The sequence below is a fragment of the Neofelis nebulosa genome, chromosome 6 (assembly GCF_028018385.1).
Source record: "Neofelis nebulosa isolate mNeoNeb1 chromosome 6, mNeoNeb1.pri, whole genome shotgun sequence".
In the NCBI taxonomy this organism is placed as follows: domain Eukaryota; kingdom Metazoa; phylum Chordata; class Mammalia; order Carnivora; family Felidae; genus Neofelis; species Neofelis nebulosa.
The window spans coordinates 155,705,480-155,848,929 of record NC_080787.1 but is presented as its reverse complement, the minus strand read 5'-3'; the positions used below and the strand labels follow the sequence as shown (position 1 = coordinate 155,848,929).

Genomic DNA, 143,450 nt, shown 5'->3' with positions numbered 1-143,450 from the left:
TCAAAGGGGTCTCAGTTGCATTTGAGCTTCCTAGTGTTGGAGGGTCTCAGGAGGAAGACCCCAAAGCTAATTCAGGCCTTTCCTGCAAGTTCAAAGATTGAGAGAGGCCACAGGATGTGGCCACGATCCCAGCTCGCTTGAGGCCCGGGCTCCCAGCACAGTGGCCTTCCCACTCACCGCTCTTGTACCTCACACCCACTCTGCCACAGCGCCCGGGGCGACCGCGTCCTCCACCACCAGGCAGCCCTTAGAAACGTGACTGCCATCCTGCTCCTCCGGTGCTCCCAGCGCTCAGTGAGCCCCCATCACGGTGGGGTGGGGACCTCGGCACCGGGCTGCCAGGAGGGGCCAGCGCTCCGAGTGTTGGACGGTTCTCACCGGATCTGCATCCTAGCCCACTGGCTCAGTCTCACTTTCCTGTGGCCCAGACAGGCCCGCCTCCTCACTATGCCCAGTGACCCTGAGCAGAGCTGAGCCCAGCACTGCCAGCCTGAGGTCATCTCTGAAGGCGCGTCCTAGGCCTCTGTCAGAGCTCACTGCTCTCCAGGGTTTCTCCTTGAGGAGACTCTGCCCCACCACTGAAAAGTGTCGGGGTTGGGGGAAGGTCAGCACATCTTGCTGGCGTGCAGGCCAGCTTCCTGGACCCCAGAGTCTTCCAAAGGACACCTGTCCAGCACGACTCAAGAGACATTCTGTTTCTCACCCTCAGGGGCCTGCTCTGTGCCTGGGAAGAGGGGTGACGGCGTGAGGTTGGGTGAGGAACCCTCAGATGGAGCCACTCCACAGACTCGATCCTGCAGGTGCCCAAAGTCCTGTTATGCCTTGAGGCCCCCTGATCCTGGGCCTGGGGCACTGCAGTGCTGCGGGAGCCCTGCTCACAGCCAGGGGGCGACTCACAGCCCCCCCTCACTTGCCGTCACCTGGTGTGTGTGTGTGCTTCTCTTAGGGCATGAAGTCTCACGGCCCCTTCCCTCTGCTCCCACCTACCCCCATCCTGACAGTGAGTCGGGACCCTTCCACTATGTGTGACCTCCTGGGCCACTCCCGAGACTCCTACACATCTTGGCCATGTCTGCTTATGTTTTGTACTTTCCAGATACATCTGTTGCCCCAAATTTCTTCTTTCTTTTGAGGCCTCGGGGACAGTTCCTCTGGTTTCTCTCAGGTCACTTGAGCCAGGCCTGGAGACGACGGTCATCTCCCAGACCCCTTGCTTCACGCAAACACTGTGTTGTTAAGGGAACATGGAGGTGGAAGAAAGGGGCGTGAGCTCACCCTCCGGACCCGCACGAGGGAGGCACCGCTGCTCGCTTGCTCCCTTAAGTCAGATGCGTCCACTGCACATCGTGTCCGTGTCCGTGTCTGTGCCCTTGTCTCCAAGAGGAGACTTCCCCTCCTCAGCCTTCAGGGTGCGAGGCAGGCACTACCTGGCACCGGCCGGGGCAGGGAGGTGGGGTGAAAGGAGGAGGAAGTGTGCTTTGGCTGTCTAAGGGTGCATGGGAGCCACGGGGCACTTCAGTGCCACGAGAAGCCCCTCCTTCCACCTCCTGGTCCTCCAGTTACCCCTGGAGAGAAGGTGTTGGCCGCTTGTGGTCACTTTGGGAATGCGGAGGGAGCAGGCACTGCACAGGAGTGAGGCAGGGGTGGGAGCACACAGGGAGCCATGGGCCTGCTGGCTGGGTGGGCACTGCTGTGAATTTTGGATTTCTTTGGTTATACAATGATAAAACAAATGGGTGAATGCCCGTCTCTCATTCAGTCCTTCCGTGAACATTTGCTGGGCACCTACTCTGTGCTAGGTGTTATGCATGCTACATCATGCATTGTTGTTTCTGGAAAATGCTCTAGCATTTCTCAGGCTGCCCCTGAACACCCTTGTTCTTGAACTGCCAGGCATATGAGGACTTTTGCTGCAGGTCTTAGCCCGCTCAGACCCAGGGCCCCTCGTCTCCAGGACTCTCATGTGCATGTGGTTGGAGCAGTTGCTGGCAGCTCCCTTGTCCAATGAAATCATGCAAATTTCATAGATTCATTGTGTCAGCTTCTCATCATCACCTGCCATTTGATACAAGGGTTTTATGTATGTCACAGTGTTGTGTATTTAATAGCGATTTGTCTAAGAAGCTTGGCCTAATGAGCACTGCCCTCCACGTGGGCCCTGCGCACTCAGGGTAGGTAGAAGGTTCTGTTTTCCTTGGATCTGCAGCCTCTAGACTGCCATGCAGAGTTGCAATCCGTTTCGGGCTCTGAGTCCTAGGGACAGGCTCAGGAACCCGGGAGGAATTTGGGATTCCAGTGTTTCTATGCCAATTCCTTCTTTTTCCAAAAGCAGATGGGCAAAAAGAAACTAGCTTCAACAACAGACTGCTACCAGTTTGGATCAGGGCAAAGTGACTGCCCAAAGAGCTTCTCTGTCTCTTTCTTTTTTTCTTGCATGGTGTGTATGAAAAAAGAACATTCTTTCTCCGTCTCCATGCAGCCCCTCTCCATTTCTTCCCTGCACCCTGCTGTGGACAAGCAACTCCAAGTAGCCCTGGAAAGGTCCACCGTTACGGCACACGGGGTCTGCAGATATACTACTAACTGGTGGGAGGGTTTTGGGGCAAAGGGCAACGTGGAGACAGCAGGCCGGCCACACTTGCCTCCACGACGATGGGTACAGGTAGAGGACTAGATTCGGGCGCACCCTGTGGCCCCGGGGGTCAGGCCCACAGTGCCCAGCACATTACAGGAGTAAGAAGGAGAGCCCAGAACCCTGGGGAGTGACACAGATGAGCAGGACCCCGCCGACAATGGCACTCCTCACTGAGAAATGCCACCAGGCAATGAGCCTCCAGGAAGAGGCCCTTGGGGGCTGATGGGACCGTGCCCAGCGCTCTCACAGCCCCTGATGTATGACAGGAGCCCTGTGGTGTCCGTGAGCGATCTCACAGGAGGCGCACTGGGCACCTTTGTTTACCCGATTTCCCAAACTTCTGCGGCACTGGCGTCCTTCCTCTCTGGAGCCCTGCTCACCGCACCTGTTCTAGCCAGCCGGAGGCTGCTTAAGTGTGAGGCCCAAAGGCAAAAACTCGGAGGGAGCCTCCTCCTTTTCTGCCGTCAGGAGGACGCATCTGTCCTCATAGCACTGTGTACTGACCGAGTATTGCCAATAATCTCCACACAAAGGGGCCTGCACGGTGAGAACCACTTCAAGTCCTTCAACCTCTGATACAAACTTCCTGCAGACCTCCATCCGTGGGAGCACGGCACGGTATCTCCCTCTGAATGTACCGTCTGCCTTCCTGCCTTGCTCAGAGGAGCCCAGAGCCCTCTACGTTCCTGCAGCCGTTGCGAGTCTGGGAGCAATTGTGGCCTCTGCTGGCGTTGGCCCGACTGGTGACTTTCCTGAAAGGGGAGAGGGAGCAGGCAAGCACGGGGGCCTCTGACACAGGAGGTTGCTCAGTCTAGTCTGTTGCTCTGGTGGAGCCTCTGGACTGTTCAGGAACAGGGAGTGAGGCCACTTTCCCCATCTGTTTGAGGTTCAGCTGCTCACATGTGGTTCAGTTTCCACGTCCCACTTGGCTTGCTTTAGCCAAGTAGTGAAAGTGGTCCTCGGTTCACTTCTTCTGTCTCAGCTTTGCTACCCACAAAACTGGCTTGCTGCTTCCCATCCCCACTGTTTCCTTCTCCTTGGATGGGTCCACACAGACCCTGCAACTCTGTTGGTCATGAACAGAGACTCTGGGGTCTCTGGAGGCTGGACAGAGCAGCTACTCCCCTGACACAATTCTTCTTTGCTAACTCCTACTAGCTGGACATTTTCATACCCACTCCCTTTTTTCTGACTTTGGGTGCTTTGAGCATTTGATACTTGGGGCTGCTGCAGCCATGTTGTCACTGTGAGGAGAGGAGGAGAATCCCAGAGATGCTCACCCAGTGCCCTGGTATCAGTGAATACAGACCCGGCCCTGAGTCTTCCCACCTCAAGACTTCTGGTTCCATGAGAAAGTCTGTTTGCTGAAGCCACCATTATTCTAGGAGTCTTTACTTAACAGCTTAAAGCATTCCTTGTGACACAGGTAGGACTTAGATTGACCAAGGAGGGGAAGGAGATTATTCCAGGCAAAAGAAAGGAATCAAAAGCTAGACAACATTTTACGTTCATGGGATGGTGAAAAGACCAATAGGTGTACGTTGGTCAGAGAAAAAAAAGCTGGACAGAGAGAGCAGGGGACACAATTAACGTCATTAATGTAATGTAATCAACATGTACTGAGCACCTACTATAGGCCAGGTAGCATATTGGGTACTGGGGTATAACACTGAACAAAGCCATGTACTGGCCCACATGTGGCTTACTGTGAGGGGCAATTACTTAATTGCTGATGAAACAACCCACATATGGGTGTACACGTAATGCCTGAGACCAGCGCTCTGGGGAGAGGGATGGTCCCAGGCGTGGGGCCGCAGGCTTGCCCGAGAGAGTGGTGTCTGAGCAGAGGTTCAGCACGTGGAGGGGAGGGCCCCCGAGGGGAGGCATGCAGGTACCTGCAGCCCCACCTGAGTCCGCTGTTCGGGCCACCTGGGCCGTGTGGGGCGGCCCAGTGGCAGGACCAGCTCCCGGCCCTCTCACCTCTGGACCTCTGCCCACAACCTAGCAAATGTGGCTGAACTGAACCGAACCAGTAACCTGTGTTAAATATAATTAATATGATGTGAGAATGGAGTTGATTTGAGCTCCTAAGTTTGATATGTTTATAAATATTTGAATATTAATTTGACTTTGTAACTTCATACTTTGGAGCATATGATCTTTTTTCCAAGTGTCACATATTTTGGGGAGCCCTCACAGAGCTCGTGGACCCCTAGCCTTGAGTCCCAGGGTTGTACACAAGCCTCCTCTGAGCCAACACCTCTGTTAGCTCCTTCCGCAATCTTTACATTTATTGGTTTTTGAGAGACAGAGACAGAGCATGAGTTGGGGAGGGGCAGAGAGAGAGGGAGACAGAGACCAGCAGGATGGCCAAGCAGAAGGTTTGAAACCTAGGCAGCATGCTGCCCACGGTGCAGCCACTGTCCACCTGTCCCAGGTCTGGGAGGAGGTGAAACAAAGTACTAGAACCGTGCAGACATTTCTGTGGTGGGCTCACAGGTGGGCTGGCCCCTTATGGGGTGTGAGGGACACTGAGGGCCGGGCCTGGTGGACACCCGGACTCACAGGGACTCTGCAGGAAGTGTCCCCCTTCCCACACACTCACACAGAACTGGGGGTCGGGCTGGCCAGGCCCCAGGACCAGCTGCCAACCCTTCCCCCTTCCTCTGAGTTTATGCAGTCCTATGATTCCCGAAACAACAAAGCTTCTTTCCCTTTGAAGAGGCCCCACGTGTGGCTGACATCCTGCTGACAGAGGTGCAGGCCTGGCCACTTCAAAGCCCCGGGAGGGACCCAAAGCTGGGGGCAGTGCCCTGACACCCCTGCTTGCATAGCCCCCAGTGCTGCTCTCCAAGGTGGGGAAGTCCAAGTGTGAAGCCATTAGCAGCCGCACACACCTCTGCTGCCCGAACCCATGAGGCCAAATGAAGCCGAGAAAATGTGAGCCACGTCTCCTGCGGCAGCTGCGTCTGTAGCTTGCAGCCCTCGACTGACTTCAAATCACTTTATTCAGACCGAGAGGCAGGGGCTCCCTCTCTCCCTGCTCCTAGCGGCCACTGGGCTGTGGGCTCTGACTGCCGGCTGCACCCAGGGTGGGCGGCTCAGCCAGCTCATGCTGGAGTCTCAGTCTGGACGCTGATCTGTGATGTCGATGTGGGGCCTGTCGAGGACTCCCAGAATCAGAGTTAGAGCCGCCAGCGGGGCAGGAGGGACACGCGATGTCCAAAAACAAGAGCCAGCAAGGGGGCTTGCTTTTCTTTATCACCCGTCCCCACCTGCCTGCGAGGGTCATACGAGTCCCCTAGTGCTAAAATGTCTCCAGCTGATGAGCGCCCAAGCCGGAGTCCGCAGCTGCGGCTGCCTGCCCAGCGAGAGAAGCTTCCTGCAGGGGAAGCCTCAGGGAGGAGTGGGCATAAGCTCTAGAGACACCCCCGGCCTAAAGGGCTGGGGACAAAGGAAACGTCCTTGTGCCCGAGGCCCACGGAAGTGAGTGTAAGGTCCTCTTTGGCCGGGGCACTGCCCTCTGTCAACTTCAAGGCTGGTCTTGGGCTCTGAGTCTGTGAGGTATTTAGGTCCTGGTGCCCAGGGGAGGCTGGGGAGACTGGAAGAAAGTCCATGACTGTGCTTCCGGTGGTAATCTGGAAATTGCCCGGCCGGTCCTGTCTCCTCCAGTTCCCCACCAGCAGCTGAGAGCCATGAGGACAGCTTGTTTCTCCCAGAGGCCCAGCAGGGTGGTCAGGGGTCCCGACTCCCATCCTCGGAGCCCAGAACAGGTTCCCGAGGGAGGGGTGGTATGGGGACCAGGGGGCGGACAGTAGGAAGGGCAGGGCCCCTGAGATGTTCAGCCGTGCCGCCCACACGTCTGTGGCTCAGGGGGCTGGCGTCAGCAGGAGCCCAGCCTCCTGCACCGGGCCTCCAGGTCACACCTTCACAAATGCAGGCTGGGCAGTATTGGTCTACATGGTAACCAGTGCCCCCTGCCCCTCGGGCTTAAACTGGGCTGAGGTGCCCCAGGTGCCTTTAATGTAGTCTGGGGCTCTGAAGTGGGTTCCTGGGACACAGCAACAGCAGCTTTTCAGAACTTGTTAGCAATACAAGTTCCCAGGCCCACCTGGTCCTGAACCCGGGGCAGGGCCCAGCATCTGTGGTTCTGTGCAGGAACTCTGATATCCACCCACAGGATCCTGAGTGTTTTATTTACCCCTTTTAAAAGCGCTCAAGGAAATGTGGCCAAAGGGGGGCTGAATTAAGTCATCCGTGAAGCACTTGACCCCAAGTCTGGATGACAAATAATATCTCCATTCCAAGGAAAAGACACCAACCGAGTCTTGTGGGAAGAAAGCAAGCGGCTGGGGCAGACGGGGTCTCGGGCTGGTGGCTTTCACCTTCAGCTCTGCGTCTCTGCCTCCAGCCAGCATGGCTGTGGCTGAGCCTGAGCGAACTGCCCAAGGCCAGACACCTGCTCCTCCCCCAGGTTTAGGCGAATCTGCTTTCCAGAGCCTTGTTGGGTCCTCGTTTAGAAGACAGGGAAGGAGATATCCCTGGCGCCCGGAGGACCCGTAGGAGGGCAGTGACGACACCATCCCGTGAAAGACACCAGAGCCCCTGGCTGGAGGCGAGGAGGGGTGCCTGGCCCTGCCCTGCTCTGTCTTCTGCTCAGGACAAGCAGAGCTGGGCGGTGGTGGCCACACAGGGGCACCGGCCACACACAGGGCTCCATACCTTCTTTGCTTCCTCCCAGACCCACAGTCCTCCCTCCCCCTCTTGGAAGAGGGCAGGGACCTCGTGTCCCTCAAAGTCACAGGGACTCCTGCAGTGGAGGGAGGGATTATAGTGACCCCAAAAGTTTCGGCTCTGCCTGGGCTGAGGGGAGAGGAGAGGAGGGGAGGTGGTGGGGGCAGCGGCCGGCTGGGCAGCTCCCCTGTGCCTGCTTGTGGGAGCTCTAAATGGACACTTTGCACAGGCAACGGTTGTTGAGACAGAGAACTAGTACACATGTAGAGGCACACACGGTCACACACAGGCACATGAACACACACACACACAGGCGCACACAGGCACACACACACATAGGCACATGCACACACACAGGGGCACACACAGATGTGCACACACACAGAGGAACACACAGGCACACATAGGCACACGTCCCACAGGCACACTCACAGGCACACACACACAAGCACACACAGGCGTGCACACATACACACAGACACATAGGCGCACACACGCGCGCACACACACACACACACACACACACAGGTTTGTGGCCTAGACATGGCAGCCTTTCGATTGTTGTGGCAACAGTTTCCCAAAATAGTGCTAAATTCGTTCAACTGACGAATTACATGTTCTCAGCATAATGAAGGAGATTGCCACAGTTCCCGGGTCTGGAACGCCACCGAATGTCTCCTGTCAATGGGGCACATCAGGAAGTCATCCCAAGGGCACAGTAGCTCATCAAAGACCCTTTCGTGAAATACGGTGCTTCCAACAGGAATACGGTAGCTGCGATCTCCGGCCGCCTTTGCGAGCAGCGTCTGAGGCAGACACATGTTGGCTCCCCGGGCCCCCAGCTGGTTCTGCACCCCTGGAGTGGATGCTGTCCTCAGAGGGGCTCTGCACCTGTCTTCAGTGCAGATCAGCCACATGCGGGCGGTGGCAGCTTCGCCGAGAAAAGCAGGAATAGCTGCTGGCATGTGATTCCCAGGCACACCAAGCCTTCCTAAGCCTCAGGGCTTTGAGCTGCATTGCCGTCCATGCCAGGTGGGGCCTGGAGGTTCTTACATGATCCGCCAGTGGGTTGGTTCGCTCTTGGAGAAACTGAAGAAACTGAGGCCCAGAGAGGGGAAGCTAACTGCTGAAGGTCACAGCCAGTCTGCACACCGCCCTCACCAAGCGGCGCGGTCCTCCCGCCTTCCGCATGGTGACGCCTGTGCTTATTCCGATGGAGCCGCGTCAGCCTCCTCCCTTGCCAGGGCCCTGGCGGGAAACAACAGCTCAGAGAAGCGGCGGGGGGATGGAAATGAGACTACAGCCCAGAAGTGGGGGCTCAGCCCCAGGGGCCCGAGCGAGCCACAAGGAAGCGCAGTGACGGGGACCCAGCCTCCCTGAGAGGTGTCCCCAGGTGGCTCACCGGCCCGGCACCAAGAACAGACACAGGCCGGGGGCGAGAGGACGTGGCGGGTGGGTGCTCCACCGGGGAGGACTCGGCCCCTGGCTGTCGGGACCCACTCTTCCAGTCTTCTGAGCTACAGGGCAGGCAGACGAGGCTCAGGGGGCCGCCGCGTTTCAAAACCACATCAGCGATGGCGGTGCCACTGGGCTGCGACTCCTGTGCTCAGGGCCAGCCACCTCGCCTGGTGTCCCCGAGGTGGAGAGGCCACCTGTCCCTGTGCAGCCAGGCCGTATCACACAGCCCCCTTCAGGAGGCATGCTAGGGCCACTGTGCACCGGCCTCGACCCCACGGCAGGAGCCGGGGGGTCTGCTTGCCGACACTCCCGATTGCTTCTGTCCTTCCCTCTTCCAGAAGTCTCTTCCTTCACGGTCCTCGCTCCCAGCTTCTCTGCACTCAGCGTGTGACACGTACTGCATTTACCCACACGCTCTTCATCACCCTCTGCCATCCACACACGCCGCTCATTGAAAATCCCCACTTTATGGGGACCTGTCTCGCCCGTGTGAAGAGCTGGGCAGGGAACAAGGTCAGAAGAAAGAAGCAGGTGCTGGTCTCCACCACGCGGCATAAGGTCATAGTGCATTGGCCAGCGGCATGCTCTGGGCAGGCGAGCTGGGGTCAAGGCCCTGCCCTGTGGGTCTCCAGTCTTGTGCAGGGACTGGACCTACTTCCACGTCCGTGTGTGAGAAGCTGCTGCCTACCCACAGGCCGCTATCCAGGCTCCTACCCGGACAGGGGCACAGCCAGGGGCATCCAGCAGAGGCAACCAGGCCTTCCCTCGCTGGTGGCCCGTGACTCTCCACAAGCAAGTCCCCTCCTGGCAACCAGATACGATACAGGCTGGGAGCCTAGGACTTTTTGGGGTGAGCGACATGGGCGTGCGCACTTGGGGGCACGTAGAACACAAGGGCATCAGTGGCTGGATGGCCCGGGCTACCCGGTCCGTGCTCGGACGGTGACAGAAGGTGACAGACGGAGCCTCTAGGTGTGGGGGCCAACGGGTGAGGAAGGGTTCTGGCAGCAAAGTGGGGAGGACATGCAGGCGTCACCCCTCAGCCACGGGCTCAGAGGAGGAGCCACGTGAGGGAAGCGGGTTGAGAGCAGTGGGAAGCCATGCTCCCAGGAAGCTGTTTCCAGCTGTGGGCACACGGGCGAGTGCCTGCGAGTGTGTGCGTTCACACAGGGTGTGTGACGCACACGTGTGTGTGCGCGTGTGTGTGCTGGGAGGGAGATGAAGGATGGCCAGGTCAGGTCATGGGATCCCAGGTTATCCCATGAAGCACATGGAGTCGGCCTTGGGGCTGCAAAGTCTGGGGCCAGAGGCCTGGGCTGCTGTCCACCCACAGCCAGCCGGGACGCCCGTCACATTCCTCGTCCCCACAAGAACACTCAACGCTCTCGTCACAGGGCGGGTCCTCAATGTTTACCAAACACACTTATCGAGAAGCACCTGCTTCACTGAGCCCAGAAATTAAAAATGGTTGTAATCGTAATCACGTGGCCCAAACAGAACATCTACCCCTGGGGGCAAACGTACAGTCGGGCCGGGCAGTTGGATGTTGCCAGGGAGGGACGTCTGTGCCCACCCACCTGCCTGACACCAGGATGGAACTCCTAACCGTGTGTGGAGGCTTCCAGAACCAGGGTTTGTCTTTAAATCAGGACACTGTGCGATCCCCAATGAGACAAGGCACTTGGGATAAACAAGTAAACGTGGCTCATTTTGGAGATCGTGGTTTTCTGCACGTTGTGGAATTCTGAAATTACCAAGGCTCTGATACTTTCGTTCACCCACCATCTTGTGAAGCCAGGAGTTCTCAGATCCGGGGGGAGGACACAGTGAGAATTGTGTGCCAGCACTGGGGGGGAGGGGGGAGGGGGGGGAGGGGCAGGCTGGGAGAGGGGGAAGAGAGGGCCACCCGCCAACCCGGTCCCCAGAAGCAGGCTCTGGTTCTGTGCCCGAGGCAAAGCATGGGAATACCTGCCCTGCTGTGTGCATGCTCGCTGGGGCTTGCATGTGACGGGGGTGTGACCGAATCCCGGCGGGGACGTGGAGCGGCACAGCCAACACCACATCAGGCCGGCTCTCGGAACCAGAGAGCCCGACTGTAAACCGCGTCCCAGTTGTGCCGCCCTCCAACTGTGTCCACGCTGAGTTCGCCTACGGTGGAGACCGTGCAGATCTAACGTCTGCGTCTTCCCCAAGGGAATTCACCCACACGACCCACTGATGCTCTCTGCGTGACTGGACTGCATTTCCAGAAAGGGGCAGATGGGCTGCCGCTGCTCCGGTTCAAAGGCCCAGCACCACGCTCCGCGTGGGGTCGAATGCCTTGGCTTCACACAGCGCCTCACACACAAACAGGTGCATGCACACATGCATGCTCACGCACACACTCACACACACATGCTCACATACACGCACACACACACATGCTCACGCACACGCTCACACACATGCACACACACACATGCTCACATACACGCAATGCACACACGCATGAACACGCTCACGCTCACACACACGCACAAGCTCACGCACGCACACATGCTCATGCACACGCTCACGCACACACGCGCACATGCTACCCTGCCCCGGCCCTTAGTGGAGTCTGAACCCCACTGCCGTGCATGGAGAGCATGACAGCTTTGAACAAATTACCAGCAAACGTACTAAGGGTGTTTCTGTCCCTTGTACTCTGTAAATATGACAAAGGGATGTAAAACACTCATGTTCTGAGTGGAGGCAAGAAGGTTCTGCAGGAGCCGCTCAGGATGGGCCACGTGCTTGCAAGCTCGTGCAGAGCGTGGTCATTGTCCGGGGGGCCCTAGCTGGTGGGCTCCGTGGCCCTTGTGGGCAGGGAAGCCGGTGTGGGCTCCACTCCACTTCTGACAACAGGACAGCCCTTCCACATTTGCCCGCTCACACCAGGCAGGCACAGAGGCGCCCTCCTCCCACTGCTGCGTGGAGCTGGTGTGGAACCTAGTGGCAGCCACGTTCAGGAAGTTGCTCTCTCTTGGTGGTGGTAGTCACCCAGGTGGTAAGTACCCTGAGGGCATTACAGCAAAAGGCCAGGTGTCCCTGTAGGATGGTCTGTGACCAGGACAGGACATACTCCCCACAGCTCAGAGCTCAGAAAGCCACAGGGGATTCTGGAGGTCACACTTGCCCCAAGCCTGTCCTTTGATTGCCCCTGGCCAGCCCAGATGCAACCTTCATACCTGGGTCCTAATAGGAACAACAATGTGCGTGGGGGTCAGAGGCTTAGAGTGAGAGTGCTTGATGGCCACTGTGCCGAGCTCCAAGGTCCAGAGGGAGTGTATGGTGTTTTTCTGTTCAGCGGGGTTGGCACATGCCTGTTACTTAATGAGCAATAGCCTCTGCAGACAAAGGAATGAATGAAGAACAGTGAACATCAGCACATGAATCCCGGCCGAGGGCCGTGTGCATGGTAGCATGTGTGCGTGCAGGGAGGTTCTAGAACTAGCCTTCTGTTGGTGGAACTGCTACTTGCCAACGTTTATGGAAACATGATCATGAACAAGGACACACGTGCCATTCTACATGTGTGTGGCTGCTGTCTGTGGCATAAATCCACGGAATGGAGTTACTAGTCCACATATCACGTGCATTTGTAATTTTGGTGGGCGTGTCCAAGTCTTCTTCCCTTGAGAAGGGATGGATTTTACGCTGCCACCAAAAGCACGGTGGAACCCACCCGCCTGAGCCGACAGGTGACATGGCTGCCGGCCAGCGTTGAGTAGCATCGGGCATCACCCCATGTGAGCTCTCTGATCATATCCTGTACCTCTCTTTCCCTACCATTAGTCTTTTCTCATCGATTTGAATATTAGGGAAATTACTCTTTGTTTCTGATACAAGTTCAAATATTTTTTCCAGCCTATTGTTCTTTTGATTGGCTAATGGTAGTGTTTTATTCCATGAAGAATTTTTTTGTTCTCATGAAGTCACATTTATTAATATTATTAACATATTACCACAGCTTCTGGGTTTTGTGTTATCTTTAGGCCTCCCATGTTTCGGTACGTTAAACGGATTCTCCCATGTTTCTTTTGTTTCTTCTCAATTGTATTTAAATCTTTGACCTGTCTAGAATCAATCGCATGATAAAAAAGCAGCCTGTTTCCTAAATGTCTGCCCATTTATCTTAACATCATTATAGGAAAATTGTTTCCCCAATGACTTAAATGCTTTTATCATATAATTTGCATGTATTTTGGGTCTGTGTCTACACTTTGTACTTATTCATTTGCCAGTAGGGTAGACTTTAAAATATAATTTCATGATATGTTTTAACATCTGAGATGACATTTGTTTCTTTTAGGGTTGTCTTACCTATTCTTTTTTTTCTTAAACCAATGTTTGATTCAAACAACGTGCTTTTTAGAAAAGTTTATTTATTTTGAGAGAGAGAGAGAGTGTGGGGGGGGAGCAGAGAGAGGGAGAGAGAGGAGAGAGAGAGAGAGAGAGAGCGGGGGGGAGCAGAGAGAGAGAGAGAGAGAGAGAGAGAGAATCCCAAGCAGGCTCCATGCTGCTAGTGCAGAGCCCACTCCAGGGCTCGAACTCACACACCGTGAAATCATGACTTGAGCCGAAAACAAGAGTCTAGATGCTCAACCAGTTGAGCTCCCCAGGCGCCCCTCTTGTTTCTACTTTCATACCAATTTATATTTAGCTTGTCTAGATTTTTTTTTTTGAGAGAGAGAAAAAAAGGGTGCAAGAGTGAGGGGCAGAGAGAGAGAGAGAGAGAGAGAGAGAGAGAATCCCACGAGGGGCAGAGAGAGAAAGGGGGAGAGAGTGAGACAGAGAAGCGGAGCTCACCCGATGTGGGACTCGAGCTCACAAACTGTGAGATCATGAGCTGAGCCGAAGTCAGGCATAACGATGAGCCCTTCAGGCGCCCCGAGCTTGTCTGGATGCTTAAGAGCTAACATTTTAGTTGGGATTGCATGCTTCGTGCAGATTAGCTTTGCAAAGACAGGCACCCTCATGACCCAGTGTCGGTCAAGTGTGTGCCTGCCGCCCGTCTGTCCGGCCCCCCTAGGGGCACTGCCCAATTTTCTTGCCATGAAGCATCCGTATTTCCTCCCTACACTTGTCGGTATTGGGTCGTTTCTTGATAAATGCAGTCTTTCCTTCGAGGATATTTCCTAGGGGTTCTCGTTTCTGCTTTTAAACAACGTGCCAAATTCTATTTCTGTGCATTTTGTTTTCAGGTGCTTCTCTAGGGGTTCCAGATGTACAATAAAATAACCTGTAAGTAACTGTCTACCTTTGTACTTCTGCTTTCTTACTCATGACTACGTCGTGTGGGCCTGTGTTACCAACACCACATCAAAGTGCACGTGGGTTGTCGGTGTTTGAGGCTTCAATACACTGAAGTGGGTGGGAACGTCCCCAGGGACACATCACTGATGATATTAGAGAAGTAGTCATTGATTCCTATTTCATCAGGAGCATTTTAAAAAGGGAATGAATATTGAATCCATCCAATGTTTCAGCAGCATCTATGGAGATAATCATATTATTTGTCCCTATTGTTCTATTAAATGGTGATTTGTATCAATGGATCTGATATTGAGCTGTTCCTGCTATACTGAAAAAAATACTTGGTCACAGTGTATAATCCTTTTAACACACTGCTAGATTATGTTGGCTAATTATTTAGGATTTTCACATTGCTATTTGTACATTCGATTAGTCGATGGTTTTCTATGTACTGATTTCTTTGGTGTCAAAGTTGTGCTTGTTTCACTAAAAAAAAAACCCTGGAAGCTGAGTCAGTATGTTGTAGACCTGAAACAAATATGACATGAATGCCAGTCATACTTCAATAATAAAACAATGGAAGATTTCTATATTTGGAACAGCCTAAATACTGTTGGAACAGACACGGAAGTGACACAGCCAGAATCTGGCGTTTTCTACTCTACACAAGGAACCTGGAAATGGGTCTTTTATGTACATCTGTTGGAAACCAGGAGATAAATGATACTTAGGGAGAAATTTATATTTTAATCTGAGATAATACAGTGTAATAGTAGGGGTTTTACTTTTGGTAAAATTCCAAGTTTGATTTGCTCTTGTCTTGCACCCGTTTGGTGCCTAGCACATGTCTGTTGGTTAATTTGGAAGTTGTTTGGAGGCCAGACTTTAATTCTATTTAAAAAACATCATGCTCATAAACTGCAATAATGAATGACAGGAAAATGTAATTTAAGAAGCAACAAAGTGCCTGCTTTATGGAGCTTAGAATCCTACAGGACAAGGAGGGGCTGCCTGCTGGACAAGCACCAGGAGGGCACCGCACACGCACCTGCACGCTGACACAAACGTGCACACGGATACACACCTGCACACACATGCACACACACACACACGGAAACAGACGTGCACATCAATGGGGTCTTGGAGAAGTTGATGTGATTGGAGTTTTGAAGGGGGGTTGGGAGGAGGGACTCCAGTTAAGGTTGAAGACAGTTAACCCTGGCTGGGCCTGTGGCTGTGCGGAGGGATGAGGGCCACTGCAGAACTCGAGAGATGCCATGCTGAAAAAATGACCACCCTGGGGCACCAAGACCACAGCAGTGACAACCAACCCCTGTGACTGAGGGGAGGTCACTTTCTGTATTAGCACAAATGAACCCTTAAAGATAGTTTCTTGAAATCCTGGGGGTTCACGCCATCCACCAGCAGAGAGAGCAACGGCAGCCTGGCCAGTGCGTTTTGGGAAAGGCTTGGGTTGGGCACGGCGAGTTTTCTCTGAGATGGGCTCACTGTGTTCTAAGAGGTGGCTTCTCCTTATCTCACACGATCCTGCAAAACACTGGAAATCACATCCGTGGAAATGCACTTGACATCACAGGTATCGTATGTCACCCCCCTGCTGCCACATAGGGTCTGGCCACTTAAGGAGGCCCCAGAAAAGCCCCAGAGCAGACCCTCCTGCCTGGTTCCAGTTCTACAGGCTGCCCAGATGGTGTCGCCATCTTGGAACATCGCAGGACGGCCTGGTGTTCTGTCTTCTGAGAGGAGACTGACACTCTCTCTCACAATAAAACATGAGGCAGTCCTTTGCCTGCAAGGGCTCCAGAGCCCGGCACAGCCTCCACTCGCAATGGCATCTGTTTGTGTCTGGCAGGCGGCACCCCAGACATACACGCCAATCTTGACCCGAAGAGAAGGCAGCCCCAGAGTCACAGCCCTGACCGGGGAGGTGGCTCTCCCTACGGACACTGGCTACCAGACCGAGAACTAATGGGAGAAATGGAATCTGACTTTGTGGCACTCAATTCCCAGGACTCAGCAGAGGTTCTGTCTTGCCCTAGACGACACCCTCGGCAGGTGTCTGATGCTTCCGTCACGCTTTGGGGACCCAAGCCAGAAGTACCCCCCAGGGAGGGGCTGGGCCCAGGGTCAGGGTCCTCACAGGGCTCTACTGGCAGCTCTGTCCCCCAGCCCCCAGAGTTGTCAGTGGAACTCCCAACGCACCTGCTCACAGGGTGGGAGAGGCCAGGCCCGTGGTGGGGGACGGGGGAGTGCCGGGGGTGGGGGTGGGGGTGGGGGGTGGGGCAGGAAAGCAGGGAGAAAGGAAGCTGTGGAGGAACCTGCCCCCCCCAGCTCCGCCCCTCCCCTCCCCCTCCCCCAGCCCCAGGCCTGCCCCCTCCCCCAGCCCCATTCCGGAGCACAGATAAAAGAGAAACCTGAGCAGGGAATGTTTGTGGTGCCACCGCCAGTCAAGGACTCTGTTGCCACAGTAACGGGGACACTTCATCAGCTCGAGAGCAGATGGTCAGTGAGCAACAGGCAGCATATGCTCCGTAAGCCCTGACACGGGCACAGATGGAGGGTGGGCAGGGCGCTTGGGAGCCGTGTCCCCTCTGCCTCTCGCTGGCGCTGCACTGTCCTCCGGAGGTGGCGGGGTTGCGGGGCCTTAGAGACACCCCGCGCAGAGCAGGCTCCACCCAACCAGGTGGGGCTGCCAGGGACACAGACGCTCCTTGAGGACCCTAACAGCCCGTTGCTGTCCTGCCTCAGCTTCTGTGGCTTTTACACAAGAAATGAGATGTCGGGAGCATTCTCGGGGGTGGGGGACGGGCAGAGAGTGGTGTGAGGGGTGAAATGGGACTCTCGGACTCAAGGCCACGGCCGGCTGGTGTTGGCCAGTGATCTGTCTCCTGTAGGCTCCTCATTTAACCGTCTCCGCACCTCGTCCGCCCCCTTGAAGTGAGGTTTAAATGTCAGGCTCCACCATGGCCGACAGACCAGGCTGTGCTCGTCCAGTCACCAGCAGCACGACTGCAGATCCTGGAGACGTCCTGGGCTTCCCGAGGTGGGCCAAGCAGCCTGGGCAGAGTAGGTGCGTGGGCTGGGTCCTCACGGTCACTGGGCACGGGCTGGGCTGGCTGTGTGTGGCCAGGCCCGGGAGGAGAGCCCCGCCCTGGGGCTGTGCCACCTCCAGGAGAGCCGGGCACACTTTCTCCTGCAGACGGTCTGCTGAACGAGGGTCTGCAGGCTGGGAGCATGTCTCCACCCGGAGTGAGTATGCATGGGTCAGCGTCCACCTGCCCCCATCACAGCTCTCTTCCTGGCCTGTCTGTGCTGCCGGGGTCCAATTCCGCAGGTCTCAAAACTCACTGCTCACTGGTGCTCAGTACCAGCATGGACATGGCTCTCCAGGGCCTGTTCCTCCCGAGGAATGTCCTCAGGAGATTCTGCTTGGGCTGCGGTGCCCCAGTCCTAAGTGGCCCTGCTGGGAGCCCCCCGGGGACGCCTCCCAAATTGCCTCTGGGTGAGACACTGTGGAAGTCCGTGCCAGCTGGAAAGTGACGAGGAAGTGGTCTCAATAGGTGTCCTTTCCATAACAAATCAGGAGAGACGAACTCAATTTGTTTAAAAACAAAGTCTGGCTTCCTTTGGTGGCACCCCCGACACCTGCCAGGTGCCTGCGATGTGCCGAGAGAGCAGAGGGCCTCCTCTTTGCTCTTCCGGATCGCCCAGCATGGAGCAGTGGAGGGCATCTGGGTTGGGTCCCTCTGGGTGTCTTCTCTGAGGTCACTTGGGTTAAGATGTCCAAGTTCACATCACTCCCGGCTAAGCCGGACCACAGAGGAACGTTCAAAGGGACAGGCCTCGTGTCTCCGCTGATTGGCAAGGGTCTGAGGAAATGCGTGTGGCTGAGGAAATTTTATGGATAAGCCAAAGACTGTGGCATCCAGTTCCACGGCGGTAAGTGGGCTGGGACACCCTGTGTCCCTGGGGCCTTGCCACGCCACAGACATTCCCACTGTCAGTGGGCAGGACAGCAGGCAGGGGCTCTCTGGGGGTGTCTTCTGCCCTCTGGGGTGGTGTTGGCAGGGACCAGCTCTCTACTGCGCCTGGAGGACTTGGTGCTCTGTGGTCTGCAGGGAACCTGGAAGGTGTAGCACTGCGTGGAGGACAGCGGGCCCAGGAAGCCCATCCCCTCTGGCCTGAGCCCTCGGGGACACCTTGTACCCTGCCTATCTCCTTGGGTACCAACGGTCACTTCATTACTTAGCTTGACCCTGCAGAGTGACACAGTGTGGACTGCACTCTGGAGCCACCGGGGCAGGACAGGGAGACATAGAACACAGCTTTTGTCCACATACACTCTGAGAACCAAGCCCACAGAACTAGATTGTCACACCCAAGTGTTTCGTTTGCAGTCAACTATGTCCCGGGCTGATGGGTCTTCTAAGATTCTACAGGAAGAGCAAGGGTTCCAAGGTACGTGTGGACAGCAGCTTATCTGTTTACTCTTCTCTACTGGTCCCTGTCTTCAGGGCCTGACAGGGTGGGCTCGTGGCGCAGAGGGACGTGGAGGTGGCCTTCGGAGAGCCTCTCTGTCATTTAACAGCCGAGTGTCCCAAATGCCAGCACCCTCCCCCTGCGGCACCACCCCCTGGGAGGCCTTAGGGAAGCCGGATGCAGCGGTGAGGACCAGAACCGGCTCATCTCAGAGGCTGCCTGGGGACTGGACATCCAGGTCACCTGGGTGACAGTGTGGACGGATGTGGGCTGGCCTGTCCGGGGGACCAGAGCCTCCAGTGGGGCTGTGGAGCCAAGCTGCTGCTCTTCCCTGAGGCGCAGAGGGCGCAGGTTTCAGGCATCCTCATGGCCGGCCACGGAACAACTTCCTGAAGGTGGGAAATGTCAGGATATTATTTAACAGTCTTTCTGCTGTTTAAAACTCAGAACACTTTTCTCTCACGATCCTTCATCTGTCGCTCGGACTTTAGAATCTTCAGTAACAACAAAATCAAACACCACTATAGACGTGTGGTGAATCGAGTGCCTGGCATGCATTCCGTGCTCAGTAAATACTGACTAAATAAACGTCCTCGACATAATTCACATAAGACCCAAAAAGAACATAGTGAGCCTCTGTTTCGTTTCAGAGCAACAACATAGCTTTTCTTTGGTTTCGTAACAAATGCACAGCCCGAGAGTACGGCCGCATCCCCGTGATGAGCCACAAGTCCCCAGAGTCCTACCTGCGTGACGCCCTCCTGACCCGGCCACATGCTGCAGCGTGCCCCTGGCTTTCTCTGGCTGGCTGGGGACCCCAGGAAGGGGCACCGTCTCCTGCCCTGCAGCCCCGGCACCAGGCCCACAGTCGTTGCTCAATACATGTGAAGGAACAGGTGACTGAATGGGGCCCCAGGAGCCCCAGAGAAGATATCACCCTGCATCTGCTGAGGACTGTTCTGTTTTAAAAACCAAGCTTCAGGTTGAGTTAAAAGAGACAGTTTTCTGTAGACAAATGAATGAATAATGACACTGACGGGAAGACGGCTGGCATCTAGAGAGGTTTCACGGCTTCAGCAAGTTTACGGAAAGCAGATGTGACTCCCAGTGGGCTTCACTTCGTTCAGACGCATTCGTGTGACGGCTGGCGCCTGAGACACAGGTACGCGGGTTGGTGCATTTATCTCTCTCCTGTGAAACGTTCTTCCTGGATGCCTTTTGCCGACGGTTTTCACGAACATGTTTTCCATTGGGAGACTAAATGAAGACAGGCCATTCTGGCAGTTGGGACGCACGCTTCCCGGCCCCGTTTGGGGGTGGGGTGGGGGTGGGGGTGGGGTGGAGGGCTCCTGGCAAAGCCTGCTCCTGATGGGCTGTCGTGTGGCCTGCAGCTCACCGTCCTCCCAAAGTCACTCTACAGTTTCAGTGGGCTGTCATTCGTGCTCTTTCCAAATGAACAGGATGTGCAGGGATGTGCCAGGCAGGGGGAGAGCCTGAACTGTGGGGTGGTGCCACCCTCAGGTGCCGTGGGATGGGGTGAGGGGGGGTCACCTGCACAGCAGCGGGGTCTGTGTCCGACCGACTCCCCTCACACTCTACGGCGAGTGGTCCCAGGAGGCTGCCTTTCCATCCGTAACCCGTATCAGGCTTTGGAACGTCTCATGGGTACTTGGCACATGATTAATTCCGCAATTGTGCGTTTTCTCAGCTAGCTTTAAAGTTAGCTCCCTTTTCCTGAGCAAATGCCCGCGGGCACAGGCAAAGCCGAGCACGCCAAGCAGTCCGGGGGTGCGGCTGTAGGGTGAGTTGCACAGGATCCCCGGGCACCAGAGCACCCCACCCTATATCCTCCACTCGCAGGCTGAAGGGGAGGGACCCTGGGGACACAGAGTGCCATGGCCTTGGCCTCCTGTCCACCTCTGCCTGAACCGAACCGAGATGCACAAGTGGTCATAAGAAGGGTTAAGCTTCAGGGCCCAAGAGGATTTCAAAGCCAATAATGGATCCTGGACATATTTCTGTGGGCCCCAAGAGCATCAAGGCTATTAGCTGGGCCACAGAGGAAGGGGATGACCTCTTAGGTCTGGCTGGCCAAGTGGCAGGAGGCAGATCCACGTTGCTCTGTCAACTGCCTGTGGTGGGCCCGTGGCCTGCACTGCAGATGGGGTCTGCACAGGCCTCAGGGCCAGGACCTGCACCATGACGGGGTCTGCACAGGCCTCAGGGCCAGGACCTGCACCATGACGGGGTCTGCACAGGCCTCTGGGCCCGGACAGGCCCACTCACACCAACACTGGCGTGTGGGGGCCTGGTGCCCCACAGTGACAGGGCAGGAACCTGAGGACGCCTGCCCCTGCTCAATGCTGGGCTACATATGTGAGGGGTTCACTTGGACAGCAAGGGCCAGCCTGCACCCCAGCTCCTCCAGGCCACCCCTGGGCACCTGCTAGACGTAAACTCTGCTTAGACCAGAGGTAAGAGAAATGGCAGCCGCTGGAGGGCCTCAAGGGCAACTGGCTAGGAAACAAAAGTTTATTTTAGGTAAAGACAAGGCAATCTATGGTCCCTGGGGAGACAGGGACAGAGACAAAAGGAGTGCAAGTGAACTCAAAACGGGGTTAGGCCATCAGGGGCCTCAAGCAGACTTCCAGATCTCAAAGCCCCATCGATTTCGTTAAGCTACATGACATTTAGTAACACCTGAATTTAAAAGCATATTCTTGTTCTTTTTTTACTGGTTTCTTTCCAACAGTTATTAGACTTTGGGGAAAAATGGCCAGTTTACTGATATCAATTCCTAGTAAAAGTGACTTACAAAGAATGCTCAAGGGCAGCAGTTCACGGGGTGAGAAGACGTCTCCGTGAGCCAGGAGGGTGCCCGGCTCACTGCACCAGGTGCTGGAGTGTGTCCCTGAACTCTGAAAGCCTAAGCCCACACACCTACTGTGGGTCTGGCCCGCACACGCGTGTGCACACGTGGTCCCAGGCTGAGGCTGAGCGCACGGCAGGGGCACAGCGTGGGCCCCTTGTCCAGACGGCTGCAAGCATCCCTCAGTGACCTGTAGTCGTCACACAGGCTGGTCCTGGGTGCTGGGCCCTGTGCTGGCGGCACCTGAACCCCAGGGGGCGGCCACAGCTCCATCACCCGTCTGGGCTCCAAGCTCTCGGTACCGACCTTCACTCTCTAACCACCTTCCAGCCACACAGCTGCCAAACAACCCTGCCCGGGGGTGAGTGCTCCCAAGGGGATGGGTCAGAATGTGCGGTGCACAGGGCAGAAACCGCTGGACCAGGGAGAGGGCATCAGAGCTGATCTGCCGCTTTAACGATGAACTTTTTTTATCTGCATAAATGTCTGAAGCTGGCTACGGTTTTGAATCACCTGCCCCCGAATCCCTCATATTTTAGGTATTTAACTTGACCCTTTTCAAAGTGCATCAAAGGTCTGAGTTTGTGCAGTGGACGAAGAGAAAAAAAGAAGTAAAGGAAACATCACCGGATGGCTATCTTTTTGGAAAAAATTAAAGTTCATTTTATTTTTCATTTCTCTTTTACCGCAAAGGCCCCTTCCTGTTGCTACTTGGTGTCTGCTCTCTCCCCTCCTTGTGCTCTATTCTGGTGTTTTCTCACTCACTCAGAAGCTGGGGCTCTGGGCCACTCCAACCACATCCTGCAGAAGGGGGCTCACCTGCCAGAGGCAGTCTGCACGGAGAGGAGACTCCCAGACGCCTTGCAGACTCAAATCCAAATTGCTAGTTGATGTCACAACTCCAAACATTGTGTTCTAAGTAGACAAGATCTGGAATGACCTAGCAGATGCGGGGCCATGCATGGGTGCGTGCAGACACCTGTCTCCCCTACCCCAGGCTCTCACAGGCAGGTGTCTCCAAAGGGCCCTGTCTTTCTAGCACATGCGCCAGGTTTCTGAGCAAGGTCAGGAACCCACGGGACCATGTTCGTGACGACCACTAGCCTCTTCACTTCCAACTTGGCCCCCCCTGTCGCCATGACAGCCTCTTCCAAACTCCAGTAACGCACAGTCAAACCCAGTCTCTCTGGGCATCAGGGGCTCTGGGAGCAGGTCCCAGGAGCCTCTGCGGACACTGCCCCCCACTTGGGTTCTTCCTGGAGTGCTGCACTCCACACAGACAGGCTCCCATGAGCGCTGTCCACCTGCCAGGTCACAGCACAGGCCACCTTCTCTGTTTAGTTACGGCTGAACACATCCCGCCCTGCCATTGAGGTGGTGTGGGGTGTCTCCCAGCACGCTCTGGGTGGCAGGATCGGGTACAGTCACCCTGGGCCCGGCCACTGCAGTCCCTAGCGCAAACGCCACGTCAGGAACGCAGCCATAGAGTTGTCGGCAAACGTGGGGACCCCGCCCTCCTCTGCTCTGTCCTGAAGTTCCTGGTCACCTCTGCCCGCTCCCCTCCTTCCTTCTGGTTCCCTAAGGTGTTCCTGAGATCAGGCATTTCGGCCTCCACCGCAGAGTGTAAAAGGTGCCTGTGTCCCCTTCCCCTGGGTGTAGGACAGGCCTTAGGGCTGCAGGGTTTCCAGGCCTATTCACTACTTTGTAAATTTTTATTACAAAATATTACAAACATACACAAAATGCCTGGGACGTCTCTGTACTGGTTGTCTAGACTCAACAGGCACTAGCTTTCTGCTGTGTTTTTCTGATGCCTTTTTTAAAAGCATGAACCATAGCTAACCACCCTGCCCAAGTCTCTGCCCCTCGTCCCCTTTCCAGGGGGTCTGAAGTTGTCACTTCAAGGAAAACACTGGACAGCTTTGTTGCCAGTGAGGAGATCCAAGATTTCAAGCAAGAATTAGAACTTGGAATACTTGTATGAGCCACGGAAGGTCCGGGGCTTCTCAATACTGAAGGGTTCGCTGATGAAACTGGAGTGGTTTAGCAAAAACATCTCTGATCTCCCATGAGGAGCATTTACAAGACCTGCATGGCTCATCTGTATGACCAGTACTGTCCCAGTGACCGAAGCATGTCACAAAACTGTGCAGAGAAAAATCCATTCAGAGAGCAAGACAGACCGACGGACGGATGGCAAGCAGCAAGCAGGCAGCCGCCCACATCCGATGTGCTTTGAGACCCTTCCTGTGCCTGCTGAATTGAGAAGTGCGTGCAAGGAGAGCATCTAGAAACCTCTGGAAAGGGCCGAAGGGCCTCCTCCCCTTTCACCTGAAGGCCTGTGAGGAGGGGTCTTCGACTGTACTTTAGCCAAAACGATACGTGACCACAGATGACTGCAGAGGCCTGAGGCTCTGCCTGTAATAAAACCAGACATTAAACCCATTTGCCAAAGTGTAAAACAAGGCATTCCTCCAGCTTTTTCCTGGGGCGGGGAGGAGATATCAAAATGTTGGCATATAATCGGTGCACTGTTATTTTTAAATAAACACATATTTAAAACTTCTGTCATTTAAAATTTTCAATACAGTAAAAAGGGGGTCCTCGGTACTAAAGTCAGAAAGAGTGAACTGCTGAATAATGTGGATTCTGGATAGAAAGCCAGTTTCCACAACCATCTAACTTCTGCCCTACACACCTGTCACCATCCACATGACTGAAGAGGTTTGTGGTATAATGATCCGTGTTTCTGTGAGAGGGGAAACCCTTCAGGACCCAAACAAGGAGTCACTGCTGTGACGTCCACACCCACGAGCTCGGGATCCGGGCCCAAGCTCACCCCCACCTGCTGCCGGGCCTCACAGTCGGCTGGCTGAACCTCTGGAGCCGAGGTAAGCTCTCTCAAGTCAGCGTCCAGACTCAGAACGGTCAAACTGTTGGAAGGAAATGTGCAAAAAAAGAGCAAAGGAAAAAGGTTTCTGAGGATAACAGAGTCTTGACTCTTTGGAAGACCTTTTCAGAACAAAATAAAACTGTAACCCGAACTGGCACCCACTCCTTCTGGTCACCACTCGGCTGCCACAAGTCTGTCTCCTGGGAACAGCTTCTTTGGGGCCGCTTCCCCCTTCCCAGAGGACTTGCGTGTCCCCAATCACACAGTGGCCGGTCCCCTGCTCTGCTGTCCAGGACACGAGCACGGAACCAGCTCAAGGGGGCTCCAAGCTTATTTCTGCGGCTCCTACTCTCCTACTGTCCCCTCACATGTGACAGGCTTTCATTTTGTTTGGATCGTACGTTAAAGGCTGTGGCTTGAAGCATTCAGTAAACAGATCGGTGGCTTCCTTTAACAGACTTTCCCGTAGTTGAAAGCCACAGGACCCACGACAAGGGAGCATGTGTCTCACACCATCTTACAGGAACTCACAGGTTGAAGGCTAAACGGAGCACGGTGGGCCGACATGCCCAGAGGCTGAGAGACCATCAAGAACAGAGCTCAGCATGGAGTGCCTGGGTGGCTCAGTCGGTTGAGCGTCCGAGTTCGGCTCAGGTCGTGATCTCGCGGTTTGGGAGTTTGGGCCCCGCGTTGGGCTCTGTGCTGACAGCTTGGAGCCTGGAGCTGCTTCGGATTCTGTGTCTCCCTCTTTCTCTGCCCCTCCCCTGCTCATGCTCGGTCTCAAAAATAAAGATAAAAATTAAAAAAAAAAAAAAAAAGAACAGAGCTCAGCCAGTTCTGCACCTGGTAAAACGTGTCTCCTACAAAATGGGATGAAAAGACAAAGTGCACAGGCAGCCAGTGAGAAAACCCGTTGTCGACCAAACCTTCCTGGAAGACGTTCCTTCCCTGGATGACTGTTCAGTTTGACTGAAAACTATCAATTCAATGGCCCCTAAGAGGGACACGCCATTTGAAGATTAAGGATATATGGACGTACGTGCCTTAATGGGCCAACATGCCCTTGGAGGGCCCGCGGGGCTGGGTCACACTTGCCCTCAGCTTCAGTCTCCTGGGGAAATACCAGGCCCACCCAGCCTGGCTGCTGGCACCATGAGGGATCGCCATGACTCATTAGGTGTCCCACGGGGTCTCCTGACCTCGGCCTCCCCAGGCCTTTGAAAGAGGCTTCTGGGGAAACCACAAACAAGTGAAGTTGGTCTGGTTTTGAATGGCTGCTTCTTGGCTTTTTTAATTCAGGTGGCTGGCCAAATACAGAAGGTTACAGTTAACGTTCTACTTTTCATCTAACTTGGCAGAGCTGGCCATAATGAGAGAAATCGGATGCCTGCACTGGCTTTCCCCATGCAATCTTCTCTCTCAGAACCACAAAGAGCTTGCGAATAAGGGCTGTCTGCAGGTGGGGGACGCGATGTGCCTAGACCCCTGGCCTCGAGCGGGGATAACAGGGGCACAGGCCACAAGGCCTCAGCCATGGCCAGAGACGGAAAGGGATGTGTAGGCGCAGTTCTCTAACGATGTAGGACCTCCCTGCGCACTTGGCTCAAACTGCGATGTCTGTCAGTCGTTGGCGGCTCTCATCACGGCACCACCGCACCCCAGGGTCAAATTGGGGAAGCTGGCCCCCAGTGCTGGGGCCCTTCCTGAAGCTCTACCGAGAGCCCCTGGACAACTGGGGGACGGAAGCCGATGAGCAAGAGGCACGTGTCAGCTTTCACTAGAGTAACAGAGGCTGCTGGTGTGGATGGGCTTCAGGCCCCAGGATGGTCCACTTGGCATCAAATGAGAAGGGATTAGAAACACCAGGGTCCCTGGCCTCCAGGAGGGGAACAAGCCAGGGTCCCCTCTCCCCACACGGAGCTGCAGCTCTCCAAGCATAGGGGTTTTTTTGCATTTAAAAAAAAACTTTTTATTAAAAAAAACTTTTTTAACGTTTATTTATTTTTGACAGAGAGAGACAGAGAATGAGCAGGGGAGAGGCAGAGAGAGAGGGAGACACGGAATCGGAAGCAGGCTCTAGACTCTGAGCTGTCAGCACAGAGCTTGACGCGGGGCTCGAACTTACAGACTGTGAGATCGTGACCTGAGCTGAAGTCGGACGCTCCATCCACTGAGCCACCCAGGCGCCCCAGGGATTTTTTTTTCCTTTTTGTGACAGTCAGAAGATGCTGCCGCTACCAACTTATTTTTCATCCTAAGTTGTGGCAACGCCTGAAACAGCGCGAAATTTTAAACACAAAGTTCAAAGGATGGGAAAAAAGTGAACATGTCCAATCCTCTGGGTGCTGAACTCATTAAATCCAACTGGTCAGTACTTTAGAAATAAAAACCCACTTTACCTGAGATACCAAAGTGGTCACTGGCCATCGTTATTTCTTTCCCTTTATCTTCAACTGCACGCACGACACACAAAGTCATTCTTGTGGCAAAAATTCACGGATATGGCAGACGTCCCTCTTGAAACCTAGTCCCGTGTGCAGGTGAGCGCACCAGACGCCACCGTGGGCTCAGCCACACCAGGCACCCCTGCCGGTTCAACGAAGGGGCGCACTCACAGGGTTCCCGTCACGGGCACCCTCAGTCCCCTGCCTCTGCCTTCCGCTGGCGTCCATGCCTCCTGTGGACACTAGCACGGCAGCTCCAGAGGTGAGGGCTCTGGCCGGCCCCCCCGGGGAGCGGCTGGGGGACTGTGGTAACAACGCGGCTTGACTCAGAATCTAGTTTCAGTTTATTTATATGACGTGTTGGAATGAAAGCTGCATTAAGAAAGAGCTCTGAGCATTAAGGACCCTAATGCACGTTTGCACATATTTAAACAACGTGAGAATAACAATTAATACATTGACTCAGGCATCACCACTTTCTTTTTCCTCTCACGGGTGTACAGACTTACATTTGAGAAGGGGGGTGGTACAGAGCCCATAGGAGACCTGGCCAGACTTCGTCCGGTGCCCAAGGCCTTTCCAGCTGTAGAACTTCGACAACAGGGCCCAATGAGAACCGGGACAAAGAAGTGGGTCTTCACTTGCTGTAACAGCAGACTAACCACTGGTAACTGGTAGAGCGAAATGCGTATTACAGATCGGCGTCACAACACAAAGGAGAGCGGATGAGGCCAACCAACCACACCATCCCTACCGCCGCTGAACCAAGCATGTGAGACGGGGCCCCACGTCCCAGTCCCGCGGGAGCCGCTGGGCTCCCTGTGCTGCCTGTTCTCAGATGTGTCCTTCACACGAGGGTGGTCCGGCCATATTCCCTGGAACACAATGGTAGCCACAAAACAGTCTATCCCACCCACCAACTGAGCACTCTTGAAGTGACCACAGAGACCTCAGCTGTGCCGAGGACCACAGTGAACTTTCACAAGGGCCTGCACATCCCAGGCCCGGGCCAACCACTCAGGAAGAAACTTGCTGGAAGTCGCACGTGTAACCCAAGCACAAGGGACTCAAGGGCGGCTGCCCGAAGCTACGCGGTCCTTTCCGGGTTGGCTTCCCTGTCTCGGGAGATGCTGTGGCCCATGCTGTGCAGATTCACGCAGAGCAGGGCCTCGATGACACAGGCGTTCATCGTTTCTCCGTTCTCCCCACGAAGGTCGTACATTTACAAGCTGTCAGACTACAGGGAATCTCCGCACTTGGGGTGGAGCCACAGCAAAGCTTCTGGGAGGCAGCAGGCAGTTCTTCACACGCCCTCAGCTCCGCCTGGCTGCCTGGTGCCACGTAAATGGCACAGTAGAGTGGAGTTAAAGACACATACCACGTTCAGGTCACCTCACTAGACATGTCTGTACTGTGTGCCTGTAATGGGTGAAATACAGCGATCTCGTTCTAGGTCTTGGCTGTAGGTAAGCAAGATGTACTGTACTGGCTTTATGCTCAATGTCTACGTTTACAATGATTCCTTCTTCACCTGCGAGCGGGTCTGTCCTCTTCCAGCTGGTGGGCGTCAGTTGGACCACCTGCAACACAAGTGACTGCATGAGCCTCCCTGATGAGTGCGTCCTGCAAGCTGGCCGCAGGGAGGAGGTGCCCAGGGCCCACAGCTGGCAGGCCTGGCCGGAGCCAGCGGGTGTGAGTGTCTGTGCGTGTGCACGGCATATCCACTGGGGTGTGTGTCCGCACGTGTGTGGGGCATATGCACCAGGGTATGCGTGTCTGCACGTGTGTGTGGTGTATCCACCGGAGTGTGTGTGTCTGCGCGTGTGCACGGCATATCCACTGGTGTGTGTCTGTGTGTGTGTGGGGAGTATGCACCGGGGTGTGCGTGGCACACGCACTGGGGTTGCGTGTCTGCACGTATGCACGGGATATCCACTGGGGTGCGCATGTCCACACGTGTGTGTGGCATATCCACCGGGGTGTGCGTGTCTGTGCGTGTGTGTGGTGTATCCCTGGGTCTGGGAGAGGAGACAATGTTTCACGTAAGCATGTCCTGCCCGATTCCAGAATGAGTTGAGGGCACACCCTTACTGGAGAATGGTGGCCATCACTGTTGACTTCCTAATTGTTAATACCAAAGGTCACCGTTTCAACCAGATACTTAGTCCTGATGTCACCTATTAAGTGCTTACTGAGTGCTGACCCAATGTGGCCCTCAGTGCTGGCACCCTCCGTATTCTGGAGATCATTCCTACCTCTACAACACTGGAAACTGCCCACCACTCTTCTGAAATGCCGTCCCCCCCAGGTCCCAGGGCACCATGTTACTTGGTCTTTCCAGACCCCTAGAGAGGCACTTGCATAGGCCTCCCTCACTTTCCCACAGGTCTGCAGGTGCTGGTGCCCAGGACTTGGGAGACAAATGTAACGCCTAGGTCTCTATGATGTGCTGAGTGATGCTGGCCCTGCCAGATCCCTCTCCGGTCACCCCCCGGATGCCTCCTCTGACAGGAGCTCACTGCTATGGATGCAACAGAGGACATGCTCACTGTGGGTTTGCACATTGCAAGATGCATGTGAGCATATGCACCCTCCCACTGAATCCTGGGGGCGGGGGTGACATCGCCCTCAACAGGAAGCGAGGAGTGGAGAGGCCAGGTGTGCCGTCCAAGGCCATACACACAGCAGGCCACAGAGCAGAAGCTGAACCGGTCTTCTCTGCTCCAAAGTCAACCACAGCCAGCAGGGGCACCTCAATCACAATGGACCCAAAAGTTAAAACTTGTCTACACTCACTCTCCTTCCCTTGTATTTCCTACCCAAGTTAATAGCACTGAAATCTGAACTCAATGCAAGTCAGGGACCTGAGGATCATTCTAGGGCCCTTCTCTACTGTTTCCCCTCACCCCAGTTACAAATGGTCCCCCAGGACTTCCTCAGATTTTTGTAATTACGTCATTCCCTTGGTGTCTCCAGGAAGAGCAGGAAGGCTCTTCCTATGACCCGAGGTAAGAGTCAAGGATTTCAGCATCAGGACCTCCCCAAGGATCCCATGGCTGAAAGCCTCACCTGGGGTACTGGCTTCCCATCACTTTTTCAATGCCTGACTCTGCAACACAATCTGCCCTGAAGAATTACCAGCCATGTGAGAACAAAAATCTAAAGTAGGAGCGCCTGGGTGGCTCAGTCGGTTGGGCGTCCAGCTTCGGCTCAGGTCACGATATCCTGGTCCATTGGTTCCAGCCCCATATCGGGCCCTGTGCTGACAGCTCAGAGCCTGGAGCCTGGAGCCTGCTTCAGATTCTCTGTCTCCCTTTCTCTTGCCCCTCCCCAGCTTGCACTCTGTCTCTGTCTCTCTCAAAAATAAATAAACATTAAAAAAAAATTTTTAATCTAAAATAAAAACAAAGACCAAAAGAAACATATAGAAAGAGAAACAGAAGAAGATTCTATGAAGGAAGAAGGAAAAAACAAAATAAAACAAAACTACTGGTGTAATTTACTCAGATGCAAAAGAAATGTTGCAGCCACGAAACAGAAGAGTATGCTATGAAAAAGAGACATTCCGAGCTCTCAGAATTTACAAACAGCACAATTAAAGATCAGAAAGAATGGGAGACAAATGTAATGTAATCTCCCACAAAGCAGAGCAAAAGACAAAGATACGAGGAGAGAAAATACAGGACAATTACAGGGCTGGAATATAGTGTCTAACCTCTGAGACAAGTAACAGAGAGCATAGAGAATGGAAGGAAGCACATCACGAGAGAAATCATTGGAAGAAGGTTCCAGATCTGAAAGACGCTGACCAGCTTCTCACTGCCATCTGCGAGGCGGCTGGCCGGGTGTGTTGGACACAGGAAGGCCTCTGGCTTGGGCTGCCTTCCGTGGCATTCCCCATCGCACTCCACGCGGGGGCTCTCCTGGAGTCCAGGTGTCCAGAGGCTGGGCCGTGGGGACAGGAGCCAAGCCTGAGGCTGCTCCTAGGACTTGCCCCACCGACTTCTCGGGGGTGCAGCCTGTCCGCAGAGCTGCCAAGTAAGGAGCCATTTCTCTGCCGATGGACACTGGGGTTGTTCCCATCTGTTGACTGATGTGGATAATGATGTTATGAACATCATGGCTGCACCATTTCACATTCGCTCCGGCAGTGCATGGGGGTCAGGTTTCTCCACATGCTTGTCAATACTTAGTATTTTCTGTTTAGTAGTAGTAGTATCATCCTAGTAGGTGTGAAGCGGTACCTTGCAGCTTTGACCTGTATTTCCTATGACAAATGATGCAGAGCATCCTTTGATAAGCTTCCTGGCCATTTACACATCTTCTTCACAGAAAAGCCTATTCACACCTGGGTGACTCAGTTGGTTAAGCATGTAACTTCAGCTCAGGTCACGGTGTCACGTTTTGGGGGTTCAAGCCCCACAGTGGCTTGCTGCTGTCAGTACACAGTCTGCTTGGGATCCTCTGTCCCTTGCTCTCTGCCGTTCCCTGCTCACGTGCGCGCTCTCTCAAAAAATAAATTTTCTTTTTAAAAAAGAAAAATCTATTCAAGCCCTGTTACCTTTTTGTTGTCAAGTTATGGAGGTTCTATACATATACATATTTTGGATATTAATCCCTTATCAGAAACATAGCATTTTCTCTTTCAGTACATTGTCTTTCCACTCCTTTAATATTTGTTTTTGAGAGAGAGACAGAGAGAGAGAGAGAGAGAGAGACAGAAAGAGGGAGACACAGAATCTGAAGCAGGTTCCAGGCTCCAAGCTGCCAGCACAGAGCCCAACGCAAGGCCTGAACCCATGAACTATGAGGTCATGACCTGAGCCGAAGTTGGTCGCTCAACCAACTGAGGCACCCGGGTGCCCCCTCACTTTTTTTTTTAACTTTTATTCATTTTTTGATAGAGACCGAGTGTGAGTGGGGGAGGGGCAGAAAGAGGGGGAGACACAGAATCTGAAGCAGGCTCCAGGCTCTGAGCCTGTCAGCAGAGCCCGACATGGGGCTCGAACTCACGGACTGTGAGATCATAACCTGAGCAGAAGTTGGATGCCCGACTGAACCACCCAGGCGCCCCTCACTTTTTTAATATTATTTTTTATTGTACCGAATTTTTAAATTCTGATAAAATCTAATTTATCTATTTTTTCTTTTGTTGCCTATGCTTTTGGTGTCATACCCGTGAAGTCTTTGCCAAAGCCAATTCCATGAAAATTTTCTCAATGCTTTATTTAAAGAGTTTTAGGGGCACCTGGGTGGCTTAGTTGGTTAAACATCTGACTCTTGATTTCGGCTCAGGTCATGATCTCACGGTTTATAGGATCAGCCCCACATTGGGCTCTGCTCCTGACAGTACGGAGACTGCTTGGGGGGTTTTCTCTCTCCCTCTCTCTGCCCCTCCCTGGTGCTCTCTCTCTCCAAATTAATAAACATTTTAAAAAATAGAGAGTTTTATATTACAGCCCTTGAGTCTAGGTCTTCGACCCAGTTTGAGTTAATTTTGGTATATGGTGTGAGGTAAGGGGTCTAATTTCACTCTTTTGCATGAGATATCCAATTTTTCCCACACTATTAAATACTTTGAATGAATGAATAAATAAACTGCTTTCTTAATTTCCTTTCCTGATTACTCACTGCTGGTGTGCAGAAACACAATGGATTTTTGTCTGTTGACTTATTAAATTCTGCAGCTTTGGTGAATTTATTAGCTTTGGTAGCTTTCCTGTGGAATGTTTGGATTTTCTATACATAAGTTCATGACATGTATGGCTAGAGACAGCTTTACATCTTCCTTTTCATTTTGGATGCCTTTTATTTTTTTATTATCTAACTGCTCTAGCTAGAATGCCAGTACAAGGCTGAACGGTAGTGGTGGAAGTGGCCGCCTTGTTCCTGACCTTAAGGGGGAAGCTTCTCACCTTCCACCATTGAATATGATATTAACTATGGGTTTTTCATAAATACCTTTTATCATGTTGAGGTATTTTACCTCTATTCCTAGTCTTCTGAGAGTTTTTAATATTTATCAACTTTATTTTAATTAAAAAATTTTTAAATGTTTATTTTTGAGAAAGAGAGAGCGTGCACATGGGGGAGGGGTAGAGAGACAGGGAGAGGGGCAGAGAATCCGAAGCAGGACCTGTGCTGTCATTGCAAAGCCTGATGTGGGGCTTGGACTCATGAACCATGAGATCATGAGCTGAACTGAAGTCAGATGCTCCACCAACTGAGCCATCCAGGCACCTATGAGAGTTTTTCTTATGAAAGGGTGTTGGATTTTGTCAAATGTCTTTTTTAATGCATCGAATGTGACTGCTGTCTTCATTCTAACAATGTGGTATATTACACCTATTTTATATTGAATGACCCTTTCATTCCCAGAATAAATCCCACTTGGTCACTGTGAATAATCTTTTTAATATTCTATCAGATTCAACTTGTTAATATTTTGTTGAAGATTTTTGCATTTATATTCACAAACTATACTGGTTTATAATTTTCTTTTCTTGTAAAGTTCTTATCTGGCTCAGGTATCAGGAAAATTTTGGTCTCATTGAGTAAATATTTGGTCTTTAAAAAAAATTTTTTTGGACAGTTTGAGAAGGATTGGTGTCAATTCTTTTTTAAATGCTTGGCAGAACTCACAGAGAAGCAATCCGGTCCAGGACTTTTCTTTGTTGGAGATTTCTAATTACTAATTCAATCGTGTTACTTATTAAAGTCTATTGAGATTTTCTATTTTTTCTTCAGTCCGTTTAGGTGATTTATTAAGTTTTAAGGAATTTGCCCATGTCTTCTAGACTGGCATATAATTTTTCATACCATGCTCTTAAAATCATTTTTATCTTTGTCATGTCAGTTGCAGTGTCCTCACTTCCATTTCTGATTTTATTTCTATCTTCTGTTTTCATCTAAAGATTTCTCAATTTCCCTACCTTTTTAAAGAACCAATTCTAGATTTCACTGATTTTTCTCTATTGTTTTTCTATTCTGCATTTTGTATATCTCCACTCTAATCTTTATTATTTCTTTCCTTTTGGTAGCTTTGGGTTTAGTTTGCTTTTTCTTTTTATAGTTCCTCAAGATGAAATACAGTCTACTGATTTGAGATCCTTTTTCCTTTTAAAATGTAGGTGTTCAGGGGCGCCTGGGTGGCTCGTCGGTTAAGCGTCCGACTTCGGCTCAGGTCATGATCTCACAGTCTGTGGGTTCGAGCCCCGCATCGGGCTCTGTGCTGACAGCTCAGAGCCTGGAGCCTGCTTCCGATTCTGTGTCTCCCTCTCTCTCTGGCCCTCCCCTGCTCATGTTCTGTCTCTCTCTGTCGCAAAAATAAATAAAAACATTAAAAAAAAAATTTTTTTTTTAAATGTAGGTGTTCATAGCTACATATTTCTCTCCAAGCACTGCTCTTGGTGAACGCCATGAGTTTAGTATTTTGTGTTTTCATTTTCATTTGCGTCTAAGTATTTTCTGCTTTTCCTTGTGATTTCTTCTATGACCCATTGGTTGTTTAGTAGTATGCTGTTTAATTTTCAATTTTATGAATTTTCCAGTTTTCCTTCTGTTGTTGATTTCTAACTTCCTCTCACTGTGTATCAAAGAGACTTGCTTTGTGGCTAATACAAGGCCTTACCTGAAGAGTGTTCCAGATGTCAGTTAGGTCCAGTTGGTTTATCATGTCGTCTAATTCCTTTATTTCCTCCCTTACTTTCTGTCTGCTGTTCTATTATTAAAAGTGGAGCATTAAAGTCTCTATTATTATTGAATTATTTCTTTCAATTCTGTCAATTTTTGTTTCATACATTTCGAGTGTCTGTAATTTGGTAAGCAAACATTTGTAATTGTTTTATCTTCCTGGTGTGTTGAAACTTTTTTTGAACTATAGTTGACACACAACACATTAGTTTCAGGTGTACAACATAGTAATTTGACAAGTTTATATATTACACTACAAACGTTGCTTCCATCTGTCACCATATACACTATTACAATACCGTTGACTATATTCTCATTACTGTGCCTTTCATCCCGTGACTTATTCATGCCCTAACTGGCAGTCTGTAACGTCCACTCCCCTTCAACCACTTTGCTCATCCCCCTATCCCTTGCCCTTCTGGCAACCACCAGTTTGTTCTTTGCTTATGGGTCTGTTTCTGGGTTTTTCTGTTGTTCATTCGTTTTTTAGATTTCACTTATGAGTGAAATCTTACGGTATTTGTCTTCTTCTGTCTGACTTAATTTCAGTTACCATAATACCCTATAGGTCCATCCATGTTGTTGCAAATGGAAAGAACTCATTTTTTATGGCTGAGTAATATTCCATTGTGTATATGTACTATATCTTCTTTATCCAATCATCTATAGAGGGACGCTTGGGTTGCTCCCATAATTTAGCTATTGTAAATACTGCAATGAACAAGGGGATGCATATATCTTTTTCAAACAGTGTTTTGTTTTCTTTGGGTAAATAGCCAGTAATAGAATTACTGGATCATATGATATTTCTAATTTTTTGGAGGAACCTCTATAGTATTTTCCACAGTGGTTGCACCAATTTACATTCCCATCAATGGTGCACAAGGGTTCCTTTGAATCCATCTTTGTCAACACATGATTTCCTTTGATTTTACCCATTCTAACAGAGGTAAGGTGATACCTCATTATGGTTCTGACTGCATTTTCCAGATGATTAGTGATGCTGAACATCTTTTCATGTGTCTGCTGGCCATCTGCATGTCTTTGGGAAAATGTCTGTTCAAGTCCTCTGCCCATTTCTAAATTTTGTTATTTGTTTTTTTGGTGTTGAGTTATAGAGTTCTTTATATATTTTGGATATTAACACTTTATCAGATATGTCATTTGCAAATATCTTCTACTCGGGAGGTTGTCTTTTTGTCTTGTTGATGGCTTCCTTCACTGTATAAAAAACTTTTTATTTTGGTGTAGTCCCAATTGTTTATTTTGGCTTTTATTTCCCTTGCCTGAGGAGACCTATCTAGAAAAATGTTTCTACAGCTGGTGTCAAGGAGATTACTGTCTTGGTTTTCTTCTACAAGTTTTATGGTTTCAGGTCTCACACTGGTGTCTTTAATCTATTTTCAGTTTATTTTTGTGTGTAGTGTAAGACAGCAGTCCAGTTTCATTCTCTTGCAAGTGGCTGTCCAGTTTTCCCAACACCATTTATGGAAGAGACCGCCTTATTCCCATTGTACATTTTTGCCTCTTTTGTCATAGCTTAACTGACCATGTAAGTGTGCGTTTGAGCTATTCTGATCCACTGATCCATGTCTGTTTGTCACATACACATATCTGACACATATGTGTCAGTACCATACTGTTCTGATTATAGCTTTGTAGTATATCTGGAAATCTGGGATTGTGAAACCCAACACTGTTCTTTCTCAGGATTGCTTTGGCTATCCGGGGTCTTTTGTGGTTCCATATAAATTTTAGTACTATTCATGCTAAATACGTAAAAAATGCTATTGGTATTTTGATAGGGATTGCACTGAATCTGTGGATTGCTTTGGATAGTATGGACATTTTAACAATATTAATTCTTCCAATCCCTGAGCATAATGCATTGTTCCATTTGTTTGTATCTTCTTCCAATTTCTTTCATCAATGTTTTATAGTTTTCAGAGTACAGGTCTTTCATCCCCTTCATTAAAACCATTTATTCCTAGATATTTTATTCTTTTTGGTGCAATTGTAAATGGAATTTTTTTTAAATTTCTCTTTCTTCTATTTCATTATTAGTGTATAGAAGTGCAACAGAATTTTGTGTATTAATTTTGTATCCTGCAACTTACTGCGTTTGTTAGTTCTAATAGTTTTTTGGTGGAGTCTTTGGGGTTGTGTGTGTATAATACGTGATTTGCAAATAATCGCAGTTTTACTTCTTCCTTATCAAAGTGGATACCTTTTATTTCTTTTTGTTGTCTGATTGCTGTGGCTAGGACTTTCAGTACTTTGTTGAATAAAAGTTGCAAGTGTGTACATCCTTGTCTTGTTCTTGATCTTAGCAGAAAAGCTCTTTCACCACTGAGTATGATGTTAGCAATGGGTTTGTCACATATGACCTTTATTATGTTGATGTTCCCTCTAAACCCACTTTGTTGAGTTTTTATCATGAACAGATGCTGAATTTTGTCAAATGCTTTTTCTGCATCTAGTGAGAAGATCATGTCATTTTTGTTTTTTATTTTGTTAATGTTGTGCATTGTGTTTACTGATTTGCAGATATTGAACCATCCTTCCATCCCCAGAATAAATCTCATTAGATTGGAGTGAATGCTCCTTTAATATATTGTTGAATTCAGTTTGCTACTATCTTGTCGAGAATTTTTGCATCTATGTTCATCAGGGATACTGGACTATGATTTTCTCTTATTATAAAATTTTTGGTTTCTATATAAGGGCAATGCTGGACTCACAGAATGTATTTGGAAGCTTTTCTCTCTCTTCTATTTTGAATAGTTTGAGAAGAATATGTATTAACTCCTCTTTAAATGACTGATAGAGGGATACCTAGGTGGCTTGGTCAGTTAAGTGTCTGACTCTTGATTTCGGCTTAGTTCATAATCTCACAGTTTGTGAGTTCAAGTCCTGTGTTGGGCTCTGAACTGACAGTGTGGAGCCTGCTTGGGATTCTCTCTCTACGCTCCTCTCCCTCACACACATGCTCTCTCTCTCCCAAAATAAGTAAATATACTTTAAAAAAGTGACTGGTAGAATTCATCTGGTCCTGGACTATTGCTTAATGGAAGTTATTTGATTACCAATTCAATCTCATTACTAGTAATTGGTCTGTTCAGATTTTCTATTTCTTCCTGATTCAGTGTGGAAGACTCTATGTTTCTGGGAATTTATCCATTTCTTCTAGGTTGTCCAATTTGTTGGGATGTGATTTTTCGTAGGATTCTCTTATAATTCTTTGTATTTCCATGGTGTTGGTTATTTTTTTTAATTTAATCTTTATTTATTTGAGAGAGAAAGACAGAGCCTGAGTGGAGAGCAGCAGACAGAGAAGGAGACAGAATCTGAAACAGGCTCCAGGCTCTGAGCTGTCAGCACAGAGCCTGATGTGGGGCTCAAACTCACAAACCATGAGATCATGACCTAAGCTGAAGTCAGATGCTTAACCCATTGAGTCACCCAGGCGTCCCCCATGGTGTCAGTTATTTATTTGTTTCTTTATTTTGAGAGAGAGAGAGAGAGAGAGAGCGCGCGCGAGAGAGAGAGAGAGCGCGAGTGTGATCAGGGCAGGAACAGAGTGCAAGATAGAGAATCCCAAGAAAGCTCTGTGCTGTCAGCATGGAGCCCAACGCAGGGCTCGAACTCACAAACTGTGAGATCATGACTTGAGCTGAAATCGAGTTGGACACTTAATCGGCTGAGCCACCAGGTGCCCCTCCATTTTTAATTTTTGAGCAACTGCCATACTGTGTTCCGCAGTGGCTGCATCAATTTTTGACATTCCATCAATGGTGCACAAGTGTTTCTTTTTCTCCACATCCTCACCAACACTTGTCTCTTGTCTTTTTGATGATGGCCATTCTAACAGGTATGAGGTAATAGCTCACTGTGGTTTTGATTTTCATTTCCCTGATGATTAGAAATGTTGAGCATCTTTTCATGTACCTGTTGGCCACCTGTATGTCTTCTTTGGAGAAATGTCTATTCATTTCCTTTGCCCCCTTTTCAATTGGGTTATCTGGGGTTTTTTTTTTGGGGGGGGGTTGTTTTTTGTTTTGTTTTTACTATTGAGTTATAATAGTTCTTTATATATTTAGATGTTAACCTCTTATCAGATATATGGTTCACAAATATTTTCTCCCATTCTATAGGTCGCCTCTTCACTTTGATCACAATGTTTCCTTTGCTGTGCAGGAGCTTTTTAGTTTGATGCAGTACCACTTGTTTATTTTTGCTTTTGTTGTCTGTGCTTTGGTGTCATATCCAAAATATTTACAAGACCAATGTCAAGGAAGTTATTCCCTATATTTTCTTCCAGGAGTTTTCCAATTTTAGATCTTATGTTTAAGTCTTTAACCCATTTTTATGTAAGTTAAGGCTCTAATTTCATTCTTACACATGTGGATATTCAGTTTTCCTAATATAAATTATTAAAGACACTGTCCTTTTTCCATTGTGTGTTCTCAGAGCCACTTTGAAGATTAGTTGACCATACATATGAGGCTCTCTATTCTGTTCCATTGAGCTCTGAGCCTATTTTTATGTAAATACCACACTATTTTGATTAGTTTGGCTTTGTAATATAGTTTGACATCAAGAAATGTGACACCTCTAGCTTGGTTATTCTTTCTCAAGATTGCTTTAGGTATTTGGGGTATTTTGTGGTTCCATACAAATTTTAGGATTATTTGTTTTATTTTTGGGAAACTGCCATTGAAATTTTAATAGGGATTACACTGAACCTGTGGATTGTTTTGGGTAGTGTAGACATTTTAACAATATTAATTCTTCTGATCCATGAACCCAAGATATCTTTGCATTTATTTGTGTCTTCAATTTTTTTCATCAGTGTTTTGTACTTTATATTATACAGCTCTTTCACCTCCTTGGTTAAATTTATTTCTAAGTATTTCATTCTTTTTGATGTCACCGTAATTAGATTTTCTTAATTTCCCTTTTGAATAATCTATTGTTAGCATATAGAAATGTTGTATTGATCTTGTGTCCTGCAACTTTACTGGATTCATTCAAAGTTCTAACAGTTTTTGGATGAAGTCTTTAGGGTGTTCTACATATGCGATCATCAAACAGATCTTACTTCCTTTATTTCTTTTTCTTGCCTAATTGCTCTGGTTAGAATTTTTAGTACTATGATGCAGAGAAGTGGTGAGAGTGGACATCCTGCTCTTATTCCTGATCTTAGAGAAAGATGTCACATTGAATATGATGCTAGCGGGGCGCCTGGGTGGCGCAGTCGGTTAAGCGTCCGACTTCAGCCAGGTCACGATCTCGCGGTCCGTGAGTTCGAGCCCCGCGTCAGGCTCTGGGCTGATGGCTCGGAGCCTGGAGCCTGTTTCCGATTCTGTGTCTCCCTCTCTCTCTGCCCCTCCCCCGTTCATGCTATGTCTCTCTCTGTCCCAAAAATAAATAAAAAACGTTTAAAAAAAAAAAAATTTGAATATGATGCTAGCTATGGGTTGGTTGGCCTTTACTAAGCTGAGGTACATTCCTTCTATACCTACTTTGTTGAGAGCTTTTACCATGAAAGGATGATACATTTTGCAAACATATGAAGAAAATATTAACACAACTGAAGGGAAAAATAGATAGCAATATAATAACAGGAGGGGACTCTAATATCCCACTTTCAACAGTGAGTATGTCACCTAAACAGCAAATCAATAAAGAAACACTGGACTTGAACGACACTTTAGACCAGATGACCCTGACAGACATCTACAAAACAGAAGAATACTCACTATTCTCGAGCACACACAGAATATTCCTCAGGACAGATCATAGATTAGGCCATGAAACAAGTCTTAAAAGCTTAACAAGATCGAAATTATATTAAGTATATTTTCTGATCACAATGGTGTGAAACTAGAAACCAATAAGAGGAGGAAACTGGAAAATTCACAGATCTGTGGAAATTAAACAACACATTCTTGAACAACCAACAGGTAGGTCAAGAAGAAATCAAAAGGTATCTTGAGACAAACAAAAACAGAAATCCAACATACAAAAACTAATGGGAAACAAAACTAATAGGATGCAACAAAAGCAGTTCTGAGAGGGATATTTATAGTAATAAATGCCTACTGCATTAGAAAAAGAAACACCTCAATTCAACAACCTAACCTTAGACCTCAAGAAACTAGAAACAACAAAAAATACTAAGCCCAAAGACAGCAGAAAGAACAAAGATTAAAAGAAAAATAATAAATGGGACAAGAAAGACAATGAAAAAGATAAATAAAACTAAATTGGTTTTTTGAAAAGATAAACAAAAGTGACAAACCTTTAGCTAGACTGACAAGAGAAAAAGATCACTCAAGGAGAAATGACAACTGATACTACAGATGTGACTACTATGAACAATTATATGCCAACAGCTAGACAACCTGGAAGAAACAAATGAATTCCTAGAAACATACAACCTATGAAGACTGAATCATGATCAGACAGATAATCTGAACAGATGAATCAATGAGAAAGGAGACTGAATCAGTAATTAAAAAGCTCCCAACAAAGGAAAGTCCAGGGCCAGGCTTTCCTGGTGAATTCTACCAAACACTGAAAGAAGAATTAACGCCAATTTTTCTCAAACTCTTCCAAAAAACTGAAAGAGAAGGAAAACTTCCAAACTCATTTTACAAAGCCATGATACCCTGATATCAAAACCAGACGAGGACAGGGGCACCTGGGTGGCTCAGTCGGTTGAGCGGCCAACTAGTGGCTCAGGTCATGATCTCGCGGTCTGTGAGTTTGAGCCCCGCGTCAGGCTCTGTGCTGACAGCTCAGAGCCTGGAGCCTGCCTCTGATTCTGTGCCTCCTTCTCTCTCTGCCCCTTCCCTGCTTGGTCTCTGTCTCTCTGTCTCTCTCTCTCTCTCTCTCAAAAATAATAAACATTAAAAAAAAATTTTTTTAAACCAGACAAGGACACTATAAGAAAACTATAGGCCAATAGCCCTGATAAACAAGGATGCAGAAATCCTCAACAAAATACCAGCAAACCAAATTCAACAGCATATTTAAAGGATCATATACCTTGATCAGTGATATTTATCCCTTGGATGCAAGAAATGTTCAACATATGCAGAACAATCAACATGATACACCACATTGAGAAATGAAGAATAAAAAAATTATATGATCATCTCAATTGATATAGAAATAGCATTTGACAAAATTCAACATCCTTTCCTTCACCAAGATCCCAACATATTGGATGGTGAAATGCCCAAATAACGAAAGAAATGTGAAATATATTTATTGTATTATTAAAAAAATTTTTTTAACGTTTATTCATTTTTGAGAGACAGAGCACAAGTGGGGGAGGAACAGAGAGAGAGGGAGACACAGAATCGGAAGCAGGCCCTAGGCTCTGAGCCATCAGCACAGAGCCCGATGTGGGGCTTGATCTCACTGACCGTGAGATCATGATCTGAGCTGAAGTCGGACGCCCAACAGAGCCGGCCAGGCATCCCTGAAACTATATCTACTTATGAGTGATATATTGTTTTATTTTCACTTTTAAATTGATATATGGACGTTTCGTCAAAAGACTAGGCTGCAGAGGTAATTAACCTATGGAACAATAACAAGATCACAGAAACTTACTGTACTGGCTTTTCAAACCCAAGAAAGATTATACAAACTCAATGGCTTAATTAAGCTTGCTAACTGACCTCAAATATTTTATTGTCAAGTTAGAATTCAGATATTATAAAAGGGGGAAATGATTTTCATGGAGGTCTACTCTTTTAGTCTAAGGGATGAGAATTTATCTCAAAGTTATAAAAATAGCAGCAAAGAAGTGAAACTTCTAGAAGCAGCAGTGGTCTCCAATGAGCAGAAATGAAAGAATATTAATACTTAGCTGGAAACACCAGAAGTAGAATGAAAAAAATTTATTTGTAAAGATGGGAAATTAGGTTGTACGTCCTACAAGCCTTGCATGAAAAGTAATTAGATATGGAAACGTCCTTCATAAGGAATTGCAGGAAGTGGTGAGGACGCTTCAAACATAAAAATATCTGGAGACTGTATCCCTGTTTTGGTAAATGCTAGCTGGGATTTTCAGGCAAGACAAAGCCAGGAGCTCTGCATACTTGAGCTGTTGGGGGAATTCATCCAGCGCAATATACAGACCAGACTGTGACTATGCTCAGGGCTTCTTTGGTTTTTCCAGACAGCAGCGCTGGACGTGTCCTCTGGGCAACACGCACACACATTTCTGAGAGTTTCTGGGAACCTCCAGAGCCACTGCGTGTGGTGCAGGACAGCCTTTGTCTCCTAACCTCTAATCTAGATTTCTTTCCATTGTCAATACCCCAGGGGTTGAGCTCAGTACAATTTTGGCCTTACAATTTCAATTCTTGAATTACCTGAAAATTCTCCCATGAAACTTGGATGTGTCTAGGATGGTTTTGGTTTTTTTTTTTTTTTTAATTTTTTTTAACGTTTATTTATTTTTGAGACAGAGAGAGACAGAGCATGAACAGGGGAGGGGCAGAGAGAGAGGGAGACACAGAATCTGAAACAGGCTCCAGGCTCTGAGCGGTCAGCACAGAGCCCGATGTGGGGCTCGAACTCATGGTCCATGAGATCACGACCTGAGCCGAAGTCGGATGCTTAACCGACCGAGCCACCCAGGCGCCCCTCTAGGATGGTTTTTTAAAAACAAAACCCCTTCAATGTTCAGACCAGAGCAACAAGTGAACCATTCATTAATGGCGTCATAAAGTAGGCTGCTGATACTCAACCACTGCCTCCTCCCACACCCCCCCGAGGCCTCCTGTCTGATGGACCCAGGCCTGCCCCACACAACTGCTGTCAGAACTCTGAGCTGGGGCCCGGCAAAAGTCAAATGGAAAGGACGACACTACCGGAACAGACCCGCGGGCCACACACTGTTATGCTTCCCAGGCAGGGCTGGGCCCTCCATGCAGAGCAGGGTCTCCCGCCAGGAAGGCGAGAAGGAGGTTGTGACTTCTTTCTCTATATTTATAATTAGAAAGCAATTCTTGGAATATTCTACAACCACAGGGCATCATGTCTCCAATCGTTACAATCTGCTGTTAAGTTAAAAAAAGCAAGACACAGTAAGATTCCAACTCATTAAAGAAAAAAAACAACCATTCCCACAGACACAGATGAAGAACTTATGGTTGTTAACAGCTGTTTGGGGCCACGGACTCAGGCACAACCTCTGAAAGTAAGTCAACAGAGAGCTTTTTTGTATGATACAAGGGAGAAGTCACTGAAAAGGATGTTTTCCCTTTTCATGAAAAGCTAGGTCTAGACCTCACAGACTGTTTCTCCCCAAGGACACAACTGTTATGCTGTTCTGAGCGCCTCACTTTCAAGAAGGGCGTATCCCCAGGACTCTAAGTCCAGACTCGGGGTCTCTTTCTGTCCACACTCTTTCTAGAAGCAAACTCATCTACCTGAAAACCGTGTTCACTTAGCCCCACGTCAGAATTTAATGTCTAAATTATTTTAAAGTTTAGCAACTGATACGAAAGATTTAGGTTACAAAGGCAGATACTTGACTTCCATCTTTGATAAGATGGATTTATCTGAGGCTGTAAGAGGTGCACTTACCCGGAAGAGGAGTATCTTCTCCAATGGTCAGGCTCATACTGTCTATTTCCTGCACCAAACAGACATGCAAACCAAAACTAAGTTAATTACATTTCTCTAAATTCAAACCGCGAAAACCGCACATTTCTAAGTATGCATAAAAACATGCTGAGTTGTACTTGGAGGACATAACTTATTACTCTCTTCTCTGATGTTGCCACTGTGATTAAAAGTTTGTTGCACACACTTTCCATTAGAGTAGGAAACAATTAATTAAGAGGCGGTTCTGCTGTTAGACGGAGCAGTGTCCAACCACCTGCGCTGAATCTAGACGGTCTCTGCTGCCAATGATACTGGGAAAGGAACTTCGTAAGCAGATGGCTCACGGAGGACACTTTGCCAAGGACGGAAAAAGCAACGTGTGGCCCTACAGCTGAGTGCGGAGGTTCCCTTCCCAGTGCAGCCGGCCACTTTTTGTCCCCCACTATACAGGGAGTGGCAGGCGAGAACCAGAAGACAGCCAGCCTGCCATCAAAAAAGGTGGTTGTTTTCACATTCAGAAAATGACACTTTTCCTACAAAGCTTTCCAGGCTTCTGCTTGACTGACGACGCCCATGCCTCTCCCACTGAGGGCGGCCTTTGTCCCTCCCACGAGTGTGAGGCTGGCAGGGGCTCTGGCAGAGGGCTGGGTGGCAGGAGAAGGTCACAGCAAGGCCAGAATGAGGTTTCCAGGCCCCACCTTGTTATCACAGATGACCAGAGGTGGTTTTACAACAGTCCAGGCCTCCTACAGAATTACCACCTTACCACCGATAAGTGAGAAGCTCAAGAAATCACAGGCAAATGTGCTTTGCTACTGACTGTGGAATTTAACACATTTCTCACCAACAGAAAGGAAGATGTTCAAATGTTCTCACTTTAGCGGCTTTGATGTTCCCCACTGCACTTCGCAGGTCTGGAAGCAAATGCTTCACAGGGAGGCCGGTGCCGCTGAAGGGCCCTGCAGCTCTGTGTCTGAGTCTCCCTGCCCGGCAGAGTGGGCAGGCTCCCCGCTCCTCCATCGGGCCAGGCAGGCACTGGCCTCGGAAACTTCCCAACTGTCTCAGTAACTCAATATGTTCATTCCGAGGCGTTTTTAGTTTTTCACTAAAACAAAGAATTTTTCCCATTAACTCTGTCCAGGCAGTACTGACAACTTTCTACTTAGACTACTTAGATACCTCTAAAAAATGCTGAAATAGGAGTTCAAGGGTAGATAAAACCCAGCAAAATGTGTGGGGGCCAAGTAAAGACGATGTAATTCTTTTACAGCAACTAAAGCTGAACAAGGGGATGACGTGACCTCAAACAATGCTCCGGTCCGAACAAATAAAAGGCGTGACATACACGTGTGAACATGTATTTTATGTAGACACATCTGAAATTAGAAAACATACTGGTACCACCAACAAAATTTTTGTGAACATTTTTCCACGTGAGGCAAAACGCAAATGAAACGGTGTCCGTGCTTAACCATTGTCCTGCAGGAGCCTTTCAATTCCTCACGCCCCCACGCCCAAATTCTTTTTGCTTTTAATTTGAGTGCAGCTGACACACGATGTCTCGCTCGGCAAATCTGCACGTGCTGCTGCGTCCACTGCCAGGGACTGTGCTCTGGAGGCCCGCATCCCCGTCCCCAAATCCTGACATCTGACCCTAACGCAAGCCACCTCGTTTGCCTTTGACCGAGGTCTCCCAGGCACGTTTTTCAGCCCCAATCCCTCAGGCACCACCACTCCCGGACTCTTCTGTTACCACCGCGGTCGCGTCCCCTGAGGAGGGACTGGGTTCAAACCAGGGCGCTTCTGAAGCAGCTGCAGGCTTGGGCCGTTGAGGCCATCAGGGTTTCCTTGATTCTCCGTGGTCTAGCACCCAGCCTGACAAACATCCCCGCGACTTCCCAATGTTCCCGGAAATCCAGGCTGGTCCCGTGGGTGGGGGAATCACACCCGAAGCGAGAAGCCCTTTCTGCGTGCCCTTCACGGCAGGCAGACCTAGAGGCCCTGCGACCTGCTAGGGCCAAGTCCACGTGCGAGTGCTGAGTCCAGGATCTGAGGCTGCGCTTGCCCGTGAGAACCCGCTGCAGCAGGCCTCCTCGGGGAAAGAAGAGATGAATTACTGAGAAATCCTGCAGAGCTTTCTCTTTTTCCGAAAAGCTCGAATTCAAGGGCACCAGGCTTGGGGCAAGGTGAGGCACGTCCTCGATGGCACGTCCGAGAGTGGCACCACCATCGTCACTCGAGTGTCGCTACTCCCCGGCAGAACCGCAGGGCTCAGGGCCAGGAGGACACCAAGGCTGCCAGGCCGTGACTGAGGGCATGTAGCACGTGAGCGGGCGGCCTGGAAGCGGAAATGCGTCCGTGGTGGTCGTCTGTCCCACCCCAGGTGACTGTGCTCACCTCCCCGCAGAACTCGTCACCTCCTCCCCTCTACCGTGCCCGGGCTTCCCTTGCAGCCCTCCTCTCCCTGACTTCGTACTATCTCATCTTTCCTGACTTGCGACACCAGCAGGAAGAAAAGGAGACAAGCCTAAGCCAAAGGGGATTAAGAGGAAGGTTTCCATTTCCCATACCAGGCCATACGTGGGGAGCAGTGACGTCGGGGAGAGGGGCTGCCGGGGAGCCTCTGTCATCTGCTCAGAGGAACGCGGGGAGGGCCACGTACACCCTGTCACGCCGGGCTGCCTAGAAGGCGTGCAGCACGCCTGCCCTCATTCTGCTTGCCTGAGCTCGGTGGGTGCACTCTGATCCTCACCTGGAGGGGCCAGGGCCTTGCGAGCTTGACAGCACCGTAGCTTTAAGGGTGACAGGGACCCAGGGTCCTGCTACTTAAACATACGTGGGATGGGATACGCAGACGGACAGGGCTGGACCCGCTCTCCGCTCCAAGCCCATCACACACGTATTTCAAACACAGTATGGGGGGCCTACAGGTCACACACTGCTAGGATTACAGAAGAGGTTCGTCACCAGCTTTGTACTGATGGTCCACAGGCTCTGAGATCTGTGGGTGGTGGTCTGGTGACTAAGGGAACATCTCTCCAGAATGGACACATGGAGCATCTCATCTGAAGTGAACTTCCAGGGCTCTGACCAGTGTCGTGAGGCTCTGAAAGGTCAGCTCCTCTGCTGCCTGCCTCCTGCTCCCCTTCCAGCCACACAGGGTCCCGGGGGCCCCGCCTTCTGCGCACACCCCTCCCGTAGGCGTCTGGTGGCTGCTCCCTCTCACGGGGTCTCTGCTTAAACACCACCTCTCAGAGGGGTTTTCTCGGACCCCAGTGAAGACGGGGGAGATGCACACTCCATGTGCATTTGTCCGGCTCTGCCTGGCTGCTGGAAGACGTGTCGTTCTTAACGAGTTAGGAGCCCCAAGAAGAGGCAGACAGCCCGACGGGGCAAGGCCACACACTGTGGAGCCCCCAGGCTGGGGGGGCCACCTGCTGCATGTATGCACCCTTAGGGCAGCTCAGCTCGACAGGCTGAGTAAGCGCTGACGTCGTGCACACACAACGGGGCCAACCAGAGGGCACCTGGAGTGCCACCTTCGCAGACGCGAGCCCACAGCTCCGGGTGTCAGAGTCTGACTTTAGGTAAGTTTACAAACCCTCCTTCGTCTTCTGGGTTCTCTCTTTGTGGTTCAGCTCAATAAACTGCACTACCTTCTAAATTAAAAGCAATCTCAAATATACTTGAAACAACGGAAAGAAGGAATTTGCCTTAATCCCAGTCATGCTGCACCGGCACCAACCCTCAGGTGGTTTAGGTGGAGGCACCGTGTGCCTACGCTGGACGAGGCGGGGGCAGGGCGGGACACTGCCACACGCATTTGGCCAACCGTCCAGAAGCTGCAGGCGACGGTGGGCAGCAGGACTGGCCAGGTGGACTCTGCAGGCTCGCCAGCTAAAAGGGCCACGTGAAACAGCTACGAATCTGACAGAGCTGTCCTCTGTCCCCAGGGGTGGGCATTTCAAACCCAGTCACCATGAACTCCGGTCAGCGCTGAACTGTACAGCAGACCCTTGATGTTTCTGCCAGAACGAGAGGCTCGCATTCCCCTCAGCAACATCCCAAGTGAGCAGACACCGTGGACGCCCACACAGACAAACTGAGAAAGGCAGCTTTGCTTAATGACACGGACTGGCTGTGCTCTAGGGGGACAATGTGAGTAATCTGTGAAATCTCTACACATTTTTGAGTTTGCAAAAAACTAAATTAAATTAAAGGCATGTTTGTATTTGCAAGGATAAAATTGTAAACCTTAGCTAATATAAGAGTCTGTACAGTGAGGTTTCCAAAACTCTAAGGAATTTTGAGTTTAAATACTGATGAGGTTTTCTTTGTATTTAAAACATAAACTACTACATATTAAATTCAGTTTTACGCACAAAATCAGACATCTGTATTACACACCCAAGAAGTAAAGGATTCATTTTATTTCCTAGATCACCCAAAAGGCTCTTCTGTATACAAGCCAGATCACAGAAAATATCAAAATGCTGCTACTGGTAAAATGTTACTTTCTGTGTTATTTTTTCATCAGAAGGATCCCTGTGCATGAAACCTTTATAAGAACCTTTCTTTGACTAACTTATAAAAAAATTGGGTCTCAAACAGACGAACGAATTCACAGAGAAGAAACAAAGTGGCAAGGAGCAGAGACCGACTAGTGCCGAGCTTGGAAATTACTGGTCTCTACTTCACTCAGCAGTGAAATCAGACATCATCAGTATAATGACCTGTTTACCTGGAAACACCAACCGACGCCCAAACAGACGTCGGGTGGCCAGCCGTCAGCAGAAGCACGATGCTGAAACGGCACCATCGCGAGCAGCCCATGGCCGCCGGCCTCTTACCTGGACCCTGATCCCTCCAGTGCTGTCCTTGGCCTGCCCGGCTGTACCCGGAGCTCGTCCTGTGGGAGCCGGATCCCTGCCTCCCCCACCTGCCTGTAGGGACACGTGATCAGCACGTTAGGAGGCCACCACATGCCTAACCCCAAATGACACATTTTGTCTACAAGGGCAGCAGGGTGCCATCAGGTCTGTAGTTCCCAAACTTCTGGTACCCTTAAATCACAGGGAAAGCCCGTGAGAAATGCAGACTGAGGGGCCACAGCTGGGCCGAGGGGGGTGGGAGTTGGACGTCCACATTTCAACACGTTCCCCGGGAGACCCCGTGCAGGTGACAGACAAGCAGACCGGCAGGTGCCGAGGCAGAGCAGGGACGCTTTGTCAGGGCTCCAACCAAGCAGGGCCCCTGCCTCCCAGGCCCGGGGGCTGAGCTCTGCAGGCTGCCAGCACAGCTTCTGGACCCCCAGCACTTGGGTTCTGGGTAAGCAGGGGGCCTGGGACCCCGAGAACCAGACCAAGGTGTGCGTGCCCCTCCCAGTCCTCCACACACTCAACTGCCCTGGAGTTTCCTCTCATAAATTCCTAAGCTCTGACACCTTCTTCGTGAGAAAGTCTGACTCAGAGTCTCCTGCCAACTTCAAGCGGCCCGCATTCTGCCACCTGCAGCCTCCGGCCACCGCTCGAGAACCCACGCACTGTGCGTGCAGGACAGGACGCAGATCGGTTCGGGCACAGGCGACAGAGGCAGAATGCCACACGTGTATCTCGCAAGGAACAAGCTCTTGCTTTGGGGTCAAATCCTGCCTATCCACAGTTGGCAGGAGGAGGCCAAACGGAGACAAAAGGACGGGACAAGGCAGGAGTCTGTCGCTCTTGGGACTCGGGGGAGGAAGTGCCCTCCTCACTTGCTGGAGGCCCCGCTCCTACCCCCCAGGCTCTCCTGTGGGCCGCGGGTCCCACACACAGCGCCCAACAGGGGCTTACGGACCTCACAACATAAAGCCTCTCAGAGTGAGACCGGCAAGGCAGACACCAGGCAGAGGCCCTGAAGACAGTCTGCTGGGTCGGAACAGGGGTGAGTTCTCAGATTCCACCAAAGAAAGCAATGGGGCTGCTAGAGGTACAGGCACAGACCCTCACCAACGGAGGACGTGAAGTAATAAAAACTCATCGAGCAGCTAATCTAGAAGACATCAACTTCAGTGATAAAGAATCATCCAGTCAGTGAGATACACTGTTTAATCTATGAAGTTAGTTAAAAAAAACCAACACCTGGCCAATGCTGACAAGGGGCCACGAAACAAACTCTTCATCACTGCTGGTGAAGGTATAAAGTGATAAAAGGCTTTTAGAAGACAAGCTGGCAAGATTTATCTAAAATTCGATTGCATTTCATTCCATAATTTGTACGCTCTGCTGCTTTGTTTGAAGAAAATCACGTACATAAAACGGAAGCCACTTCAGAGCTCTCCCACCAGGCACAGCGGCGAGCCGGGTGCGAGGGCTCTGGGCACACAGAGGACGCACAGCCACACAGAAGGTCATCACAGTGAGGTAGAAGCACAGAAAAATACTGCAAAAAATCATCTGCCAACATCTGCTATCTTTAGGGGACGGAACACACATTATTTACGCTTCCTTTTTAAAATCTGTTTTCTTTATATGCTAAATGTTCCTAACATACTTTTACTGGGAGGAGAAACAACTTTGGTCAGGCAAATGCCACGCAAGCAGCGTCTGGCTGCAGGGAGCCGTGGAGAGGAGAGGGGAGAGTACCGGCCCACAGTGGAGCTCTCGGTCACGGGATACGCAGAACGCATCTGAGATGCCTTTCCTCAAGGGACCAGGATTTAAAAGGCTGGGTGGCACCCTGTGGCGTTAAGCGTGCGCTTTCTCCCGATCTCAGCAGCCAGTGGGTGGCAGGCTGCACGGCGCGGCCTGGCCCGGTGCCCACCTGGCTGGGGGGAGTGCCAGTGCTGCCTGCTGACGATGCGCCGGTTCTCCCTCACGCAGGCCTTGCACACGACCGACTTCAGCGCGTGGAACTTGGTCAGCCGGGACCTCTGCGGACAGAGCAGACAGCGTGAGCAGCGTCAGGCCCGTGTGCGCCCTCTGGAAACAACAACAGTGACCACAGTATCCGAGAACACTGGGCGAGCACTCCCTTCAAGGCTGAAACTTAACGAGAGCTTCTCAGAAAACCGACACTCTCCTGAGGGAGCGCTACACCCTCTCTGGTCTTACGGGTTCGACAGTCACTGCCAAAAGGTCTCCGAGCTCTGTGGTGAATCTGGGCCGCCACAGGGTGGTCCTCCCTAACAAACCTGGGCCCGTCATCTGACTGGTGACCGCTCTCGGGCAGACTCACCCCTCCGTGCTGCCTCATTTACTGCTGACACGCGGCCCCATCTGCCCCGACTTGTTTTAAACCACAAGTGCGATCACCTGGTGTGCGACCACATCAGACATGGGGCCACGACTGGGGGCTCACGGGTGGTGGCTGCAGTCGGCTCTGCTCTGCTCCTACATCAGTTCCACACACGGTGACAAGTCAGATCTGAGCAATGCCCTTCCCTGCTCCCCCACCGCTGCTGCACATAACATTTCCAGACTGCTTCTCAGTCCTGAACCCCTGAACCCCTAGGGTGCCCTGGTTTTGTTCGCGTGAGGGACGGAGGTGGGAGCACCTCTCCAAACGTTTCCTATCTGATGCGAAGCTCAGCGTTCGTCATCCTCACAGCTGGGGAGTCCTCCTGGGACCCCGCACTCTCACGCACCCTTGCGGCTATCCATGCACACTCCACGTGAGCCTGGCAGGGGCCTCGTGTGGAGACCTCCCAGGAACCACGGAGCACTTGCACTCATGTAGCAGGACAGCAGCCCATGTCCCTGACTAAACCACAGCCTCGGGGAACATTTTCAGGTAATACACATCAGGTTGGTCACCTCTGGACAAACCTTTCTTCTTTACTCAAAAAGGGTAAAGGAGAGAAAGCACTTGAAAACGGGCTGTGCTGGACTGGGTGCTCCACACTCTCCCTCAGCGGGAGTCTAGGGGACTCAAGCCCCACGGTGGTATTTCAGGGGAAGCGAGGATGTACGCTGGCCCTGAGGCCTCAGGCCTCCCATCCCGTGCTTCTGGCTTTCTGGGTCAGAAGAGCAGTGGTTTGCACAAGGTAAGCGGCATCTGTGCTAACGGTGTAAGATCCCAGGTGGGAATGCGAGCCCCCTCCAGTGGGACGTTTCTGGGACGCGTGTGTGCCTTCCTCACTGAGGGGGCTGCTGGGACGGACAGAACGGACGTCTGGCCAAGGACTCTGAGCCTGATGACGCCTCTGAGACCTGACCAAGCCTGCTCGTTATTTCTGAATGGGAAAGCACCACGGACTCACGTTTTGTTCCACCAGAGCCTCCACGGTGCACCCCTTCTCCGACTGCAGGTACTTCTGATGGAAGAGCTTCCCGTCAAACACGTTCCAGGGCATGAAGTCACTCATCCTCCAGGGAAAGCCGCACGCGCTGTTGACCAAGACCAAAGTGGTAAGGCCGCGGACCAGCAGGGAGCCAAGCTGCACGGCTCGGGCGTCGATGTAGTCAAGCTGTGGGGGCACACGGAGAACGTAAAGAAGGGGTCACGCGTGTGGGGAAGCGGACGCTGCCCCCTCAGCGCTGTGCGCTCACTCTGCTGCTCAGGGGGACGTGACAGGGAGCGGCACCCGTGAGCGTGCGTGCTCACTCGCACACTCGCTGTGCACACCTCAGGCATCTGCCGGGGCCTGTGCGTACATCGCCCACTGGGCTACGGCTCGGAACGGCTCCTTCACGTGTCAGAGCTGCGGTTCACCAGGAAACCCTGCAAGGTCGTCTCCTTCAGGGGTACTCGCCTCTGAGTTTCTTTAAAAGCGAAGGCAAAGGAAGAGAAGCCAAGAGAGTATCATCTGAGACACTGATGAGTTCACTGCATTCTTAAAAAATCACACTCAGTTGTTCCAATTATAGGTATTATCGCACAGGGCTGGTGAGTAACTTTTCACAAACTAAGGTCATACGAATCTAAATTTCTCTTTTCGTTGCCAGATCTACCCTGACATCACACACACTCACTGTGCTTGGCTGTGGCTGTGCTACAGGCGGGCTCTTGTGTTCGGTGAGAGCTTGCCGCCGCTCACAGTTCTGGCATTCCTGGCTTGTGCTGAACGCACACAGCTGAACTTACACCTAAGCACATGTCCACATGGTTTGGTCAAGGTTAGCTCCACTAAATCTGTAGGTGTCTGGTTGACCTAGGCTGCTCCAATTCGACAGCGGCTATTTAAAAATTTTTTTTGGGGCGCCTGGGTGGCTCAGTCGGTTAAGCGTCCGACTTCAGCCAGGTCACGATCTCGCGGTCTGTGGGTTCGAGCCCCGCGTCGGGCTCTGGGCTGATGGCTCAGAGCCTGGAGCCTGCTTCCGATTCTGTGTCTCCCTCTCTCTCTGCCCCTCCCCCGTTCATGCTCTGTCTCTCTCTGTCTCAAAAATAAATAAACGTTAAAAAAAAAAAAAAAATTAAAAAAAAAAAATTTTTTTTAAATGTTTTATTTATTTTTGAGAGAGAGAGAGAGAAAGCGTGAGTGGGGGAGGGGCAGAGAGAGAGGGAGACACAGAATCCGCAGCAGGCTCCAGGCTCTGAGCTGTCAGCACAGAGCCTGACGCGGGGCTTGAACCCATGAACTGCGAGATCATGACCTGAGCCGAAGTCAGATGCTTAACAGACTAAGTCATGCAGGTGCCCCAAGTTTATTTAAATTTAAAGAGAGAGAGAGAGAGAGAGAGAGACAGAGCATGAGTGGGGAAGGGGCAGAGAAAGAGAAAGAGAAGGAGGCACAAAATCCGAAGCAAGCTGCAGGCTCCGAGCTGTCCGCACAGTGCCCGACGCAGGGCTCAAAACCACAAACTGCGAGATCATGACCTGAGCTGAAGTCGGCCACTCAACTGACTGAGCCACCGAGGCGCCCCCAATGGTGGCTATTTTAAATGTCACTGCATCTCTAATAGAGTTCATAAAACCAAAATCAACCACGAAATAAATCAAAGACATTTTACTTCCTTTTTAAGGGTTCACTTCACTTGTTGATCATTTTAAGAAAGTTATCACCAACTGTGATTACCCTCGAGTTAATCTAAGGTTTAATGAAAGTGTATTTGTTGGGGCGCCTGGGTGGCTCAGTCAGTTAAGCATCCAACTCTTGATTTCAGCTCAGGTCATGATCTCACAGTTGTAATATGGAGCTTTGCGTTGGGCTCACTGCTGAGCGTGGAGTCGAATTCTCTCTCTCCTCCTCTTCCTCCCCCTGGCTTACGTGTGCACACATACGCTCTCTCAAAATAAATAAACGTTTTAAAAAAAGAAAATGTATTTGTTGTATAGCACTGCTTTTGAAGTTGTCCTAAAATGAGCCACCACAGAAGAGGTTTGTGGGGCTGCGGTGACGCTGATTAATTCAAGGTGGGGGTCCTCACTCCCTGCTCTACAGGCTTCTCCAGCCGAGGCCTGTGCTGGCCGGCCGTTCCCCGACACGCGACCTACCTCACTGCCCTTCAGGAACCCTCCATCATCACTGCGTGTTCAGTGCATCGAGCCCTTGCACTTCCTCATCTATGCACACGCTGTAGCTGTCCATCTAGAACTGCACCACCAGAGCTGGCCGCCAGGAGCCATGTGTGATATTTGAATTTAAATGAACCACAAACCAAACTCAGTCAGCTTCTCAGATGCACTGTCCCCACTTCGAGTGCTCAGGGCCACATGCAGCTAAGCCCTCCCAACTGGACAGTGTGCCACGGGACCACTTCGGTCTAAAACGCCCCCTCTTCTCTGCCTCGACCTTGCAGACTGTGAGCAGTCCTCAGCTTCCTCACCCTGGCCCCGGCACCGTGGGCCTCACCCCAACGCTCAGACCACAGCGCCTACTCAATGGCAGACCAATGGGCAATGTGCCTAACACAGATGTTACGTATTTTCTCCAGGCGCCGGGAGAAATTCTCTAATTGGGCAGATTTTTCTGTAATGGAATCAATTCTTGTTCATGTCTTGTGCTCATCCCTTGTGTACTTGATCATACATCCCAATTATACATGAGCTATGCCAGCCCCAAAGCACAGATCCTACATGTACCACTTGGGATTTTCACAAACCGTGTAACCAACACCTGGGAGACAAAGCACATGCTTGCCAGCATAAGGAAGCCCTGGTGGCCTCCCTGTCACCCCTACTGCCCCCAAACAGTAAGCACCCACCAGCCTCTCAAATTGTCACTGGTTTTACTTGCTTGTGAATTTACAGAAATGAATCAGGCAGCATAGGTTCTGGCTTATGGTGACACTGCTTGTGAAGCTGTCTCATGCTGTGAGCGTGAAGGCTGTCCTCACTGCCCTCCCGTGTGCCACTGCACGCAGTTTGTGCAGGAAACGCACAGATTCTAACATGACTTTGGGGACCACAGACACCTTTAAACGGTGAGTCTTCTTCAAGCTAGGTTTTTTCAGAAATGTTTTGTGCCTGTCCATGTAGAGATTTTATACAACTTTTGTTTTTTCCTATCCTTGTTTTTTCTTTGAGGTTAGTATACACATAAAATTGGGGTGTTATTTTTACCTGGTATTGTTTTACAGAATACAGTTGGGTTGTATATGCTTTGAATCTCGCACCTGTAAAATCTGCTTATTACTTCTAATGATGGTTCTGTAGATGTGATTTTCCATTCACGTAATCATGTCATCTGTCAACGATGACAAGTTTTATTTATTTCTTCCAAACCCTACACCTTGTATTTCTTTCTTCTGACTTTTCTGGCCATGGCTTCCAATTCAACAGACACGGTGAAGGAAGGTATCCCACACTCACGCCCACTAGAGAGGAAAATCTTTCAATATTTAACCATTAAGTGTGATTTCTGCCGTGGACTTCAATCTTGACTCGATTAAGGAAGTGCCCTTCTAACCCTAGTGGACTGAGGGTTTTATCATGAACAGGTACTGAATTGGATCACATACTGTTACTGCATCCATTAACAAAACCATATGCTTTTTCTTATTTATTGTGCTACAGTGAATCATACCGGTTTCAAATGTTAAATCAACTCTGTATCAGTTTTACATATTGCCAGATTTAATTTGCTAGTATTTTATCTGGAAGTCTTGAATTCAATTTCATGAAAGAGAATGGCCTATAATTTTCATTTGTTTTTGTCTCTGGTACCAAGGTTTTGCTGGATTCATTAAGAGAAGTTGGATTAGTGATGCTGCTTCCTCCTCAGGTGTTAGGGACGTTCGCTAGGAGCCATCGGGATTTGTGGTTTCCTGATTCAGGGTCAATGTCTTCAACCGATTTAGAACCATTTGGATTCTCTATTTCTTCCTGTTTCAGTCTTACCAAATAGACTGTATTTTTCGAGGAGTACGTTCATTTTACCTAACCTTCCAAATTCATTGGTGTCATGCTGTTCATAATACCCTCTCATTGTCTCCTTAGTGCCCACATGACCTGCAAATGCCGCTCCAATGGGCCGTTTATGCTTTCTCCTTTCCTATGATTTCCTATTGACAGTTGCTCTTATGATCTTCCTGTCACACTCTTTGGGTTTGGTCTGCTCATTTCTCTTTTTTTAACGTTTATTTATTTTGAGAGAGAGAGAGGGAGAGAGAGAACCCCAAGCAGTCAGCGCAGAGCCCAATGCGAGGCCTGATCCCACAAAACCGGGAGATCATGACCTGAACTGAAATCAAGAGCCAGACGCTCAACCAACTGAGCCCGCCAGGCACCCCTGCTCATTTCTAATTTACAGAGACGTCAACTCACACCACGGGCTCTCAGCCTTCCTTCTTTCCCAACGTATTCATTCGATGCCGTATGTTTCCTGCTAAGAACCGCTTTTAGCTTCATCTGCAAACTTCAATATTGCCATTTTCACCGTCATTCAGATTATTTCCTACCTACTGTGAGTTCTACTTCCACCCATGAATTAGTCAGAGCCATGCTATTTAATTTGCAAACAATTGGGAGTTTCAATTTTTGTGTTACTGTTGGTTTCCAGCTCACTTCTGCTGCGGTCAGAAAGCAGACTGGCAGCCTCCACGGTCTGAGACTGGCTGGCACTAGGACCACCACACGGTCGATGCCAGCGGTCCCCAGGTACACTCTGTCCTGCCACGCTGGGGTGCCCATCTATATGCTGAGGAGGTCAAGTGTGTGCACTGTGTTCTCGTGCTCTGACCCTTAGTGACTCTCCCTCTGCTCGCTCCATCAGCTCTGGAGAGGGATGCGTTACAGCAGGACTCAACCAATCAACTTTTTCTGTGAAAAGTCAAGACAGTAAAGATGCCAGGCTTTGCTGGCCCTGTGCAGTCTCTGTTGAACATTCTTTTTTAGACACAACGCTTTAAAAATGTAAAAACCGGGGTGCCTGGTGGGCTCAGTCGGTTAAGCGTCCGACTTCGGCTCAGGTCGTGATCTCACGGCTTGTGGGCTCGAGCCCTGCATCAGGCTCTGTGCTGGCAGCTCAGAGCCTGGAGCCCGCTTCGGATTCCGTCTCCCTCCCTCTCTCTCTGCCCCTTCCCTGCTTGCTCTCTGTTTCTTTCTCAAATAATAAACATTAAAAAAAACCCATAAAAACCATTCTTAGCTCGCAGGATGGTACAAAAACAGGCTATGGGCTGGATCCAGCCCACAGGGCCATGGTTTGCTGAGCTCTGTTCTCAAGTCTGCCACTCTTCGTTGGAAATACCGTTGAAGCTGCTCACACTAATTTACGCTGTCAGCCAGTTGTGACGTCATCAGGACACAGCCCTCGTCTCCGGCGATCCCCGCTTGAAGTCCACTTCCCACAACATGGCCACACCAGTTTCTCAGGGTGAGAACGTGGCTCACCTCTGTCCTTATTTCCCAGACTCTTGGTGTTCCTCCACCCCAGGTGTGTGTCTGTAGGCAGCGCGTGGCTACTTTGGGACTTTTATTTTGCCGTGCTGACAGATTCACAGGAAGCTGCAAGGGTTGCATGGAGAGTCCCGTGGACGCACCCCGTTCCCCGTAGTGCTAACGTTCTACACTCCACGGTGCAGCATCAAGACCAGGAGATGGGCCCCTCCACACGCGTGTACATGTGTGCGCCTGTGTGCTACGCAGTTTCCGTCACAGGAGCAACCTGGTGTCTCCTCATTTTTACAGAATAAAAGTTTTTAATTCTGATGATGTGCAATTTATTAATTTTCTTTTATGGATCGTGCTTGTGATGTGAAACCTAAGAACTCTCTACCGAGCCCTAGATCCCGAAGGTTTCCTGTTTCCCTGAAAGTTTTATAGTGCTATACTTCGCACTTAGCTCAGTGCTCCACTTGAGTTCAACTTTCCACGAATGAACAGTAAGGTTAAGGTCACGACTCCACTGTCCGTGGTTGTCCAAATACTCCAGCACCACGTGTTGTTGACAAGACCTTTGCACTTTGCCAAAATCTGCTGGCAGTACCTTTGTGGTTCTGCTTCTTGGTTCTCTGCTCGGTTCCACTGACCCATGTGTCCATTCTTCAGCCCATCCACGCTGTCTCTATCAGTGTGGTTACATAACAAGCTATGTTAACAAGCTATATTCCTCCTGCTTTGTTCTTTTTCAAAACGGTTTTGGCTATATTTTAGTTCCTTTGCTCTTCCATATAAATTTGAAAATAATCTTGTCATATCAATAACAACAAAAACACCTTCGCTGGGATTTTGCTAGAAACAGTCCATCAATTTGGAGAACTGAGCTCTCCACTGTGCAGAGCTTTGCAGTCCATGAGCATGGTATGTCTCTCTCCACGAACCTGGGTTTCCTTTGACTTCTTCCACCAGCATTTTATAATTCTCAGCACACAGATTTTTTTATGTTGATCTTCAGCCTGAGGTCTTGCTGAACTCTCACTAGCTCTAGGAGTTTTTTGGTAGGTTCCTTGGGATTCTCTATGTAGAGAATCTTGTCATGTGCAAAGTGGGATAGTTTTTTCTCACTCAGTGATCTGCATGTCATTTACTTCCTTTCCCAGCCTCAGTGCACAGGCCACAAGTGCCAGCCCTGAGCTCCAGAGGGGCGATGTGAGCAGACCTCCTGGCCTTATTCCCCACCGCAGGGGGACACATGCAGTCCTTCCATGGTACGCACGATACCAGCTGCAGGGGATTTTGTAGATATTCTCTATTGAGGTGAAGAAGGTCCCCTCTATGCCTATTCTTCTGAATACCTGACGTGATCATGTGATTTTTCTTCATTAGCATTTTAGAGAATTGCAGAGACAGATTTTTGAATTCTGAATCAGCCATGCATCCCTGCAATAAACAATCCCACTTGGTCCGTGTGCTTCTTTTTACACATTGCTTGATTTGATCTGCTAACATTTTGTTAAGGATTTCTGTGTCTATGTTCACAAGGGACATTGGTCTGACGTATTCCCTTTTTGTAATTCATTTATCTGGGTTTGGTATCAGGGTAATATTGGTCTTGTTGGGAAGTATTCCATCTCCTTGTATTTTCTGGAAGGTAATGGGTAGAAGTGGCATGATAAATGACCCGGTGAAACCAACTAGGCTATAGATGTATTTTGGAGAGAGTTTTGGAAACTACGAATGCAGTTTCCTTAACAGTTATATGGCCGTCTAAACTATGTTAGTAATGAGTAGACTGCAGTCATGTGTGTTTTAGGGGTATCTGGTCTGTTACATCTAAGCTGCTGCATTTGTGTATGTGTAAAGCTGCCCGAAGCATTCCCTTAACCCTTCCGCTCTCGGCAGGTCTGTGGCGATACCTCGTCCACTCCTGACGGTGGCAAATTATATTTTCTCCTTTCTCACCAGGCAAATACTCTGGAGCAAAAGTGGTTCCCAAATGCTGGGCTGACCTTCCTGGACTTCTGTTTCCTACAGTCGCAACTCAGTAATTCTTTATGGCCCTTTTAGCCATCTGATACTTTGATTTATTGTTTTTAAAAAATATTTTGTTAGCTTTTCTATTTGTCTTCAACAGGAAAACCCACCCAGACACCCTCAGGATGTATCTCCCACACACTTGGTCTCCACAGCTGGGTTCTCAATGTTTTCGTACCAAAAATACTGTTGGCAACCTGGTGAAACGTATGGGTTCTTTCTCAGAATAACATTAAATACATACAATAAAATACATAGGTTTATAAACGAATTAGTTACAGTACAGTTTTCAAAATAACATAAATTTACAATGCAGTAATCTACAGTAACTTCTCCATGTGTACCTTAAAAGATAAAACAGTGGCTGTAATAACCATAATTTTGAGAAAATGAGGACAGGAGATAACATGTATGAATTTCTCCAACTGTAAGGTAACGTGGGATCCTCTGTGATTTCTCCTGGTGACAAAGCCACAGGTGCTGCCATTATTATTCGGATTTGTTGACTACATAAGGGAAATGATGAATTTCAGTTACAAGTTGGTGAAAATAAAGATGTATTTTTTTCCTGTTCCAGTTCGTAGACTCCCATTTAAAGAATCCTCAAAATTATACCACATGTACAACAACAATTCAGGGTCTGACAAAAATAAACACACACTGTGGCAGGTGAGTACTTTAAATAGACGGCCATATCCCTGGGACCAGCAATTGCTTTCCTTACATTGATGTAATCTTTGCTGGAGGGTTTGCAAAGCGTGTTAACAGAGGAAATTCCACCAAAAGACATGGGCAGTTTTGGAGCCTCTATTACCCGTTTAATTATCAAACACTAAAAATAAAGTCTAAACCAAGAAAAGCACATTAAACTGGGAATAAGGTCACAGTGTTAAAGGGATGGATTTTAAAGTTAAAATGGATGTTAAAGTGTTGATAGTTTTGTTTCTCAAACATAATCATTTCCCTTTTGATCCCAGCTTTCTCAGGGCTTCCAGGCTACCAAGAATGGGCCACGCTCTCTCTTGGACACGCGGGGTCAGGAAACACTGTATGAGCCACTCACGACAGCAGGCTGTACTGAAGCAGGAAACTTCCTTCTCCTTTTTAGGGTGCCCATGCCCCTGTGCCTGCACTCAGTCACCCTTGACCTGGCCCCCGATCCTCTCCCTCTCCAGGCCCTATGGAGGGGAGGGGGTCTCACCCTCACCTGTCTCAGCACCCCCACCCCCCACCGGCCTCCACCCCACTGCTCTCCAGAAGCTGTTCCAGGTCTAAGTCCAACGTTCGTTTCCTCATCCTTTCTCCTGACCGCACCCACACACGGGCGCCCAGCCTACTGGGAGCCCATCTTCTGCCCACGCTCTTTCTGCCATCCCTAATGAGGGTGCTCTCAAGACCCCCAGCGGACGTCTTCAGGCCACACCTCTTTCTTCTCCCTGTGTTGATAAACCCGCATGTGCTCATGCTTCCCAAGTCCACCTCCAACACCAACTCTCCTCAAGCTCCAGACTTGCAAGTCCCGCTGTGCAGACATACATCTCACATGTGACCCTCCCCAAACGGAGCTCTTCACCTCCCGCCTCGGACAGCTGATCCAGGAAAACGGGATCCCACGCCAGGCTCCTCCTGCCTCCTGCACACTTTGCACCACTTTTCTCTTCACCTCGACCTTCAGTTCCACCACGCCAGGCCCCTCGCCGAACCCACTCTGTCCCCACTCTAGGCCCCGCTTGCACTGGCACACGTGGCCCCCCCCATGAAGGGCTGGGCTTCATGTCACTCTGCTGTCCGAAGCCCCCTGGATTCCTCAACACCCAGGGGAGTCCCAGCTGTGACCAGAGCCACCTCTAGAGGCTCTAAGCTGCTCAATGAACCCAACGAATTTCTTTGTTCCCTTCTGAGGCCCTCCTGTCCTTACTCTATTCTCACCTCTGACTCATCAAATCCCAGTGCAGGGTTAGATGCCTGGAGGAGCTGGGGGGACAGGAATGCCCTCCCTGCCCCCGCACCCCAGGAGAAGGTCACCATGGTGGCACTCCCGCTGAGCCACCCTCCCGGGACGACCACCTTCCTGCCCCTGCGTCCCCAGTACAGGTCTGGCACTGGGCCAGCATTCAGTTTCTACTGAAAGAGTGAAGTTGCTGCTTAAGTATCAACATGACATATGAGATTTACTTCTCTATTAAGACCCTACAAATGGACAGGCAGAGGGTCTCTGTTAGGAAGTACATCGGCTCCAGTTCATAACATGATGCTTGTGTACAAGGACACAACCGCTGCCTTCCTGTACATGTGCCACGTGACACGGGGCAGGTCGTGACTCCGCACAAGCCGGGGGCCTCTCTCTGCAGCACAGGCAGGCACGGTGTGCCCGGCCGTGTGCCGCTGAGGACAGCACACGGCCCTAAGAGCTGTGCTGTGCCAGCTTCCGCTCTAGGAGGCCCTGCTGTCCACACGCGTGCACACCGTGAGCACTCCTCTGTGAGTCCTCGTTCAGCGGGGTGCTGAACTAGCAAACTCCAGGCCGGAACACGGGTCACAGCCATGGTCGCACAGTGGACAGGCTCCACATGCTCACTTTAACCGCAGCTCAGGAGCGGCCCAAGTGCCAAGGCTGCCACAAGAAGAGCCAGGCCGGGCGTCCCCGTCCCAGCTGAGCAACTGCGAGCGAGTCACATACCTTGTGTGGGTTTCCGTGGTCTCACCTGGTCCCAGCGAATCATCGGTACTGATGAGTGCCACGTGCGCTGCAAACGTGTAGGTCCTTGAAGAACCAAAGTGCAACGGAATGAAGACAGATTTACACCCAAACCCGACCTACTGAGGTCCTCCAAAAGCCCTTCAAATGCAGTTTTCCCCCACTGCCAGAAGTACGAAGTCGTCATGTGCCACAGCAAGGCGCAAGTGATGGAAGGTCAAGTGATGCGATCTGCAGAGTTTATCTTGTAAACACCCAACCAACCGTGTGCGTCACTCAGGACTGAGTGACGGAAACTGTAAAGTCTGCTCTTGGAAAATAACTAACCGTAAAAGACAATGTTCATGCTCAGTCACTTTTTTAAGTGAAAACAAAGCCTCAGCATCAAACACCATCCCCAGCGACCCTGTCGGGTACAGTCGGGACTTGCCAGGTCCTGGTGGCACCAGTGAGCACAGGGCAGCACCAAGGACATGTTCTTCGTGTGGGCGGAGTGGGCAGCTGAAACAGAGCCCCCGAGGGCCCACTGTTCACTGCACTTCCTCTAGGCTCGCCGAGCTGCACTGGACACGCTGTGCCCCATCTCACAGCTTACAAATGACTTCTGTAAGAGAAGTGAGCCCGCAACCACGTCAAAGCAGGTGAAACAACTAATGAGGGACTTTGGTCTCAAGCCGTTACGCTGCCCTGGGGTCACAGGATGGGCGGTGACATCACCGGCACTTTAGGGACACTTTTAATTCAAGAAGCTGTACGGCCATTAATTCAGTTTCCTAAACATGGCTTTCTTCCTCCTGCTCGAAGCAAGCAAGCGTGGAAAACCCAGGGAGACCAGGGGACAGACAGCACAGGCAGGGCTGGTGCCGGGGCCTCAGACCCGCAGCTGGCTCACCCAGGTTGAGCCACTGCCACGTACAACTGCTTGCTAGCACTGCGTTAGTGTCGGGATCAGCTGGCACACTGGCGGGGCTCTCCTGTGCCTCCACATCTGGGAAGCAGAAGGTACCGTTGTAAGCGTCAGGTTGTGAAAGTTCTACTTCCCAGAACATGTTAAGGTATTTCTCAGCCAGGGGCTCCTGGGGCTCAGTCGGTTGAGCGGCCAACTCTTGGTGTTCGGCTCAGGTCATGCATGGTCTCACGGTCCGAGGGACTGAGCCCCTCGCCGGGCTCTGCACTGACAGTGTGGAGCTGCCTGGCTTCTCACTCTCTCCTCCCTCTCTCTGCCCCGCCTCAGCTCATGTGCTGTCTCAAGATAAATAAAACAAACTTAAAAATAAAAAGTATTTCTCAGCCACGTTTGCCTTGTGATTTTCCTTTTCTGATTATAACGTGAGGGCTGGAAGACAATCTACACCCGCCCCCTCTCCTCCACAAGTCTATTCAGGGAGAGGACCGTCCCAAACTGGCTGAAGTTACATGGGAAACAGAGTGTGAAGAGACGGGGGGAGCCTGCTGACCACCAACAACTCCCCGGTTGCTCGGTGAGCAGAGAAAGCCAGAGAAACTGGGCTAAGAGGAGAGCAGACCGTGTTCACAGGCTGCAGGATTGACACCTGAAACTCTGAGGCCACCTTCCCACCAGAGGGACCCCAGAGCCATCGTTCTTCTTCCCCCAACAACTGGCGCTGAGGGTCACCCTGGGAGCCCAAGTCAGGGCAGGAGGCTGGGCCTGGCCCAGGCTCAGTCACCAGTAAGCACGGACCAGCTCCATGTGGCTAAAAGGTATGGCCTTACAAATAAATAAAATCAATAAAGACGAGCAGCCCGTGTTTTAGAAATAGGATTTAAGGTGCTTTGGAATAAACACGAGGAAAAGCTAAGCCCTGCACGTTTCCTGCCCAGGTGATGGGGCATTTGGTGGGGACCCAGAAACTGGAAAAACCAGTTCTGATGTCCCAAAGCTTCACAGGAAATATTTAACAGTAAACAGTCAACGGTGTGGCGTGGGTTCACATGCCAAGGAAGGCTCATTAACTAGGGCTTATTGGCAGTTATGTAAAACGATGATCCTATGGAACAAAACTACCATTCTTGGCCAGCTGCAGCCCCGAGCCAACCTAAACTCGGTTTCAGACAGTGCTTCACCAGCGGGATTGTCCCGTGAGCAACTGGAAACCCACGCGGGGTGAGAACACTAACAAACCAAACACCAAAAACAAACCTGGGAGCCCCTCTGGTCTGAAAGGCTGACTAGATTTTAGAGGTTCTGCCCGAAGTTCCCGCTCACCTTTAGGGTCCCCTGCCTGCAGTGAGGCACAACGGTACAAAGTAACCCCCAAGGGTACTGCCTGAGCTTCGACAGGCAGGGGCAGGACCAGCGGAGGATGCCGGTCTGGCCTTTGTTCACATCCCGCTGTTACTCCACCCTCCGGAGTCAGGACAGTTGGTAGGCCCTGGAAAAGCCATTTATTTGTAAGTGCAGGACCGACATGGCCAGATGTGCCTGATAAACACGTGAGCCTCTGAGAACACCATTCTCAGGTTAAACGCATTAGGCGAGTGTGTGGGGCCGTCCTATCAGCCAGGCCCCTCACCGTGCACATAGCAGGTAATTTAAAAATAGCTGTCGAGGGGCGCCTGGGTGGCTCAGTCGGCTGGGCGTCCGACTTCGGCTCAGGCCATGATCTTGCAGTTCACGGGTTCGAGCCCCACGTCAGGCTCTGTGCAGACAGCTCAGAGCCTGGAGCCTGCTTCCGATTCTGTGTCTCCCTTTCTCTCTGCCCCTCCCCTGCTTGCACTCTGTCTCTCAAAAACTAAAATAAAGCGTTAAAAAATTTTTTTTTATAAATAACCTCTACACCTAACATAGGGCTTGAACTCACAGCCCTGAGATCAAGAGTCGGATGCTCTACCAACTGAGCCAGCCAGATAACTCACGAGCCTCCTTTCATATAAACACGTTTAAAAAGAAAAATTGGAGGGGTACCTGGGTGGCTCAGTCGGTGAAGTGTCCCACTTCAGCTCAGGTCATGATCTCAAGGTTCGTGGGTTTGAGCCCCGTGTCAGGCTCTGTGCTGACAGTTCAGAGCCTGGAGCCTGCTTCAGATTCTCTGTCTCCCTCTCTCTTTGCCCCTCTCCTGCTCACACTCTGGGTCTCTCTCTCTCTCATCCTCTCTCTCAAAAATAAATAAACATTAAAAAAAAAATAGCTGTTGACTGGGGTGCCCGGGTGGCTCGGTTGGTTAAGCGTCCAACTTCGGCTCAGGTAATGATCTCATGGTTTGTGAGTTTGAGCCCCGTGTCCGGCTGTCTGCTCTTAGCTTGGAGCCTGCTTCAAATCCTCTGTCTCCCCCTTTCTCTGCTCCTCCCCTGCTCATGCTCTCTCTCTCTCTCAAAAATAAATAAACATTTAGAAATAGCCGTTCACTATATACTTGAAACTAATCTAACACTGTATATCAGTTATATTTCAATAAGAAAATTAAAAAAAAACAGTTGTTTTTATTCAAAAATTTACATGAAAATACATGAAGATCCATTAAGGCCGCCTTGCAGGGAAATACAAATGGGCTCCCCTTTCTCCTAAGGCACAGGGGCAGGGGAGGGGCAGTGCTGGGCCAGTGACAACAGCAGGGCTGGCCCTTCCACGGCCCGTCTTGAGAAGCCACACAAGAGAGCCATTTCTCCCACGCCCTTCTCACCCAATGCCACTTCGTGTCACATCTTTAATCCAGGCAGGAGCGTGCTGTGCAAGGGATGCCCTTGGAGCATGGGTGGACACTTGCCCAGAAGAGCAGGACACAGGAGCCCGGAGCCCCAGGGACTGGCTGGTGGCAGCACCCTGGGAGCAGCATGTGGAGAAAACACTCTCTGCCTGGCCGGGTCGGCACGCTGTCCCAGGAGCGAGTGTCAGCAGGATGGGAGCCTCGAGGTGCCAGCTGGCAGGGCACCAACCATTCTCCTCTGCAGCCCTCCTGACACGCTCTTAAGGTCCAGAATGGATGACCACGCACAACAAACAAACAAAACAATTTCTATGTATTTTTTGGATGGCTTACAGGAAAGAAGAAAGACGAAAGAACAGGGCAAAGAAGAGAAAGCAGAGCTGGGTGTAAGGCGTGTCGACCTGAAGACCTCGGGGTGCCTGAGGACACCACGGAGGGGGCAGCACAGTATGTGTGCGTCCCGCAGGGTATAGCCCCCTGCTGCTGTGGGCCAGCATACCACCGGCCACTCCACAGCCATCCCCCTACCCGGGACCCTCTCTAGGCCGAGTCGCTGAGCACGCAGGACATCCCACACCATCCTATGGCACCAAAGACGGGCTCAGTGAAACCTCCACCTCTCTGCCCCCCTACATCCTCGCACATCATGGCAACACGCCCACCTCCGCCGTCAGACCCGAACTGCCACCTCCGCCGTCAGACCCACGACCGCCACAAGGTCTACAGCTCTATCACAAATGTACAATCACAGAAAAGTTTAAGAGAATGATAAAAGGCTAACCTTTACAAGAAACGGAGTGAGATAATATTTAAACTGTTAGCCGTGATTCCACCATCTCCCCCTTGCTGCCTGGATCTTGGTCACCAAAGACATCCTACAACCAATACATAGGAGCAGTGAGGCTACAAGTCATGAAGTTCTGGCTTCTTACTCTCCAACGTCCAGCTCCTGGGAGAACTTTAGAGGCTCTGATCTGCCACAGGCGTGAAATGTTGGAGCAATGGCACAGAGACAGGAAGAAGGGGGCACAGGCCCTGCCACCACCTGTGGGCCCGCTGAAGCCCAGGGGAGACACGCTACATGGGGTACCCACGTTCTGTGGGCTGGCAGTGTGGGAGCAGCACGGGGACCACAGGCATAGAGAGAGGGACAAGGACATCTCAGGGACACCTACCCCCCTCAAGCCAGGGTGCATTTCTGCCAATCCGTGGAATGGGGTTTGAAACAGAAAGCTAAAATGAAAATTCCATCCTGAGATTTGTTTCTTCTATAGAAAAAAAATTTTATTTGAAGATCCCTTATTTTTAATTTTTTTTTTTTAATTAGAGAGAGGGAAAGCGCCCACGTGGAAGCAGAGTTGGCACCGAGGGAGAGTCTTAAAGGCTCCAGGTGAGGGCGGAGCCCCATGTGGGACCTGACTGCACAACTCTGAGATCATGACCTGAGCTGAAGCCAAGAGTCGGGACACTCAACCAACCGGGCCCCCCGGGCGCCCGTGAATGTTCTTACTCACAAGGACAGAATGCGTCTGCTAGCATCCGGCACGAACATAAGCCCACATCAATACTGATGACAGTATTAAGCGAATCAGCATCAGACTGCTGACAAGGCACAAAGGTCCCATAAAAGTCACAGAGGACTCAGTTTCCACCCCAAGTAACTGAGGATGTATTTCAATCCATTTAAACAAAACTAGCTGAGTACCTGCTAAGTTGCCAGGAAGTGCGGGTACAAGGGAAGACACAGGGGTGAATGAGGCCGAGTGTCCAGTCCTGAAGAGCCGTGGCCCAGGGAAACCCCAGGAGAGGGGACAGGTATCCTTGAGCAGGAGAGAGGGTTACTCGCTGAGAGAGGAAGGGGACAGGCCCTGAAGCAGATGTGGCATCACTGGCGAGGTGTCACGGGGCACATCAGCAACTACCATGTGTGGGTACCCAGCAGAGGAAGGAGCCCCTTTGCAGCAGGTGTATGGAGGAGGCAGTGAGGCCGGGGTCTGGGCAGGGCCTGCCTCCAGGGCAGGGGAGTGGTGGGGGGCTTTGGATGGGACTGGGGACACGGAATCAGACTGTGGATGCCTGAAAGGCCAGGCCAGGGCCCAGTGGGAAAGCTCTAAGCACCAGTCCTTCATCTCTGCCCAGATGCAAGCAGCGAACAGAGGGGAGGCCAGAGGCCAGATTCAAAGTCCCAGGGAGGGTTCACAGTGAGAAGTGCAGGGACAGCAGAGGACAAATCGAGAGGGACTGAGGCCCCAGTCAGCAAACAGCTTCTCTGCAGGTGTGAATGGCACCCAGAACAGACAGGAGCCTCTTCCGGGTACCGCCAGCCTGAGTGTCTGTGCGGACGTATGGCCGGCTCCCAGGCTCCATGCTGAGGCTGCTCAATTTTGCTGTTGTGGCCTGCCAGCATCCATAGATGCCACATGGGAGGACAGGCGAGGCTGTGTAGCAAGCAGCTTCACTGAGCTCGGAGGCGGTGGCCCGGGTGTGGCCTGCCTTGCTCTACACCTCTATTCTGACTTGTGTCTCTCTTCCGCAAAGGCAAGTCAGCCGTGGGGCATCTGGATCGTTCTGGACCCTTATGTGCTGGAGATCCAGGCACCAGAGATCTCCCCTGAGAACTTCCATGAGGTGTCCCACCTGCTGTCCCGAGCCAGCCCAACCTGTCCTCACTAAACTATGGGCGGCCACCAGCTCTCCTCCGGAACAACCTGGAAGGGTGGCTGTGGGCACTGAGGACATCTGCTTTCCTCAGGGCTCTCCAGACAGAAACAGCTCCCCTTAGTACTAGGGACGGAGGCACAGGAAAGGCACCAGGGTAGCACCAGGGCCAGGCAGCGGCCTGCAGCCCCCATGCTTGTAGCTAGCCAGCGTCATGAGAGCAGGAGACGCTCCTGCTCCTCCATACGCTCCCCTTTTCCACCTTTGATGATGCTCCTCCACAAATGTGCCTGCTTACCAGAGCTAATATCCTCTGAACCACACACCGGGGACATGCCAGGTGACGTGTGTAACCCTCATCACAGGGCCACAGGCACAAGAAGGGACACTGTCATCTGCTGCCAGATCCAGGAGGGGTGGCTGGGCCCCTGAGAGTGCCCTCCTGGTCAGTCACACAATTGACCTTCTGCCTGCGGATGCTCCGGAAAAGCATTTGCAAGTCCTATGTGCACATGAGCATCAGACTGAGGGCCTGTCCCCTGAAGGTTTCCCACCTGTTTTCTTTGACATATTTAACCCATCTGGGGAGTCATCTTCTGTGCTTACGTATCAACTTAAAAAGCCTACTAAAAGTTTCAATGGATTCTCTTTCTTTTTTTTTTCCCCCCATTCTGAGAGAGCAAGTGCAAGCAGGGGACAGGAGGGAGAGAGAACTCCAAGAAAGCTCTGTGCTGTCAGCGCTGAGCCTGACACAGGACTTGATCCCACAAACCATGAGATCATGACCTTAGCTGAAATCAAGAGTCGGACACCTAACCCACTGAGACACCTAGGCGCTCCCAATAGGTTCTATTTCTACTATTCATTCATTCATCAACTTTTTGAGCGCCTAACAGTAAAAGCATTTTTTCTAAATATCTCTTTTAATACACATTTACACAATCCTGTATTTCCCTGGCTGTTTTAGCAGTTTAATCAGTAAAGCACCATTTCATAGATTTTATTCTGATGTGCTTTGAAAATGTGATCTCCTTGAAGCATTTTGATTTTATCACTAGAATTTGAAGTGTTTGATTTGGAAAGTGACGGTTCACCAGCAGGGGCAATACTGACTCAAGATCTTGTAATGAAGGTTTCTACACTTGCTGTTACACACGCCATGTTTGCTCTTCACTTTAGAGGCTGTTCGGGGAGATGGTGGGAAGCAATGATGATGTCTGGTGCACCTCGCAGCCCTGACTTCTTAACGTGGCTGTGACACACACTGGTACCCTGACCTTGGGCAAATCACTCTGTGACGAGAGCCTGACAGGAGAGCCTGCCTGCACCACCACCAAGGTCCCGTTCATCTGGCTCCAGCAGACAACATCATCTTCAGTATTGAAACTTACTGAGCATCAGACATTGTACGGCATCGAGCAACACAGAGGATCCAACAAGAGCCAGCCACCGTCCCGGACCCACCCCCTAGACCCCAAATCCAGGCTTCATCATGGGCAAGCTGGACTCCGGAGCACAGAACGTGCACCCTCACCAGACCCTTCAAGGGACCTCAGCCAAGACACCAATCTTTGTCTTCATTTCCCTACCAACATAACAAGGATTTTATTTCCCTCAAAGGAATGATATAAAAGTTAACTGTGTAATGTTTACGAAGCCCTCCTAATTTCCCCCCAAAATGCTCTAATTTTTCCTGTTCCTGAGGAATGTATGCCAGGCCCAGCACAATGACCAGTGGGACGGACTCTGTCCTTAGGAAACACACTATCCAGTGACCTTTCTGCTCACTGAAGAGCCTGCGGACTTACCTGCTGGTTTAAGCCAGGGGCCAGCAGGTAAGTCTGCCAAGGGCCAGAGATCAGTATTTCTGGTGTTGTGGGCCTTACGGTCTCTGTCATAGCTCTCAACTCTGCTGTCGCGGTGTGAACTTAACCTTAGACGCTGAGACCTGAATTTCACATAATTTCCACACGTCATGAGACATGACCCTTCTTTGAGTCTTCTCCCAAACTTCAAAGTGGCTTATAGAGCAGTTTTTGGATACTCTTCTGAGGTGAGAAGACAGCTGAGGGAGTGTGCTCTTCCGTCAGAGCTGTGCACCCACCCGTGGTCGGAGGACACCGAGCGACCCCGTGAGCTCTGTGCTCTGACACGTGTCCATGGAAACCACGTCCCAAGAGGAGAGGCCCATGAATACTGTCCATTTTACAGACTCGGTTCAATGAGTTGTCAGTGAGTTGCCCATGTGTGCAAAATGTTTTTTTCCAAAGCCTGCAATTCAAGGATGCTCCTTACCCTGGTCGTTTACTTTTCAGCAAGCTCTATGGCTGTGGCCCCAGGCCGAGGCGCTCTGTGTGGAGGCCCCGAGCACCTCGGCTCTCAGAGCTTCACCCCGGCACCTGCACTCCCGTCAGGAGAACAATGGGCTTCCTGACAGGTGCGGGCCGTCAGGGGCACAGGCGGGCAGGTGTGTGCACCTCTGTCCCCCACACCCTGTATCTATCACCTGTCACTCGGCGCACAGGTCATGACCAGGCAGACATCACCTAACCTTCCCTTTCCAAGTCCGCAAACACCCTCTACTGTAAGGCAAGTGGAGACTCTGGCAAGAAACCTGGCGAGTGGCAGCTCCTCAGCCCCCCCAAGGACGGCGGCCCCTTCCTGTGAGAACACAACCAGTTCCCACCACCCACACCGCACCCATCAGACCGCGGGTCTCATCCCATAAGTCTGTTTTACCTTCAGCCGGTAAGACACTCTTCCCCAGTAAAAGCAATTTAGTGCCACTTCCTAACAGTTAGTTGCAGAGAGGCTTCATTTTAGCTTAAAAATCTGGGCATTTGACGTCTCACCAAATGGTGGCACCTCACTGAACCTATATTTTACTTATTTTTCCTTAACTGATTTACGTTACAAATATTCCTCCCAGAGATGTATCATCCCCATCACCAAAGCAAGGAATTTCCTGGTCCTTTGATAGAAACAGATCCTTTGATTCATCAAACATTCCACTTCTAGGCATGCAGTTTTTTTAGCAAAAAATGCCAAGCCTGTTACAAGTCGCCCCATCCAACAGTGGCAATAGAACATCTTCGGGAACTCCATGGTGAGACCCTCTGCGGCCCCGATGGGTGGGTGGGTGAGTGCGCGTGTTTCCCCCAAGCCCTGGCCCGCCCTGCTCTTGCTCCCAGCTGTGCTAAGAGCTCTGACCTAGGTTCTCCCAGGAGGCCTACGTTTCCTGAATGGAGACATCAAGGCCCTTGTCTTGATGATCTGATTGGTCTTGACTGGTGATTCTTTCCTCTGCGGGTTCGTGGTCTAGCACTTGCTATCATTTATAACACTGCTGGCAACCTCTTTTCAGATGGAGATTATCTGAGAACGGGGAACATGATCAAAGGGTGAAGTCCCAGATCCAATGCAGAATCAGAAAACTGCCCACAGAAACATCAAAATGCCTTGTTTCTTTATTTCTACTCTAGCAGCTAAACGTCCAACAGTGCTCTAGCAAGATGATACGGACCCCATGTTAAAACACAGGAAACAGATAAAACTGCATGTTGTAGATCCGCTCCATAAAAATCATTCATCGCTGCTATGAGGCACTTCACCAAGCATTCACTGGGCACTGTTTTATGCTAGATGCCGGAGGATTATAAACAAGAATGAGATACAGTCCCTGCCCTTGGGACCATACAATTTAGCTGCAGAAACACATCTCTCAGATGCAAGATAATTATAAGATACTGTCAAAGGAAAGTACCAAATACAATAGTTTTAAAAAGCCAAGAACGAAGCCATAGACCTGATACAGCAAGAACATAGTCTAGAAGTCCAGGAGCTGAGTGCAGACACCTCTTCTGCCTGTAACTCTTGGCAAGTTCTGAAGTTCGATGTGAATCCCTATCTCTATGTTCAGATGTAACCATGATGGAAGTCTCCCATAAGCTTTGGCGTATCACATTTTGGTCTCAGAAAATCCAAATGTCTGAAAAGCGTGAACAGTTTCACAAAAAGGAATATATGCATTCAATTCCACATGAGCAGGGCACCAGGTGGGAGCTGTGGGATAGGAAACCATGTGGGGTTTGCCTTCCCGGTGGATGAGGCAGAAATGGGATGGGCACAGAGCCCTCTCTCCTGCACCCTCCTTCTCTGCCACTTTTGCCCCACCCTCTCCTCCTTCCCCGCTTTCATGCTGTGAGCTGTAGGGTCCTCACTCTGCTTTTCAAGCCAGGAGCCAACTGACTGAAACCACGGCACAACCGCCCGTGCCCACGCGTGGCTTCCAGGGCTCTGGTCCTCCCACCACGAGCCACAGCAAACACCGCGGTAAAATTCTACGCCGGCAGTTACCTGAGGAGAATAGCTGGGAGGAGGAAGGGCCTCCTGCACCTCCTGCTCTGCCCTGCCGGCCCCCCGGGCCCCAGGGCAGAACCCAGCCACAGCCGTCTCTTCAGTTGTGCTGGGAACCTCGTGAAGACACGTCAGAAGCAGAGGGGCTCTGCAAAGGGGGCTTCCTCACAAGGGCTGCACCTGCACAAGCAGTCTGTGGAGTCAAACTGGCTCTAGCCATAGCAGCAGGGCACCGGGCACTGGAAAGCGAATGGGAGAGAAAGCACTGACCCTCCCCCCAAGGAGGCCTTTGTCTAGCAGAGGAAGGACATCATGAAGATCCCACTCGGGACACGCAGCCTCCTCACCGAGGTCCCCACCACAACAGCCTGCCCTCGCTCTACTCCCGAGCTACCAACACTGGTGCTCCAGAGTGAGGCTCAGCGAACGTATCTGCTGGAAGATGTCTGGAACATGAAAGGTACTACACCTAACAAAAATAAATAAAAGGCGCGCCACAGGCTCAAAAGCAGAGAGAAGGCAGCACAAGACCCGGTGTCAGCGGAGCGCTTCCTAACCTTTGCTTCAGCGACCTTGTGCAACGGAGGCATGACGCTCCTGCAGGGCTGGAGGACAGGGGGCAGAGAAGACCAGCAAACATGCAGCCCCATCCTGCGGCGTCCTCTGAAGAATGAGGCAGGCAAGTGACTGGCTGGGAATGTTTACTGCGGAAGCTTTTTGCTTTATCCACCAAGGGACAGAGCCAGACAGAGAGACCAAGTTAAAGACGGAGGATGAAGCGGAAGCAAAGACAGGGAGCGGGGCCCATCTGCACAGCAGCCCCCAGGGAGGGCAAGGGGCGGGCTCCAGGCCCAGGTGGAGAAGCCTCAGGGCGAAGGGCAGTGCCCACACTTGCAGTGAACAGTAAGGCTGACCCATTTTAAGTACTCTTCCAGATTATTTCTGCAATTTACAACATAAATTATTAAAGTATGGAAGTTTAAAACCTACATACTACACGAGGAGTTCGTGAAGACTCAAAGACTATTAGAGTCTTAGAGTTCAAAGGAGGCTGTTTTGCCTCACGTAACAGAGATGCCCGCAGGAAAGGCGTGAAGAGTGCTATGTGTGATAAACACGATGATGGAACCTCACCGAGAGTGGCACGTTCAGTAACGCTGTCACTCAAGTTGCCCGCCGAGTGCCCGGAATGAACAGGGCCGGGTTGCCGAGTGCCAGGGTAAAGAGGACCGTAATACAGTCAGGCTTTGCCTGAGGCATGTGGAGGCCAGTCCAACCAGAAGCTAATGCTGCATGGACGTTAGCTGACCTTCACTGAAGGGCTGTGCACACAGCTCACCCGTATGAGACTCCCTGTCCACTGTGGGCCAAACCATGCTCCCTGCACGTACCTGGTGCTGCTGGTGTTGGTACGGCTCACGGTGACACCACCAAGGTGCGTGTGCCCCAAGAGCTGTGCATCCAGTAAGTCTCGAAAAGTCTTACAGTGGCACTGAAGTGCACTGCTTACAACTCACCACCTTCTGATGTGGTATGGCTTGAATTTTATAACAGGACTTTCCTTCCATTTATTCGTATTTCTTTCCTTTTATTCCCCAATCAAAGATGACTGGGCACTTTCTGATGAGTGGTGATGACCAGAAAAGGTGGCTGCCGCCTCCTGTAAGCTCTGAAGAAGCCGCTGGGGCACTCAGACAGTGCTCCCCGGATCCCCGGTACACCAGAGAGGCATCTGTAATGTCCTAAGCATCCCGTTGGCTCTTCCCAAACAGAGCAGCAAGAGGTAACTGAAAAGCACCACTGTGCTCTGGGAAGGGGAGAGCAGGAGGCTTCTGAGAGCAGGCACCACGTCTGCTTGCTGCATTCTACCTGGCTCAGCAGTGGCAGGGGGACAACCCCACCTTCTCTAGAGGACTTCACAAAATGCTCTGGGCAGGTACCCGTGTCTGACAAAATACCACAGAATGAGCGAGATAGCTACTTCTAGCCCTTCTACATTTCTGGACAAGTACATGCATGCCCACATCAGAAGCCAGTGTGCACAGAATGGATCAGGAACCAGGGCTCCCGGAGGCCCGGAACTCCCCGTCACACGCCAGGGGTCCAGCTATTAGAGCCAGGCAAGGGTGGCGAGGCATCGACAGAAGTGTCTGCGGGACGCCTCAAGACACGCGACTATCTCCTCTACCCTGGCAACCTCGTCTTCAATTGCACAGATGCCAAACCCCAACAATCCGCCCCCCCACCTACAGCTCCTTAAAGTGGGGCCTCACAAGTTATCTGATCACTGTGTAATTCAGTCCATTGCTTCGCTGACTTTCCCTCCTAAGTATGCAGAGATCCCAACTTAATCCCATACATACCCCACCTTTGTGTGTGCTCTCACATGGGCTGTACGAGCCAAGCGCCAAAGGCCCCCCTGAGCTATTCAAAGTACAACGATGACCACGTCCTCTAGAACGGTAAGGTGAACACACGCATGCACAGTCGTCAACACGGACAGGAAGAGCAGCAAGCACACAGCCAGCTTTCAGAGAGGACGCAGCTACAGCTGGGAAGCCCGGCTCCTCACATGTGTTCTCAGCACCGAGGACAGCGTCTCCTGTTAGCTGTGTGACTGCCCTTTGTGTGTGAGGAAGGCAAGCTGTCTTTGCATTTTTCTTCACTAGAAGTAACACTGCAGCCCTTTCTTTTTCTTTTTTTTTTATGTAACTGTTGCAGATGACTCCTTGTCATAGATCGCAGACTTCTGCGTCTGTAAATGAATGCATGTATGTGTAATATGGGATATAACCTTCACATATATAATCTACCTCCCTGGATTTTTAATAAATATGTAAATCCATATACCACCTTAAAGCTAGAGTCAAGCTGTTGGGACAAGAGAAATATTGCTGGGTGCAAACCTAACAGGGCACTTTTTAAATTGCCCATGAGTACCAGCGGGCAGGGATGCCCAGCCCTGCAGCCACGTGGCTCCACTGTTCATGGTGAAGACAGACGTTTGGACCACCCAGATAAGGCGCTCCTCGGCAGTGGGAGCGGAGTGAGGCCCTGGGGGGGCCCTGCCCTGCCCACCCTCACAACCAACCCAATCAACCAGGACAGCCAAGAGGGAACGACCCTGGGCTGATGAGAAGGTAGGCCACTGAAACTGCATCTATTTTCAGTCCCCACCGCTGGTTAAAAACCTCCATCCTCCTTGGGACACTTCCCACAGGGGCTCTAGTGGCCCCTGGGAGCGGCCCTTCGCGTGAGGAGAATACACACCACCCGGTTACGGTCCTAACAGGGAACCGACGCCAATAACAGCTGGCACAGATCCCATTCTTGCTGGAGAAGCTCTGACAACGGGGAAGGTACCTGGTCTGACTGGACAGGCCACAAATCTTGAGTGCAGAGTAAGTGCTGAGCCAGAGAGACAGGGCACAGCAAGGTGAGCTCCCGCTGGAGTCACTCTAACTCGAAGGCGCACGTTCCCTCCGGTCCCTCCCTCCCGGTGACAGTGCCTTTCTTTCGGAAAAGACCACTGGTTGGTTGTCAAGAGCCGATTCCACTTTGGCTCCGCCAATGACAAGGTAAGCGTAGGATGATGCACTTGATGTGGACAAAGTCAAAGAACGTCCCACATGGTGCCGGCATTAAGACATCCCCTCCAGTTCACAAGAGAGGAGTTGTATTCTGTGGTATGTTCATAAGAACTCGTTAGAGTTCCCGCAGCTGGTTAGTGACAGAACCCAAACCTACCCTTATCAGCATGAACCCAAACTCCAGCTCACTCTGCTGCCCACACTGCCTCAGTTTCCCCATCCACGTGACAAGGCAGGAGAGAGCATGACCTCCAAGTTCCTTTCTCTTTCTGCCTGCCTGTCTAGTTTCACTGGGAGGGGAGAGGAAAGCAGATGAGGGTCAAGGAACAGACAGGCCAGTGGTAGCAGGACAGCAGTCTGGGAGGAAGGCCCAATTTGGTATTAAGAACTGTATGAACCTACTAATAACTGAAAATCCACTTTTTAAAATTGTGTTTTGCCAAAAGGAGGAACAGCGATCAAGTGTTCATACTCAACGCGAAGAGCTAACATCATGCTTAATGGTGAAAAGCTGAGAGCTTTTCCTCTAAGATCAGGAACAACAAAAAGATGTGCACTCTCACCACCTTTATTCAACACAGAACTGGAAGTCCCAGCCGGAGCAATCGAGCAAGGAAAAGAAATAAGACATCCAAACTAGCAGGAAGAAGTAAAACTGTCACTATTTTCAGATGACATGATACTACATGGAGAAAACCCTTAAAACTCTACCAACAAATGGTTGGAACTAATACATGAATTAATAAGGCTGCAGGACACAATATCAATACACAAAACATGTTGCATTTCTATATACTAAGAATGAAATAGCAGCAAGAGAAATTAAGAGAATAGTCCCATTTATAACTGCACCAAAAAGAATTAAATACTTGGGTATAAATTTAACCAGGAAGGTGAAAGACCTGTACTCTGAGAGCTGTCACACACTGACAAAAGAAACTGAAGACGGCACAAAGAATAGGAAAGACCACCCATGCTCGTGGACGGGAAAACAAGTGTTGTTAAAATGCCCATATTATCCAAAGCAATCTACAGATTCAGTGCAACCTCAAAAACATTCCAGTGGCATTTTTCACAGAAATATGGCAAACAATCCTAAAATGTGTATGGAACCACAAAAGACCCAAATAGCCAAAGCAATCTTGAGAAACAACAAAGCGGAAGGCATCATGCTCCCTGATTTCCAACTATATTACAAAGCTATCGTGAAACAAAACAGTATGGCATCAGCATGAAAACAGACACAACAATCAATGGAACAGAACAGAAAGCTCAAAAGTAAATCCAAGCATGTATGGTCAATTAATTTGCCACACTGGTTTGGAAGTGCCATCATCAAAAAGACAAAAGATGAGTGTTGGCGGGCATGTAGAGAAAGGGGAGCCCTTGTGCACTGCTGGTGGGAACACAAACTGGTGCAGCCACTGTCAAAAACAGTGTGGAGGTTCCTCCAAGAGTTAAAAATAGAGCTACCGTACAACCCAGCGATCTAACTTCTGTGGAAATATCTGAAGGAAGTCAAGTCACTATCTTGAAGAGGTATGTGCACCCCACGTTCACTACAGCATTCTTACTCACAACAGCCAAGATATGAAAACAACCTAAGTGTCTATCAACTGATGAACAGATTAAAAAAAAAGAGACATGGTATATATACACAATGCAATACTGTATTATTCAACCATAAAGAAAAAAAAAAAAAAGAAATCTTGCCATTTGTGGTAACATGGATGGACCCTGAGGGCACCATGCCAAGTGCAGTAAGTCAGAGAAAGACAAATACCATACGATTTCACTCATATCTGTGACCCTGGGGTGACCAAAATAGGTGAAGGGGGCCAAAAGGTAAGACTTCCAGTGGTAACATAAATAAGCCATGGGATGTACATAGTTAATACTGCTGTGCTGCAGATCTGAGAGCTGCTAAGAGAGGAAACCGTAAAAGTTCTCAGCACTAGAAAAATGTTCTGTGACTATGTGTGGTGACAGATACTAGCCAAACTTACTGTGGCGATCATTCCACAATATACACAAATATTGAATCATGTTGAGCACCTGAAACTTCTATAATGTCAATGATACCTCAATAAAAAAGGAATTAGCACTAACCTACTAATAACCCCAAACCCATTATTTAAAATGGGGTCTTGCCAAAGGAGGAAAAAAAGTCCACTTTTAAAATGAACTTTCTTGAATATGATGGATGTAAAAGTGAAAATACAAAAGAAAAAACCCGGCCCTGTTCATTTAATTGGACCACCATGAGAATTAGTTTATGAAGTAAACCTAGTACATAAGAGTTCTGAGATGAGATTAAAAATTGTTTATAAATGAAATTTATCAGGCTTCTTTTTCACTAGAAAGACAAGTGAAAACTAATTCAATTAACTAGAAACTATGGATAAAACTCATTATCATCATCCAATGGCATTTACAAAGCACAGTCTTAAGTTTCCACAAACAACTGGCCTGACCTTGGGGCTTCTTCTAAGAAATAACCATCAGACGTAAGAGGGTGTGGCCACAAAGGAGAGGAGCCGGGGTTAGCTGCAAATGGACTAGTTCGTGAAATTAAAGGAGTAAACACTCGTGAATGGCAGCGTCTGAATAACCTCCAGTGACCAACACTGTTTACTAAACACTTCACAAGCAAGGCACTGGGAAAGGACACAAGGCAGGTGGGATGTAGCCCAGCCCCAGAGAGCAGACACCAAGTCTGGGAGACAAGGTGTGTATGCACCAAAGTCACTAATACCAGAAAAAGGCATCCTGTTCTCCTAAAGTTAGCAAGACTTATAAGGGATCAAACACACTGCTGTCTTCATATTACTACAACACTGAGACAGGATTAAGAACTGTCAATTTCTCAGCACTGGAAAGAGGCAGCACTTGTGAGCACATGACCCAGCTGTGACACAGGTCTGGATGGCCACTTCCAAGAAATGTGGGACGCCATTTGTACAGAGATCTGCTTGAAGTTCACTAACCCAGCAGGACTCAAGGCTCCGCTGTGGACAGACAAACCACACCATTGCACCAGGAAAACATCTTGGCTAAACATGCCTTTTTATCTTTTCTGTGAAACACCAACCGAAACTAAACAGAACAAAGGGGCGGTGAGGCAGGGTGTCTTCAGAACTGTGACAGTCAGTCAGTCATGCAGTACCTGTAAGTCTACGAGCTGCACAGTTGGTTTTCCTTGGAGGCACAAGGCCTGAGCAATGAAAGCATGCAGATCCTCCAGGCAAAGCGTGTCCACCTGAAAGGGACGGAGAAAGAGAACCAGCATCAGCTCTGGGAAAAACCTGACCCTGCCATGGGCTCAATGGCTAAATGCAGGCACTTGCACAAGGCAGCCGAAGAGGCAGAGGTGAGCAGGAGTCCACAGTCCTGGTGTAAAGCTCTCCATGACGTCCAGGGCGAAGATGGACCAGGCCTGGTCACTCTCTAGCAAGGCAGAAATCTCTGGGATGCCTGGGAGGGGCATGAGCCACAACCAAGCTGGACTCTTAGAGCAACACAGGTGATTGTTTTGGGCACCAATTCCCAGGGCTGGCAGTTCAGGGGTCTGTAGTGTGAGCTAGCAAGATCAAGGCTGGATAAACTTCCACCCCTGCTAGCCCCGGTGAAACCTGTGTACTCAGATCCCAGTCTGACGGAAACCACAACCTCCACATCTGAGCCCCTCCAGTCTTGCGTGGAATCGGGGCTAACCAAAGTGTGAGTGAAAACAGGGGGGCAGGGGTTTGAAGAACGGATGTGGAAATTCTGGATCTCAAGTGAATGATGGGAATGACGACAGCAGGCTACTCTCGGACACCATCTCCTCTCAGGGTTACGGGCAGTGACTTTGCCAGCTCAGCCACCAAATTCTGCCAGCCAGACGAAAGCACTACACGAAGCCTTGCTAAGCGTTCTCACTGCCATCGTAGGAACACAAGACCTTCTTTCTGGAAGGGAATGCATTCTGTGGCAAGTAAACGCTTGAAGGGGAAAAAATCAGGGAAACAACCACAAACTCATGGATAAGAATTTCGATTCTTTCTCAATGATAAAAATGGCTAATATGTTTACTCCCAATAAAAATGACCCCATCATAAACCAGAACGACTGTTCCCTGGGGACTCCTGCTCCCCCCTGCTCTCCTGGAGAAGCAAATACTTCTGGCATCCGTCACCTCTGCCCCACACAAGGCAGCAACCCTGTCACTACCCTGCCCTGTTCCATTTTTATTCTGAAGAAGTTGTTGCCTTTGTATAAATGACAGCTATAATGATTTCAGGAAAAACACAAAAGTCTACAGATGTGTGGTACTCATGACCAAGAAGAAAGGCTCCAATCTACAGAAGCCAGACCAAGCAAAGAACACACTATTTTTCTATTCCATAAGCGCCCACCTCTCTTCTGTTTAGACTGGGTTTGTTCGCATGTAATTCTACTTCTTGCCATTAGCAAGTTTTGAGTAAAATGCCTACTTATGAGAAAAGAATAACTATCTCATGTCATGGTTTTCACACTTAGCTAATTTCATATTCTGCCACCATCTTCGTAGTTAACCAATCTTAAACCACAGCAGAGAGTGCCAAATTCTTAATAATACCAAAGTTTTTTTTAGAATTTCACATAACAGACATTATTATTATGAAACATTTGCTCTACTATAAATTATAAAAAATACGTACGCTTGCTCTAATGTAAACTTACTCTTCCAGGGAATTTTCTCAGATAAACTTTTAATAGGAAGTGTTGTTGCTAACTTGGAGGTTATGAGACCACTGAGCTTCTCCATAGGTTCTCTACCACCCACCGTACATCAAAACATTTAACTTAAGCTTGACCGTATAAAAATATAGTATTTTTATAAATTTATATTTTTAGCCTTGTGAAACCTAAGAAGATAATGAACCTGTGAGTACATTTTAGTACCTTCATCTCAGAGATGCCACTGATGTGTTGATTCATTGTTTTTCAGTTTTAAAAAGTCCCCATTTAAATGTGCCCTTTAAGTCAGGCCAACATGTCTACCTCGCGCTGACTCCCACTAGAAGTATTCTTATTTAAAGGTAATTAGTATCACCAGAAAGATAAAAGTGGAAATTTTCCTCCTGATACCTATCTGCTTCAGGTTTACATAAATATATGAGATGTAGAGCTACTGTTGTGTGGTTTGGTCTTTTTTCCACTGGAAATGGGATTTTCGTAACTGACAGTCACCTGCACAAGTGACAAGCACAGAGCTGTATGAGTGACCGACACTGGGTCCAACAGCCCGTCTCTTGTGCTGAAAAAGTAATTCAAACTCTGTGTCCCACAAGTTACTGCCCATATGCACACGGTTATTAGGAAGAAAACATACGAATGTTTCTGGATGCGAAGCCATAGCTCTTGGTTATCCACCATTCCCAGTCCCCACTATGGCCCCCTCGCAGCCGAAAATGTGAGCTGATAATGCATGTGTATGTAATAAATACTATCAAAAGAAAAGCAGTTTTATACTTAAAAATCTATCTTCTTTCCATCTATATTTCTAAGTCTGGTACAAATAACGGAACTTTCTACTCAAAACAGTAATGCAGGGTGCCTGGGTGGCTCAGTCGGTTGAGGGTCCGACTCTTTGATTTTGGCTCAGGTCATGATCTCACAGTTCGTGAGATCAAGTCCCATGTTGGGTTCTGCACTGACACTGCAGAGCCTGCTTGGGATTCCCTCTCTTCTTCTGTCTCTGCTTCTCATCCCCACACCCTTTCTCTCAAAATAAATAAATACACATTAAAAAAAACAAAAAGCTTTAAAAAAACCAGTAATGCAAAAACTAAAGTTTACACTGGTGCACGTGAACCCAGTAATGAAGCAGTAAAATCTCTGTGAGTCATTTAGCCATACCACATTTTTACAAAATGCAAAATGCAGAACTAGCTATAGACTGGCAGAGACAAAAGAAAAATTTAGAAAAGAAAAAGAAAAAATCAGTGTAACGTGTCCTTGAAATGTAATTCCACGATAAGAATAAGTTGTTTTTTTTTTATTTTTTTGATCTTTATTTATTTTTGAGAGAGAGACAACGTGTGAGGCAGGGAAGGAGCAGAGAGAGAGAGAGGGAGACACAGAATGTGAAGCAGGCTCCAGGCTCCGAGCCGTCAGCACAGAGCCTGACACGGGGCTCGAACTCATGAACTGTGAGATCATGACCTGAGCCGAAGGTGGACGCTCAACCGACCGAGCCACCTAGGCGCCCCAAGAATACGTTTCTTAATGATAATCAATAATTCATAAAGTGAATTCAGGTTTGAGAAATAGTCATGTAACTTTCTACTCCAGCCAAGGGAAAATCTGATGGTTATGCCAAAGAAAGAGACCCAAGATCTGTCACATCGGAGCCCAGAGTAGAAGGCAAGATGGCTCAAAGGGGTTGAGAATACGGGAGCTCTAAGTGGGCTAAAGAAATAGAGAAGTGATTGCAAAGGTCTTTTTTTATTGTTGCTGTGACAAAAGTGAGACAAAAGTCATTTAAAAATAATACAGCCAAGGAAGGGAAGTGGGAGAGGGAGTGATCCAGTCCTTCCTTCACTGAGGTGTCTAAACATTACCCTGCACTTGGGCAACTATTAAAAAGGCAAACATTAGGGCACATGGGTGGCTCAGTCGAGAAGCACCCGACTTCGGTTCAGGTCATGATCTTGCAGTCTGCGAGATCAACCCCGTGTTGGGCTCTGTGCTGACAGCTCAGGAGCCTGGAGCTGCTTCGGATTCTGTCTCTCCCTTGCTCTCCGCTCCTCTTCCGCTTGTGCCGTATGTCTCTTTGTCTCAAAAATGAACCTTAAAAAATATTTTTTTAAAAAGGCAAATACCTTCATGCGCCTTTATAATTCTCACACATTAAGTGTAAAACTAAAGAAACAAACTGTCCAACTTGTTGAGGAACACCAATCAAGACCTAGCACTGCACCCTAACTCGAGGCCTCCAACCCCGGGTTTATCTGGGCAAGGAGGACACACACTGTGACGACAGTGATCCTAGTGGACACTTTATTGGGCCCTTCTACAAAACACGTTTCATGTGTCCCACAATGCAATGCCCCAGTAACCCCAGGGAGTAACCATACCTCGTCCCAGACTGGGGTAGGGAAGTGCTTAGTAAACATCTGGAGAGGAGCGAGCGACTGCACCTTGGACAGTGGAAGTAAGCTGCCAGAAGCCCTGGGCCTTCTCACCACAACACTGGACCCCAGGACGGGAGCCACCTCCCAGACAGTGACAGCCACAGGGGAGGCACCACATGAGTCAAGATGCTTGGAAAGCATAAGCAAAGTGAAAGCAGGTTCCCTCACCTGCAAGGTCTCCCCAGCCTTCACTAAACTTACGTGCACTGCAAGCCTCCAGGTCCGACAGCAGACAGGCCTCTGACATGTGTGCCAACAGGGAACCCGTGTTTTAGTTAGAGAACCGCGGGGGGCTAGCGCTCGTGGGGTAGATGCTGGAAAGATGGCACGGGAAAGAGTCCGCAGCCACACCCCAGGCCACCACCCTCCCACAGGCAAGGGCAGGAGTGAGGAGCCACTGCAGCACCCAGAGTGAGGAGCTCAGGTCACCTGCACGAAAAGGTAGGTCAGGAGGCAGCACAGCGCTTTAAAGGGATTCTCCACCGCCTGCAGCTCTTCTCTTGAGGAGGAGAGGTCGAAGCAGCCTAGCAGCGCGTCCAAGCGCCGGGCTTGTATCCCTGCGTCTTGGTTCAGCCACAGTAATTTCAAGTTAGGGGTTCCCCCTAGGTAAAAGCACAAACTCCATTTATCATTATCCTTTGCACCACCAAGTTATCACATGCTTCTTGTAGAAATACAATAAAAGAATAAAAGACACTAACCTCTTCTCTTTCTGACATCCTTGGGCTTTAGGGCTTAAAGAGCTAGAAAGTAAAAATGGACAGACCTACCTGGTTAAAAGAAACAAACCCTAAAAGGCCAGCACGTATGTACTTCATTGAGAACATTCTTCTTTTCTTAAAGGCGGTGCTTTGAGGGAAATGAGGGCTTTTTTCCTACCTGCGCTGCATCCTGCGTTGTGAGGAGTGCTTCTCAGAGTATGTGTCAAAGGCCCTGTCTCAGGGTGTGAGAAACAACACAGCCACATGAAACGCTGCTGGAAAGGCCACCAACTGACCCTGTTAGCGTGTTCTCTTGTTCCCCTAACCAGCAGTCTCCAAACTTGAACGTAAAAAGAACCCGCTGCAGAGACAGATATAAATGTAAAAACCACGTTTTCCTGGGTCCTACATGCAGAAAGCCCGCTCCACCAGCTACGAGAGTACCTGGAGTGTGCACTGAACAACCTGCAGGCGTGGGTGCAGGGCATCCGGGGACCCCATGCTTTCCAAAGCATGTCCCTAAAACTAGTAAGCAGAAATTCCGAACATAATTTTTAGGGTTTCATTTCTATGTTTTACATATACGTTTAAATTATTAGGGTGAAATAAAACAAAGAGACAGCCATTACTCATTTCCTTAAACCACAACAAACGACAGTGTGAGTCTGCAGGAAGGACAGAGGCCTCGCTGGTGCTGGCAGACAGAGCTACAGATTCCGGGCCGAGCCAGGTCCCTGTACGGGCAGCTGCTGGGCATTTCTGTAGGGTCATGCCTGAAAAGCCAGGACAGCTGGGGTCTAAAACCCAGTAACCAAATGGCATCAGAATTAAATGACTCAAAAAGAAAGCTCTTTTTTCCTTATATCGCTCACAGTATGATTTAACACTCTCAGTTGTGTATCTCCCACCATCAAAAGTGAAACAACCGAGCAAAGTCACTTGCATTTCTGAAATGGCTGAAGTGTTTCCTCTATCAAAACACATTTATCGTTATTCTGGGGAGAAAAAAAAAATCATTTTTCTCTTTAAAGACTGAAAATACTAAAGATAACTGGCAAAAAAAAAACCCAATCTCCCTCGCTAGTTAATAAGACAGAGATACCACTCCAAGGTGATCACAATGGTCAGTCATGACTTCCCAGAAACACGCTTTTCAGGGAAATAATCATCTTGCAGCGACAGCAAACCGTAGCCCATGGGCCAAATGCACTTCATCCTGTTTCTGTAGGCCTGTAAACTAAGAATGGTTCTCGGAGGTTTAAATGACCGAAAAAAATCAAAAGAAAAATATTTCTCAACATGAGAAATTTACATGAAGTGCCAATTTCAACGTCCCTAAATAAAATTTTATCGAAACAGCAGCACACTCACTCATTCTTGTGCTGCCTGCGGCTCCTGCGCAGTCTGAATGCAGAGCTGGGGAGCAGCACAGAGACCACATTGCCCCCGAGGTCTAAAATATTTACATCTAACTCTTTGCAGAGAAAGTCTGCCAAGCCCTGATCTAAGGTAAGGGATGAACATCCCATTATCACAGTTATTTCAAATATACTAAGGTAGTTGAAAAACATTTTTTCTGACTCTACCCTCCCCAAGTCATGCCTTGTAAAAAACTTAGGAAAAAATAGCATAAATAAAATAAAAATAAAAATAAAAAGCATCGACAACCCTGTCACTCAGATATAGCCATATTTTAAAACATAGCTTCTGGTCCTTTTTTCAGTGCATGTAAAGCATTTACCCACCCAGCTAAGAGGCCAAGTCCCCATTACAATGCAAGGGGATGGACGATGAAAGATGTTACTTGTGTTTCATTTGCTCACACGTAAGAGTTTAATACGGGAAGAATGAGCTTCATGAGATATATTTAGAGCCAAGTACTGTGGCAGTAATGAACATGAGATGTTCTGAACAAACAGTGTGACATGCTGATGGCAGTTGCTCCCACCCTTGGCATCATCTGGGAATTTGTTAAAACTGCCAATTCTTGGGGCGCCTGGGGGGCTCAGTCGGTTGAGCGTCTGACTTCGGCTCAGGGCGTGATCTCATGGTTCGTGAGCTCGAGCCCCACGCTGGGCTCTGTGCTGGCAGCTCGGAGCCTGGAGCCTGCTTCGGATTCTGGGTCTCCTCCTCTCTCTGCCCCTCCCGCCTGCCTGCCTCTCTCTCTCTCTCAAAAAATAAATAAATATGTATATTTTTTAAATTACCAATTCTTGGGGCCCTGCCCCAGGCCTCCTAAATCTAATTCCAGGGGGCAGGGGGCAGCAATCTGTTGTAACATGCTCTCCAGGTGATTCTGGTGCAGGCAAAGTTTGAATACTACGAAACAGCTAAGAAATAATTTACGCAGACAAAAATAACTTAAAAAAAAAAAGCTAAAAAATCAATTACATAAACAAGAATAACTTGCCAATAATTAAATTGGTTCTTGAGGTCTAATGATAAAATAGATTATAGAAAACCACCAGTTTGAAAAATCATGTCCTCAGAAATTAGAGAATTTTAATCCTAAATTCAATCAATTATTCAGTCAGAAATAGGCACTGAACACCCATTTGCATGTTAATGTAGGAGGTAAGACACCACCACAGCCTTCTCCAGAACGTGAGGGTCTTTGTCTTTAATACAAGACCACATATTCTGGAGCTGTCATCATTTCATGCCACAAGCAGTACTCGCTGGGCTGTAAAGGGGACCCTCTGATGACCCCATGTAACAGCTGTAATTATAAGGTTGGTTCTCTTCCTAAGTACTATCCACAGATATACTCCTCAGTTGATACATTTCATCATCTTAAGCCATAAAGGGTGAATTTCTTTGAAGGATCATTTACATTAGTTCTCTTCTACTCGTAAACTGACTCTAGTCAAAGTGGTGTTTAACCTTGGTATGATAACCCAAGAGGTTGGGCCTACTTAACACAAAAGATACTGTTAGTAATTTCAATTTAAGGTGCGCCCAAGTGGCTCAGCTGGTTGAGCATCTGACTCTTGATTTCGGCTCAGGTCATGATCCCAGGGTTGTAGGATCGAGCCCTGCATTGGGTTCTGTGCGGAGCATGGGGCATGTTTGGGATTCTCTCTCTCCCTCCCCCCAACTTGTGTGCTCCCTCTCTGAAATAAATAAAATGAAAACCAAAATTAAAAGAAACCTAATCTGGGGGCACTTGGGTGGCTCAGTTGGTTAAGTGTCCAACTCTTGCTTTCAGCTCAGGTCATGATCTCATGGTTCATGGGATCGAGCCTCATGTCAGGTACCATGCTGATGGCTTGGAGCCTGGTTGGGATTCTCTCTCTCCCTCTTTCTTTGCCCTTCCCCCCACTCATGTACACATGCTCTCTCTCAAAGTAAATAAACTTAAAAAAATTATTTAAAAAAAACCCCACGAAACCTATTTTGATCAGAATTGAAAGGCAGATCAGCTCAGAGCTCCTCTCTTTCCACCACACCCACCCACACCCACACCCACACCCACACCCACACCCACACACCTCTCACTCCTGGGGACAGACAAGACTGGGCCAGAAAAGATCAAGGGTGGCCCCTAGACTTCCCCCAGAGCTCCATGGGCAGCTGAGATGTTTCAAAGAGCCACAGACCTAAAAAATCAATCTCACCTTTAGGTCATCAACTAGCATCGCATCTAAAACACATCAGCTTCAAAAACCTGCTTATGTGACTTGGTAAAAGATTTTGTGTGAACAGATGGTCAGGAAAGCCTAGGAGCCCTCCGGGGGACCCGAGCCCACAGAGGTGGGGCAGAGGGCTAGGGAAGGAAGTCACTTCTGTGAATGGCAAGGGTGAAGACCTTCTCGAGAGATACCTGGACGACCCACTGCTGGCAAAGGGCTGCTGGCTGCACCTCTTGAGTAACAAAGCAATAGAGCAATGGTTCTGTTTGTGTTTTTACAGCAGTGAACACGACTGAGTAAAGACACTCTTGAGACTCTAAGCCATGGCCATTGTGTACACTTTTTATATGGAAATATGTATTTCAATAGCTGTGTCTTAAGACTTATCTTATGGCTATCTCCCTTGCACATCACTAGGGTGATAAAAACCACACACCTGTCTGGTTTGTGCCCACTGTCAGGATGTGACTGATGAGGGTTCCCAAAGTTAAATACATCTTATGTCTCATGTTTACCTGGGAAGACTTTATTAGTTCATGAGTTTGATTTACATGAATATTTGTTTAATAGAGCATTCCTGGCCAAAATAAAACAAAATTAAAATCCCTGAGGACTTATATGTGAACTGAATCTTCACTATGGCTGGGTAAACTTCAACAGCCTATTTATAATGAGGAAAAAAAAATTCATTCAGCTATAAACAGAGTAGAATGCATTAATAACATATTCAGCTCTAAACGTACACGGATGAAATGTCTAATTTCACGCTTGCGAAACGACACTGTTATACCACATCTACCTAATGCACTCAAAATACAGTGAATGTGGCTATAAAAAGCAGTGTGAAATTCAACTGTTGGCTTATGACTCAAATGTGTATTTGTAACACATTATCCGACAAATCTTCAAACTATTTTTACAAATGGAAAGAAAACCACAACTGAGGTTTTAAACCCATTTTTCTCTTTTTTAAAAATGTTTATTTATTTATTTATTTACTTACTTACTTACTTACTTAGGGAGAGAAAAGCATGTGCACACAGCAGGGGAGGAGCAGAGCGAGGGAGAGAGAGAATCCCAAGGAGCCCAGCACGAGGCTCCATCCCACAAAGGCGAGATCATGACCCACGCTTGTATCAAGACACCTCACTGACTTGAACCACCACGGCCCCCCAAACCCATTTCTCTTGATCCAAGATCTCAGGTAGGCAGTTCCAGAAGTGGGCCGTCCTGTCATCACCTCCTCACCTGGTGTGCACCCGATGGCAGCTGGGGATTTCTACTCACCACCCATAGAAGCTGACAACATTTGACAACTTTCTTGATCTGCACCCATCAGGTGTCAAGATGAAAAGTGTCAACAGTATACAGAAGAGAGGCTGAAATCAGAAAGCTTCACTACCACTTCCCAGCAAATGAAACATGAGTTAAACACAGCCCTTCTTTCAGGAAATGTACCATTTCATGTCATTTCACTTTGTAAAAGTCTCCTAAGAGGACCTGAAAGATTTTGGTGAGTAAAATGTCCTTATATAGCCAGAAATACTAAGTTTATTTACTGATTCTTGAACAACACTTGACAAAAACTGCAGGTAGACAAGTTGCCAATTAGAAGTCTATAATCAGCTGTCCCAGGTTTCTAAAATAAGGGTATGCTTATGGGGACTGAAAAATGACAATGGGGAGGGGGGGAGAAAATCACTACTACTTTGTCCAAGGGAAAAAAATCTCCAATTCTGGAGATAAAAATGCTATTTCTAATGCCTGCCTGTTGTTTGCTCCAAGACTCATTCCACGAAATGCAGAACACTGGTAAGTGAGGAAGAAGGAAGAAAGCGGGTTGCATGTCCACAGACTCTTCAAGAGCTATGTCTGGGGAAAGGAAGCTAGATTTCAAGGTACACCCTTCTTGCATCATTGGAAACAGCATGTCTCACGATATGCGGTGAGATAAATGAGAGCTGTAACACGTACCAACACGTGATCCCTGTAACACAGATTAGGCATTCGCACATACATCTGACTGTCTACAACCTGCACACACACACAGGGGACATCTGTCTACAACCTGTACACACACACACAGGGGACATTTGACTGTCTACAACCTGCACACACAGGGGAACACAGGAAGATCAGTGAACAACCTGAATAAAATATGCCAGTGATGACATTTACTTTTCTGCTCCCTGACTGGTCAGTTTTAATTCTTTCTCCTTTTTAGGTAACCTCTGCAACTTTTCTGCTCCCCTGTTTCCTTTCCATTTTGTTGAAAAATATCTTATGATTTCTGTTTTATTTCCACTATTTAAGAAAGCAAGCTGTATCAAATGTGCTGTTAGAAGAAAGCCTTTAAGAGAAAAACACTCTGGTCTCTCTACCAGGAGATTCACTGAAAATATAACATTTATGGAATCAACCTGATTGAAGCTCTCTCAGGAGAACAAGAAAAATCAGACGTGTGTCCTTAGGTGACACTCCTTCCACCGACAGCACTACTGGCCTCACTTGGGAACAAGGACTCTGATCAGACCTCAGGGGCATTTCACACCCACATGAGAGGCACCTACAGGTGTCAAGTCTTCTGATGTAGGTGTAAGGAAAGCCCCGGTCAGAGGATCCCATGGTTTTTAACCACATGTAGTCTCAGCCTCGGAAAACGCCTGTCACAGAAGCATGGACAGTCTGTTCCTCCATTTTAGTTTAAAAACCATTTGGCATGTTTCCTCATGGATACAGAAAAGTATTTAATATTAAAAAAAAATCTTGTTAAAAAAGTGGGGGGGGGGGGGGTGGAACGCCTGGGTGGCTCAGTCGGTTAAGTGTCCAACTCGATTTCAGCTCAGATCACGATCCCAGGGTCATGGGATGGAGCCCAGCAGCGGGTTCTGGGCTGACAGTGGAGCCTGCTTGGGTTTCTCTCCCCACTCTCCCCTCCTCTGCCCCTCCCCCGTTTGTTCTCTCTCTCTCTCTCCCCCCCCCCCCCACTTGCACATGCTCTCTCACTCAAAAAATAAATTTAAAGTTTTGTCATTTTTGTATCATTAACACAAGCATAGACAAGCAGAGCGACTCATGTACATTATCAGCAATGGAAGCTCAGGACCACATCCAGGTCACTGGCAATGGGGGACAAAGGAGCCTTTCAGACCCGGCCCTCTGCACGAGCTCTTCCTAGAGCAGAGCCCGGCACGCTGCCCCGCGTGGGTCTGCATCACAGGCAGAACCTTGTGGGGCCAGTCGTGCCAAGGAGACTTTTTGCATAAGCCCCAGAAGGAGTCTCTGTGATAATTTTATGACTTCCAGAGTTTATTAAAACATTTTAGGGAGTGGCCTTTAAAACTAACTCATAATATAATGACGAATAGCCAAATATTCTCTTTAATTCAAACCATTTAGAAAACTATAATAATCCCTTTTCATATTATTTTTGGAAAGACACAATAAGATGGAAATAATAAAACATTTTTGAAAAATCATTTTGGTTATCCTTTCAAAATATTTCTTGCTGTAAACACAAATGTCAATTCATCTTCATTTGTTTTTTTGATAAGTACCTTTTTAGGTGTGCGTCTATCACTGACTGAGAGAATAAGGAAATATTCTCTATAATAACTTTCCTCACCTTCTCCCCCAGTACAATTCTATTTAAGAGAAAAATACTTTGCAGTGCTCACATCCTTATTTGGTAAACTACAGGCCCATGTGATTAAAAATAATAGTGGCATGAGAGAATTTAATGCATACAAAAACGGATTATCAAAATTTTAGAAAATATCTGTTCTCTGAAACAATGACAAGGGACACTAAAAATAAGCCCTCACCCCCCCCCCCTTGGACCTGCCTCTGTGTAGAACACCACCTGAGTCATAAATCCGTGCTCTTGTGTAGGTACCAAGAACTCACAGGAAGAAAGGACTTCAGCTAATTTCTAGGGGACTTTGTTTTTCCTTCCCTCCCATTAAGGGTTTTAAGATAACACTCGTGGAAGGAAAATCTACTTTTCCAGCTGAAATAACTTCCCTTTCTCTTCCCTTTTCAGTTCATCAAAACACACTTCCAGGGGTAGGGAGGAGACAAGAGTTAATTTAATCAGAATATCAAGAACCCAACCCTGTGAATTTGGTGGACTTTTACTGAGTGATGACCAGGCACGAGGCCTGGGGATCTGGCAGCAATGGGCTCAGACCCGCAGCCATGCTCCTCTCGGAGTGGCTCGCTCTCCCCTAGTGCGGCCCTTGAACAGAGCACAGGTGGGGTGAGGCAGTCAGGCAGCAGACTGGCCCAGACTGTTCCCAGCTGTCGAACGCCCTTTCCTCTGCTATGTTTGAATGTTGTTAGACAGATACACTCCTCTTGGGCCCAGGGTTAAAATGAAAACTGGCTTAAGCGCAGTTCTAGAAAAATATGTTTCCACAATGGATCCATTACTGGATTTGTATCAAATGGTGAACAGATTTGATTTATTGAAACCAAAGCTGTCTGTACCTGGAATGTTCATCTGCAGGGGCCTGACGAGGTCCGGGTGCCTCAGTGGGTTCCCAGAGTACACAAACCACTCCTTGACAGTGGGGCAGGTGCTGGCGCCATCTGAGTAGAGACAGCCGGATCAACAGATACGCATGAGTACCGACACTCGTCACCAGGCTAACAGTGAGACAGACCCAGCTCCCCCGGGGACCAATTTCAAGCTGGTGAGTACAGGGAGTCCTTACATCCAAGGTCACTGAGAGGGACCTCAGGCATCCAACAATTAGTTCCGTACCCTCTGATCCCATTTCAACAAGAACAAGAACCTCTGGGGTGGGAGAGCCGGCAGGATAACTTGGGTAAGTAAGCAATGATGGAGGGCAGAGGTAACCACCTAGATGGTTCCTATAATGTCCTTCCTTTTGGGCCCTCACACTGCTCCACATAGCATTTAGTGAAAACTGGGAGGACGGTCCTTTCTGGTCTTCAATCTACTATTTAATGCAACTATCAAGACTACTATGACATTAGACAATTCAAAAAGCTGGTAGGAATAATATAGAATGAAGGCATTTCTGGGACGCCTGGGTGGCTCAGTTGGTTTAGAATTCGACTGTTGATTTCAGCTCAGGTCACGATCCCAGGGTCATGGGATCCGGACCCCTGTGGGGCTCTGCGCTGACAGTGGAGCCTGCTTAAGATTCATTCTCTGTCTCTCTCTCTCTCTCTCTCTCTCTCTCTCTCTCTCTCTCTCTCTCTCCCCCCTCCCCGGTTCATGTGTGTGCTCGCTTGCTCACTCTCTCTCTCTCTCAATAAATAAATAAAGTAAAAAATAAAACAGGCATTTCTGTATGCTGGATTATTAACTGCTTTTAAAAATTCAGTTTATGGGGCACGTGGGGGGCTCAGTCAGTTAAGCGTCCGATTTTGGCTCAGGTCATGATCTCGACCTTCGCAACTTCGAACCACACTCAGACTCTGTGCTGACAGCTCGGAGCCTGGAGCCTGCTTCAGATTCTGTGTCTCCCTCTCTCTCTGCCCCTTCCCCTGCTCACACCTACCTCTCTCAAAAATAAATAAACGTTTGAAAAAGAAATTAGAAAAAAATTCAGTTTGTCTTCTGTTCTACCTTACTCCATAAGCAAAGGTGGAAGGTGGCTCTCCTACTGCACACACTCGCCTAGCTTGGGGTCTCCGGGCTGCTGTCTCTTCAGCACCCAAACCTCCTGCCTCCACGCCTGCCTCCCCTTCCCCAGGGCCCTCTTGACCACCCCCTGACCCTTTGAGGTCTGGTTTCCTTCCCCACATGCCCAGCCCTGCTTAGACTGTCTTCAGACTCACCCCACCCAAGCCATTGTCCATGTAAATGCAGGCTTTTTGGTTTTTGCTTTTTTACAATGGAAGTTAGACCAGGCTGACACCCTAAATGGAAATCGCACAATAAAGCCCAAGGTGCCAGCATAAGAGTGTAGACCTGGGAGCACGTAGAGCCCCGCAGCCCCCGCCCCACCGCACGCCGTGTGCCCTGGCGTCCTCACCTAGATCTGCACACGGCGGGCCTGCAGCACCCCTAGGTCTCTGGCTCACCAGTGCCTGGGGTTGTGTGCTGCTCGGCTGGGCCCCCGAGGACCCCAGCTCTGGCTCACATCCTGCTCCCCGGCTAGAGCACCTCCCATCCTCCACCCCACCATGCCCTTTCTCATCTCCACATGTGGATGTGGTCCACACCCCTCCCCTCTCCCCTTCCTCCACTCAAGACCTGTGTGCTTCCCCACCACAGTTCTCTGGCCGACACTGCACGTGTCTGCTTACTCCCCTCATCACTGCCCACCCGACCGAGCTCCTGGGACCAGGAGAGAGTCGTCGTCATGGTCCCAGGGCAGATGCTTACTAACTTTAATGAACACATTCAACTTAGCCTAAATCCCACACATACAAAAAGAAAAAGAAAAAAAGAAAATCTGAATAGTATTCTTACGGCTGCTAAAAAAACAAACAAAAACACCCAACCCACTTTCTACGTAATTCTCTTGGCCAAGGTGTTCACCACCCTAAAAAATAGTCAGCTGAGCGAATGGCGTTCTAAGCCACTATTTCCAAAAGGAGAGCATTCTCTCACACCCAAGACAAACGTCACCAGCTTTCGGCGTCTCGCTGGATGAGGACACTCAACCACCGTCACGCGCCTAGTCTGCCAACTGTCTCCTTAGCAAGACTGAAACATTTACAAAACCACATTTTATGTCATCTTTCATCTACAACTGCTCCAAATCTCTAAATATAAGGGTTTGGGGTTGACTTCTCAGAGTTTTAATTCCAAATAACATGAGAAGAAAGCAGTTTCATGATAGGCACTGGTATCCTTTATTAAACAACACCAGGTACATTGTCTTTTATTTCCTCCCCTGTTAAGACCTAGAGAAGTCAGTTTTTGGACACTGTCTTTTATTTGTACATTGTCTTTTATTTCCTCCCCTGTTAAGACCTAGAGAAGTCAGTTTTTGCACACATATTCCAAGAGAAATGCCACACAGCAGTCACTTACTCAGCTACCATCCAGGAAGAGCTGCCCAGCCCAGTGAGACCAGCTCAATAGGATCCATACACCCTGCTTCTGTGCAAGGCACGCACTGGGCCGAAGACCAGCAGAGACCCCGGCTTCCCCCTCTTCTCCAGAATTCTCATCAGCACAGACAGCAAATTCCTTCTTTTCTCCACGATTTAGGCCAGTAGGGTTAAGTCCACATTAACCCTTAACAAAGTTTCTCTTAATTAACAAAAGAACAAAAGCTTTTGCTTTTTAAAAAATTTTTTTTTTCAACGTTTTTTATTTATTTTTGGGACAGAGAGAGACAAAGCATGAACGGGGGAGGGGCAGAGAGAGAGGGAGACACAGAATCGGAAACAGGCTCCAGGCTCCGAGCTGTCAGCACAGAGCCCGACGCGGGGCTCGAACTCACGGACCGCGAGATCGTGACCTGGCTGAAGTCGGCCGCTTAACCGACTGCGCCACCCAGGCGCCCCCAAAAGCTTTTGCTTTTAAGGTGACTGACTTAAACCCAATGAGTTTCATTGACCACACAATACAGTCACGGAACAAGAGTGAACCACGCTGCTGAAAACGCAGTACCTGTCAGCTACTAACCACACAGAGGCTTGAATATGAAAACCCGCAATTTCTATCACATAACAAATTAGCTAGCCAGAGGATTAAAGTTAAAGCCGCCCTGCTGATCTGAACTTTCACTCCCTAAATGAACTTTTATCTGAAGCTGTGGGCCAGGATACAGGAAGTGACAGAGATATTAATACATGAGTATTTTTCTGAGGTGCAGGGCAAGTAAAGGAGCATTAAATCACTTTGTGGGTTCTGCCCCTCCCCGTGTGAGCTGCTGGGCAACAGGGACACCCAAGGTGCGTCCTCACTTCCTTCCTCTATCATGAGAGGCCACAAGGGCAGTGCACGGTAGCTAGAAAATGTCAACATTTACAAGAATTAAGTTTTATAGTCTGGTTAATGGCTTTTCCAAACCTAAATATTCAGATGGCAGCATTTTCACTTTTATTCAAATTATCCCTCTCACAGACGCGGTTAAACTCCGCAATCCTTCCAAAACCCAGAGCTAGATGTAAAGTGTTACCTGAGATCCTCTTAAAAGAAACAGATACTGCTGAAAAATCCTAGAGTTTGGCCTGTTATCTGGGGTGCCACATAATTTCAGAGATTTTTCTATAAAACTCCTTAAAGAAAACAGAGGCAATAAACTCTTGGACATTGGTGCGAGCGATACTTTTTTGGATCTGTCTCTTGAGGCAAGGGCAATAAAGGCAAAAATAAACTATTGGGACTTCATCAAATTAAAAAAAACTTCTGCACAGTGAAGGAAACCATCAACAAAACCAAAAGGCAACCTACTGAATGGAAGAAGATATTTACGAACAACATATCCAATATGGGGTTAGTATACAGAATATATAAAGAACTCCTACAACTCAACACTAAAGAATCAAACAATCTGATTAAGAAATGGGAGAGAGGTCCAGAACAGACATTTTCCAAAGACATCCAACAGACATCTTTCCAAAGATGGCCAACAGACACACGAAAAGATGCTCAGTGTCACTCATCATCAGGGAAACACAAATCAAGACCACAATGAGATGCCACCTCACACTTGTCAGAATGGCTAGAATCAAAAAGACAAAAACAACGAGTGTGGGGGAGGACGTGGAGAAAAGGGAACCCTTATTCACTGTTGGTGGAAGTGGAAACTGCTGCCACCGCTACGGAAAACAGTATGGAGGCTCGTCACAAACCTAAAAATAGAAATACCACGTGATACAGTAATTTCATTTCTGGGTATTTACCCTGATAAAATGAAAACACTAATTTGAAAAGATATGTGCAACTCTATGTTTGTGGCAGCGTTATTTACAATAGCCAAGATATGGAAGCAGCCCAAGCTGTCCACCGATAGACGAATGGATAAAGGTACACACACAAACACAGAGGAATTATCAGCCAGCCATAAAAAGGAATGAAATGCTGCAACAACAAAGATGGATGTAGAGGGTCTTATGCTAAGTGAAACAAGCCAGATGGAGAAAGACAAGTACCATATAATTTCCACTGGTACGTGGAATCTAAAAAAAAACCAAAACAGATGTACAAACAGAAAGAGACTCATAAATACCGAGAAAGCGGAGGTTGCCAGAGACGAGGTGGGGGGTGGGAAGGGTGGATGAAATAGCGGAAGGGATTAAGGAGAAGACTTCCAGTTACAAGATAAATAAGGCACGAAGACGAAAGTAGAGAGTAGGTAATGTAGTCAATAATTTGGGAATAAGCTTGTATGGTGACAGATGGTAACCATACTTATCATGCTGAGCGTTTTTTAATTTATATAAATGTCGAATCACTGTGTTGTACACCTAAAATGAATATCATATGTCAACTACACTTCAATTAAAAATGTTAAAAATTAAAAAAATAAAACTCTGTTTAACAGGAAAAACAAAATTTCAGAGGTTTTAATCTGGCATGCACTTTGAAACTAGAGCAGAAACATGGGCAACAATTCGGTGTGTCTGAATTGAAATGAAATAATCTTCTTAAATGCCTAAAAATCAAGAAAAAGAGAAGAGGAAATTAAGGTTGGTAATTCCTAAAAGAAAAGGCTGATTTCTCAGACTTTCGACTTGCCAGGCTGCGCGTGCAAAGGAGTGAAGAACTTGAGAAAAGTTCTCTGCTAGTTTAACTCCCTTCAAGCTGTAACATTTTATACGGAAAAAGGAAAAAAAAGACATAATCAAACTTGGTCTTCTGCTACTCCCAAAGGACGGACACACGGCTCCACTGCGTACGATCTTCTGTATGTAACGAAGACACCTCTTCTCGGAGCAAAGTTGTGGAAGTGTCCACACTGGCAGTCCCTCCCCAGGAAAACTCTGCCTCGCTTATGCCCACCGCTCCTCCCCAGGCGTGTGCTGGGGCAGCGGCGGGCAAGGGGCGAGACAGTGAGGAGAAGCAATGTTGATCACAACCTCTCAATTACTGGGACTTCCAAGTTTGATAACATCCCTCAGGCTTTTAAAGAAAGAGATCGGTCCTTAGGGTTCTGTAATATTTTTATACTCCTAGTTTAATCTATGCTTATATGTGGCTTTAGTCCTGAAAAAGTTAAAAAAGTTCCCCAAACATACTCTCTTGTGTACACGTATCTAGGATTTTAATGAGCCGGTGGCCTGGACAGTGACCATTTACCCACGGGGCTGGCTGCCCCATCAGGAGAGCAACAGCCTCCTCCAGCTGTGTGGGGGTCCCTAGAAGGGCGCTGGGGGAGAAGGAGGGCAGAATGGCAAGGGAAGAGTGTGACCCCCACCCCCCTCCCCCAACCGCAGACGGCTGCCTGCGTGCACGGCTCTGGCCGGCCTCTCCGTCGGCAGAGCGGTAAAGGAGGACACACTTTGCCTTTGCTTCGGCACCTTCCTGAGTTTTTTCCATTTCCTAAAATGTATAAGGCTTCACAGTGATGTAAGCTAAGCTTTTCATTAGGAGACAGTCAGAACCTGAAGTAAAGTGAGAACGGGCATGAAGGCAGGATGGGAGGAGGCGGGAATGACGGCAGCCGGTCTGGGGCCATGACACCACCTGGCCGTCTAAACAGCACACAGTTGGCCAGACAGAATACACGGAGGAGAGCTGCCAGCCAAGCACCTCAATATAATCAGAGGAGGTGGAGTACCCAACAGACCAGCCATCCGAGCTATACCCAAAACTGGGGACTCTGAAGCGCCTGCCTGTCAATCCAGTGCCCGTGCTTTTTGGCTCAGGCCTCCGGTGTTGGCGGCTGCGCGAGTTTAAGACTCAGGGTCTACACCTGTGGGGTGAGAGGCGCCTTTGGTTCTAAATCTCACTTTCGTCAAGTGGCTCCCACCTGCCGGTCAGACTGGGCTCAGAGAAGGCTGCTCGCCTGTGGGACTTGAAAGCCCATCACTCTTTCTCCTGTGTCTGAAATTCCACCGTTACAGTCCTCTTCTAAGGAAAGCTTTGCTAAGTGGAAATACTCCTGAAATGGTCATATTTTAAACATATACTCAAAAATCAGATCGCGAATCACCTAATGTATACCAAGAATCTGCAGGGCACAGTAAAATGCCACCTGAACAGTCTCTGCTAGCTCAGCTGACAGCAAACGGGGACAAGGGACATCAGACAAACAAGCCCATAAACAAACTGTGACGAGATCAGAACAAACATACACGGTCCTTTTTTGATAAAGGAGTAAGGGAGGAATTTGGGGGAGGTAGTTTTTAAGGGCATAAGGAACAAACAGAATTGATCAGAATGGCCTGAGCTAGAAAAAAGTAAAAGTTGTATCTGTCAACATGGATATAGTTTCTAGAGCATTGCAAGTAGATGGGACCACTTGGGTGTAAAGGGGTCAAATGCAGTGTGAGGACCTCCCACATATGGGGGTCGGCAGAGAGCAGGGGCTGGGGGAGGAAGGCCGGGAGGGACATGGGCCATCGACGTGGGGTCCCAAGCAGAAAGCTGACCGCCAGGGAGGAGCTGGCGGACAGACAGTGTCTGCAGAGAGCAGACAGGTGGAGGACTCACTGGGGCACCAGGCCTTGATGGAGAAAGGAAGTAGAGATGGAAACTTTTCCATATGTTGACAGTGAAGTGGTGAAATGTTCCCACAGTGTAGGAAAAACAAACCAGGAATTAGAAGATTAAGAAACACAGAATATCATCCTAGGAAGTAAAACATCCCTTTCTTAGCAGTTCTAATAACAGAAACAGAGATAACAGAGAGGAGAAAAATTTGTAAACATAAAGAGTAAAGAAGCTATCATTAAAACTTTGCAGAGAAAAGAGAGGCACCAAAAAAGGAACTAGAATCACACTGGCATCACACTGGCGCTGACTTCATGAGCGCCCCCGATACTAGAGCAGGGTGGGAGGTGGCCAAGGTGGGGGCAGAGCTGCTTGGCCAGCGTTCCCACCGACACCTCTATATCTGGACAAATTTCTTTTTTTTTTTTAGTTTATTTATTTATTTTGAGAGAGAAAAATATTCATTTATTTTGTGTGCTCACGAAAGCAGGGGAGGGGCAGAGAGAAGGGGAGAGAGAGTCCCAAGTAGGCTCCGCACCATCAGAGTACAGCCCCACGTGGGGCTCAAACCCACAAACTGCGAGATCATGACCTGAGCCGAAATCAAGAGTCGGACGCTTAACTGACCGCACCACCCAGGCCTCCCTGGACAAATTTCTGAAGCCACTGCATTCTCGAGTTGGACAGAGGCCTGTGCAGACTGCGGCCTCGGGAGGGAGAGCCCGAGCAGAGCAAGAAAGTCTCTGAGATGAGGAGACAGAGCCTGTAGATCAAGACTGCTAGGACAGCTGGGAACGCCACACAGAACAGCAAAGACTTGGCCCTATGCAGAAAGGGGCTCCCAAACTCTGCACGGAGGTCCTCGTTGAGAACCGAGCTCTGTGTTTAGAGCAAAACTCAGGGAGGCTGGACAAGACAACTACTGACCAGCCCCACTGAGCAACCACCAGAGCCCGCACAGAGCTCCGTGACATCAGAGTCCTACCAGCCAACGTGCAGAGACTTACTTCATCAGGCACCTAGCACTCAGGTGACAGCCCAGGAAGGCCAACAGTCAGGAGCCGGGCCACTCCAGCTCTACAGTGAAGTTCCCACAGACCCATCCTAATAAAGCGTAAAATTTAAAGGATCAGGTAAATTAACTGCCTGACGGACCACAAGACAATACCCTTCAGTGATCCAAAATCTTCTAGCTTACAATCTAAATACAATGGACATGAGAAAAGCAGAAATACATGAGAATAAGCAGAACCCTGTGGCCCTCTTATAAGGAGGAAACTCAGTAAACAGACCCAGGCCCAGAAATGATGGGGCTGATGGGAGTTAGTGGACAAGGACTTGGAAACAGCTCCTATGAATAAATTTAAGGTTTTAACGGCAAACGTGAAGACAGGGGGGAAAAAAAAAAGAAATGGAAGATTTTTTAACAGCAGCTGAAAAACACAATATCTGAAACAAAGATTTCACTGGATGGGTTACAGCAGATTAGATGTTGCAGAAGAAAGGCTCACAGAACTTGAAAACCAAGCCAACAGGAGATACCCAAATCAAAGCAGAGATAAGAGGCTTAAAAAGCAAGTGCTCCTTGGTATGCAAGGAGCACATGCGCCGTAAATCACGCACGTAAGCTGGAGGCCCAGTGTGAGAGATGAAAGCAACGGAGACAGAGAACAATGTTGACGTAATGCTCATTTTGTTTCAAATTTGATAGGAAATATAAACTCACTGATCCAAGAAGCATGAGAACCCCAAGCAGAATAAACACTGAGGGTACCACTCCAAAGCTCAGTTAAACAAACTGCTGAAACCAGTGCTCAAGAGAAAATCTTACAAACAGCCAGAGAGAAAAACACTCATTACAGATGGGGAACCACAGTAAGAAGGGCCACTGTCACCACATGACAGCCAACACAAGCCAGAGACAACATAACGTCTTTACAGTGCTGAACAACAAAAATACCTAAAATTCTATGTACAGCAAAATCACACTCCTGAAATATAGGTATTTTCAGGGAAAAAAACCAGGAAATTGAAATGAGCATGATAAGAAATGTAAAAGCCAAGTTCTCTAAAGGAAGAAAGATGACACTAAGGGAAATTTGGATCTACACCAGAAATGGCAGACAGAAGACTTCTCATTTGAAAACTCCTCTCAAAAGCAACTTATTATTGAAGATAATGGTTGGAAAATTACAGCTGATGGGCCAAATCTGGCTCGCTTGTTTTCATACAGTTTGAAAGCTTAAAATCTTATTGCATTACTTCAAATGACCAGAAAATTATCAAAGTATATTCTGTGGCACAGGAAGATAATATAAAATTCAAATTCTGTGGCATGAGACAAGGAGATTAAACGTTATTGAAACACAGCTAACTCTCAGAGCTCCACCCTGTCACGTGTGTGTGACAGCAGCAGGGCTGTGTTACAGAGACTACAAGGGCCCTCAAAGCCCAAAGTATTTACCGTCATCAGGCCCTTCGCAAAAAAACTTTGCCAACCCCTGGTTTAAAGTAAAAATAAGAATCACATATTATGAGATTTAAAACCTATGCATAATCTCAAAAGATTATACATTATAGGTAATATTCTTGACATGACCAACCATTTCTGTGACACTCTCAAAAAAACCAAAATGCAGAGATGGAGGACAGACAAGCAGCCAACAGGGGACAGAGCCAGAGGGCAGGGTACAAAGTGATGGCATGAGAGAGTTCCTCTGTGGTGATGGACCAATTCTGTATCTTGACAGAACAGAACTGCATAAAACTATACACACATACAAACAAATGAGTGAATGTAAAAAAATGGTAAAAGTGATAAAAATTGTTTTAATGTGGGGCACCCGGGTGGCTCAGTTGGTTGAGCGTCCAACTCTTGGTTTCAGCTCAGGTCATGATGCCAGGGTCATGGGATTGAGCCCTGCGGCAGGCTCTGTGCTGAGTGTGGAGTTTGCTTTAGACCCTCTCTCGCTCGCTCTCACGCTCGCTCTCGCTCTCTCCCCCCCTCTGCCCCTCCTCTACTCATGCTCTCTAAAAAAAAAACCAAAAAAACAAAAAAACATACTAATGAATTAACATATACTTTACTACAGTCATCTTTGCGGGGGGAATTGGGGCAAGGGTACATGAAAGTCTATGCACTATAAAAAGTTTAAAAATGTACAGAAGACATAAAATAATAACAGCAAAAATGATGGGGAAAATTAAAGTTCACTGCTATGAGGTTTCCACATCACACACAATGCAGTATCGTACTATCTGAAGGCAAACTGTGGTAACTTAAAGGTGTATACAGCAGTATCAGGCAAAGCCAACTTTAAGACAAGGAGTATTACCAGATTTTTTTTAAGGGAAATCCCATAATGTTAAAAGGGTCAATTCACCACTAAACATAACAATCCTCGACATACACGCACCTAACAATAGAAGTTCAAAAATATCTGGAGCAGGGGCGCCTGGGTGGCCCAGTTGGTCAAACACCTGCCTCTTGATTTTGGCTCAGGTCATGATCTCACAGCCATGAGACAGAGCCCCGGGTTGGGCTCCACACTGACAGCACAGAGCCTGCTTGGGATTCTCTCCCTCTCTCTCTCTCTCTCTCTCTCTTTCTGCCCCCACCGTGCCCTGCTCGTGTGCACACGTGCACTCTCTCCCTCAAATAGTAAATAAAAAATAAAACTTTTAAAAAGTTAAAAAAGATATCTGAAGCAAAAACTAACAGAACTGAGGGAATAAATAAAAACATCCACAGTAACATCTGCAGATTCCCACACTCTTCTCTCAAGAACTAAGCACAAGTCAAAAGAAAACCGGGAGAACAGCCCTGTTAACACCACTGATACTCCTGGAGCAGCAGCCGCAGAACATACGTGGTTTCCAACACACGTGGGGTAACAGCTAAGCAAACGACACAGAACACGCTCCATTCTCATCACCGGAAGTAAACTGGCGGTAGCAACACTGTATGTTCACGCCCTAATAGTCTTTTGTTTAGTCATGTATTTATTTTAAAAATTTACATCCAGGTTAGTTCGCATATGGTGCAACAATGATTCCAGGAGTAGATTCCTTAAACCCTTACCCATTTAGGCCATCCCCCCCCCCACCCGTCCAGCAACCCTCAGTTTGTTCTCCATATTTAACAGTCTCTTCTGTTTTGTCCCCTCTCTGTTTCTATATTATTTTTGCTTCCCTTCCCTTGTGTTCATCTGTTCTGTGTCTTAAAGTCCTCATATGAGTGAAGTCACAGGATATTTGTCTTTCTCTAATTTCGCTTAGCATAATACCCTCTTAGTTCCATCCACATAACGTCCTAATGATCTTAACTTCATGTAGAAAGCCACAAAGTTGAAAAGGAAAAAAGTAAAGATCAATTGTGAGGACGAGTTCCTGTCTTCACAGAAATTTTTCCTGTTATTCTGGTTATGTAATAAAGTCATCAATATGGCTGCAAATAAATCACACTAACAAAGTCTGAAATTTTAGTAAACTTTATATACTGGAACTGAAATGTTCTGTAATGTAAAAATTCTTTCATGGTTAAGATTTTTTTTTTTATCATGGGAATCAATGTGAAATCACTCATGTGAAGAGTGAATATGGAGAGAGAATCACATAAGAAAAGAAACAGAAAAAATTACTTAAACAATACCCGGTCCCTAAGTTTATCCCGTAGGTTCTTTTGTTTCTGTTTTTAAATTAGCATAAGCATCTTTCTTGTGTCTTTCTCAGGACCCATAAGCCTCTGAAGCCTGACAGCACACATGGGAAAAGGCGGTATGTCCTGGGCAGTGCCGGGAATCTAATAAAACCGGCTTCAAAGAACTCTGCCACTCCATCTCCCACCAAAGAAAAGAATGATTACAGCATTTTAATCTGACAATTCTGTCACCACCTTTAGGTCAGGTAAATGTTTACTTTCCGGAATAACAGAATAATACTAACACCAATATTGTATTGGTATGTTTGGAAATAATGGAGTTTAGGCAGAAGGACCAAAGACATGTTTTTATTGGGACCCTGCTGCTTCTATCTCCAGTCCTGGTCACAGTGTGAGAGGCCCCGTTTCTCATCAAAGCACTCTCGAGTCAGACAGCAGTGTCCCAGGAGGCCCGTCTCGGGGGAGCAGGACCTTACGCAGGAGGTAACCCATATGTCAAGTGTCCCTAGTCTCTACTATGAAGTGCTCTTCTCCACTCATGATGCCCCCCCAAACTGCTCCGAAAAGACAGCGATAGGGTCTTTATAATAATTTTATACCTGGCGTTGAAGGCCCCCAGATTTTCTGTTCTGGTCACTGACAGTCCTCCCCCTACACAATTGTTGCCACTGCACGATGAAAATATTGACAGGAAACAACAACTACTCTAAAGGGAAATTTTGTTTATACTTTAAAATATGATGTACTAGATTTTATGAAATTATTTTATGAAAATCACATTTTGAGGGGGGAGTAAGTAGGCACCGTCTTCTAATAATAAACATACCCCCCACTCCTGCAGGAGAAAAGGGTTTTCACATTTTTAAAAACCACCAAACCTTCTAAGGAAGAAAAATATAAAACTAAATATAAATTATTATTATATGAAGTATTATTATAAATTACAAATTTATAATAAATTAAATACAAATAGATAAAACATAAGATTTTATAACAACAATGCACTCTTCTTTTAATGAGTACTGATCAACCGCTTACTAATTAGAGAGAGATGCCCCCTGGCGTTTTCCCTTAATGCCGTACAGATGTGACTGGGATTCTCAATGACAGATTTTAAAGACAAACAAACCCCTTTCCAATCGTATCCGCGTCCTGAAAGAATGCATTCCACCTCATTTGGCCCGTTTCTCAGACTCCAACTCCAGAGAGCACTGCTGCTAAGCGGCCCGCCCCACTCACCTTCGCCGCCCCCCAGCAGGAGGGAGTAAACGCGCTGGCGCACGGGGCGGTAGACGAAAGCCTGGCTGGGCAGAGCCTGGTCCAGCGCGTCCTCCAAGGTGTTGCTGCATTCGATCTCCCCGCTGCTCATGATGTTGTACACCAGGTAGCTCTCTGCCTGGACGTGATGTGCTCTAGCAATCTGTTCAAAATTCAGATATGACTGGTTTCTCCTTGAAAACAAAACAGTAACCTCTAAAGAGAAAAAATCAACACCCCTGTATCACATGCCAGTGTTTTTAGGCTCTCGGAAATGGAGCAACTGTCCCTCAAGCTCATGACATCAAGCTGGCGTCTCTGTTTTCCTGCCTCGGGGCATCTGGGCTCGAAATCGTCTTATTCCTCCTCCACCTCCAGCCTCCCAATCACCAGCAGACTTAGCACACAGCGTGCTGTCTGCCCGATGACAGGCATTACTATGAAAACGTCCGACTGACTTCGGCCCACTCCTCCCCTCTCCAGTCCACCCTCCACAGCACCCACAGCCTGTGTTCTTAGAAGAAGGTCCAGCCACTGCCCTCCCCAGAGCGTCTGAATGGCTACCACAAACCTTCACCCTAACATTCAAGGCCCCGGCGTCCTCTTTCCAGTCCACCAACACACCCGCTAGAGACCACTGCCATGCGGTCACAGTGGAACAGCTCCATTGTTCCTCAGGCACAGTCAAGCCTTCCACAGCCTCACTTGGGCTCCCGGAAATGCGCCCCTTCTGGGCCTCCCCACCCCCCACCTCACAAGCCCCTCTCCCGTGACGGTTCACCTCAAGTGGCACCCTGTCTTCTGCTCCCAACTAGAACCCACCTTCCCTTGCCTCATGGTGCTTCAGGCCATACACAACTGGGAAATGAGCGTGGGTCGGGAACCAGCAGGGGCCGGGTCAAGACGGGAAAGGCAGAGAGCCCAGGGTGATGCTGCCTCGTACTCGACACGAGTCCTGGGCTGGCTGAAAGGCAGACCTTGCCCTCCTCTAGGCACTGAGGTACCCTGCAGGCTCCACTTCTGCACAGCCGTCCTTTGCCCGCGTGCCTTTCCCTGTCCTGTCCTTCAGGCAAACCGTTAACGGTGGCTCCAAGTTCTCTCTCTGAAGCCAGGCCTGAGCAGGAGCTGACCAATTCTTCCGAGCTCGCACTTCTAGACTACTGACCACGACCAACCCGCCTCTCCCCATGCGAGAGGGAGCACAGATGTGATCTTGTAAAGGGTCAAACTTGCAGTTGGAGGCTTGAGTTCAAAGCTAGGGTCTGCCAAGTACTGGCTGTGTGACTGCAGGCAATGTCATTTAGCCCTTTCACAACACGTTCTCATGTGAGGAGGGAGGCAAGCGTGTCTACCGAGAGCTGCGTGACAAGTAAGGCCAGCGATGTGAGGAACAGCCTCCAGTAACTACAAACAGCCGTACAAAGATACATCAGTGGAGAATCATCTCTGCATGGTCCGTATTAAACTAGCATTCTCACATCCAGCCTCATGATAAAACCAAACCAAATAAACAAGCAGAGTTAGATTTAGGTCTTCTCTGTCCATTTCCCTCACTTCGAGTGGAGTCTGCTCGGATGGTGTCCAAGTCTGTGTTGAGAGCAGGCCTTTCCCCATGCGTACCTCTCCTTCTCTACTGTCCAAGCACGCTTCCACCTGGGGTTCAGATTCTGCCCTCCCTCCAATTTCTAACCCACATTCTTTTCCTTCCATGAAGCACCTTTTAAGGATGCTTCCAGGTAGGATAATTTTAACTCCTTAATACTTTTTCACCTGTAATTCTCTTAAAGTACATATTGCATTCTACTTTGTACCGTAATTTTTTATGTTACTAAAGGAACTTATCTGCTACAATGTATGTAATGGAGGAAGAGGTGAAGGACTTCTCAAGACAGGAGAACCCATGTAGTTGTACAGGACGGAGGGAAGGAGCCACCAAGGGAAAGGCCCTAAAGGTACGAGAGAAAAAGAATACTGCCTTCAAGGTTCAGTGAGACACAGTGTGACGGGCACAAGGGGCTCAGCAGTGGGAGAAACAAACGAGACCCTGCCCTCACGGCACCGTCCCGAGCATGACATTCCAGTGAGGCATGCGCTACAGCAGGTGGGTGGCTGGTCAGGGCTTCTCTGAGTGAGTGACCGCCCAGATGGGACAGAAGACTAGTAGCCATGAAGCAGCAAAGGGGCGGGGGAGGTTCCCAAGAGGCAGAGGAGCACATGCTGGGCCATGACAGACAAGGGACTGACCAGGCTAGAGAAGTGGCCGTGGTGAGGTGATGGCAGGCCGTGGCCTGCTTAAGGCTACTGTTTCTACCCTAAGAGTTACAGAAGAAGGCTTCATTTCTGCATGCAGCATGGCCAGTGGACTAGAAGGGGCAAAAGTCTACACGGAAGAGTTGTCAGCCATTCCTGAGTAATTCAGACCAGAGACCACATATGCTAGGGTGATGAGACTAACTGACTAGGTACAAGTAACAAGACAGGGAGAGAACAGTTACCAGGAGTGGTAATTGCTAGGTTTGTAACTTGTGCACCTGGAATGGAAGATGGTGACACTTTGTTAGGAACAACGGATGGTTTGTGGGTAAGAGACAACACGTGTAACCCCCCTAGCCTCACACGTAACACGTGGTTAATCAATAGCAGTCCTCCGTAAAACCTCCCAAGGGCTCTATGTCACTTTCAGGATTAAGTCCAAACTCCTAGTGGGGCAGGTAATAATCTTCCCAATCTGGTTACATTCTACCCTTTCCAACCTCTCTCCCCATGGCTCCCCTCAGACCCTGTCCTCCAGCCTACTGTTCTACCACGTGCCCCAAAGCAACAAAGATCTGCTTATTCAGAACAAATATCGGCTCTCATGAAGGTCTGGTTCCACTCTACCTCTTCAGTAATTTCTCTCTGTACTTAACCCACAGTGACCTCTCCTTCAAATTTCTAGAGCTCTCTTCTAGAACAGGCATGTAACAACATCCAGCATACTTTATAATGTGAGTTTCCATATGCATTATGTCATACTTCCTAACTACATTGCCCTGTTCTGTGTCCCCCACAGTGCCCTAACCGCTGCAAGTAGTCAATAAAGATTCATGACAAATCCATGAATGGATATACTTTCAATCATTACATGTCAGATTTGGGTGGGCACATTCTACATACCTTTAAGATTTCAGGGTCTGAAACCATGGTTACTTGTTGTTTGATTTCAGGCTCCATATTCACAAGGTCTTCTTGTTTAATTCCAGGGTTTGTACATATAGGTGCTTCTAGCTTAAATTCAGAGTCTGCACCCAGAGGTGATTTTTGCTTGAATTCAGTGTGTGTACACATGGGAACTCCTTGCTTGGATTCAGAGTATGTACGCATGGGAACTCCTTGCCTGTATTCAGAGTATGCATACATGGGAACTCCTTGCTTGAATTCAGGGTGTGTACACACAGGATCTCCTTGCATGGATTCAGGGTGTGTACACACAGGATCTCCTTGCTTGAATTCAGGATGTGTACACACGGGAACTCCTTGCTTGGATTCAGGATGTGTACACAGGAGGAATCCTTCCTTGGAGCCAGGATCTATACACATGGGAACGGCTTGCTTGGAATCGGGGTCTGTAGACACAGGAACTCCTTGTTTGGACTCAGGATCTGTACACACAGGAACTCCTTGCTTGGATTCAGGATTTGTCCACATGGGAACTCCTTGCTTGGATTCAGGATCTGTACACATGGGAACTCCTTGTTTGGATTCAGGGTCGGTACACATGGGAATTCCTTGCTTGGAATCAGGGTCTGTACACAGGGGAACTCCTTGCTTGGATTCGGGGTCGGTACACATGGGAACTCCTTGCTTGGATTCGGGGTCTGTACACATGGGAACTTCTTGCTTGGATTCAGGGTCTGAACTCATGGATCCCACCTCCTTGTCCAAAGTTATTAAACCCTTAGGTTTTTGGAAAAACCATGGAGATTTCTGTCCAGGCAAAAGATATGATGCCACACCCTTATAAAAAAGAGCTTTGTTTGGTCCCAAAGGTAACATCTCTTCTAGCTTTTTTTCACCTTGATGCAAGCGAAGAACTTTAGATATATGGTCTGCTACAGCTAAGATGATGTTCCCTTTTTTGTCAAAGTTCTCCTTTACAGAGGTATAGGAAGACAAGCACTTGTACCGAAAGCTTTCAAACATGCCTTCTGGAATAATATCGTTGCCAAGCAGGCAGGCCAGAAGAGGAAGGTCTGCCAGGCTGATATCTAGACTCTCACAGAGCTTCTCTCTACAGAGCATGACAGTATCGAGACTGTCCAGACAGAGCTCACTAATTGAAAAGTAGGGACAGGTATCATAGATTAAGTAGTCGGTGTCTTCTCCAAGAATACCAAGACAGTTATTCTGGAGGCCATAAGATGCCACCTCATAGTCGGCCTCTTGCAACGAACAAAGAGTTTCCTGACCCAGGCTCTTCAAAGCAAATCGTGTAAATATGGCCAGCCCTGAGGGGATGAAGAACATGTTTCTGCCAGGCTGCTCCTTATGTGACTTGATATAATGGAAAATCCTGGAGATCTCCCTGTTGTTCTTTAGTCTTCGTTTCACCCACTCATCTCTCTTATCCTGCTCCACCGTGCCATCAAAGAAGAATATCAACCTGATGCCAACAGCTGTAAAACTCTTAACAAAATCCCGCAAAGCAGAGAAGTATTCCCGCCACTGGCCACCGCAGATCCAAGATTCAGGAGTGTACCAGTATCTGAGACAACACATGGCATCAACCACAATGGTAGGAGTACATCCAGGATGCTTGCTTCGGTGGTGTTCTGCCAGTTCTTTGAAATTCACTACTGTACATATATGTGGGCAGGTACTGCCCACGAATCCCTGCAAACCTCTCACACCCATAACTGGCCTCCTGGAAAGGATCTGGAAAGGAAAATTAAATGAGTTGTTATGACATTATCACTAGACATAGGATACCTTTTAAAGTAAATAAACAGAAGACAATACTTAATATTCGCACTCTATTTTCAAAACACTCTAGGCACTAACAAGGTATGTAACGTGGCATACCGGTTAGAAGCCTAACGAGTTTTCACTGAAGACAAAGAGGAACCTTAACCTGAGCATGAATCACCAGAGTCGGCCTTCGTAAGGACAACACAGCGCAGCAGTCCTCTAAGATTTGTATTAAAACTATTAATGAAGGGTAACAGTTCTCAAAAAGTCATTATTTCCCATCTAGGAACTCAAGCAGAAGTTAATTTTGAAAGCCCCAAACACAGACAGATGCACGTAACACGGATGCTTCTCAAAACCATCTTGCTGAGTGAAAGAACGTAGGCCAAACGGGAATACACTCCATGTGACCCATTTGTATGAAATTCTACTTCACCGAGAGTGGGGCTGATCTGTGGCACCAGAGAGCAGGCGGTGGTGGTCTGGGGTAGGGCAGGTGGGAGGGAGGGATTTACATAATGGAAACTCTTGGAGTGATGGATATGCTCACCACCTTAACTGTGGTGATAGTTTCACGGGTAAACACGGGCTAACCCTCGTCAAACTGTAAACTGTAAGTGGCTTACTATTTATCAAGTATACCTGAATAAAGGCATCAAAAAGAAAAACACATAAAACTTGACCCTGTCAAATGTAACATCTGAGTTGGTGACTGGCTTTCAGTGGAAAACTGCCTACTCTAAAATGCAAAAACAGGGGCACCTGGGTGCCTCAAGTCAGTTAAGCATGTGACTCTTGATTTTGGCTTAGGTCATGATCTCACAGTTTGTGGGATTGAGCCCCACATTGGGCACTGCACCGACAGCATGGAGCCTACTTGGGATTCACTCTTTCCCTCTCTCTCTGCCCCACCCCCACGGTCACTCACTCGCTCTCTCTCAAAATAAATATATAAACTTAAAAAAAAATGCAAACACTGACAAAGTAGTAAAAAGACTTCAAACTGAAAATCTGGCAAAATCCTAAGCAGAGTACTTTGTATAAAAAGTAAGGTGTCCTATGTATAATAAAGGATGTAACATATGACATTCTTTTTTTTTTTTTTTTTTAACTTTATTCATTTATGGAGACAGAGCGCAAGCAGGGGTGGGCCAGAGAGAAAGAGGGAGACACAGAATCCAAAGCTGGCTCCAGGCTCGGAGCTATCAGCACAGAGTCTGACGTGGGGCTCGAACTCATGAACCGTGAGATCATGACCTGAGCTGAAGTCGGACGCTGAAGCCACCCAGGTGACCCATGACATTCTTCAAGTAGGTAATAACATCTGTCACTGGTCAGAAAAAATTCCATGATGACACCTTTGATCTTAACGGCCTATAATTTTCACTTTGGTTTTCTTTTAAGACTCATCATGGCTTCATGTCCACTGGCAGAACAAACAAAAAGTCCTTATTACACAAATAGCTATGGGAGGACAAACAACGCCTCTCCAGGCTCGGGACCGAGGGCCGCAGCCATCAGCTGCCAATGCGCATCGGTGACGTCCAGCCTCGCGGCGCGCTCGCCTCCTACCAGACGGCACTGGGCACTCAACACACAAAATCTCCAGTCTTTAAAACATCTCTGACAGGCAAAACACTATAAGCTCTACTTTACAAGTGAAGAAACTGCAAATAAACCACTATGTTGAGAAAAGGTACCCTCACACAGGACCGTCTTTTAAGAATTTATTGCCTGTTAATGGACACCGGCCCCTAGTAGAATCCGAAGTTGCGTATCTGTTTAATGGCCACGAATATTGAAAATATATAAACGTGGAGTGGATATAAATCTCACACATTTATGTTGAAACTTAGAAAATCTTGCCCATTAAGTTATTGAATATACCCCCCAATCCACTGCGGAAAGAACCCTCATAGCATTTACCTCGGGAACATGACCCAGGTACGAGTGTCTGAAGCCCAAGCTGGACTTCACGGTTATTTCAGCTACAAGGAAGTTCTACGGTTTGGGCCTCTGGGTGCGGACCCTCTGTTTACGAAGGTTCCACTGTGTTTCTGAGGCCAGATGGTTTTTCTCCTGGTGTCCCAACACAGCAGTCTGGCCCAGGTTCGGAAAGAGAACCAAAGAACACACATAAGGGTGGTCAGGATGGATTAAAGAAACGATGCCTAGAGCGCATACACTGCGGGCCATTATTCGGTGCCCAGCTTTGCAAACAGCAGACTTGCGCGGTGTACTGAAGGCGGTCTTCCGGATTCCGACTCTGCCTGTACGATGACCTGAGACTCCCCCGCTTCCACCAGGTTCCCGGGGGGTGCCCAGCATCCGACAGAGCCCACCGCCGGCGCAGGAGGATCCCCCCCCCGCCCCCCCCATCCAGCCCACCGGCACCGGTGGGACCTCCCAGTCGGCCACTGGCTCGCGCAAGACGCACGTGGAGATCACGGAGCAAAAGAGATCAGCGCCCGCTCCCACACAGACGTGGGCTCCCGTTTGTGCGGCGGCTCCGCCACATTCGGGTTGGCTGCCTTCCCTCGCCGAGAAAAAGGGATTTTTGTTTCAAGCATTTTTCTGCTAAAACTGCAAGTGACAACACTGAGCTGCTCCAAACACTCTCCTCTTTATTTTGGGAGAAGTCAGGCTCAGCCTCTGCTTTGATTTTATTCAAATGTTTTCGTCCTTTCCCACCCAGCAGTGAAAAGCTCACCATTGTAATTAAACATGTACGGGTTTTTCCTCTTTCGCACTGCCAATTTCTCACATTCTGAATCGCAAATTACCTCAGGAATGTTCCGCTACGACGTGCTCTTCTACAGTATTTACAAAGAAAACCCCGGGCAGGCGAAGACCTGGGACTGGTGACTCTGGACGACATCTTCCGGTCCTTCAGCTCTGAGGCTCACGCCACCCGCCCCTCAATGAGACGCCTAAGTTCACATGAAATGAAACGGCTAAGAAAATAAATTCCGTGGACACTACCGTTTTAAATAATTGTAGGTTTCCTTTTTTTGGTGAAGCCTTTTGCTGCTAAGAGCATGTACGGCTGAGCCTTGAACACAAGTTTGAAGTGCACGGGTCCACTTGTACGTGGATTTTATATATACATACATACATATATATATATATAGTACGGTATTATCTTTTCCTTAGGATTTTCTTAATAACGTCTTCTTTTCTCTAGCTTACTTTAAGAATACGGTAGACAATACAAATGGCACACAAACTGTGTTAGTTGAGTGTTACCAGTACAGTTCCGTCAACACGCTATTAGGAGGTAAGTTCTTGGGTGGGGGTCAGAAGTTTATTTGCAGATTTTTGACTGTGCGAAGGGGCCAACTGTACTGAGGTTTTCATTCTTTAAAGGTGGTTTTAAAGGTGACTATAAATACACATGTACATATACCTACATATACACAATTTTCATTATCTAGATATTGTTCAGAAAGAAAACAGATGTCTCATTAGAGGAGCTTCTTGCCCAAAGTACAATCTGGGAATCACTTCCATTAATGCAGGCCTCCTCAGGGCAGATGATGTCACTGTGTCACATCCCCAACACCCAGCACTGTGTCGATGTGCCAGGGGCCCAGTAAGTACTTGCGAATAAACGAATGAAAAGAAGGCATTGAAGTTTATGGACTCCGCCTGCAGGCAAATCAAGAGTAGGAAGCAGAGACCCTGCCCTCAAGGAGCTGACACTGATTTGGGAAACAAAGCCTCGAGGCAGGAAGTTGACGAAGGAGAAGCAGGCGCACAAGCGCGGAGCGTGTCACACGGGAAGGGGCCTCCTGCTAGGAACAGCATCCCTCTATACAGCTGGACCAGTCCCGACATACTGGTTACCGGGAAACGAGGGCGCAGAAGATGAAAGAGAAATCCCGAAGTCTCCTGGTTCGCACCCTTCGACGATGAACACTTAGGGGAATGCGAGGTGCGGCGAGTGCCTCAGCACAGACACATCTCTACACCGCCACTGACAGGAGGGGCCGAGTCCCTCTGGACACAGGCACAAACGGACTCGTGGACAACCCACAGACGGGGGGGCGGGAGGACACCTCCTACCCAGAGATCAGTGTTTGCAGAAGGACAATCGGCAGCAGCAGCTCTGGCCACCCTAAAGCACCAGCATGCAACGATGGCAGAGCATACGTTTCCAATGGGCATGCAAGTTAATGAGGAAGTCTGTACAGGGGACGCAGGTTCCGAGGGCAACGAAGAGCCGGAGTTCACTGAAATGAGCTATTTTCAGCCGGAGACGAATTCAGCTGAAGACCTACAAAGCAATGAAATCAAAACTTTGGGGTTTACGTTTATCAGACAGAAATAATTTGTATCTGTACAAGACAAAAACCTATAAATTGACACTTGGAGCATCAGCATCTGGGCTCTAATCAAGAGTAAGTGACGAAGTCAGAGAGGCACATTGGGTTAGAAAACTAAGCAATCTTGGGTGAATCTGTTAAATAACGGCCCGCACGATGGTGACAAAACACACGGTCCTCCTTTTTCTTTGCTTCATTTCCAAGTCAGGTGTTTCCTTCCCCGGTCACATGCTGGCTGGGCCCGCGCCTCAGGAAGGTCACCTTGTCGCTGGACGTGGGGCTTCTTTCCCTGGCTCCCCACCAACCTCACCTACAAAGGGAAACCGACAGGGACCCCCTTCGGCACAGCAAGGCAAGAAAGAGGACTGAAAACTCCGTGACATGAATACCTATGCCACAGCAGCACACGGGACAGGGTTAGCTCAGTGTTTACTGAATATTCATGAATGCACAAACCAGGTGAACAAGCAAGCTGCAGGCGGCCGCCACTGCGCTGGTGGCCATGCTTTGGAGCCCCTCCACCCAGGACTCATTAACTACCGAAAAGATGCCCCACCGAGGCAGATTTCCATCAGACTCCTCTAGGCCCTCCTCTCAATAAGGCCTCAACCTTGGGCATCTGCGTGCATCCTGGCTGAGTCCAGTCTCAGCAAGAGTCCTGCTGAGTCTGTCTGGAGAAGATCCCTGCCCTCAATAGATGATCACCCTCAAGATCCGATCAAATGCGTCATCCCCTTGGTTCTTACTGCTGGCAGGCTACAAATCCCCAGGCATCTTTGCTGTGTTCAAAGCTGAGCCCCATCTCTCTCCCTTAGTGGAACACCCCTATTGCAATAATCTTGAGTAAAACCTTCCGTACTGTTTCAGCAAGTGTCAGAACATTTTTTCTCCCACACCACATCTCTATGAAGCTCTTCACATGAGAAACGGAAAGCCTATAGCTATTCTGATGTACACCGTACGTACATCATACATGCAGGGTGTCCTGGAGGGCCCTCCAGGACACAGTCAGGCCATGACCACTGGTGCCAAGATCCAGAAAACTGGCGCATGGCTGATGTAGGCACTCAACAGCTGTTAGGTCAACAGGTCAGTCCCCCCCCCCCCCAAGCAGTGCCCTAGGGAGAAGTGACAGACCGCTAGGCAGTATAATACTGTCAATAAAAGGGAAGGCTCTAGTGAATTCAGATTCTAACTTCCACTCAACAGCAGTAAAATACTGAGCAAGTTACTTTATTCTATAAGCTTCATTTTTCTTATCTGCAAAATGAGGGGTATAAGACCTGCCTCATATACTGTGATGCAATTTCACTTGTATTACAAATTTATTCATAAAGCATACCATCATCGCCTAGGGTTAGTAAAATCATCACAGCACCAGTCAAAATTCTTAAGTTATCTCAAAATTTAGAACAAAGCTTCATAAGTTTTACTGAGGTTTTACTGTATTTATGATTTTTACAAGTCGGTTTACTTTTCACTATCGGAAATATATTCACAAAAATGTTCCTAATTTAACAAGTAGTCATGTCCTTTGCAGAAAAGTCAGAGATAGCACAAAGGGGGAGGAAAAAAAAGACTACTCATAATCTCATCTTCCAAAGACAATGACTACAACAATTTTAGAGTACATATTTCTAGCCTTTTTTTATTATTACTCATTGTTTTTAAAAATAGGGATACTTTTCTGTAATCTACTTTTTTGTCTTAATTGATCATGAATAGATTTCCAAATCATTGGTTAAACTTCTCCAGCAGTGTCACTTTTAATGGATGCACAATGCCAGAGAGAAGAAAGTGAATCCCATCTGTGTATATAAATCTTTGAGCCCATCTCTGAGCACTTCCTTGGGACAAATCTTGGATATGAAACTGCTGAGTCAAGTAAAAGCACATATTGGTCCTTTTTTCGACAAGATATCATTTGTAGCTGCCACTCATTAGCACTCAGTTCTCCTCAACAATACCAAGGGATCTTGTCTGAACATACATCTGGTTTACTCCTTTAGCAAGCACCTTAGGTCACTGACTACGGCAGACCCTCTCTACCAACAAGACACAGGGGCCCTGCCCTCCGGAGGGTTATGCTTCATCGGGAAAACATTCAACCAACAACAGTCACTTGAGCATAGCGACAGGCCAGAGAAATGGCACAGAGCTAGGGAATACTCAGCAGGAGGACCCATCCCAGATCAAGGATCCACAATGGCTGTCCTGAGCCAGGGCACTAGAAGTGAGCCTTGATGAAAGGCAGGAAAGACGGATGCGCCAGACGGAGGTGAGACAGCAGGCAGGCGGGAGGCACAGGAGAAATAAGGAGTGAAAATGTTTTAAAGTTTGTAAGATATCTTTTTTTTTAATCAGTAAATGGGTGTTTCTAAGGTGCTTAAGATACGTGTTCGATTCAGCAGTTTTACCTGCAATGCTACTTATGTGTTCCTCGAACATGGAAAATGGAAAAAAACAAAACAAAAAACAACCTCTGTGTGGCCAGAACTCTGATTTAAAGGAGGAAGAGTGAGGCGATGATGCTGCAGACAGGGCCAGATAGCACCGGGCTCCCAAAGGACACATAGGCACCTGCACTTCTTCCCAAGGGAGACCAGGTACTGGTCATCAAGGCTCCTAAACAAGAACATTTTAGAAACACTCACCTGACGTGGTGGAGAAAGGCTGGAGACAGGCAAGACTGGAGACAAATGACGGGGCTCTGGGAGGCACCGGTTGCTCTAGCTGCCCAACATCCAGACACCTACTCTGGAAGAACCCTGACACTGGTGGGGTGCAGAGTCCTAAGTCCCATTGCAAGACAACAGAGGAAGAGACCCTCTTTTGGCCCCCACACACGTACCAAAGGCAAGAGTTCTAAGTTCCCTTATTTGCTCCATAAATGTCCATCTAGTGTTTACTGTACTCCAGGCCCTGTGCTAGCGGCTGTGGACACAGCAGCAGGCAAGGCAAAGTCACTAAGATATGAGCCCTGAGAGAGGGAGTGAAAGGCACAGGGTCCATCAGAGAAGAAAGCCTGGCAGTGTGCACACGTGTGTCAAAATGCACCATATTGCACACTTACTCTAAAAGCCCCGCAGCGGACATCTCTAGTCCCACGGGCCCATGATCCGTTTTTCAGACTTGCGACAGGCATGCTGTACCAGCCAAGAAGGAAAAAGAGCTGGTGCTGGGCAGCAGCGTGTGTGCCACATCAGGGCACCTGCCGGAGGCCACAGACAATAGGAGAGGCGAGATTTGAACCCATCGGCCTCCAAAGCCTACGCACCTTTTACTAAGCCACACCCCCACCTAACCGTCACATCGGAGTGGTCTGGTTGCTGCCAGCTCCAGTGCTGGGAATTACCCTGTGGGTGTCCTCAGCCAGAGAGCTCTCCTTCCTGAAGGTTCTCCCAGTCATAAGGGCACTAACAGAATAATCAGGACCGAAGGAGCAACCAGAGCACCGGGCCTTTCCCTAACCCACTGCAGCTCTACAAAACCCCTTAAAGGACAATGACACATAATGTGAAAATCACCGTCACTGAACACAGGTGAAGACACACGTATGCATGCACAAATTTATGCTTCATTTATTCAGAATTCGGGGTAAGAATCAATATAAACTCATGAGTTAAGGCTAAAACAATTTATTCGTAAGAGACTTCTTCAAGCTCTTATTTATATCTACAGACTATTTCTTTATTCAGTTCTAACAAGAAGCTTCTATGTCCACAGAAGAGAAAAATATGGAAAGGGCATCTGAAGCAGGCATATGTACACCAATGGCAGCAGGAACTGCTGAGGGCTGACAAGGAGAAAGCAGAAGAACAGGAAAACTAAAAAAACCTGAGAGACACAAAAACTCCTTACAAATAACAGCGGAATAGCTTCCCGAGCCTCAACAAGTTCTAACAGTGTTTACATCACAACTAACAAATTATGTTTAAAGTGTTTGAGATCATTAAAGCAAGTTTATACTACATCCAATGCATTCTATTAACAAAGCAGGGAAATGTTATATTTTACAAAGACTGCCACCCTGAAATGGGAGATTTTAGTGTTTACTGGGCAAAAGCCCAGAATTAAACTATCCAGAAAACTCCACTGTTTCAAACAGAATTACCTTCCTCTTGTCCTGGGTGGCGATGGTTTGAATATAACTGACTTTACAATAACGCAACACTCTGGGCTGCAGCGCTACTGGGAACAGTAGTTCAGCTGCACAGCCTCATGGAACCTCACGCGTCCCGGCAGGACTCTGCAGCTAGACAGGCATACTGAAGGACCTACTGGTCTGGTCCACGTTATAGCAAATGTTCTACAGCAAAAGCAGTGGGTTCCTTCTTGTAAGGATGCTCAGGAGCTGGGTTTTTGGTTGGCAATGTCTGACCGGAGACAAAACATTTAATCTCTTTGTAGATCATCGATTCCCTTTTTTGTACAAATTAAATAATGATTTACCTCTCAATTTGGTAGATTTTAAACTACTGCTACAAAATGCTTTAAAAATATCTTACTTTATGTAAGTAATTTAAGGCTTAAACAACACGTTTTTAGTCTGTGAAGATCTTCCCAACAGCACTTTACAAAGAAACATATGTAAAAGCAAATCAAAATAAAAAGTTATTCATACTTATTACGAAGCCTTATGAAACTAACTTACAGCATAGGGGTTACCTCACTTTCAAACTACTGAAAGGATGCAATTGATGCCCCTGAAGGATTTTCCATGTATTGCTGTAGCTTCTTCCAGAGATAAGAACTGCTTTTATGACCTCAATCAGACAGACTTTCCTTCTCACCATTAACCTTTTCTTGAAAAAGGTGGCAACGCAGCAGTGAAATCAATACAGGCATCGCCGCAAAGGTTCTGCCAAATGCATGCCCCTCCCCGGCTGAGGGTTCCAGCAGGAACTGGGCTCCATTCACTCCTGTTCTGTCTCCAAGCCCCGATGATTAGCACACACATGAAGGGGAAAGTCTGAAGGACAAGAATGCAAACAGCAAGACAGCAGGATGTGACAAATGGCCAGTCTCACAGGGATCCAAGTTGTGCAGGGCCTGAAGCCTACACGGTTGGGGTCCTTCTTTTTAAAAACTACAAAATTATAAACACAAGACCACTGAGGTCTTTCCCAGGGTCTTGGAAGGGGCTCATGAAAGTGAGGGACCCTGAAACCTGGTCTTCATTAGCTTCACAGTAAATCTACCCCATAAACGACACCCAGGTTAAGGCTCAGGGATGGGGTAGGACCTCAGATGCCACCTCCTTGTCTTCTCAGTTTGCAGGCGAGAAAACAGCGGGCCAGAAGTGACCAGAGGAGAGGGCGCCACGTGTCGGAGAGATTAGGGGTTTAGAAATTATACAAGGTAGGTAAGAGGGAAGGTGGTTCAGAGACAGTGTGCGTACAGACATGGGCAGTGAGGGGTTTGGCACAGCTGGGATGCTGTCAGCGCTGTTCCTGAGCACAGCTGGTGAGGAAGGACAAGTGCAGCTCTGAGACCAGCGTTACCACACGGTCGGCGAGAACCACTTCGCAGAGCTTAGGGATGGCAGGAGACAGGGTGACGAGGAAATCTAAACACAGACAATGTGTGAAGGCTGTGCCGGTGCAGAGAGGCTAGCTCCTACGAGCAAGGCCCAAACACGGGCAGGTCACTGAGCACATGCAGACGTGAGGCCATGACTCACAAATGACAGAGACCAAGGACAAAAATAAAGGGCGAGGTGACTAGAGGAACCGTGAAATACAGCTCCAGGCCAAACAACTTAATACGCTTGGGAGGTGAGCAGTCAGCAGCCTGATGCTCCAGACTTGCTCCCCAAGCCATTTCTCACTCTCTGAATCATCTCAAACGTCAAGCCAAAAACCTACAAGTCATTAGAAATACCAACACCTCATGCCTTTCGCATCCAACTCACCTCCAAGTTCTCTCCACCACCATTTCCGGGTTTAGGTTTTAAAGCTTCTCTCCTGCACAACCGCAAAAGCCCTCTTGTCATGATGTACCATCACCCCACGCCATCATCCTACACCTGCCAGGCTAACTCTTAATAATGACATCTGATCACTTCACTTCCTTGCCCCAAATTCTCTGTAACTTCCTGCCATTCCCCATCGCTAGGCTATTATCTTCTACTTCTATTACCTAACCCTACTTCTTTAAACCTCAGCTCAAATCCCCGCTCCTGCAAAGACACTTTCCTGCCCCTGCTTGGCCACCGTAGACAAGTCGTCCTCTCGGCTATCCATACACTGGTCTGCCGTCTTTTCATCTTCCTTTCTGCAAGGACTTAGCACTTGCTAGGGGCTGGAGCCCCGGCTGAGGACAGCCCAGACATGCCTGGGGGGAAAGGCACACAAGTTTTGAGACGCGAGTGCAGACATCAGAGGACGCCTCTCTGGGGGCGATCACACAGTTGTGCGGCCGGGTAGCCGAGAAGAGCGGAGCCGGCATTGGCACACATCTCTTGAGGGGACCGTCAGGTCAGGACCCGGAATTGGCACACGTCTCTTGAGGGTCGGGTCAGGACGACACCAAAGAGGAGGAAGCGAAGGTCGCAGCCGGGAGGGGGGGGGGGGGGGTCAGGAGGTCAGGGAATGAGGTGACCGGGACGGAGAGGCCCAGGAGGGGAAAGGCGGTGGGCGGCGATTCCCAGGTACCCGGAGCGGGGCGGCGGGGCTGAGGGCGGGCAAGGCCGCGGAGGGCTCGGACCCGGGCCAAGGGACCCGCGACGGGGTTCACGGCCAGGGCGGCCGCGACGGCGCAGAAACGCGAGCGCAGCGAGCCGAGCCCGGCAGGCGGGGAGCGGTCGGGACGGCGCTGGCCCCGCAGACCCGGCCCTACCTAGAGATACGCCAGCACAGCCAGAGACGCGCCCGCACCGCCCTCGGCCCAGCCGCAGCCGTCTGCGCACTTCCGCTTCCGCCCCAAGCGCTTCCGCTCGCGGGAACCTGCCTGCACGGGGGGCGGGGCCTGCCCGGCCGGTTCCCCCGGCTCCGGGGAAGCGAGCTGCGCAGGCGCCACGCCCGTGTCCTTGGAAACCGCGCGTTGCTTCCTAGGTCGGGGTCACACGGTTCCTGCGCCTCCCGTGGGCGCCGGCGGGGCGCCGCCTCTTTCCTCTCCTTTCTGCCGGTGCTGCGCTGCGGGCCGCGGGTCGATTGAGGCTGGCCGCCTGGGCTCGTTCGCCCTGCTGGCCTGTGGGGGCCGACGCTACCCGGAGCCCCTGGCGCCAGTTTTTCGGGGACCCAGGTGACCGCCGCGGCCGGCTCGGGAGAAGGTCAGGCTTGCCTGAAGCCCGGCTGTCCCGAAAGGCTCTTGGGAGGTTGCCGCTCCGTCGGAAAGCAGAGCGCTCTCTGAAACCTTTTCTAAGTCCAAACGGTGCAAAGCGAAGAGTACACCACTTCGCTTTTAGGAAAGACCTGCACTGGTGCCACGGTGGCTTTTTTCATGCAAGCGGAAGTCCTCTTCGGATTTCTTTGAGTTAGCGGAAACGCGCTGAGGAAGTGGGGTGACAAACTTTGGGAAACCGGGGCAAACCTGTGTTAACCAACTCTGAATGTGCCCATTTACGCGTGAGGTATGGGGAGTGGGAGTGGGGAATACGGAATCGGGTGCGTGATCCTGGGCAAGTTGTTTTTTAACCTCTGTACGCACAGCTTCCTCGACTCTTTAGTTGGGACGGTAATGGTACTTCCCAGGCAGTGCTTACGAGGAATATAGCAGAGGGGCGCCTGGCGGCTCAGGAGGTTAAGCGTCCAAACCTTGGTTTCTGCTCAGGTCTTGGTGTCACAGTTCTTGAGATTCTCTCTCCCTCTCTCTCTGACTCTCTGCTGCTCTCGCTCTCTCAAAATAAATAAACTTTAAAAAGCAAAAACAAACCAAAAAACAAAGAATATGGCAGAGCACTCAGCCCTTGGTAAGCACGTACATTTTAGCCATTTGTTGGCATTGCTGTCTGTGATGATGATGATCATAATTACCCTTGAAGCCGAATTTATTTACTGGGCAGGTTTTCTGGTCTGAATGGAGTGAGATTTCTGGGGAGAAGCAAGGACAGGTGCAGAAGCAGGACGTGTTAGAGGAATTTCACGGACTGTAACCTATGCATGAGAGAGTGGTGGCAGATAAAACTGGATGGTGAACAGGATCGCCTGGTCATGCAGCGTCTCCATCTCATGTTAAGGAGTTTGGACTCTGCTTGTAAGCCACCATATCCACCTTATTTGGAAAACCGCTTTAAGATCAGTCAAGTTCACAGTCAGGACACGCTCCCTTAAGGCTCAGATATCAGGCAGTCCACACTATACCCAATGTCCGTTCCTCTAGCTGCAATGCCACCCTTTTCTCTACAACCAAGAGAATGTTTCACTGGCCAAGTGTGATAGCAGATTAGCCTTTAAACCAATCTAATTTATTTTTAGGTAAATTACGGAGGAAGTTAAATTATTAGTAATACCTAATTATTTAGGCCGCATCTCAAAACCTGTCTGTACACACAACATATCTGGTAGTGCTGCTGTGAACCCCAGGGAACGAGAGGCTTCCGCTGAAGTAAAATGATCAAATGCTGCTCTCTTCAGAGTCTCTTGCAAAGCACTTGACAGATCAAGCACTCAGAAAGCATTACCAAACTGCAGCGACACCACATGTATGTATTACATCTGAGAAGGAATCTCTCCACCCGGCATACAAGGCTTTCCTTTCTGGCTGACTTTAAAAATTTCTTTCGGTAAAATCAACAGTGCTTAGCAGCTACTACTGGTTGGGTGCCACACCAAGAAGGATGCGAAGTGGTCTCTCATCTTAAGGGACACACGTTGCAGTTAGGAAGACAAATGAACATACATTAAATATTGGGAAACAAGTGAAACGTAGTGTAAAGTTTATAACATGCGGATGAAGAAGGCAGCAAGAAGATAAAGTGTGACTTGAGCCTGGAAGGAAGTGGAATCTCAGAAGAGTAAGGTCAGAAGGAGAAAACCTAGGAAACAAAAGGAGTTTGGAAGGAGCAAGGGGCAAGCAGAGACACCAGCTGCAGCCTGTGGGGACCCAGACAGTGGAGGCGGAGGGTGACAGGCCAGCCAAAGCTCCTCAAACTGCCTTAGGTGAATCCCACCACTTGGTGGTCTTCATCTATCCCACAGAGCTTCCGATAAGCATGTCTGCCTCCCTCCGAAATAGATACCTGTGACCGAGGATTGACAGATGTGAGGAAGACAGAAGAAAAGGAAAAAACAAAAACTAGAAGAAAGAAGAAAAATATTGTAAAAAAAAAACCATTATTCTTCTGCCCCTCCCCCATTCATGCTGTGTCTCTCTCTGTCTCAAAAATAAATAAATGTTAAAAAAAAAATTAAAAAAAAAAACATTATTCTTTGCAATCTCTGAAGATTATCCATGAGAGAAACAGAGAGGGAATATGTAAAAGAACATTCCAAAAATAAGAGCTCTTGAAAATTATAAAAGCCATGATAAATTTAAAAAGTGTTTACAATTTTTTTTAATGTTTATTTATTTTTGAGAGAGAGACAATGCGAGTGGGTTAGGGGCAGAGAGAGAGGGAGACACAGAATCAGAAGCAGGCTCCAGGCTCTGAGCTGTCAGCACAGAGCCTGACACAGGGTTCGAACTAGGAGCCATGAGATCATGACCTGAGCGGAAGTCGGACGCTCAACCGACTGAGCCACTCAGGCGCCCTAAATTTAAAAAGTGTTTAAAGTTAGAAGATAAATCTGATGATATCTCACAGATATTGGAACAAAGAGAAAAATATGGAGAAAGACAAAACATAAGAAAATTAGAAGATTAAAGTTTGACATGTGAAAAATAGGAATTACAAGAAAGAGAAAATGAAGAGGAGGAAATACTCAAGAAATAATTCAAGAAAACTTCCCAGATGTAAAAGACACGTTCTTATATTGAAAAGGATTGCCAAATGCCCAGCACAACAAATCTAAAATGATCCACACTAAAGTACATCATGAAATTTCAGGACACCAGCGATAAAGAAAAGATCTTTAAAAGTTTCCATAGGGAGAGGCACCCTGAGTGAACCAAGATGGCCGCTCCCGTGGATCTGGAATTGAAGAGGGCCTTCACAGAGCTTCAAGCCAAAGTTATTGACATTCAACAGAAGGTGAAGTTGCAGACATACAGATTGAACAGCTAAACAGACAAAAAAGCATGCACATCTTACAGATACAGAGATTATGACTTTGATAGATGAGACTAACATGTATGAAGGTGTAGGAAGAATGTTTATTCTTCAGTCCAAGGAGGTAATTCACAATCAACTCAGAGAAACAGAAAATAGCAGAAGAAAAAATTAAAGAATTGGAACAGAAAAAATCCTACCTGGAGCAGAGTGTGAAGGAAGCTGAGGAACACATCTGGGAGATGCTGATAGCACAAAGGGCACAGTAGGAAACCTCTAGTGAAAGCTTCCTGCCCCCTTCCACTCCTGGCAAGGGCAGAGGGGCCTGTTTGGGGAAATATCCTCTCTTCTGCCCTGATGGGCTTTTTATTTGAGTGATCTGGTAACCTCGTGCTTTCTACTTCACCCTGATCCCCTTTTCGATCCTGGCTCTGCCTGCCACCCCTGCCCAACACTCTCCTCCCCTGGGGTGAGTCAGGAACACCCAGGAAAGATGGGGGCCAGGACAGATAGGGGAGCTCTGCCCAAACCTACTACTAGTTACGCTGGTTAGACCAATAAAAGGCATCTGCCCCCCCCCCCCCAAGTCTGCCTTTCTTGAGAACCGAGGGCCAGAGGCTTTCAACCTCAGCTCTTCCCTGACCTGTCCCCCTCCAGAGCTTTGGCTCTGTTCCTTTCGCATTGAAGTCTTTCCTGGTTCTTTTTGTTCCTTTCTGTTCCTTTGAGCAAATCCTTCTACTTCTGAGCCTCCATGCAGATCAGGAAGAAGAGAGACCAGGAGATAACTGAATTTAAGTGAACCTTGGTGGCATTCTGCCTAAAGATTCCTTCCCTGCTTACTCCCACATGTTCCATAAGAAAATGCAGTCAGGCTGTCTCCTGGTGGACAGTACAATCCTAAGGCCTCCTAGAGGCTTAGGGGCAGTGGTGTGCTGAAGCTGGCTTGTACTGACTCAGGAGAGCCAATTATTAAAAACCAAGTTATGTAAATAATCATCTTTTTTAATTTATTTTTTAAAATTTTTTTTTTAACATTTATTTATTTTTGAGACAGAGAGAGACAGAGCATGAACGGGGGAGGGTCAGAGAGAGGGAGACACAGAATCTGAAGCAGGCTCCGGGCTCTGAGCTGTCAGCACAGAGCCCGAAGCAGGACTCGAACTCACGGACCGCGAGATCATGACCCAAGTCGAAGTCGGCCGCCCAACCAACTGAGCCACCCAGGTGCCCCTAAATAATCATATTTTTAAGAAGGGTAATAAATATTCAGACTTGCCCCTTCCTAAAAAAAAAAAAAAAAAAAAGTTTCCATAGGAAAAAAGAAAAAGGTCACATTTAAAGGATTGGAAATCAGAAGGGCATGGAAATTCTCAATTGAATCCCAGGATGCTGAAATTCAGTGGAGACTTAACTTTAAAATTCTGAAGAAAATAATTCTAACACTAAATTCTACTCTCACTCAAAATATTAGTTAAGTGTGAGGGTAGAATAAAGATATATTGAGATATGCAGCTCAAAAATATGATCTGCCAAATCCATTCAGAAACCTGCAGAGGGATACTCTCCAAAATTAAGTAGTCAGGAAAGAGGGATTTTTAGGACCTGGGTAGCAGGGAATCCAAGTGAAGACAGAGGAGGAAAGTAAGTCCTAGATAGAGACCATTTAAACTAGAGCAGGTGCCTCCCAGAGATACCTTCCTCATCCAGGACAGTGACACCCATGAACACCTGATGTGTCTGAATACTTTAAAGGAAGATCTTTGGAGTTTGGTGATGATAAGTAAGAGGTACACAGAAACGTCAAGCAAATATATTAGGCAATTGTTGAATCCAGTAAAGACAAAAAACTGCACAAAAAATAAAATGTAATCACCGCATATGCCTCAGCTGTGAATAATTACCTAGCTTTAGTAAGGCAAATACATGGGGCATCTATGTGGCTCAGTTGGTTAAGTGTCTGACTTCAGCTCAGGTCATGTTCTCATGGTTTGCGGGTTCGAGCCCCATGTCGGGCTCTGTGCTGACAGCTCAGAACCTGGAGCCTAATTTAGATTCTCTTTCTCTCTCTCTCTCTCTCTCTTTGCCCTTCCCCTGCTCACACTCTGTCTCTGTCTCTCAAAAATAACAAATCTTAAAAAAAAATTTTTTTAAGAAAATTCTATTTGAATGGAAAACATTCCTTAAATGACATCTGTTAAAAAAAAAAATCGAGGGGCGCCTGAGTGGCTCAGTCAGTTAAGCATCCAACTCTTGATTTCAGCTCAGGTCATGATCTCCTAGTTTGTGAGTTCGATGCCTGCATCGGGCTCTGTGCTGACAGCTTGGAGCCTGGAGCCTGCTTCCGATTCTGTGTGTGTGTCTCTCTCTGCCCCTCCCCCGCTCACACTCTGTCTCTCTCCCCCTCTTTCAAAAATAAACATTAAAAATAATAATAAAGTAAATACAGAATGGTAATTTAATACAAAAGGATGCTATAATTTTTTTAAAAAATGGGAGGCAATCTTATACGTGTTCATAAATGCGTGTGTCTGGGAAATCCGGTGGAAGAGTTAAATCTTCATCTGCTAGAGCTGGTAAATCCATAGACAATACGTGCAAGGGAATAAGACAGACATAGCATTAGAGACTCTTTTATAAGAAATAGGAGAGTAAACATTAAAAAAAGGCCCCGGGGGCGGGGGGAGGGGTCGCCTGCTTGGCTCAGTCCATTAAGCCTCTGGCTTCAGCTCAGGTCGTGATCTCACACTTTGTGCCCCGCGTTGGGTTCTGTGCTGACAACTCAGAGCCTGGAGCCTGCTTCGGATTCTGTATCTCCCTCTCTCTCTCTCTCTCTCTGCCCCTCCCCTGCTCGTTCTCTCTTTCTCTCTCTCTCTTTCTCTCTCTCAAAAAGAAACATTAAAAAAGAAATAGAGTAAATTTTAAAAAACAATAGCGAAGAGTTAAGTTAGAGGAAGGAATTGAAAGTGGGAATGCTTGATGCAGGTGATTGCTATTTTTTGTTATGAATCTGGAAATCCTACTTGAATTTTAAAATCTGTAACCGTATTACTTTGGTAAAAGAAAAAACTTTTTAAAAAAAAGTTTAAAAAAGTTTTAAAGAGTTGTTAAGTAACCAGTGCAAGTGGTAGTAAGTGGCACAATTGTTGTTCAGACTCAAATCTGTCTAAATTCTATAGGCTTTAAAATTTGTTTTACAACTCCAGCGCACAATAGTGAAGGAAGGGAGAAGCCAAAGATTCTTTTGCAGGCCCCTTTCCCAGGACACTAGCAGAAAGTTGTACATGGAAATCAGCATAACAGAAGCAAAAAAGTTACATGTGATTATTCAGGTCCTTTCCCCGCCTCCTGCTTGGCACCACACATAGGTGTTTCCTATGCCCTATTGTGCACATCAGACATGAATTGTAAGGAGAACCTAAAAACAGGATGGCAGATTTACATAAAAGAGAAAAATAGGGAAGGAAAGAAAAGAAGAAAGAAAGAAACTAGGTTGAAAGTAGGGAGAAGGGAGTTAAGGGAGAGTATAAGGGTGAAGGGAAAGCCTTCACATCCACTGAGAAACAGAAGAAACATGGAGCATGAAATGAGCTTGGGAAGGGTGGGATCAGGGCGGGTTTCTCTTGGTAACAAACAGCCTTTGAAATTTATTTGGAGTTAGTTTTAATTTTATTTGAATGCTGAACTGAATTTCTTTGAACGCAACCACATGGGTTGATGTGGTTTCATTTGAGCAATAGTTCACCATCCAAAAACTGGGAAAGAAAAAAAGCCATAACCATAACAATACACTGACTTCTACATGGTTAGCCCACCTTGAATATTACTGAAGTGTTTTATGGCTGTTACAAAGTGTCACACAGAAAGAAAATGAGCCTCTTCCTCTGGTCATTGTTATGTCTGCTTGTGACTTCTGGGCCCCTGCAGCCATCATGCAGTCGTGGGAGGGAGTTAAGCAACATTTGAAGTCAATCCAAAGCCAGTGGAGCAGAAACATGGAGAGTGCCTTGTGCCTGGACGATGCGGTTAAGCCAAAGATTAACTCACACAAAGACCACCTCCTAATTCTATTTGATGGTGGCCCTTCCTTATAGTTAAGTGTGTTGAATTAGGATTTTCTGTTACTTGCCCCCGAAAGTATCCTGTTTCAGCTTCTGCCCATGAAGGAATAATTCCTACAGAACTTGTCCTTCCACTTTAAACAACTAGAAATCTAGACAAAATATATGAAATGATTATTTTCAGGGAGTAGACAACAGGAAGTGGAGGGTGGAGATTCCCGAAGGAAGGCAAGCCCAGTGGCTTGGGCTAGATCTAGCCTTGATCAGCAAAGGTGCTCAGTGGAACAAGACTGGTTCTTTGATGAGAGCAATGAAACTGATAAGCCTGTAGCTATATTGATCACAACAAAAAAAAGAAGACAGAGATCACCCATATTAATGATGGAAGATGGAACCACAGAGTTTACTTACACCGAAAGGTTAAAAGAAGACTATTTGAACAGCTTCGGATAAGAGGAAAAAATCCCTTGAGCCTGGGGCGCCTAGGTGGCTCTGTCGGTTAAGCGGTTAAGAGTCAGCTCCGGCTCAGGTCATGCTTTCACGGTTTATGAGTCCGAGCCCCTCGTCGGGCTCTGTGCTGACAGCTCAGGGCCTGGAGCCTGCTTCAGATTCCATGTCTCCCTCTCTCGCTGCTCCTTCCCCACTCGTGCTCTGTCTCTGTCTCAAAAATAAGCATTAAAAAAAATTGTTTTTTAATTCCTTGAGCCATAAAAACTACCAAGCCTGAGAAGAAATAGAAAATCTGAGTAACCCTATATTCATTAAACCATACATTTATTTGTTAAGTTGAATTTCTAAGTAAAAACCTTCCAACAAAGAAAACTCCAGACCCACGTAGCCTCACTGGTGAATTCCATCAAACATTTAAGGAAGGCAAAGTAATCCTATACAAACTCTTTCTGAAAATAAAAGCCTTCTCTACTCACTGTATAATGCATGTAGTGGCAGAGAGAAGACCTAACTTTCCTTTGCACCTCCAGCCTCCAAGACAGGTGAGTGGATGAACACATGAGTGAGTGACTGAAGTGGCCTTCTCACTGCCATGTGCTTTGGGCAAGTAAATCTGCCTGTAGCCCCAGCTGTGAACAGTGACTTCCATCAGCCCATCATGGTTTTCCCATTTGCCGTGACTATGGTCAGTTCAGTGGTGTCCTGTGACTTAGTTCCAACCACTGAGAAGTGAAGGTGGTGGTGGTGGCTCATTCCTAACTCACTCCTACTGGGCCCCTAACAACCTAAAAACAACTGTATTTCTTGCCTTAATGAACCTACTAATGTAAATAGTAACAGTTCCAACTACCATTAAAAGAAAGCAGGGGCGCCTAGGTGGCTCAGTCGGTTGAGCATCCGACCTCGGCTCAGGTCATGATCTCGAGGTCTGTGGGTTCGAGCCCTGCATCGGGCTCTGTGCTGACAGCTCGGAGCCTGGAGCCTGGAGCCTACTTCGGATTCTGTGTCTCCCTCCCTCTCTCTGCCCCTCCCCTGCTCATGCTCTGTCTCTCTCTCTCTCAAAAATAAATAAACATAAAAAAATTAAAAAAAAAATAAAAGAAAGCATAGGTTTGTGACTGTTCCTAAAAAAATCCAGACTCACAACCATGCCCCTACATACCTACCAGCAGTGAGCAGCTTACAGTTTGAAAGCAGTTTACGATCATTAGTTATTAGTGATAATGATTGATAAAGAGCCACCACCCTGTTCCCATAGCTTTTTAAAAGCAAACCTTGATGGAGTGCCAGTGCTGTCCCCATTCTGCTTCCGGGGACGGGGACGTATCATAGGGGAGAGACTAAGAATTTCATAGTGGGCAGGGAGGAAACTCGAAAAGCAAGGAGTGCAGCTCAAGAAAGCATGCCTTACTTTTTGAGATTAAGAAATGTGCTGATTTGAAGGTGAAAGACATTTGCCGAAATTTGTCCCCTCTTTTTTCTCCAATACTTAGGCTGTTTATTGGGGTCCCTTTCTCTCCAGCCCATTTACTGGAGTAGGGCCTTGCAAAGCCGGTCTCCTAGCAGCCAGTGCAGAAGGCCCATTCGTATCACAATGGACGGGAAGGAAAGAAAGAGCCTGGTTTGTTTAAACTGCCTCTGTCTTCATTCACAGCCTGATGTCCGTCTGCATTGTGACACCCACAATGGCACTAAAGGACCCATTGTGGCCGAAAACAAATCAAAACAGAATAAGGGATGCTAAGAAAAAGAGCCGTGCAACAAAATTGCTTAAAAAAACCTAAGTCTTACGTCTGAGATTTATGTTACCTTTTGGCTGCGCGGCCTATTGCCCGGTGTTTATAGTAACCACTGGAGTTTAATCAAAAAAAGATAAATGCCAACTTCACGTACGTTTTTAAGGGCGGTACACAGGGAGGATGGGTGTGCTGGGCTGCTTCGGAAGCTGTTTAATAATTGTCGTTCTTTGTTTGCACAACATTTGGGGAGCCGCACTCTGCACTTTGTGTTTATTTTCCTTCTGATAAACGTGCCCGAGCTACGCCCATGTGGCCCAACAGCGGCCCCCACACGGTCGCGCCCGCCCGCACCCCCACCCGCTGCCCGAACCGACATCAGATGTTGCAAGAACCACGCCCAGTTCAGCGGGCAACAGGTGGAAGGTTGAATAGCTTCACACGTTTTTCGGGAGAGGGGGTGGGGAAAGAGAGAGAGAAAAAAGGAGGGCGGGAGGGCAGGCTTTCGGGAGCCGATTTAAGGATTAGATCAGATGTTATTGCTAGTGAAAAATTAAACAGCCCGGTGCTCTGGGGAGTGCAGATTAATATATTTAGTGACTGTGCGCACAAAGGCTGCTCATTGTGGCCACGTCTGAATGCCTGTGAATAGGATGGAACATATGCGGCCTGTCACCGCAGGTGCCCACATCTGTTCTCCCCCGGGCAGATGCTCACAGAAAAGGGGAGGTGGGGAGGTGGGAAGGACAGCGCGCTCGAAAGCTTCGCCTCGCCCAGGGCTCCTCGGCCGCGGCCCCGGGCTGCGCGGGTTCGGCGGGGACCCTCCGTGGGGAGGGCCCCGGGCCAAGCCACGTTTCCGGGCGACTCCGTTTTAGAGCCTCGGGGCACAGGGTCGCAGCCCCCAGGCGCCCCCCGCCCGCGCCGGCCGGGTGATTGACGGGCCGCCCCAGGGCCCCGGCGACAGGTGCCCGAGACCCGCCGCCCCCCCCACCCCCACCCCCGGGCGGGGGCGCGCCCTGGGGGAGTAGGGCCTGGGGACAGGGCCGGCCGGACGGCGCCCCTCGACGCCCTTTCTTCCCTTCCTCATTGTGTGCCAAGTCCGAGGCTGCGGTTTCCAGGTGCGCCGGTTGGGCCCGGGACTGAGGATTCCCGCCGCGGACGCGGACAGGGGACGGCCTCGCGTTCAGGTCTGGCCTCCCAGAGGCCGCACCCCTCCAGGGGCTCACGAAGGGCGCGCCACGACCCTGCCACCCCTCCGGGTCGCCGCACGCGGCTGGCATGGGCCCGTCCCGAAGTCGACCTGGGCCCTCGGGGTGGCCCTGCGTCACCCTAGCGCCGCACCTGCCAGTGGCTCGCGGGGGTGACCGGCCTCACGCCCATGCCCCCCTGGCCCTTGCAACCCATCGCGGGCACCTCTCCGAGCCACCACCTCTGGGGAGCCCTCCGGCACTGCGCCGCAGTCCGGCACAGCCCCTCCCGGGCCGCAGCAGCCTCCGCCCCACGCCCCCCTCGGGGCCCCCGCGCGCTCAGTCGCAGGAAAGTTCTGAGGGGCCACTCGGGGCGGGCGCGCGGCGGCGGGAGCAGCTGTGCGGTCATCCGATCCGGGACAAAGGCGTGCCCGCCGGTGCCGGGCCAGGTAAACACGCGCTTTGTCATGGAGATGAGCGCGGTACAGCCCGAGCAGATGATCCGCGGGTTCGGGGAGCCGCGGCCGCGGCCCGGGACGGGGGGGAGGGGAGCGGCGCGGGGGGTGGGGACCCGTCATCTGCGCCGGGGCCGCCAGCTGAGCACGCGACTCGCCCTTTCTCATGCAAATCAGCACATGCCTTTGCAACTCGCTGCGGACCTGCGGCCTCCACCCGCCGCCCCTGCATCCGCGGAGGTGGGGTGTCCCTCGTGCGCGGCACCGCGACCGCCACGCGAAACCACGTGGGACTGGGACCTGCCTTCCCTTCCGCGCCACGGCCGCCGCTCCCACTGAAAAGGAAAGGTTAGATGACACACCATGACCCTGCCCCACCGGGAAGGCCGGGCCACCGTGCCACTTACAGTCTCCAGCGGCCCAGCCTGCGCTGAGAAGGGAAAGCTTTAGGAGAAATTGTCAGGACCTCTGCTTCTCCTGCTGGGGCCTGTCCTCCTGCCACTAGGCCCCCCCTCTCCCCCCCCCCCCCCACGCTCCACATGAACCTGCCGGCCCAAAGTAACTGTCCTGGCTGTCTGTGGGGCCATCTCTGCTATGAGGGGGCTGCCCCAGGAGGTCAAAAGAGGCTATGGATGGGGCCTCACTGGGTTTGCTGTGACCTGTTTATTCTCCAGCAACAGGGAGGCCTCCAGTGTCTAAATGTAAGCTAGCTCTGCCCGCCTCCCCTTCTTTTTCCCTGCTGGGTATGAATGGATGGCTTAGGTCAGAATGTACCTTCAACGACAGATCCACACAGGGCTCAGTCAAGTCTAAACAAATCCGTATATCCATAGGGGTCAGTGTGTGTGAGTCTCTGGGAGACTCGAGATAGCCTTAAGATAGCCTTAAGAAATAAGAAGTAAGTGTCCGTAGTGACTACACTACACAGACCCAGGGCTTACGGAAGAGATCTGCACCTTCACAGCAAGTTGGTCAATTTGTTTGCTATTTTAACCACTTTGTGATTCCAAAACTGCTGTGGGAGGTACAGGCTTCTGTTTTTGGAATAAATAAGTCACGGGGATGAAGGTGCAGCATAGGGAACATAGTCAATGGGATTGTAATAGCGTTGTGTGGTTAAAAAAAAAAAAAAAAAAAAGATACCCAAACTGTGACTGATGAGAAGGGGCAGTAGGATGTATTGCTGGGGGATGTGATACTAATTAATAAACATGCTTTAGGTCCCCTCCTCCTCCTCCTTCTCCTAGTAACCTGGCATGTTTGATCAACACCAGATTTGCTGCTTGGAAGTTTTTTTATTTTGTTGTTCTGAACAAGGACTCTAATTCTTCTCAGGAATAAGAGAACCTCTCTGTTGGGTATACAGTATTCAGTTGGTGTAAGAAAACACAAACATCACTCCAGTCTCCAGACTTGTTTATACAGAAAACTGAACCTGTGGCTGGCTTAGACTCTGGAGCCTATTCTGGGCATTGTTTTTTGCAATCTGCCCAGACCCTCCTTCCTCTTCCCACAACCACCACACACACACACACACACACACACACACACACATACACACACCCTGAGAATAGAACCTTTCTTTGGGCAAAAGGGGACTGAAACAGATTTGGGTGTCCACAGTATTTGGTCACACCAGTACTGAGGTGGCCACATTTAATTTGATAAAATGATGACTGGGAGCCTTTTCCCCCAAGTGGCCTAATAAAATGATGGGGAAAATAACCAGGGTCTCCAGTAAACAGGGAACTTAGCTGTAGTTGTTGTGGCCATGGTTCTGGTCATACAACCCGAGCCTACCCTAGCCACTAGGTTATTCAGGCTATGAGCTATGCATGCCTGGCAAAACTAAAACCCCACCACCAGGCAGCAAATCTCTGTGTCCTCTCCTGTGTCTGATGGATTGGGTGCCTTCTAAGCCCTAATGAGTCTCACTTTGTACAGTAAATTTGCTGAGAAATCAAAAAGTATTTAAAAGAAAGTTTCCTGCTTTTTCCTAATAAGCAAGGTGAGGATTTATGGTGTGCGGGGAGGAGGGGATCTGGCCACTAGGGCAGGCGTGGAGGCAAGTCTATTTAACATACTCTAGCTGGAGCCTCCTCCTGCATTTAGGGGGTTCAGAGTGCGTTGCGGGAGTATAGAGACACGCAGTCAGGAGTGGAAAAACGCCATTTGGTTCGGAGCAGATGGCTGGCTAGGGGGCTGATGGCGTCTAAAGGCGTGTCCCCCCCTTCAGCCTGAATCCCTAAGGGCTCCCCTTGTCTTCCCAATCAATGAAAATTAAAGTGCAAAGAAAGGATGAATAGTTGGACCTCGAGTCTCTCCTTTGTTCATCTCAGCTACTGGTGTGCAGGAGTTAAACTACAACAGGCCCCTACAGAAACACAGAAGTTAAACAGTCTCCCGTTAGCTCAGCTTTGAAAGGGAGAGGGGGAGAGGGACCAGCGTGAGGTGGGGGGAGAGGGAAAGAGGAGGAGGAGGAGGAGGAGGAGGAGAAGGAGAAGGAGGAGTGGGGGAGAAGAAGAAGGGGGAGGAGGAGGAGAAGGAGGGGAGGAGGAGGAAGGAGAAGGAGAGAGGAGAGGAGAGGAAGAAGAAAGAAGAGGAAAGAACAGGAGGAGGAGGAAGGAGAAGAAAAGGGCTTTCTGCTTGATTTCCCCAATACAGAATCGCGTGGCATAAATTAAGTTGGAAAAGAATGAACGCTTTGGGCAGGATTCTGATGGATTTTACGATGCCTTTCAGTTCCGCTTTGCCGCTGTAATCGAGAAATCTGTGCCACGTCAATTTAACAAATACTTGATACTGAGGGGGGTTTGTTAAAGATTTGGGGCAAGTCTTTTCCCCCCAAGGTTTAAGCCCTTGCGCGTGGAACTTTTTATTTCCAGTTTTCTAAACAGGCATTCAGACGAGACTGTTTCCCACTTCCATTTTCTAATTAAAAGGTTCCTGAAATTTCATTTCTTACTGAAATCTACTCTCAGACTCAGAGGCACAGAGGATTTAGAGCTCACATTCCTTTCTTCCTTTGTGTCTCCCTTGCTCCTGGAACCCTCTCACCTCCCTCCCACCCACCCAGCTCCCCCCCCACCACACACACACACACACACACACACACACACACACACCAACTTCTATGCTGTAGAGAGAGCAAAGTTCTCAGAAACTAGCTTTCAGAGGAAACATGGATGTAGTGAGAAAAGGATGCTGACACTAGGTGGCAAGATTAAATTAGGATTCATGCTGACCCGGCCCTGTGGGGATGTAGCACGTCCTTACAAAGTCTGCAAAGGGTGGCCGCACTGGGATTGCCACCATCCCGGGGGTGTAGCATCTTTGAAGTCTCCATTTGTCCTGAACCAAACAGTAGGGGGTTCTGGTGGGGTCCAAGCCTGCCTTTTCTCACTTCACCCTTACATGCACATTACTTTCGACTCATTCTTTGCTTTTTGACCAGGCAGCAGTGGAAAACCTAACGTGCACAGATCTGTCAATTCAGGAACTTTACGGGTATTTGGGAGCCAAAGAAACAAGGTTCTGGTTGCCTAACGTCCAGAAGGATGGCCATGGTTGAGTCCCCAAGTGATTTTACATTGTTGTTTGCAGTGGTTTTACTTGCTATTTCCCCTCTTCCTGCTCATTAAACAGTACTTTGTGATCTCCACACCCGCTGCAATGAAGGTCACATTTTGCCAGGACAGCGCCGGTTCCCACCAATAAGGTGGCTATAGCACACCTGCGGCGAGGCCCTCGTGGCCAGGCACCCTGGGGCTGTGTCACACACCGAGGGACATTTACTCCCACATTCACACCTTCCACCCTGATGACACCGCCGTAGGTGCTGGGGGAGGGGGAGCAGACAGGGTTGGGAAAAAGACCCCGAAGTGTGCTTAATGAAGCTGGATGCCAGAGTAGGGATCCATGCGCCACCTTAATTCTGCATGGAGCACACAAGCATGAGAGCAATTGAGATAATTCATTGTGTGATACGTGTGTTCTCAGCCCTCCCAATAAACTCATTTCCCTTAAAAAAAATGAAAACAAAAGTTCTAGTGTCTGATGGACGTGTAAAAACCTAATAAGGTGATGGTTGTGTAAAGATTTCGGGTGGGGGGGGGGCGGGCTGGAAGGTCTTTAGAACATGTGCCGGACATTGTTGCAGAGGCCGCGGCGCGCGCGGAGGGGAGCTCTTTCTCTCGGCATTGTGCGGGGAGCAGGTGCGGTCCGCATTACCATACAGCTGAGCGCACAAAGAGCCACTGATTCAGCCTCGCACAATAACAGACTGCCTTAATGACAGCCACGCGAACGACACACACCAAACTCACTTTTTACCAAGCGGAGGGAGGCCGAGGGGGGAATACCCAGGAGAGAGGGGCTGGACACCCAGGAAAGGTGGCGGTGGCCGAGAATCGCTCCGGGAAGGACGTGTGCGCGCGCGCGTGTGTATGTGCGCGCGCGCGTGTGCGGGGCGGGGGTGCGGGCACTAGTTTGAGGCGTCAGGATCTCCCAGCTTGGGGGGGGGGGGGGGAGGCGCATAGCGCTACCCAGACCCCGCCCCCACCAGCGGCCTCCCGCTGGCGCGGGGACTCCGGGGTCCCCGGGGGCGCCGCGCTCGCCTCAGCCCTGCTTTCGGAGGACTCCCAGACGCAGCGTCGCCGTCCTCGGCCGGGTGGCTCGTCGATGTCAGACCTTCCCAAACTTCCCGAAACTCACGGCCGCCCGCCCGCTGCGCGCGCCCGCCCCTTTCCGACCACGCTCGCGGCCCCCGCGCCCCCAGACCCCGAGGCCCGGCCCGCGCGGGGAGACGGCACGCAGACGCCGCGTCGGCCGGGCGAGTGTCCCAGGCCGCGTCCGGCGGCCCCAGGCGGGCGGCCCTCGGCGGGGCCGGAGGCTCGGCACCGCCCCCGCGCGTCCCCGCGTGTCCCCGCGGGGCTCCGCGAGCCTGCGGCCGGCGGCAGAGCCGAGGGGCCGCGGCCAGGGCCCCCGCCTCGCGAGCGCAGGGGATTCTCGCGGCGAACATTTTGCAGGAATGTAAATGAGCGCGTTTTGTGTGGTGCGGAGGAAGGCGGGGGGCGGGGGCGGGGGCAGGGGAGGGCCGGGGGCGGGGAGGTGTGGGGGCGGGGAGGAGGTTGCACATTTTACAGCTCACTGACCATTTGGCGATCCATTGAGAGGAGGGTTTGGAAAAGTGGCTCCTTTGTGACAGCTCTCGCCAGATTGGGGGGCTGCTCATTTGCATCTCATTAGCCATGCGGGCGGCCGGCGGGATATAAGGGCGGCCGGCGCCGGCGAGCGCAGACCTCGGCGCGCACCCGCGGAGAGCGGCCGGGCCGAGCGCGCACCGGACGCGCAGCCGTGGCGCGGCGTCTCCGCTCGCCACCCGCCGCCCTGTGCCGGGACCCCGTGCTGTTTATGTGGATGGCACCGGCTGGGTCCTTCGGGGAGACGCGTGTCTGCGCGGGGGCGCGGGACACACGAGTCCGGGACGCTCCCGGCACGCACGCCGCCGCCGAGTGACACGGGCCCGAGCCGCAGGGCGCGCCGCGCACACTCGCCGCCGCCGGGGTCCCTGCGCGCGCTCCGCGGGGCCCGGGATTATCGCCTCGCCGGTGGGATTTCCAGACCTCGGCTCTCTAATCGGACTCGGAGGAAGCTCTTTGGGAATTAAGCTGAAAATCTGGACGCTTCCTCCCCTCCCCCCCCCTTTTTTTTTTCCTGGGAAGAAGCTTGAGACAAAACCAGGAAGCCAACGACCCCTACCTACTGGTGGACTGGAAGAAAGGAGGAAAACCGAAAGTTGCGGCTCCATCAGCAGTCTCGGAGCCAGCCCTTTGCTCGTGCACCCCCAGAGCGCCGTCACCCGCGCAGGGCGGATCTGGACGACCGCAGCCCCCGAAAGAGGAGACACGGGCTCCGGAAGAAAGGAGCCCTGATCACCCCGGCCCGCGGCGGAGCGGCGGCGCTTCTCTGTCCACGCTCCTGGGGGCCACGGCCACCCCCGGGCACCCCCCGCAGTTCTAGGGCCCGAAGGCGGGGGCGCAGGGGAGCTCGAGCGCGTCCAGCGGTGCACCATGGGCCGCCGGTGCGCCCTGGCCCTCGCCGTGGTGTCGGCCCTGCTGTGCCAGGTAAGTTGTCGGCTGGGGTCTCCAGGGCCCCGCTGTCAGGGCGGGTGTCGATGGGGCACCCGGGAGCCGCGAGGCGTCAGGCAGGGCACCGGGGGCGCAGGGGGGTGGCGAGCCGGGCCGGCGGAGCCCGCGGTGAACCCGAAAGCTAGCCTCGGAGCGCAGGGCCCCGCGCCCTCAGCCCCGCCCCCCGCCCCCCCCCTCCCCCAGGTCTGGACCTCCGGGGTGTTCGAGCTGAAGCTTCAGGAGTTCGTCAACAAGAAGGGGCTGCTGGGAAACCGCAACTGCTGCCGCGGGGGCGCGGGGCCGCCGCCGTGCGCCTGCAGGACCTTCTTCCGCGTGTGCCTCAAGCACTATCAGGCCAGCGTGTCTCCTGAGCCACCCTGTACCTACGGCAGCGCCGTCACGCCGGTGCTGGGCGTGGACTCCTTCAGCCTGCCCGACGGCGCGGGCGCCGACCCCGCCTTTAGCAACCCCATCCGCTTCCCCTTCGGCTTTACCTGGCCGGTGAGCGCTGCACCTGCGGGGCGGGGCGGGGAGGGGAGGGGCGGGGAGGGGGCCTCGACGGGTCAGCCCCGCGCCAGGCACGCTGGGGGCGCGCACCGGCGGGGTGCCGGGGAGGGGAGGCGGGCGAAGGCGCGGTCCTCAGGGTGGCGGCGGAAGGGGCCAGGCCCGGAGCATCGCCTCCACGCCCCGAGTGACCCTTCAGGCGGCAGAGTGACAGCCGGGCTACCGCGGGGCCGAGAGGCGGAGGGTCTGGGAGGTTTCGGAACCGGCCTCTGCCCGTAGCTTCCCGGTCCAGCGAGCGCCTTCTGGGGGACAGTTCTCTCGTTGCCCTGTCCCTGGGCAGGTTGAACTGCCTTCGCAGCATGACAGCCCCTGGCCCCTGTGTGTAGCCCCCCCACCCGGTGACTGATGACAATCCCTGCAGCCCCGCCTGCTCGCAGCCTTTTTTAAATTTATTTATTTTTTTTTAACGTGATATCCTGTACTAACAGGCTGAAAAAACACGTCAGGAAACCACTCTTTAAAAAGTTCTTCCATTTCCTTGAGGAAAGTGAAAACAGGCAAGAGATGTCCGGAGACCCTGCTCTGGGCACACAGATCTGCACCGCACCCCAGGCGGTTCCGGACTTGGGTGACCCAAGAGCGTCCGTTTGGGTTTTGGTTTTTAACATTTCTAGTTTATCTTCTGTCTCCTCCCCCTTTCTCCCAGGGCACCTTTTCGCTGATCATTGAAGCCCTTCACACAGATTCTCCTGATGACCTCACAACAGGTAAAAACAAATCAAAAAACTCCAAAACCAAGTCAACAGCTTCCCCAGTCAGTACGCACTTGACCTCTTGTCTGCACCAGAAATCAGCTTCTGTGCTTACATTCTGCAAACTCCTGCAGGAGGCTCTGGGTGGAGGGCCTGTGGCCTCCTCCCCTGCATCACACGTCAGTTCTACCTCCCCCAGTGCCCCAAGCCTCTGGGTTCTTGGTCAGAACCAACGGGAGCACCGTCTTCCCACAGAAAACCCAGAAAGACTCATCAGCCGCCTGGCCACGCAGAGGCACCTGACTGTGGGCGAGGAGTGGTCTCAGGACCTGCACAGCAGCGGCCGAACAGACCTCAAGTATTCCTACCGCTTTGTGTGTGACGAGCACTACTACGGGGATGGCTGCTCCGTCTTCTGTCGCCCCCGAGACGACGCCTTCGGCCACTTCACCTGCGGGGAGAGGGGGGAAAAAGTCTGCGATCCTGGCTGGAAAGGCCAGTACTGCACTGAACGTGAGTCCCTGCTTCCCTCCTTGGTCTACTTCCAGACCGGAGCTCCCAGGGAGTGGGGGGGTAGTATTCTGTGAGCCAGTGGGGTCCTCCCATGTCAGCACTGGAGTGATGCCCTGGTGGGGAAACTGAGGCCAGAGAGCTGGAGAAACTCGCCGAGACCTCACAGCTAGCCAGCAGCGGGGTTGGGGTCAACTCAGAAGTTTTAACTTCCGCTATGGGAAGCTGCCTTTCTTAATCAGGGAGGATTTTGGAGACAGGGCCAGGGGTCAGGAAGTGAGCCGGAGGGAGAGGAGGAAGGAAGGGAGGAACAGAGAGGAGAGTTTGTATGTGGAGGCGCATTGCTCCAAACCAGTTCTCTTTGCCAGGACAGCGTCTCATTGGAAAAATGCTTCGTTTTCTTTCTAGAGTTGGTGTGCTTGGCCTTTTCGCAGACTGAGCGTATTTGCAAATACTCTGTGTGACGCACGTGTGTTGTTAATGACATAGTCCCTCGTGGGGTCTGTGGACAGGAGACCGTGTGTGTCAGCTGAGGCCTGGGTAGGCAAGAGCCACAGGGGAAGGGGCCCGCCTGCCAGAGCGCACACTGCGCTCACAAAACACCTTGCCTGGGGAAGAAATACCTTCACCAAAAGGCGACGGGCCCTGCCTGCCCCATGATTTTGGTGGAGAGCGGGAGGCCTGCGCGGCTTCCGCTGGCTCCTGGGCCTGCTTCAGGTTGGCAGGCCTCTCTTCAGCTTGCGGAGGCCTCACTGCCAGTCTGCACACCCAGGGATTGGGTTTCCCTCTAGTTAGGAGTTGGGTGGGCCCTGGAACTCCCCAGAAACCCTGGTGACTTTTCCTTCTCCTGCCCTGGAGCAGGCGAACCTCCCTCCTTGTCCTTAGGCCCAGAACCTCTTGCCAGGGAGGTCTCTCAGTTCTGATTCGTGCCTGGGGGTGAGGGTAGGTCATTGTTTTGAGCTGTGCCCGGGCCTGAGCAGGCTCTGTTGTCTTACAAACTTGGAGCAGCTCGTCGATGAGTTTCATAACCCTGTGAAGGAAGCCAGCTCCACATCAGCCCCCACCCCCGCGGGGACCTCTGGCCTGCCTGCTGCCTTCCGTCCGCTCCCCTCCCTCCTCTTCTTCGCTGCGGGGGAGCCGTAAACTTAAACTTTTTTCTTCTTATTCAAACACTGGAGCCTCTCCCCGCCCCCAGCTAGCGCGTGCCATCGATTAGATCTCTCTGGGCAAAGGCGGTGGGAGCGCACGCCAGCTCCCATTGGCGGAAAGGGCTCGCGCGCACACGCGTGTCTGTGTGTGTGTGTGTGTGTGTGTGTGTGTATGTGTGTGTACACACACGCCGGGGGTGTGTGTGCGGGTGGGGGCGGGGGGCGGGGGAGGCGGTATTGTCGCACTGGGGCAGCTGCTGGGAGAGCAGAGACAATAGAGCAGCTGTCTTGCCCTGGTACTCTGCATACCAGCTGTCCACCCTTATCGACACACACACTTTCTGGGTATTAAGAGGTGGAGCTTTGTGCATAGAATTGGGAAGTGGGGGAGGAGGAGGGGGAAGGACTTCTGACCCTCTCAGAAGAAAAGGGGATGGGGTGGGGGTGGGGGTTTCTGCGCTCTTTTGTCCTGGAGCCGCTGTGTTAAGAAGAATGCTCATCCCAGGGCGGAGTGAAGTCCACAGTTACCAGGCAGGACCGTGGATACTCCACAGATGGAGATTAACTCTGCTGGGTCTGCCAACTGAGCTGAGCAAGTTTTGTCCCAACCGCATTGTGGCAGCAGCCCCCGGTTGTGTTGGGGAGGATCTTGGGGTGGGGCTTGACCCGGTGTCTTCTCTTTGCTTGTAGCAATCTGCTTGCCAGGATGCGACGAGCTGCATGGGTTTTGTGACAAGCCAGGGGAGTGCAAGTAAGTTTGCAAAAGGGGTTTTTCCCTTCTCTGCTTCTCCTTGTACCTGGTGTATTTGTAAAGTAGCTCTGGGTGCTCGTTTGAAAACTTCAGGTAAGAGTAGCTGGCTGTCGGGGTTGGAGCCGTTATTCTCGTGTTTCTACTTAGTAAACATACAGAAACACGTAGAGTCACGGGTTGTCAGTCATGGAAGCCCCTCAGTGGTTATGGGAACGTACGGATAGCTGTCTGCAAGGAATTGACATCGAAGATGGGTTTAGTTCAGGGATTCCCAAACTTTTTGGCATCCTAGGACCACCTAGGGAGCCCCTAAAAATGCTGTCCCGGCGAGCCTCACTCCCAGACATCAGACCCTCTGAGGCACTGGCGTGTGTGCAGGCTCCCGAGGAGACTCTGGTGTTCTGCCTCGTTGGAGAGCCAGACGTGTTGGTGTCGCTGGAAGGTGGTTTCTCGTGGGTCGGGCGTGTGTGTGA

General features: G+C 49.4%; 2 protein-coding genes and 1 pseudogene across 18 annotated transcripts in view; 2 read left to right on the top strand and 1 right to left on the bottom strand.

The window, feature by feature from the left end:
• Nucleotides 1-27,136: 27,136 nt before the first annotated feature.
• On the bottom strand, nt 27,137-122,097 carry FAM120B (family with sequence similarity 120 member B). 17 transcript variants are annotated; one of them, XR_009263522.1, is made up of 12 exons: nt 121,063-121,656; nt 109,033-110,790; nt 105,859-106,039; nt 92,858-92,959; nt 84,466-84,638; nt 80,043-80,135; nt 52,375-52,581; nt 50,937-51,045; nt 48,986-49,078; nt 44,115-44,163; nt 43,397-43,585; nt 27,137-28,390 (listed from the first exon to the last, which is right to left on the bottom strand). XR_009263522.1 is itself a non-coding variant. In XM_058735957.1 (12 exons), the coding sequence occupies exons 2-11, from the start codon at nt 110,767-110,769 to the stop codon at nt 30,627-30,629; spliced, it is 3,018 nt and encodes a 1,005-aa protein (XP_058591940.1). In that variant the 5' UTR covers nt 110,770-110,790; nt 121,989-122,097; the 3' UTR covers nt 27,137-28,390; nt 30,620-30,626. The 17 variants fall into 17 exon arrangements, 12 of the variants coding, with proteins under 12 accessions (XP_058591940.1, XP_058591937.1, XP_058591941.1 ...); XM_058735957.1 differs by lacking the exons at nt 43,397-43,585; nt 121,063-121,656 and adding exons at nt 30,620-30,900; nt 121,989-122,097; XM_058735954.1 differs by lacking the exon at nt 43,397-43,585 and adding an exon at nt 30,620-30,900 and having other exon boundaries at nt 121,063-121,660.
• Nucleotides 122,098-122,233: 136 nt separating this feature from the next.
• LOC131515221 (prefoldin subunit 1-like) lies at nt 122,234-126,276 on the top strand (annotated as a pseudogene).
• Nucleotides 126,277-138,354: 12,078 nt separating this feature from the next.
• The window catches only part of DLL1 (delta like canonical Notch ligand 1), a 9,352-nt gene continuing 4,256 nt past the window's right edge, over nt 138,355-143,450 (top strand). The window contains exons 1-5 of the mRNA XM_058735966.1: nt 138,355-139,309; nt 139,517-139,813; nt 140,523-140,583; nt 140,824-141,081; nt 142,917-142,977. Of these exons, the coding sequence (XP_058591949.1) occupies nt 139,256-139,309; nt 139,517-139,813; nt 140,523-140,583; nt 140,824-141,081; nt 142,917-142,977 (731 nt within the window). The 5' untranslated portion in view covers nt 138,355-139,255. The remainder of the gene's footprint in view (nt 139,310-139,516; nt 139,814-140,522; nt 140,584-140,823; nt 141,082-142,916; nt 142,978-143,450) is intronic.

Bases quoted from the DNA above. Each gene is read 5' to 3' on its own strand.
- FAM120B (XM_058735954.1), bottom strand. From the start codon at position 121,143: ATGACAAGAGGGCTTTTGCGGTTGTGCAGGAGAGAAGCTTTAAAACCT. The intron at 84,639-92,857 runs GTACAGACAGCT...GCTTTTACCTAG, and splicing joins CCTGCAGATGAACATTCCAG to GGGGAACCCCTAACTTGAAA. The intron at 44,164-48,985 runs GTAAGAGGCCGG...TGTTTGGTGCAG, and splicing joins CTGGAGGGATCAGGGTCCAG to GAAATAGACAGTATGAGCCT.